Below are 144,179 nucleotides of genomic sequence, written 5' to 3' on the forward strand. Positions count from 1 at the left end.
TCTTTGGCTGCAGCAAGTGTCTGATTTTTTTTTTTTTTTACATATCACCGCAGAAAATCTAAAAATGTCTTAAAAGAGAGAAAGCTAAAGGACACTTGATAAAAGGTGGTCATTTTAGGCAGGGGGAGTGGCCACTGTTTCCCCCATATTATTTACACCTTAATTTCTGAGGCATGTAGGTACACTGACTGTCTTAGTTAGGGTCTTATTGCTGTGAACAGACACCATGATCAGTGTAAGTTTTTTTTTTTTTTTTTTTTGGTTCTTTTTTTCGGAGCTGGGGACCGAACCCAGGGCCTTGCGCTTCCTAGGCAAGCGCTCTACCACTGAGCTAAATCCCCAGCCCCTCAGTGTAAGTTTTATAAGGACAACATTAACTGGGGCTGGCTTACAGGTTCAGAGGTTCAGTCCATGATCATCAAGGCGGGAACATGGTAGCATGGCAGTGTCCAGGCAGGCTTGGTGCAGGAGGAGCTGAGCTCTACATCTTCACCCGAAGGAAGCCAGGAACAGACTGAAAATCCTTAGGCAGCTAGGAGGAGGTCTACAAAGCCACTCCACAGTGACACACTTCCTTAAATAAGGCCATACCTTCTAATAGTGCCCCTCCCTGAGCCAAGCATATGCAAACCATCACACTGATCATACCCTCAACCTAGCCAGATTCAGTCAGCCTCCCTGCAATGAGTAGATGATTTTGAATGACTCAGGTAGAGCAATTTAACCATCCCTCCAGGCTGTGGTCAGAGGGGAGGGGGACTACAGATAAAGGTTGATGAGCTGTTCCAAGTTTTTTAAATTAAGGGAGGCCACTACCCAAGGCATGCATACATTCTCTCTGAACTAAACAATCAAAGCACAAGAGCCTGAAGTCCTACAGAAACACACAAAGCCCTGACAACATCTTCATTTAACCCTAAGACTCATGCTGGCCTCTTGGCCAACAGATGATAATGTGTTTGTGTTCTTAGTAGGACACTAAATAGCATGGGGACAGATCAAGACAAGTAAAGGGGGCATTTCCCAAGAGTGTGCGGCTGTCTCCAGATGCTCTCTTTTGGATAGCCCCCACCTGCACTGGGGAGGCTGCTTTGTGAATTCACAGGTTATGACCTATCTCATAACAACCTTGTTTCTTCTTCAAGACCACAGTCTTAAATAAGATCCACTTTTCCCCCTTTATAATGTATCTCTATGCATACCTAAGACTATAAACATGTAAAGATCAGAATTATTACAGGCAGCATTTACACACCTTTAAATCTCCATCATCGCAATTATTATCTACTGACACTACCCAACTGCAGGCTGCATGAATGTATGTGTGTGTGTGTGTGTGTGTGTGTGTGTGTGTGTGTGTGTGTGTGTTAATGATATGAGAAATTGATCACTTAATTTTTACCTCACAGAAATATTTATTTGATGCATTGAGTAGCTCAAATTTTCTGACCACTTTTTTTAGAATAAACTAATAAGTAAAGACATCCTCAAAATAAATATTAAACCTTGTCTATTTCGTGATTTATAGCAGTGCTTGACTTTCCTAGTTATGGATCCTGGAAAGCATGAAATCCTCAAAGTAGACATCCAGGTAACAAAGTCCACATAACATTCTCCCCAGAAACAGCAAAAAGCATTTTATAATTCCTATGGAGCTACGAAAGACCCCAGATAGCCAAAGCATCAAGAATAAGGCTGTTAAGACTTAACATTCCAGATTTACATGCTGCAGAATTATAGCAATAGAAATATAAAGGTTTTGGCACAAAACCACACATGCACACCAAAGAACAAAACAGAAGACCCAATTCTGAGCGCACACAACTGCAGCAATCTGAGGCTTAACGAAGATGTCAAAAATACACACTGAAGAGAAAGGCAGCATTTTCAAACAATAATGCTTAGAAAATTGGGTGTCTACATGTAGGAGAGTGAGAATAGACCCATATCTATCAACCTGCACAATAATTTACTCCAAATATATTTTTTAAACCCCACGATGTGAAACTTGAAGTGCAGAACTACTAACGATGCTCTTGAAGATACAGGTGTAAAAAAGGAACCTTCTGAATAGAACTCTATTTGCCCGGGAATTAAGACCAGCAAATGACAAGTGGGACCTTCTGTAGAGCAAAGGAAGTGTGAAACGGAAGGCTACAGAGTTAGAACAATCTCATATATAGGGGTGTGTGTGTGTGTGTGTGTGTGTGTGTGTGTGTGTGTGTGTGTGTGTTATACTACATATTTGAACAGAGAAAGAAGAAATAAAAATGGCTAAGAAACATCTTTAAAAGCATTCAATAGCCTTAGCAAATAGAGAAATGCAAATTAAATTCCACATTGAGATTCCATCTCACCCCATCAGAATGGCCAAGATCAAGAAAGCAATTGATGCTCTCTTACTCTCTTCTCTTTCTGCTCTGTTCTCGTGCCCTCTTTGTCCCTGTTCCTTCTCTCCCCATCTTCCCCTACACACACATCCTTCCCTTCCACATGCTCATGGCCAGCCTTTATTCCTCTCCTCTTCTACTCTTCTCTCATTAAACCTCTTCATGTGGGGGAAAAAAAAGGAAAGCAATTGATGACAAATACATCAAGGATGTGGGGAAAGCAGAAACTTCCTCACTGTTAGTCAGGTTGCAAAGTGGTGCGCTCTGTGTTTACTGTGGGGAAATCTGAAGCGATGCGTTTTACAAAGACCAACAGGAAAAACACAGGAACCAGGACTAGGGAAAGTTGGCATGAATGAAGCCATTCTCCTGAGTGCTGGTTAGTGAGGACCACTCCATTCATTCATTTACAATCAATCACACAAGTATATAAATGTGCTGAGGGTGGAGCTCAGATGGTAGAGTCCTTGTCTACCATGCACAAAAGCCGAGGTTTGAGGACCAGCACAGAAAACAAGAATGTTGGCATAGTTCTATAATTGGAACACTGAGAGGAAAGGGGGAATGTCAGAACCCAGGGTTACCCTGGACTACTGAGCAAGTGGGAGGCCCAGCCTGGGCTACATGAGCCACTATCAGAAAATAAAGAAGACGGAAACCAAAGCTATACACAGCCATTCCAAAATGCTATTCAGAGAGAGGGTAAAGTTTCAGGTAAGGACAAAAGCCTATTTCTACAAAGACTGATGAGAACTGGCTTAAGGGAGCAGATAACCTAAGCTGTCTTAATACACTTGTGTGATTTTTGAGCATTCTTTCCTTCCAGTCTTTAAAATATATGCAAGATTCTGTGACACAGAATTGCGCTCAGGATCAGACTATACACGTGAAAAGGCCCACTGGTGTGTCTGGTACGCACACCAGCAACAGATCTCTTATCCAGTCTCTCATTTGTTCAAAACCTCCGTGGCCTTTGCAGATGCGGCAACACAATCCGCGAACATAACGACACTACATACACGTCCCCGAATTGCTGACTTTCAAATTCTGACAGTTGCAAACGGAGTTGCCAGAATGCTTCACCAGAGCAATTATAAGCTAGCTCCCTTTTGTCTCGTGCATGATTTTTAGATGTTTCATAACTAACTCCGAGGAAGAGAAAAAAAAGACAATCTAGCTTTCTCAGCATTTTCGAGCACATTAGGATCTGAGCAGCTGAATGACAGTCCCTCCTAGAGGAGAGATTCTCACTCGTAGAACCTGACCTGACAAGCATAGGCCCTCGTTCTGCAAATTAGGAACAAGTCTCCAGTGCCTTTTCTGACAACATTTGCTGATGTTGAAGTTCTCATGGAAACATTCAATTCCATTGCAATTTCACCATCAATTCTTATTTTATGGGTTTTTTTAAACAAATGTATTTTTTTTATTTTATGTGCATGGATGTTTTGTCTGCATGTATGTCTGTGCACCACTTTCATGCCTGGTGCCTGCAGAAGTCAGAAAAAGGCATCGTATTTCCCTGGAGTTTTAAATGGTTGTGAGCTAACATGTGGGTTGAACCCAAGTCCCCTGGAAGAGCTATATGTACTCATAACTACTGATCCAACTCCCCAAACCCTCACCATTGGTCTTTTTTTTTTTTCAGAGCTGGGGACCGAACCCAGGGCCTTGCGCTTGCCTAGCTACCACTAAGCTAAATCCCCAACCACTCTAACCATTGGTCTTAAAGAATTGTCTCTTTAGTTCTGTCTTCAATCCATGATAAAGGTAGGTGTGTGTGTATGTATGTATGTGTGTGTGTGTGTGTGTGTGTGTGTGTCTATGTGCATGTATGTGTGTGCATGTGCATGTGTATGCATGTGTATGCATACATGTGTCTGTGTATGCACATGTGTGTACATGTGTCTCTGTGTGTGTTTGTGTGTCCATGCATTTGTGTTTGTGAGTCTGTGTCTATGTGTGTATATGTGTGTCTCTGTTTGTGTCTGTGTTTGTGTGTATGTGTCCGTGTGTACATGTGTTTGCATGCACGTGTGTGCAACTGCTCCCCAAGATCCAAGAAAACCTGCTTAGACAGATGAGAATAACTGTGAATTTTAAAACCTTTATCAATGATTCTGAATCTGGGACAAAACATATAGAATTATCTAGGCGTCTGTGAACACACATCTATAAACTGAACAGCCCTGCTCAGCTTTGATTGATTTAGGATAGGTTACAGATTATATTGGGTTTTTCAGAAGTTTCCTAGGTGATTTGAATGAGTCGCCAATGTTCCCCCCCCCCCCGACACACACCCAAGATCGGCTATGCAAAGTCTTGGCTGTACATCGGCTTTAAGAATGCTAATCTCCCGTGTATGTGCAGGATCTATTAAATAAGGAGGGAGGTGAAAGCCAAGCTTCAACCTGTTTTAAGTCTCCCCAGTGTGTGCTGCCGAGGTTTGGAAAGCACTATCGGCACTGTATCAGTGAAGCAATGACAGTGATGATGTACATTAAGCATCCAATGACCCATCATGCGGCCTCGTATTTCAACCTCTGCAACTGGGACTCGTATTAGATGGCTCATCTTACTTTCACATATGGAATTAACAAAATTAATTTCGTGTTCCCTCGCATCAGCTTTATCGCGATGAATACCTTGTCTGCTCGGAGAACTGCCTCACCCGTTTGCCTTGGCAGTATCTGGAAAGCCAATAGTCTACATTGAACAAAAATTAACACCATTCCACCGGGACACATTGGATGCAGGAATTGACCCTGGGCAACTCATAATTTCTCCTTTTACTGGAGATTTATGGTCGTGATATGGTATAGCATGTTATAGGGATGGGGAGCTAGCAGGTGTTTCTGTGTAAACCTCATCTCTCCTTCTTCACCATCCCTCAATATCTGTCAATCCCCGGAGAGCTCTGTAATATTACAGCAAAGTATGTTGTCCTTATCACTGGTATTGTGATCTTCTGTTCTAAAGCTCAGTTGTAATTAGAGACATGTCCATGACCTGTAATCTTCAGACTATCTGTTCATTAAGTAAAATATGTCCTGTCGAATACCAAGAGAAGTGCGAGGGAAGCAATGGTCTGGATGTAGTGAGTGGTTTGGTGTTACAACAATTAGTCTTCATGGGTCCTCCTGCAAATCTGTTTCAGTGATTAGATTTGGACCGAATCCTCAATAGACACAAAATCAAAGCTGTATTCTCTCTATGGCTGTGGCAAAATAGCCCTGTGCAGAAATAGATCAGTTCTGACTCCCTTAGGCTATGTCCAAGAGACTTATTGCATTCTCCCTAACATCCTCACGCTGTTTCCAAACTCAGTCTCATTCTTATTCATCTGGCTGCTGTTTATCTCTTTGTGAGAACCCAGCTCTTAAGAAACTACGACAGCGTGTACATACTTTATAACAAAGAAATGATGCAACTTCACTGAGTTAGGGATGGTTACTCATACCAAAAACCTTGGCATTTAGCAACCTGAGGCAGAAGGATCAAAATTTCAAGATCATCTACAGTGAATTTAGTCCAGCCTGGGCTACAGAAGACTCTGTCCCAACATAAAACAATAACATCACCATGTTATTGTTCTAATTTCTTCTAATTTCACTTCTGCATATGACTGTGAACGGCTTATATTATTTTCTGATGTTGCCTGCAAGGACAGTGAATCCCTTGAATTTCTCTTCATGTTAGCATTTTATTGAGAGGAATTGATTCTTGGTGACATTACCTCAGCAGTTTTGCCAAATGAGATTTTTTTAAATTAGAAAGTTCTGTGTAGAATAAATGGATTATATTGTGGAGGTGAAAAGGGAATGAAAGATTAGTCTTTAAGTGATCTGTGCATACATGTGCCTGGGAGCATACATACTTTGGTTATCTCAGGACATCTATGATTCAGATGGCTACTACAGAAAGGACAATGCAGAGCAGCTCACTGTCCCTTCTTTTCCTTTGCAGAGGGGCCATAGAAATGGCAGCTCTGGTCCACGGGCATTGTTCTCTCACCTCTACTACAAGGGACACAGAAATGGCAAATGCTAGAGTCTGGATCCCATTTGTATCACTCTAGTTGGGGACATGATTATGAAAATAGAATGTGCAAGGTCCACAAAGTCAATGACCCATTGACCTGGTTAGTATCCATTGTGGCAACCATGTACCATCTTGTACATGGTAAAGAGAGAAACATGGTTTCTGAGGTGGTTTCTGTCATGCCTCTCTTTTTCCTGGTCCTAGATAGATAGATAGGTAGATAGATAGATTGATATATGATATATAGATATATAGATATAGATAGGTAGATATGTAGATATGAAGATATAGATAGGTAGATATGTAGATATGAAGATATATAGATATATAGATGTATAGATATATAGATACACAGATATATAGATGATATATAGATATATAGATGTATAGATATATAGATACACAGATATATAGATGATATATAGATATATAGATGATAGATGGACAGACAGGCAGACAGACAGATATACTGTTAGTTTGAAAAACCATACTGCTAACTTCTTCAGACCTCTCTAATCCTGAAAGACTATTTAGTCATACTTTTTTTTGTAGTGCTGCTGGAGATTGAAGTAAGGATATCATTAATTTGTCAGGTAAGTGCTTTCCAACTGAACTAAATTCTCAGCCCTTGGAAGCCTAACTTTAAAATATTATTCACTCTCAGGGAGAATGGAAGCCAGGTACTGAGCCCAAAGCTGTGGTCCCTGAATAACTCTGCTCACAGATCTAAAGCTGTCATTTCAAAGAATAATCCAAAAAAAGTTTGGGTTCCTAAATCTCATGGGCGAACGTCTCTAAATGTCATATCATGCACTTGTTAAGTGGAAACTGTCTCGGGCTCCTTATTTCTGACTCAGGAGATGTGAGATCAGGCTTGGGACAAGAGGGTACATTAATTTCCCTTTCATTAGGACAAAGTATTCAATGAGAAGCAGCATGAGAGTTTTTTTTGAAATTTGAGGATACAACATGATGAGATATCAGTGGTTTTCAACCTTCCTAATGCTACAACCCTTTAATACAGTTCCTCATGTTGTGGTGACCCCCAACCATAAAATTATTTCTTTTACTACTTTATAACTGCGATTTTGCTACTGTGATGAATTGTAATGTAAATGCCTGATATTTCTGATGGTCTTGGGAGACCCCTGTGAAACACCTCCAATGGGGTCACAACTCACAGGTTGAGAGCCATGGGCATAAACAAAATCAGTGAGGAATGCTGGCATTTAACTGGTTTCTCCTTTTCACTGAGTCCTGAACCCCAGCCCAAGGGATGCATATAATCAGAGTAAAGCTTCCCTCCCTCAGTTAAAGTTAAAAGAATGGTTGGCATTTCTACTAGGTGACTTCAAGTCTAGCCAAGTTAACAGTCAAGAGTTGCCATTGCAAGAGTTGATAAATCTCATTGCACATAGTCTTAAGATATACTTGTTCTTTTCCTGGAGCTTATTTTGGGTACCAAGTGACCCCAAGAGTCACCTAAAGCCACCTGGGCTGTGAAAAACTGTTGAGGACCAGGCTGATGCGAATGAACTACACTGCCACCTAAGGCCAGCATGCTGCCATTTAGGGCCATGACCTGGGTTCAGAGTTCTGCTACAAGCCAAGGGTCTATGTTGATATTTATGGCCTGTGTTACTAACAAAGGCCATACATATGTCCCTGGTCTGTGCTGCCACCTGAATATATGTTGATGTCCATGGACCATGGTGCTGGTGGGGACTATGTGAGTGGTCTGCACTGCCAATCTGAACCCATGGTAATGTCTGTGGTCTGAACTGCCTCTTAGGGCCCTGTCTGGGTCCAGGGTCTTACTGCAGCCTGGAGCTGAATTTGTGGTCTGTGCTGTTACCAGAAACCATGTAGAGACCCACAATCTATATTTCTGCAAGGAAAATACTTTTGCAGTGATCTCAATGATTGAAAACACATAGTAGAGAAAAAGAAACACAGAAGGCTTCTGCAATAGCCCCTATCCCCATCCCTAATCCCACCCCCAAAAGTGGCAGTTTAAACAGAAAGCTCCCAAAGAGAACGCTTAAAACGTATGAGAAGGATGTGGCAGTTAGTTCTCCACAATTGATGGTTTCTGGTGGGGGTGTGGGAGGGCAATGTCTCAGTTATAATTAAAGATCAGGCCACTGAGAGTGACTATGTCCCAGTGAGTATATAACATAAGTTGAACTTGCATTTTTATGTTTGTTTGGGGTTCTGAAGTTTTTTATTTCTATTTTAATTTTTTATTTTCTTTTGGGGAAATCACAAAGACGGGGAGCGGGGGTTGGAAAGACTGGGAAATGGGTATGATTGGAGAACATGATGTAAAATTCCCAAGAAGCTCGGTAAAAAATATCATGTTGAACCAAAAGAAAAGAAAATGATGGAGACACAGAGAAGAAGCACATGTACAAACAGAAGAGAAACAACTTTGTGCTATACAGATTCCTGGATGAGGGGACCATGAGAACAGAGAGCATGGGAGAACTGTGAAGCTTCTCTAGTGTGGAGCAAGTTCAGAATGGGAGGCCAGTTATGGATGATACAAAGTATTCTTGAACACAAATAAGGAGTACCTCCCTAAAGGAAGGAAAACGTTCAATATTTTGAAGATAACTAATCCTTCTAGATTAACCCATATTTCAAAGCAGGGTAAAACAAACTGTGTGAATCTTTGTGACATTTCTTTGTCCTGTTCTAAAACTTGTATAAAAATATTAAAGTTAAAAGAAGAGGCTATGCTATCTAAAAAGGATGGCACAGGATTAGGCCCCTTCATGACAGGACACGCTATAAATCTACAGTGACTCAGATGCAGTGGTAGGACAAAGTTGTCAAAACAGATTGACATAACAAAAGAAAAATTAACGGAACAGAATCAGGAGTGACTCACAGGCAATTTCCCTTAGATAAATTCCCCTGGAACCCAACAATTGCCATGCTCACCATCTTAAAAGTACATCTGACAGAAAGGAGCTCATATTTGCTCATCAAGTCACGTTAACTTGTTTACAGAGTCACTCTTTAGATAGTCTAAAAACTCTAAAATTCAGGTGTCAACCAGTGGCAGACCTGATTAATAGATTGTGGTATATCCCCGTAATTGCACTTCATATATTTCATAGCCTAATAACAATAAACAAATCATTGCTATGTGCAAAAAATAAACAGGGATTTTATAGTTGGGTAAAAAGGAGACAGAGGTACTCTCTTCACTTCTACCAAGTTCAAGGACAGAAAAGATGGAGACGTATGCACGAAGTCCTGTAAGTGACGTCTGTGAGACTGAACATGGACGGTCTTCAGAATGCTCTTCCTGTGTGCAGTAGTTCTACTAAAGAGCTTGCCTTTTGAAGATCCTCTGAACTGTCGGTTAGCGTGTGCACACCTTGATGAAGAAACCACGGCGTAACGAAAGTCGACAGTGTCCTAGTAATTAAATCACCATGCAGGAAAACTGCCTTTGGCTTGGCTGGGAAATGGCTTTTGCTAGCCTTACATTAAAAAGAAAGCTTTTGTTCTTCTCGCTGGACCTCATTTCTCCTCAGACAGTATTCAATAACAAATATTGAAGTGGTTCGCCTTGAAAAAGAGAGATTATAGTCCGAGGTAGGAGATAGATGCTGTGGGTATAATTGTGTGGAAAGAGAGACAAGAGGCCAGCCAGAAGTAATGGCTCAGAGATACAAATCGCAGGAATTGAAGTTTAATTATCTATAGGATGAGGGAAAGGGGAGATAAAAGTGACTGCAAAGTTTCTAGCTTGATAGATTTAAATGATTACATGAGGGCTACCCTGGGTCATTTTTTTAAAGGAAAGTTTATTTTGAGTTATTAGATAGTTTGGGCTTTATGCTATCTAAAATACAGATCTGGAATCTGGTTAAAAAAAAATCTAACATTAGAGGCATGAGTTTGAGTCCCTTCATACATGTGTTTAAAGCCAAAAGAACACATGAAAAGTCCTACCTGAGGAGACTGTATGATATGAAGAGGTATTATAATCATAATTACAGACACACACCAGGGGCATGAATTAAGGAGAGTCTAACTAAAAAGCCCACACACCATTTATCGCAACTGCTTTTAACATATGTGTTCATTCAATTAGCATAAGTAATTACCATGCTTTTTATCCTTCGGTATCTATTTCCCAAGTATGAAAATTATTGTTAGAAGTATTATAAACAATGCCTGTCATTCGTCTTTCACAGACCAAATTTGTCACTCAGAGCCAAACCAGAAAACAAAATTATATGGAATCTCTTATGATGAAAATTGTATCAGAGATCATTTACAGTGTTAGAAAAATGATGTTAACATGTTCAGACCTTCACATGGGAATGTCAGGAATATTATAGCTACCAGATATAATAATCTCTCGGAAAAACAAGTATTTTTGGGGCAAAGTATGATTATTAATGTTTTGTATAAAATGATTTATAAGCACTTAAACAGTTTCCTTTGTTGGTAAAATACAGTTTTTCTTTCCCAAAGTCCTGTGGTCCATGCTCATGACCTGGAGGCCATGATACAATTCTCCGGCTCTAAGAACAATATCCTGTATAGAAAAACACATTCTGTCTCTTCTTGTCTGAACCCATTGTTTGGACTACTCTTATTCAGCGAACTATTTCCAAATCTAGTGACTTGCTACAATCTCTTTTTTTTTTTCCTGTGTCTTAGTTTGGGGATGGTAAGAGCTACCAAGCCTCTATGGGAGAGCCCTTTTGTTCACATGGCATTGGTTGACATCATCCAGGGGTGTGCACCTGGCAGACAGACACAGCAGAGAATAGGAAACGCACACAACTCCACTCACCTGTGTGACTTTCTCTAGGGTGGCTGGAAGTCTGGGTCCAACTGGAACTGTCAACTGGAGCTTCTGAGAGGAGACCCTCAAACATGGAAGCTTTGAAAGAGTCAAAGTTTCACCTGGTGGCCTAGGTTACTGGAGATTGGAGGCAGGAAGTAGATACAGCTCCCTTCTTAGAGCCTGAATCTAGAAACATCTACAATATCAATTTTGGACTAATTACTTGGACTAGTTTGGGAACTTCTCCAATTCAAGGGGAAGAGGAATATATAACTTGGAGGCCGTTCTAATCCGTTTCATACACAAATAAGTCAGATGTGGTCTTACTAGCTAAATGTTTGAATGTGTCAGCCCCGATTGCAGACATTTTTAAAAAAAATCAAATCTGAATATGGTCAAGTTTCATCAAGTAAATAAATGTTCCTAAAGATAGATCATTGTATCTAGATCAAGACCTACCAAGGCACAAAATGGAATGTTGAGAAGAAGACATAGGTGATTTAGAATTCTGATAAATGGTATTAAATAAGTAGAAATAGAAAAAGAACTAGTCATTGTTTTTGAATGCTTTGATTCGCTGAATATAAATAAGAAACTTGTGCTTAGTGTGGTGTTATCCTGGAACTGAGGAGACAGCTCTCAGCCATGAAAGTACTTGCCATGATATAAGAAGACTGACAGACACATAAATGCCAGGTGGCTATGGCAACCTGCCTGAAATTCCAACCTCAGAAGGTAGAACACAGGTAGTCCCAGAGTAAGATGGCTACAGAGACTAGACTACTATGGTCAGCAAGCTCTAGTGACCCTACCTCAAAGAACAAAAGGAAGATCAAGGAGGGACCATCAACCCAAGGTGCTGTCAACATTGGGTCATCATAAAAAGATCCACACATGTGTGTGTCCACACATTTAAGAATATGCATACACACATTCCCCAGACACATTCTTAGTATTTTGTCTCTAATAACCATTGAAAGTAATAGCTATCCAAAAAATTCCACATGATTTCTGCATATTTGGTTTTGATGCTTAAGTGTGAGGGAAAAGAAATTCATAATGAATATGTTCCTCATGCATGTAATCTCTTATTTTGGACACTTTATTGATTTTACACTCTTGCTGTAGATAGGACAGCAACGTTTTTCCAATCTAGGGTTTCAAAAGAAGCCTATGCCATAACCATCCTGTGAATGTCAATACCCATATTTCTTCACATGATCAGCGATGTTCAGTCAGCTGAGAAAAGCTAAGAGCATCATCATGATGTGAGTTGAAGAGTCAAGACCAATGCTGGGTTGAGGGACAGGTCATGTTTTAGTTCTCTTGACAACACCTTATGAAGCCCTGGTTAATGAACCTGATTAGCATTTATCTGCTATTGATAGAGATAGTCATGTAAAAGCTTCATTCCAAGATCATGGTTTCCTTGATTGAGCAATGCCTCTATGCATTATGTGACGATATCATGCCATGTTCTGCTTACAGCATGTATTAGCCATATCACTACATGGTAGTTCCACTTGCTTTTCTCTGCAGATATTCACATTTGTTGAAGAATCTAAGACATTTCTTAGGAAGTCCAAAATAGTAAGTAGGTTAAAAGTTGCCCCAAGCTACTATTTTAATAGTATACAATATGTAGATAGGATCAACTCCAGGGGATGGAAATAGTTACTGTCTACATTAAACCTAGTGAGAGAATCCAGGAGACATCTGAGCTCAGTCAAGAAAAACCTGGAGAACAGCATCCCAAATAGAACACAGAGAACCACAAGGCCTTTGGGAGATGAAGTCAGGTATGAAGTCAACACTGTGGTTAGTCTGGCACCATAGGAGCTAGAAGTTAATTTCTATTTTTCTTCATTTCTGGTCCCAAGACAATAGCTGATCCTACAGAATATCTTCTAAAAGTATCAGAAAAAAAAGTATAGAAAAAGAGGGAGGTAGTAAGGGTGGACCACATGCTCATGCTTGCCTTATGGTTATGTAAACATTGCAAAAAAATCATGAAATATGAAAAACGTACTTAGTGATGTGTTTGTATATGATTAATCAGATGAGAGATCTATATACATAGCTTTGTATGAAGATCTGGATGGGATCTACATACATAGCCTCATATGAAAATCTGGCTCAGATAGTTCTATATACACAGCCTCGTGTAAGGATATGAATCAGAAAAATGTACATGCATAGCCTCATATGAAGATTGAATCAGAAAGATCTTCATGCATAGACTCATATGAAGATCTGGCTATAGAATTAAAGCAAACACTCAATTTAAAATAATTTAATCAAAACTCCTTCCTTAGACATGCCTACCAGATTTAGAGAAAAACAAGAAAAGTGCCAAATCTATTTCACATTTATAGATCAAGGCTGGGAGAGGGAGGAGATTATCAATGGTAGCAATATCTTCCATCAATATGATCGTCTGTCCATGATTAGAAATGACTATTCTTGTGGGTTTATTTTGTCTTACACATGACTAATTTAGACTACCAGAGTCTGTCACTCAAAAGGGGCTCAGTAGTAAACTGAAAGGGATGGGCTCTCACCCATCTACACTCAGTAGTCCTGAGTGATCAAACAGTGGGGACCTTATATGCATTTAATATATCATATTGTTTGTTTGTGTGTGTGTGTGTGTGTGTGTGTGTGTGTGTGTGTGTGTGTGTGTGTGTTCATGTTCACAGGCTTACATCTGTATATGGAAGCCAGATGTTTCCACTGGGTGTCTTCTTCTACAGCTACCCATCTTATTTCTTGATGTAGTATCTCACATTGAACCTGGGGTCCACTCATCAGCTAGACTCTCTGGCCAGTGAACCCTAAGGATCTTCCTATTTCTGTCCTACAAATGTTTGAAATATGCACTACTGTGCCCAGCTTTTGTGGGGATGTTAGGTATTTAAACTGAGATATTCATGGTTGCATGACAAGTTTTTAACCAAGTATTCTTATCTTCCCAGCCTTGGGGGCTGTGATCTTTTTAGAGCTACAAGAAACCCTAAAGTCAACTTTTGAAGAATTAGCTTCTTTCAAGAGAAAAGGAGAAAGCTTACTTGAAAACAACATTGATTAAGGAACTCTTGCTTGTAAAGGTCTTCCCTTAGCCAGGACTTTCTCCTGTTTGGAGATTGTCTATCTGTCCTAAGGTTTAGTCATTAGAACTTCCGAAGAGAAGTAGAGATGCCATTGACCCACTCTGGTGGATAATAGTGTTAGACCACTGTGGATTAGCAGCAGAGAGAAAAGTACCCCACCCAGGCAGCAACACAATTGACTCCACACATAAAATGATGGAAGGATCAAACTTTTCAACTCTGCCATGCTTACTATGAAGAGCTAACTCTTGATCTCAAAGATTTCAGATTTTGATTTCAAAGTGTTGGCTTTCAGCATTACAATAACCAGTACAATTCCTCATTGAAAATCCCATGCACTTTCTACATTTATATCATGTAAGGGAAGGTAGCAAACCAGAGCCTCATGCCCCTTGGTCATCAGTTGCACTCAGAAGTATCTCTTGGTGTACCTTTGGGGTTCTACAGGCTGGAATTCTTGTCTGTGTGATCCGAATAATGAAGAAATTGGCTCAGATGATACCCAATGATACCTTTGCCTTAAAAACCCTAGCAATCTCAGGCTCACCCAAAATATGCCCATCATATTTTAAACATCAAAATGATAAGCAATGCTGAGTTTGAAAGCATGGATAGCAGCATCTTCCCACTGCGGAGGACAGATGAAGCACACAGACCAAGAAGAGGAAATGGTGGAAGAGCAGAAGAGAAGCAAATGTTTGAGAGATTAGGTCTCCTTCTCCACCACAATGGATTCCAAAGGCAACAAAACTGAACGGGTAAGAAAAAATATATATCTGCTGTATTACTCATTGCAGTATAATAGAAACCAAGTATTGAGTGAAAACAAAAACTTCTCTCATGCACAAAAGCAGTCTTCAGCACTGGCTGAAGCAAGAATGGGTCTAGATGCCAGCATCTATAGCTTGAACTGTGCACTACGCCGAACGATTCTCAATACACCTCGTCTACAGAACATCCAGTACTTGTCCCTTCTCCATGACTAGGAGAGAACTGTAAGACAAGGATCGAGCTCACCACTGTTGAGTGTTGTGTGCCCCCTCCTGCTGAAGAAAAAGATAAGCCCTTTCAGAACTAATGAATATCGTCTTATTTTGTAAAAGAGCTGAGAAGGTATAATTAACCTAGGACTGAGGTAAAGTCATCATCTGGATTGGGGTGGGGTACTAAATATGAGAAGCAGGAGGCAAAGGACCTTGACTACAGAACAAAAACCAGTATGAATTCAAGCAGGTAAACCATCCAGTCACACATGAAGCAACGCAGGAGGTGCCAGGAGCTGCAGGAGGCAAGTCAAAGTTCTTCTCTGGTACAGCTAACCCTTAGTCTTAGTTTCAGACTCTCATCCTTCAGAGCTATGAGAAAATGCAATTCCAGTAATGTTTAGTAGATTTCTGGGAGATCAAGAAAAAGATGTGGGTTGGGGGTGGGTGGAAAACTGAGAAAGCAAAGAAAAAGAAGCCAATTAATATGGTTCTCTAGAAATGGAAATGGACAATAGGAGTTTAATGTTGCTGAGTATAAGCTAGGTCTGGCCTGAAAGGCAGCATAAAATATATACATCAAAGTTGAATCTGAAGAGCAAGAAACTGGGGTAATATATACTTTCTCCAGTTTATGGGCTACTTTTCAAAGAGGTGTTAATCTCCCAGGACTTGAAATTCGATATACAAGTAGCAAATCCACTTTAGCAGTAGAGAGTATCCCATACTCAGATGAGCAGGTCCTGACAATTGGAGATCACAGAATGTACAGAACCTCTCAGGTGAACAGGTCAGGCATAGGGCAGAGAAAAGAAGCGCCTGGAGGCAGCTCCTTTGGTAAACTTTCCAGAAGAACTAGATCAGCCATGAGGATTCACAAATCTGGAAGATTTTAACAGGCACTGGGATAGAGAGACTGTCTCTAGTTGCTTCTCTACCCAGGCCTGAGATAGTTAGTAACCATGAGTAGTGGCCCTTAGGATGACAGCCCCATAGAAAGGAAAATGTGGGTGTAGACTATGCCATTTGCCAAGAAGGAGGATTCATGTAGATGCCAGACCTCAGACCTGGATTGAAGTAAGGTCTTTGTCTGAATGCTTTTGTCTGTTGTTTTGAAAGGTCCAGGTATTGGGCCCAGGACCCCATACTAGGCAAGCACTCTACTCAGTCCTATGTTTAGTTTTTATATTTAGTTTGTTTTATTTGTTATATCTCCAATATTTTTTCTACTTCTTTTGAAACAGGATCTCACTAAAGTATGTAAACTAGACTTTGCTCTAGCCCAGGCAACCTGAACTCCTGTTCCTGCCATAGCATCACAAGTAGCTTGGGTCACAGCTCGTACCACATGCTACTTAAGGCCACGCTCTTCAGTCATGTGATTCAACTGGAATAAATGAAAAAAACCAGGCAAATGTACAGACTGCACTTACTCAATACTGTCACAGTTTCAGCTATTCCTAACTTGACCTCAGTGCTCTCCCAACTAAAACCCCAGCAACCTGTCACATGGATGGCAACATATCAATTCTAAATTTTTATGAGACCTCCCCCCACCAAAAATAAATAAATAAAGAAACAGTACAGTGTTGGAGAACAAAGTTGAATGACTGACATGACATTACGCAGTTTCAAAACTTACCATAAAGCTATAGTAATTCATCCAGAAGGACATTATCAACCGAGTAGATAAATGGATTGTTGATGTATATGTATGTGTATGTATACATGTATGGCACATCTATGCCATTATATCCACATAAGTATAATACCTGATCACCTGATCTTTGGCAAAAGAGTAAAAGCCATACTGTACTGGAGAACAGTGTTTTCAACTGCACTGAGAGAGATGTGGGTTCAGACTAGACACAGACTTTAATCTACTGTAAGAAGATAATACGGAAGAAAAATTTAGAGCTTTGGATTTGATGATGTCTTTTTAGACATGACAGCACAGGCATACTCCCTGGAAGGCACAACAGGTAATTAGGACCTGGCTAGTTCTAAGAGGTTCTGCTCTGCAAAAGGCACCAACAAAAAGATGTTCCCAAGACCTTAACAGCTACCTGAACAGAGGAGATCCATGGATGGCAAACAAAGTGTGGGAAGAGGCTCTGAATCATAGGTCACAGGGGGGATGCAAATAAAGATGGTGATAAGTTGCTACCCCCACACTATTACATTGGCCTAAGCCAAAAACAATAGACCTCAGATGCCAGCAAGCCTAAGGAGAAATGAGACAGTTGCTCACTGATGGTGGCAATGTGAAATGGGACTGCCATTCCGCAGGACAAGGTAGTGGCTTCCCATAGAATGTATTCTATGATACAGCAGTTGCACCCCTTGGTGCTTATAGAAAGAAATTGAAAACTTTTGTCTATATGAAAGAATCTGCATGAGGCCACTTATAGCAGCCTCCTTCATAATTGCTAAAACACAGAAGCCACCAAGACGTCTTTAAATAGATCACTGGGTAAAAAATTATGATACATCTGGACAATGGAGTGTTATTTGGTTCTTAAAGAAATGGGCTACTAAGCCCTGAAAAGACCTGTAGGGAACTTAAATGCCCCAATTGACAGAAGCAAAACTGAAAAGGTCACACCGCGGATTCATTACTCTGTCTTATTAGAAAAAGAAAACCGAAGACAATTAAAAAAAGCCACTTGCCAGGGTTTAAGGAAAGGAGAAAAATCCATAGACAGAACAAAAAAGGAATCAGGGAACAATGAAACTACTCTGAAAGAAACAATGATGATAGCTATATTAGTCAAAATGTATAAACTATACAACCCCAAGAATTAACCCAAATATAAACTATAATCGATGACAGGCAAGGAGATATGGGCCAGATATCAACAAACTTCACCCGGAGTGAATCCCATCCTGACACAGTACAGCAAAAAGAAAGATAAGTCTCCATTGTGAAGTATAAACTCTTCTAACCATGCATTTAAAATCCCTTCAGGGCCTAAAATAATTGTTCAATATTATTCCTCTTTGAACCTTACCCTTAATCAAAATATTTAAAAAAATGCTTCTTCATTTGTTGGCTTATTCAAGTCTACATGTTTGTCCCAGTGACTAGAATCTTAGTAGGTAATGAATAAAAAAAAATCAAAGAATATCATTTCCTATCGAGTCTACATTCTTCATCATTGGGGTGAGTGAGGGATGACAAGGAGCCAACAGCAATTTTTTTTATTGATTTTAAAGTCTTCCTATCTAGAATAACAGGAATGACAGAGAGTGTTATGAAAAGCTTATTTCAACATCAAATAGTGACACCACATTTCCCAGACATCCTTTTGTTGCCCGATGTGGCAGAAGCATCATTTGAGACCTGCCTTTGGAATGCCAATCATTCTGTGGCCCTCCACAGATCTGCTACATTGGAAAAGGATCTGTACCTTACCACACAGAATGTGGAGGGAACAGATCCTGCCTGGGGTTGTTGCTAAGGCGCTGTTCTAGCTACATAAATCAATTATCAAGCATTAACCTTAGTTTCAAAGGACAAGGGATCTCTCTCTCTCTCTCTCTCTCTCTCTCTCTCTCTCTCTCTCTCTCTCTCACTGACATAAGAAGGGGAATGGCTCCCTGGTGGGACAATGGTCACCCCAGCCTTTCATACACTCCAGCCATTCTGTGACGTTAAGTATTGTCTGGTTTATCTTTTCAATTTTATACTTTCTCCTCCCCTTATCCCTTCCTGTTTCCTCTAGCAATATTTATTCTTTTTGATATGCCTCCACTTCTTTCATGGGGACACAAGGAGAGGATCGTAGTCATCTAGAAAGGCAGCCAGGTTGTCCCCTCTTTAAAAAGCACACAGCTAATAGATACTCCTTCCCCATCACCAGGCGAAGACCAGAGGCACTGTTCACAGAGGGGTGTGCCTCACCCTCACCTTCCCTACCCTTTTCCCCCTCCATTTCCTATCAAGACCCCCAACTCCCTCTCCAATTCATGACCTCTTCTTTGTTATATTTTCTTACATGCATGTGTTTATATACATATATGTATACAAGTGTAAATGTATACACACACACTAAGTCCTTTTAGCGCTGCTCTTAGGGCTAATAACCTATTAGTTGAATTATTGCTGGAGAAGATCCATTCTTCCTCTATAGGAAGCCTTCAATTGCCTAGAGCACTTCACCTAGGGGGAGGAACCCTGTAGGATTTCCCCCATCCACATTGATACATCAACGGGTTTCGCTATTATGCAGGGCATGTGTAGGCAATCATACTGTTGAGATGTCATGGGCACAGCTTTCCTATCATATACAGAAGATGCTATCCTGCTGCAGACATCCCGGTCCTCTGGTTCTGACCGTCCTTCTACCCCCTCTTCTGTGATGGTCCCTGGGCCTTAGGTGCAGGAGTTGTGTTGTAGATGGATTACCAGAGCTGGGCACCTCATGCTCCGTTGTTCACTACATTTTGAACAGATTTGGATGTAGACGCCATTACAGAAATCTAGCATGTTTATTACCTCCCTCTTGCTGGTCTGAAATATTTGCTGCCACTCACTCATACATGTAGCCTTTGCCTGGTTTTCCAAGAGCTGAAAGGTCCTCTGAGTCCCTGATGGCACCATGACATAGATGGATTTCTGTTCCTATGGGCAAGTCACCATAAAAGGAATGGGGAAAGCAAGCATTTAAGAGACTTTTTTCCTAAAATATGAATGCCTGTACCCTTCAATTTCAGACTGTAGGTAAGCAGTCTGGTATATACATTCTCGGAGGTGGGAGGTTGGACTTTCACTCCATGAAAGTGTGGAAGCAGTATACCACTGTGCTCACTAGGATTCTGAGATAAGAAGACAACATAGACCACCTGTTCTATTGTAGGTTGAAGCTGTGTAGAATAACAGGGGGATAATAAGCACATATAAGCAGTGTTACCATCAGAAAAACCATTACAGGATTTCCCTAGTATAACTAGTCCCTTCCTCTACCTTTGGAAGAACTAAACGCTTAAAGAACACCATATTAGACTTTTGACTGATGATTTTCAGTTTATTTACCTCAACCCATCACCTCTATAATTTCAAAATAGGAAATGAATGTGTTAAGAACCAAACCAAGGGGGGGTTGGGGATTTAGCTCAGTGGTAGAGCGCTTGCCTAGGAAGCTCAAGGCCCTGGGTTCGGTCCCCAGCTCCGGAAAAAAAAAAAAAAAAAAAAAAAAAAAGAACCAAACCAAGAAGCTAGGGAGAAGACCAAGGTTCTTCCCAAGCGCTGACCTTGTCGATTGGCCTGGCCTGGTACCAGCCCCCGGGGCTGGTGTTCTTATGAGAGGAAGGCAGGGTGCTTTCTCCTTTCAGCCCTTGGGGTCTGTTCTCTGGCCTGATTTAAGTTGCAAAGTGTACATACATAGAGGGTTGGGGAGAATGATAGCTTGGGAATGTAGTGCTGGGACGTAGTACCCACGGAAAAACAAATTCCTCTTCCGGTGGTCCTCCGGGTGCACAAGCTTTCTCGTTAAACTGAAAAGGCTTGCTCACCTTATTTTCCTGTTTAAACGACTTCTTTCTCCAAGAAATCTTTAGAGGCAGAAAATAGGTGTACGAAATGGAGAACATTTTGCATTGCTAGATTGTCTTAAGTCATTAGACAGTTCAACTCATGACTAATCAGCTTTTAGTAAGACAAACCAGAAGTGAGAGAGACGTTTTCACCGCCAAACCGGATGCTTATTGGCCTGTGATCGTTAGATAGGGAAGACCTCTATTAGCCAAGATCCAAAACCAGAAGACCTCTGTCTCCTACACAGTTTTTAGCTTCAAAGTCTAGAAAATCAGCAATTGTCCACCAGGAAGCTGCCCACTGCCCAGGAGGCCCGAAATACCAATTTATCAAATGCCTACGCCTTGCCATAACCTTATTCTGGCTGCTGCCCTAACTGCTCTGCAAGGGCCAGCCAGCCAGCCCTGAGGAGCTCCTCAGAGGTTGACGGCCGATGGGCTCCCCCTAGAGGCCAATGATGCTTCGGAGCGAGAAAGGCACCATGGCAGGTTGCCAGGAAACCGACTCCTTGGAGCCACTGCAGAAAAACACAGGAGCGCAGGGTCCCCTGTTAGCGCATTGTTTGGTTAGAGGATTTCGTCTCTCTGGAGTACATAACTGAGTGCAGATCCCCGTCTAAAACCAAGAAGAAATGGGACTCTGTGAATCCCAGAGGGGGAGTTTCTTTTATCATCATCACCACCACCACCACCACCACCACCGCTTTCTGCTTCTTGGGGGCCGACTCCCTCTCTTGCTTTGCTTACACTCCTGGTATTTATTTTCTACAGCAGCTCTTGCAAAGACAAGGTAGAACTGGAGGGAGCCCTATGTTCAGGAAAGTAGATGGCTAAGCTCCAGCAGTCAGCAGAGCAATGTGCATGTCGCTCCTGTGGTGCATACCTACAGAGCCCCTTTTCCTCTGAAAAGCTGACAGAACAATCTCGGCCTTGAATTTTTTTTCTTCTTCTGCCCCAGCAAGATACCATAAGGTTTTAGAAAATGCAACTTAGGAGGGAAGGCGCTAAAGAAAATCACACAGCATTTTCTGTGGTTATTATGTTTGTGTACCATTTTAAGATGTGTAGTTAGTAGCGTAGCTGGAGCCAAATCTTTCATAATTCTGATTATTATTTGAATGGTCTTCGTGTACTTTAGAATGAATTTTACAATTGTTTTCCTTACCCCCTCAGCTCTGTGTTGCCATGCCTTTTTCTAGGTGCGAACCCCGTGGGTGTGTTATTTAAAGCATCGTTCTTTCCCACTCAGACTCTCTCTCTTTCCCTGTTCCGTTGCTGTTTCAGAAGGCATATGTGTGTGTGTCAGAGGTCTGTCAGGACAGCCAGCCCACTAAGAATAGAGTGAAGCCTATATTATTTATAGAAGCAGAGCCACACCCAAGAAGTTGGGGGAGTGAGAGGCTGAGGAAGGGCTAGGGGTACAGAGAACCCCGCCCCCATCAGCCCTGGGGTGGGGGGGAGTGGAGCAAATGAACTTGTAGGAGCTTGCAGGAGAAGGCAGGGAATGAGGTCAGGCACGCCCAGCCTGAGGTGAGTGTCAGGAAGACCTGGTGCAGTCAGCAGGAGAATCTTGCCTCTGCCTCTGGTGATCAAGCTGAGGTTAGCGCAGGTTAGCAAAAGCAGAGGGTCTCTAGGAAGTGGGAACAGGACAAAGAGGGCACGGAACTGCCTGTCTCCTCTCTGGCTCTCGAAGCATCTAATCATGACTGAACTCCTCACCTGGGTGCTAACTGTCTCCATTCTACTTTCCTAATGGTGCAAATGCTGCTTTCGGTCAACTCTAACCAGGAGCCATAGAAGGAAAAAAGATTGTGAGAGTCGTTGTGCCAGCACAGCCAGGTGGATCTGAAACAAAACTGAGTATTTTAACATTGAGCTTTATGTGCCGCATACGTGATTATAAATTTCTTATTTATCTGAATATAAATACCGAGAACGAAGCACAAACCGAATTTCCCACCGAGGAACTTGGAAATGGCAACTTGGACACCCAGTCACCTGGGTACCAACAGCTTCCTGGGAGCCTTCTTTGGGGCCAGAGTTCAGTTTGCCGAGGGCCCCTGGTAACCTGCACATCAGGGCGCACCACTAATAAAGGAAAGGAAACAACGCTGTGTGAACCATCCAGGAGACTCATTAGTTCACATGATTGAAAAGCTCGGACTTCCGGCATGAATTGGTCGGAACTCCAAACGCATTTCTTTGGCATTCTTCTTCCTCTGGTAGCTTTGCAGGGCACTGGTCCACGGTGCTGCAGCTATACACGTGAGAGATAAGACAGCATGCTTCTCTGCTAGAAAACAAATCCACTTTGGATTGAGTTACAGGAGCACCCCCCCCCCCGGTATGTCCAGGGAAAAACCATGAGACAAGTGGTTATGGGAGACAACACTCGTGGGGTCGTGGTGTCAGTTACTCATGATTTAGCACAGCCAGGGCATGTATGACAAAATTACTTTACTAGCAATAACAGAATATTATACTACAAGGCTTAGTCTACAGAAATTTAATTTTGTGTAGCTCTGGAGACTAGAGATCTGAGATTGAGATGTTGCCGTTCTAGATTTTTCCCAAGGCCTTTTTATTTCCCTGGGGTTAAAGGTGGTTTCCATCTCACTGTGTCCTCTCATGACCTTCCCTGCTCTGAACATAGTCCTCTCTGGTGTCTCTGGTTAATCTCCTAGGGATGCCAGCACTGCTGGGTTGGGTCTCCATCCTCGGGACTTTGTTTAACAGTAATTGGCTTTGTATCGCCAATGTAGTCACACTGGGCAGAGGTCAGGCTTTATTGTATGACTTTTGAGTGGCACAGCTCAGTCTAGAACACCTGGTGACAATGGAGATGGCCTTCTCAGAGGAAAGGGCCTCAATAGAAAGTGGCAGACATTAGGGAAGCAACCAAAACGCTCTGTATAATCCACGAAGCCCTCTAAAGTTACTTCCTTTCACCCAAGATTCTAAAAACTGCATCATTAATTAGGTGTTTGGCTTCCCAGGGGCAAGCTACTACTATATATGGGTCTCCTGGGCTTTAATATTTTGTCTTAGTAAACATTTCCTACAGCATATTCCAAGGGACACTTGACTGTGACATGCTCCTCTCACTTACATAAACATTGGCGAATCCTAAATAATACTGACCGAGATTTTAAATTACAACTTAACCTGTTACGTAAATGTCTCTAAGATGCTCAAGAGGTTTTAAAAAGGGTATTTACCGCTGTGCAGCAGGGGACCAGTCAACCTCTTTGTCAATGCAGGACTTTCCCCAAATCTGACCTATGAAAATATTCCCACAGAATACATTTCAGGAAATGCCGTTCTCAGAAAATACCACTCTGTATTCAAAGCAGCGAGAGAGGAGTCACATGAGAGAGAACATTGCAGGTTGAATGATTCCCCGGATGCAAGTTAGGCAAGGAGGATGCCCCACTATCCGCCGGCCTCATTTATTTTTATTCTGCCTTTGTTCTTGTTGAGGAAAAAAGTTTTCCTGCTTTGGGAAAGGAAGCCAATACATGTCCGTTTCAGTCTTCTCTCACAGAAAGGTTGTTATGCTGGTGCGGCTTGACAGAACCCACTCAAATAGAACACCTGGAAGTGTGTGGTCACCGCCTGGGTGCGCCTGTTGTGGCCAGGGGCTTGGAGAGACTGTAACAGGAACAAAAACAGAGATCCGGAACAATGACATGCCCGTGCCAAAATGATGGTACACTAAGAACTCTGCAGAACAAGAAAGTCAAGAGCCAGTGACCAAAGGAGAAAATAAAGTGGCAGCCGCCCAGAGACGAGAGCAGCTCAGAGCTTCAATTTGTAATGACTGAGTGGGATCCTGAGCCAAGATCTCAGTACCGCCCCTTTGCTCTTGGGATGCTCTTTCCGACTTTAAACACTTGGACACCGTAAGGAGTGGATGCTTCCAACGGATAACCCAAGACATCTGTTAAAGCGAGGTAAAACAGAAAAACCTGAAGGTAATTTGGAAGCTTCCAAACACCTGCAAGTCCAACAACAGTCAAACCTCCCCTTCCTTCAAAGCACAGATGAACTTGAACCTGCTGGGCATTCCGGCAGTTTACCATCTGTACCAATAACCCTCGTCTGCAGTACAGAGTCTTCTAGGAGGATGTAAAACTCAGAAACCGAGATAAGAAAGCTGTTTACACCTGCAGCATCTGTTCCAGCATTTCCAGGCTCTCACACTGGACTTGCACACGGCGTACTCTGAAACCGTCTTTTCCATTTGTATTTCAGATGGAGACAGAGGAAGAGGAGGAAGAGGAGGAGGAAGAGAAGGAGGAAGAGGAAGAGAAGAAGGAGGAGGAGGAAGAGGAGAAGGAGGAGGAGGAAGAGAAAGAGGAGGAGGAGGAAGAGGAAGAGAAAGAGGAGGAGGAGGAGGAGAAAGGAGAAGGAAACCAAGAGAAAAGAGAGAGAAACCAACCTTAACCCTCTCATACTGGTTGGTGGTGGTGCCTAGAAGGAATACTATCACTAATTCTCATCATATTAAACGATCACTGCACCTAAGTCATCATTAGTAAGCTTAAGTGCAGCGCCAGAGACAGGCCAGGCAATTAGGAAGATGGAAAGAACATTCAGTCAGTGCTGTTCGAAAGTAAGACCTTTAGACAAGCTAGTCACGGGAGAGCAGGAGATAAAACAATAGGTTTAAAAAGAACAATGGCGAGGGGTTGGGGATTTAACTCAGTGGTAGAGCGCTTGCCTAGGAAGCGCAAGGCCCTGGGTTCGGGCCCCAGCTCCGGGAAAAAAAAAAAAAAAAAAAAAAAAAAAGAGAAAAAGAACAATGGCAACCAAAGGCCGCCGTCCTTCTGTCCTCCAGTTCACCTACTTTCCCCCAAGACAGTCAATCACTTCCAAGGGGCAATCAAACCCAAGGGACAGTGTGGTTCACACAAAGCACTGTAATAGAGTTGGGTCTTCAGATTTGTTCAGTGGTGAAGGAGAGGACACCAGGAATGAGAAGCTCAAAAGTACTCAAGGTTTATAAAAAGATCCATAGCGATTTAAATAAGAGTCAGGCCACTCTCTGCTCTGAGAACTGTGCAGGACCAGTTGGGCTGTAGAGACCAAACAATTTTATTGCAACACCAATGACTTTGTAGCTGTTCAGAGCTTCTAAGATGTGATGTTGGAGGGAAATGAATGCTGCCTGAACTACAAGAACCGTTTTCTACTTAGTAGAAATGCTGAAATCCATGTTGAGATGTTTGGAGAGCCTAGGGTCAACAGATGGCATATAAGTTGATAATGCATGCAATTCTCAGAGCAAACAATTCCCTTCGGGTTAGTCTCAAGTTCTATTCTTCAATACACCTATCCCAAAATGGAATTGACAATAAATAGGTGTCATTGCCAAATCACCTAACCCAATTTGCCCATCCTAGTTCCTTAAATAAAATGAAGACCCAGGACACAGATGATCCAAATGTGTGACCTCAGACATCAGGATGTTCGGACAGAGGAGATCTCTCTGACTTTAATCCCCACATTCATCCAGACCTCTTTATGGTCCTGGTTAAAAGGGCCTAGCATATTCTCTCCCACGTTCTGAACATGCAACCCACAGATCTTTTCTTTGAATATCCTTCCTCCCCTACAATCTCCTTAAACGATTCCCAAGGTTAATGTTTTCTATATGACCAATGAAGCGTAGACACAATGCTTTAGAATGTACGCTGGCATTCTGCCTAACAAAACTTGCAGCTTGTTCTTTCTCCACTTTTAAGGAAGGAGGAACATGAAAAAAAAAGAGGGAAGGTGTGATTTATCTAATGAAATATAAAAATGAAGAGATAGTTTTTCCCAATTCAGTTTTGGCCATGTTTATAAACTTATAGCAGAGGTCTGCTTTTTGGGACCCTAGAACAAAACGATGAAGAAATCCTGGTGGAAACAGTCAAATGTAAATCTATTATGATTATACAGGAAATGCCTTATATCCTGAAACATTGCTGTATGGAGTTAAGAACTGGATTGTCTTCTCAAGAGTTACCCTTGTCATCACTGTGACTAAACATATCACAGAAGCAACTGAGGGGGGACTCATTTTGTCCAGTTTCATGGGGTTCAATCTATTAACACTTGGTCTGAAGACCTAGGCAGAATCACATGGCAATGTAGTCTAAAGGAGGAGCAGGGAAACATCATTTGATACTGACTGCTGACCTGCGACTAGACTTATTTGAAGTCTTATTGTCTTTTGTTGTGTGTTGTTTTGCCTACCCCGCTTTATGCTATGGGCAGGCTGCGCTTCTAGCTACCCACCGAGGCTCTCTTTGGATCTGTGGGTGAAAGACACACATTAGCATATTTTAATGTACTTTACTGGATCAGTGACTGGGCACTTCTAAGCCTCCCACGGCTAGTATGCCCTTCCCTCTGGTACTCCTGGCTAAACACCTTCCAACTCTACCTTTAACTTTGCTGCCTGGTTATTTTCCTTGATGTCCGTTGGTCTTTGATACTGTGGCAAGGTAGCCATGGGGCAGAAATTGCCCATTTCATCTTCAGACAAAATACTGTCCATGGACTGACAGATGAGGGATAGACAACTACTAATCTCTGCCAAGATAGGGTAAGGTGGTCCCTTATATTCCTACTTCCTTATTAGGTCTGCCAGATGGCTCTGAACCAAAAGGCTAAAGACATGCTCCAATGTAATGAGAAATTAGGGGACTATCCAAGTAGTCAGCTGTCTCTATAATTGTTTAAGTTTTAGAAGCTATGTTTGGTGCTTCTTATATACTCAGGTAATATTTAATTTGTTCTCAGATTTCTGACAGTGTTGAGGACTAATTACAGTCCCATAATGTAAACTTAAGTTAACATTAAAGAGATGATATAAAATTAAAAACACGGTTTTCAAATGATGTTATAGGTTAAAATCAAGACACAATTCAAGCATAGAATCATAAACTCTTTAAGTTAGGAATGATGGTAGAAGACTTTATCTAATTGACAAATATGATAGACTAGATGTTAATTGTATATCGTGTGTTATGATTTCCTTGGTTGTTATGGTTGTGCTCAATTTATGAGAAGAGTCTGAGAGAAGAATCTTTGGTTTGTTGTTGCTTTTTATATATTTAGATTAAAAAAAATGTTAGATGTAGAGGGGTGGCTCTGATGCTTTGGTTTAATCAGGAATCTGCATGTCCATATACTGAAGGTCCTTGTCCCCAGTTTTTGATCTATCAATAAAGATGCCAGTGGCCTGTGGCTGGGCACAGGGCGGTACACTTAGAGCTGCATAGGGAGAACACAGAGAGTAATGAGAGAAGATCACGATACTTGGGGCAGAAAGACTGAACAGACCCAGTGCTGCAGGGGAGATAACCAAAATGTAGGCAGAAAGGGAAAGTGACTCACAGAAGGGCAGCTCGGAAGAACCTTGGGCAACAAAGACCAATGAGAATCACAGAAAGTAACTGGGCAGCGAAGTTAAAGGTAGATTTGGAAGGAGTTTAGCCAAGAGTACTGGAAGGAAGGGCACACTAGGTGCAGGAGGCTTAGAGTGCCCAGCCACTGAGCCAATAAGACATGTTTAAAAAATAAGCATGTGTGTGTGTGTGTGTGTGTGTGTGTGTGTGTGTGTGTGTGTTTCATCAGTGGATCCAAAGATTCCCTAAGCAGGTGGCTGGTATAGCAGCCCACCCAGGAGCACAAAGTGGTACAGCCAAAACCCCACTGCAACAGTCTTTAAGTCAATTTGTAAAACTGAGAACCATTAATTCTTGGGAAGCAGAACGGTAAAATGTCATTAGCGCCCCTTAAAGTGAAAGCTTGGAAGAGAATGTTCTCCATGTCTCTAAATATTGTTGGCAACGTTTGTAATTCTACCCCTACATTCACACAATACCCTACATCTGACACAAGCGCCCGCACTCTGTGATTCAGCTTAGAAATACTTAGAATAGGCTGAACATTCTTGATAATGGGTGTTCCCTTCCAAAATATGAGTTAGACTAAACACTATGTCCTTACCACCCCTTCAGAATCTTTTGTTGACTTTGGGATGAGGCACACAATGTAGCTATTTCCTCCTGGTTTGGACAGGACCGTGGCAACCCTGAATCATAGCAGTTTTGATTGCCCCCATGATACCCCCAGGAGGTGGGGCATGCTAGCATTTCCTCATGCAGTAGGAAAGGCTTATGAGTCTTTATGAAGAACCTACTTTCCCTGGGGTTATAGTTGAAGTGGAAGGATGACTGGCATGTGGGACTCTCGACACTATAGATGCCCATAAGTCACCAGGCAACTTTCTAGTAGTATAGCTTTCCTTTGAGTTGTCCATGTTTCTTTAAGTAACATCAATACATGCAGTGCTTCACCAAGCTAGTCTTACATCATTTCGCTCGTGCTCTCTATCTGGGATGACCAGACATTTCTCTATAGCTCCCCAGAAAATACTACTTGACAGGCATTTCTCCAAAAAAGTCATTGTAAAAGTAAAAATGTTTAACCCGACCAGAGGTGGTGGGGGAAACTCAATAAACCATGATGTCACTCGCCTCTTGAAACATTGCTTTAAATGAAGCTGTTTGGGCCCCTTCAGCTACTTGGGGTTCCACCTCTAACCCTAGTCTACTCTTATACAGATGAAGGTCAGTTTAAGGGCCCTGCAGCTTTTAAGATTCTAGCTTTTATCTCTAGTGTACTTTTTTTCCTACTGTAGGTCAATGTTTTCTCACAGTCCCACCTTGAATGTTCATTCTTCTCAGTCACTCTCTGCATCAGGCTGCCTCTTGTTTCTGTGCAGGTTACTCTGTTGTCTCTAGCTTCACATTTAACTTGACCTCTTCTAGTACCCGGAGATCAGGCAGCGCCTCTCTTCTGTGAGTCCTTGCTATTTTGGGGGACCATGCATAAAAGAAAATGAATGCAACCTGTGTTCTACTTTTCTTCAGTATTTTTCTCCAATCCATCTTTCTCTGAAGCTCCTTTAGGCTCTTTTACAAACATTTCTAATGTAAAGTTCAAAGCATAAGTGTCCAGAGAGTTTTATCACCCTGATTATTCGGAGATGAAATGGAAAGAAACAGCTATCGTTAAGTACCCACTCTAATCAGAGTACTTATTGTGAAACACTGAAGATAAATTAGGTCCTCCATCAGTTTTAATCCCCTCCCCAAGGAATTTATTCACCAGGAGAGGAAATAGAAGGGGCCAAGAGAAGCTGGAGAAGTAGGGATACTTGTCATAGACCTTATTTCTGTTGATCTATGAAAATGTTCATATTGCTTGTAATTTCAATCACTGGATTATCTAACAACTCTATATGGACTTAGTGCTATTATTGTTAGTGATAGTAATGTTTTACCATTGAAACAGTCTCTATCTTCAACACTTGATACCTAAGTACAACTTGGATGTTGTGTGGGATGCATACTCTATGTTGGCATGGAGCTGATTCTCTCGTAGGAGACCGAATTGGTAAAATACAAACTGCCATTTGTGACACTAGCTGTATTGTTTTAAAGAATACAAATGAAATAACTCGACCAAAACCAAATTTCTACTGTTCTTCTCCTCCTATCTAAACCCAACTTTCAGGATCAGATATTTTGTCAGCAGACAGGAATCGTCGGGAGACTTCTGATAGTAGGGGTCTCTCCAGGTCCTCTGTGGTTTAGATTATCTATGTTCTGTCCCCATGTTCTTTTTTTTGTTGTTGTTGTTCTTTTTTTCAGAGCTGGGGACTGAACCCAGGGCCTTGCGCTTCCTAGGCAAGTGCTCTACCACTGAGCTAAATCCCCAACCCCCTGTCCCCATGTTCTAGTTGAGCTTCAAGGCAGAGTGGAAAGAGATAGTCTTTGTCTCAGCTATAAATGTTCTCTGACATTGATTCTTCAATATAATGAGGATGCTGGTCATTGATTAGATTAAATAAAATTGTCTCCTTTTTCTGGAATAATAAAGACTTCCATAGGCATGGCATGTTGGAAATAAAATGCACGGAAGTCTCAACAGCTACCCTCTATCGCACACCAAATGCTACTGAACAGTACACGAACAGTCATGGCTGTCCTTAGCAGTCCTTGCTCATTGCTGAATCTTGCTGGGTATCCATCTCTTAAGATATAAAACAGAGATAGTGATGGTGTCTTCAAAACTTAGAAGAATAGACAAATAATTATCCAAAGCAGCTGGTGCAGGGTCGGTACACAACAATCACTCACCAGCCCCCCTCATCACCTTTACCTCTATTGCCCTTTATGTAGTCTAGTCCACCTATCAATCTGATCATCTGGGGTTGTTCCCATCACCTCTGGCCTCCAGCATAAGTGACTTTCACAGCTCATCTTTTTTAATCGATGGGACTTTCCATTTTCTTTTTCTCCTCTCTCTCTCTCTCTCTCTCTCTCTCTCTCTCTCTCTCTCTCTCTCTCTCTCTTCTTTCAAAATATTTTGAGAATTAGCTGTGAATACAATGGATAGGTACAGAGCGCACGCAACCAACACGGCAACACATACTTCCATCCACATACGTCTATAATTATATACACCCTCTAAATCAATCAAGCTGATATTAGCTAACATTAATTGTCTCATTAGGATTCTTGTTAGCAAGAGCTGAAGCTGGGATGCTTGAGAAATAATTGACTGAAGTTAATTGTAATTCTTCCTGGGGGTTTTATTATGATAACTCCTAGGTTGATTGTAGCGTCTATGCTATGCACAGCACTTCGAGTCTTCAGATGACGTCCATGCTGAAGAAAGGCTGGCTAGTGAGACAAAGACGTTGACAACGCCTCCTGTTTTCCTCCCCCACCCTCGGTATCCACATTAACTCTTCTCATCTCACTTCCTATTTTCCTTTGTCCGCTGTGTATTTTTATTTCACTTGTTCCTTACTCTCCTTTTGCTCACTCTATCAATATAGTCATGTTCCCTTAAGCCACCATGATGACAGGGAAGACAGACAGAAAATCCATGTGTTCAAGACTCACTCAGAAACATGAGTTCTAGCTTTTCTATCAAGTGTATGACATTGGGAAACACAGGAGCACACACGCAGTGAGTATTGACTTGTTTTCTCTGCTTTAATGTGACAATGGCTCAACTGTAACATCCAGCATACATGTGGTAGCATTTAATGAGGCAACATAAACATGCCAGCATCTATGAGATTATTTCAGGATGTATACGTTCATATAAAACACAGTTGGAGCTTTAGAACTTCCCTTGTCTCTCTTTTCTATCTGTGTGTGCATGTGTGTGTGTGTTTATGTGTGCGTGGATGTGTGCATGGATGTCTGCATATGTCTGCATGTGTGCATGTGTGTGCATGCATGTATACGTGTGTGCATGCATGTGTGTGCCTGTATATGTGTATAAGCATGTGTGTACATGTGTGTGCATGTGTGTGTGCATGCATGTGCATGCATGTATACGGGTATGCGTGCATGTGTGTGCCTGTATGTGTGTATAAGCATGTGTGTATAAGCATGTGTGTACGTGTGTGTGCATGTGTGTGTACATGTGTGTGCTTGCATGTGTGCGTGTATGTGTGCATGTGTGTTTGTGCATGTGTGTTTGTGTATGTGTGTGTGGACATGTTTGTGTGCATTTCTGTGTACATATATCACTGCAGGCTCAGGTGGAGGTCAGAGAAAAGTCCAGTTGCTAGTCCACAGGTTCCTTTTGTTTAAGACAGTGTCCCATTGGCCTGCAACTTGGCAGGTTAGATGCCTAGCCCCCAGGTATTTACTGGTTTCACCTCATCTCATTTTTGCTGTGATGACAGGTATGTGCACCACATCCAGCTTTGTATGTGGGCTTCAGGGATTTGAATTCAAGTCCTCATGCTTTCAAGTGCACTACAAGCTTAGCCATCCTCCCCAGACCAATTTCAGAGGCTTTTAAAAAGGGCTTTTGGTAGGTAATTGTTATTTAAAAAAAAAATTTTAGTGTGCTGTGCTTGGGATTGACCCCAACACTCATATATAACAGGCAAGCTCTCCATCATTGAACTATATCACTGGGTTATGAATGCCTTAATTATTACGTTATAATTTTATAAGTAATCCAAAAATATAAGAAATAAATTATAAAAATCCTTTTAAATTTATTCTTTTGTAAAACATTTCAAATCATCACTTTCATTGATTAGTCATTGGAAAACATCTTTTAAGAATGATCGGCCCTGCTCCTCTCTCTCCTTGCCTGAGAGCATCAGTGCATAAATCACTAAACTGCCTGGGTCTGCTGCATCACTTGGGAAACCACAGTGTCAAAGAAGATCATTGCTAAGTTGTTCCAGGTCGGAAAAAAAAATTGAAATTTTCCTTACTTAGTGAAAACATTAATTGTTCCTTGATAGTAGCATGTTCATGCAAAAACTATACAACAGCTTATCTGCAAATTAAATTGCATAGCACATGCTTGGGCAGGGGATGGGGAGAGAGTACAGCATTAAAACATTCTTACATTGTTTCTTCTTGATTAGTACAAGTGCTGATCTTTGTACCACAGCTGTCATGTGTATTAACATCCGCGTGCCGTGTGATTTATACATCATCAGAAGGACTAACGGCTAAGCCGCTCCCAAGTGAATGCTTACTAACTCACAGCCTGACCCAAAGAAAACTCCCAGGGACGTCTATGCCACAAAAACTCTGAAGCCAATGCCGTGTTCACTGTCTCAGTCACCCATCCGGTTTTGTGGGCAAGCCCAAATCCTACATTGCTGTTGTCTTTCTCTGACTTAGAACTGAATGTGACACAGGGAAGACAAATACATAACTGTATTTTTTCCTCAATTTTCAACACTTGCTGTTCAAATCTATCACACTCTGGATTCCTCCATGTGTGGCGTCCCAACACTCCTCCAAAGCTTTAGAATCTGAAATAAATGTATATTTTAGATGGCATTTGGCTAATTGTCGGATGGTAATGATATGTCATATGTTTAATTTTCTTTCCAGATTGAAAGTCATTTAAACATTTATATCTCAGGGCCAACCGTGTCCAAAAGTGAGCCTCCTGGTTTAGACGGCTATGTTTTATTTGTATCTATTGCAAACAGAAGGAGACTGCTTTAAACATTGATCATGAAAGCCTTAAGTACCATTTGACATGTGTCACTGCTGCTTCCCGAAAGGGAAAGGCACGTGGTTCTATACATACACACGTCACCCACCGTAGACCTACATGGGCTATAAGTTTCTGCAATTCAATATCAGGACAAAGATAATTTTTATTAGTCATCAACATATATTCGGAGGCCTCATAAAAACCAACCAACGAATTGGGAAATGGGCAATTGCTAACATTGCTAACAAACATTGCTAACATTGCTAACATTGCTAACATTTCAAAGGATGCTCTGCTTTCCCCAAAGATGGCAGGATACAGGAAAGGGAGAAGGCCAGGCAAACAGCTCAACTTCTTGAATCCCAATTTGTAAAAATTGGAATATTTAAGTAAGCTTGAACAATCCTTTAACCAGATTAACTACATCTTCACATTCCAAAATGTGGGTAATAATGACTATTTCTATACATAGTTATAAAAAAAAGTACAGGTGGCCCCATAGTTTCACAAGGGGGTTGCTTCAATAAACTTTCATCTCCAAAGGAGAGAGTTCAAAATTATATCTTAGAAACTAAGAAGCATTCTATGTAATTCATCAGATAACTGATGCCCAATATAACCGTCTAGTCACAAATAGGAGGTTGAAGTATCAGGTTTTGTCGGTTGCTATGAAACCTAGGAACACAAACAAGGATGCAGTTGACTTGACTTAGGATCAACTTTAGAGACAGACCCTGAACAAGAATCTATAGTCTTTTAGTTCCAGTTGGATGTATGATCACAACAGCATGGGGGGGAAACTGAGATTATTATCAATTATTATTACTATGATTGAATTTCCCATATCCGTATTTTATAGGTAATTAGATGATTGGAAGTAAGAGAGATATCACCGTTTATGTGGGAAACTACACTAAGAACATCTTTACACATGTGCACATACATGTGATATGGAGCAAAGGTGGGGGCTGAGCAGAAAAATTAGAGTCTCTGTAGGAAGGAGGGAAGCCATGAGAATGTGATGAGGTAAAATGCAGGTACAAGGATGTCATGCGTTGGGAGAACTGGGTTGAATAGTTCTACAGAAGACTACAGCAGCTTCAGTGGTACAGAAGACTATACCACTCCTGGGCATGTACCCAAAAGATGCTGCACCATATCACAAGGACACATGCCCCACTATGTTCACTGCAGCCTCATTTATAATAGCCAGAAACTGGAAACAACCCATATATCCCTCAGCAGAGGAATGGATACAGCAAATGTGGTTCATTTACACAATGGAATACTATTCCTCTATTAAAAACAAGAACATCGTGAATTTTGCAGGCAAAAGGATGGAGCTAGATATATCATCCTGAGTGAGGTAACCCAGTTACAAAAGAACACACAGGGTATGCACTCACTGATATGTAGATATTAGACCCAAAGCTCAGAATACTCACAGTACAAATCACAGACCATATGAAGTTTATCAAGAAGGAAGGCCCAAGTGTGGGTGCTTCAACCCCACTTAGAAGGGGGAACAAAATAATGATGGCAGGCAGAGGGAGGGAGGGACCTGGGTGAGAGGGTGGCAAGGGAGATAAGATCAGGTATGGGAAGAAACAGGAGAGAAGTCCAGAGGGCCAAGCAAATAAATAGTAATAGTAGCAGTGGGAGTGGGGGAGGACACTAGAAAATCCCAGGCAGCAGGGATGCAAGAGGTTCCCAGGACCCAATGGGGGTGACATTAGCCCAAATGCCCAATAGCAGGGAGATAGAACCTGAAGAGACCACCTCCGGTAGATAGACATGGCCCCCAATTGAGGAATAGGGCCACCCACCCATTTCAAAATGTTTAACCCAGAATTGTTCCTTTAGATAGGGACAAAAAATGGAGCAGAGACTAAAGGAAAGGCCACCAAGAGACCTTCCCTCCTTAGGATTCATCCCATCCACAGACACTAAACCCCAACACTATTGTAGAAGACAAGACTTGCTTGCTGACAGGAGCCTGGTATGGCTGTTCCCTGAGAGGTTCTACCAGCACCTGAGCCATACAGATGCAGATACTCACAGCCAACCATTGGACTGAGCCTGGGGACCCCAAAGAAGAGTTAGGGAAAAGACTGAAGGAGCCAAAGGGGTTTGCAACGTCATAGGAAGAACAACCATGTCAACTGACCAGACCCCCCAGAGCTCCCAGGGACTAAACCATCAACCAAAGAGTACACACGGGCTGGTCCACAGCTCCCACTACATATGTAGTAGAGGATTGCTTTATCTAGCATCAGTGGAAGAGGAGGCACTTGGTCCTTTGGAGGCTTGATGCGCCAGAGAAGGGGGATGCTAGAGGGGGTGGATAGGAGGGTAGGGGAGCATCCTCTTAAAGGCAAAGGGTAAGGGTAGGAAGTGAGGGATTCATGGAAGTAGGACGATATTTGAAATGTAAACAGATAAGATAATTAATAAATGCAAAGCAAAAAAACAAGCAAACAAAAAAGAATGCCATATGAAACCCATTATTTTACATTCTAACCAGAAGATAAATAATAAAGAAAAAAAGAATAAGGCTAAGAAAGCTTGGTCCCCTTGACCAAAGACAAATGTCCTTCCATAGAGCTGAATTTTCTTCTCGTCTCAGAATTTTCACTGTTACATGACAAAGGTTGTCACAGAGAAGCACTTCCCGAATATTGAAACACCTATAAGACATTTAGTGGACATTCACGTCTCGACCTTCAGGGGCTGGGACTTACTTTTTTACGATTATTCTTTTTTTTTTTTTTTTCGGAGCTGGGGACCGAACCCAGGGCCCTGCACTTGCTAGGCAAGTGCTCTACCACTGAGCTAAATCCCCAACTCTTTTACGATTATTCTTATCACAAACCTGCAGCGATATGATTCTTGGTAGACATTTCTTGGCTAAAAGAATATTTTTAATACGAAACATGAGGAGGTCCATCAAGATGGCTCAGTGGGTAGAGTATTTACGCCAAAAGACTGATAGCCAAGCTCAGTCCCAGAACCTAAAGGTAGAAAGAATGAAGTGACTCTAAGTGCAAAGATATGTATACACACAAATTTATTATATTATTATTATCATCATCATCATCATCATTATTTAAGTATGGATGATGAGCCTATCTGGCTTTAGATTAAAAAGTAAGTGAACCGGCAGCAGCTCTCTGCTCCCAGACCCGGTGAGAGAGAGACCCAACTGCCTGGTCAGGTGGGCACTCCTGAGGCTGCAGAGCGGAAGAGACCACCAACACTGCTCACCCCTGCCCACATCCCTGGCCCAAGAGGAAACTGTATAAGGCCTCTGGGCTCCCGTGGGGGAGGGCCCAGGAGCGGCAGGACACCTGCCTGAGACACCGCCGGAACCTGAAAGAAACAGACCAGATAAACAGTTCTCTGCACCCAAATCCCGTGGGAGGGAGAGCTAAACCTTCAGAGAGGCAGACAAGCCTGGGAAACCAGAAGAGACTGCTCCCTGCACACATCTCGGACGCCAGAGGAAAAAGCCAAAGACCATCTGGAACCCTGGTGCACTGAAGCTCCCAGAAGGGGCGGCACAGGTCTTCCTGGTTGCTGCCGCTGCAGAGAGCCCCTGGGCAGCACCCCACGAGCGAACTTGAGCCTCGGGACCACAGGTAAGACCAAATTTTCTGCTGCAAGAAAGCTGCCTGGTGAACTCAAGACACAGGCCCACAGGAACAGCTGAAGACCTGTAGAGAGGAAAAACTACACGCCCGAAAGCAGAACACTCTGTCCCCATAACTGACTGAAAGAGAGGAAAACAGGTCTACAGCACTCCTGACACACAGGCTTATAGGACAGTCTAGCCACTGTCAGGAATAGCAGAACAAAGTAACACTAGAGATAATCTGATGGCGAGAGGCAAGCGCAGGAACCCAAGCAACAGAAACCAAGACTACATGCCATCATCGGAGCCCAATTCTCCCACCAAAACAAACATGGAATATCCAAACACACCAGAAAAGCAAGATCTAGTTTCAAAATCATATTTGATCATGATGCTGGAGGACTTCAAGAAAGACATGAACACACTTAGGGAAACACAGGAAAACATTAATAAACAAGTAGAAGCCTACAGAGAGGAATCGCAAAAATCCCTGAAAGAATTCCAGGAAAACACAATCAAACAGTTGAAGGAATTAAAAATGGAAATAGAAGCAATCAAGAAAGAACACATGGAAACAACCCTGGATATAGAAAACCAAAAGAAGAGACAAGGAGCTGTAGATACAAGCTTCACCAACAGAATACAAGAGATGGAAGAGAGAATCTCAGGAGCAGAAGATTCCATAGAAATCATTGACTCAACTGTCAAAGATAATGTAAAGCGAAAAAGCTACTGGTCCAAAACATACAGGAAATCCAGGACTCAATGAGAAGATCAAACCTAAGGATAATAGGTATAGAAGAGAGTGAAGACTCCCAGCTCAAAGGACCAGTAAATATCTTCAACAAAATCATAGAAGAAAACTTCCCTAACCTAAAAAAAGAGATACCCATAGACATACAAGAAGCCTACAGAACTCCAAATAGATTGGACCAGAAAAGAAACACCTCCCGTCACATAATTGTCAAAACACCAAACGCACAAAATAAAGAAAGAATATTAAAAGCAGTAAGGGAAAAAGGTCAAGTTACATATAAAGGGAGACCTATCAGAATCACACCAGACTTCTCGCCAGAAACTATGAAGGCCAGAAGATCCTGGACTGATGTCATACAGACCCTAAGAGAACACAAATGCCAGCCCAGGTTACTGTATCCAGCAAAACTCTCAATTAACATTGATGGAGAAACCAAGATATTCCATGACAAAACCAAATTTACACAATATCTTTCTACAAATCCAGCACTACAAAGGATAATAAATGGTAAAGCCCAACATAAGGAGGCAAGCTATACCCTAGAAGAAGCAAGAAACTAATCGTCTTGGCAACAAAACAAAGAGAATGAAAGCACACAAACATAACCTCACATCCAAATATGAATATAACGGGAAAAAATAATCACTATTCCTTAATATCTCTCAATATCAATGGCCTCAACTCCCCAATAAAAAGACATAGATTAACAAACTGGATACGCAACGAGGACCCTGCATTCTGCTGCCTACAGGAAACACACCTCAGAGACAAAGACAGACACTACCTCAGAGTGAAAGGCTGGAAAACAACTTTCCAAGCAAATGGTCAGAAGAAGCAAGCTGGAGTAGCCATTCTAATATCAAATAAAATCAATTTCCAACTAAAAGTCATCAAAAAAGATAAGGAAGGACACTTCATATTCATCAAAGGAAAAATCCACCAAGATGAACTCTCAATCCTAAATATCTATGCCCCAAATACAAGGGCACCTACATACGTAAAAGAAACCTTACTAAAGCTCAAAACACACATTGCACCTCACACAATAATAGTGGGAGATTTCAACACCCCACTCTCATCAATGGACAGATCATGGAAACAGAAATTAAACAGTGATGTCGACAGACTAAGAGAAGTCATGAGCCAAATGGACTTAACGGATATTTATAGAACATTCTATCCTAAAGCAAAAGGATATACCTTCTTCTCAGCTCCTCATGGTACTTTCTCCAAAATTGACCATATAATTGGTCAAAAAACGGGCCTCAACAGGTACAGAAAGATAGAAATAATCCCATGCGTGCTATCGGACCACCACGGCCTAAAACTGGTCTTTAATAACAATAAGGGAAGAATGCCCACATATACGTGGAAATTGAACAATGCTCTACTCAATGATAACCTGGTCAAGGAAGAAATAAAGAAAGAAATTAAAAACTTTTTAGAATTTAATGAAAATGAAGATACAACATACTCAAACTTATGGGACACAATGAAAGCTGTGCTAAGAGGAAAACTCATAGTGCTGAGTGCCTGCAGAAAGAAACAGGAAAGAGCATATGTCAGCAGCTTGACAGCACACCTAAAAGCTCTAGAACAAAAAGAAGCAAATACACCCAGGAGGAGTAGAAGGCAGGAAATAATCAAACTCAGAGCTGAAATCAACCAAGTAGAAACAAAAAGGACCATAGAAAGAATCAACAGAACCAAAAGTTGGTTCTTTGAGAAAATCAACAAGATAGATAAACCCTTAGCCAGACTAACGAGAGGACACAGAGAGTGCGTCCAAATTAACAAAATCAGAAATGAAAAGGGAGACATAACTACAGATTCAGAGGAAATTCAAAAAATCATCAGATCTTACTATAAAAACCTATATTCAACAAAATTTGAAAATCTTCAGGAAATGGACAATTTCCTAGACAGATACCAGGTATCGAAGTTAAATCAGGAACAGATAAACCAGTTAAACAACCCCATAACTCCTAAGGAAATAGAAGCAGTCATTAAAGGTCTCCCAACCAAAAAGAGCCCAGGTCCAGACAGGTTTAGTGCAGAATTCTATCAAACCTTCATAGAAGACCTCATACCAATATTATCCAAACTATTCCACAAAATTGAAACAGATGGAGCCCTACCGAATTCCTTCTACGAAGCCACAATTACTCTTATACCTAAACCACACAAAGACACAACAAAGAAAGAGAACTTCAGACCAATTTCCCTTATGAATATCGACGCAAAAATACTCAATAAAATTCTGGCAAACCGAATTCAAGAGCACATCAAAACAATCATCCACCATGATCAAGTAGGCTTCATCCCAGGCATGCAGGGATGGTTTAATATACGGAAAATCATCAACGTGATCCATTATATAAACAAACTGAAAGAACAGAACCACATGATCATTTCATTAGATGCTGAGAAAGCATTTGACAAAATTCAACACCCCTTCATGATAAAAGTCCTGGAAAGAATAGGAATTCAAGGCCCATACCTAAACATAGTAAAAGCCATATACAGCAAACCAGTTGCTAACATTAAACTAAATGGAGAGAAACTTGAAGCAATCCCACTAAAATCAGGGACTAGACAAGGCTGCCCACTCTCTCCCTACTTATTCAATATAGTTCTTGAAGTTCTAGCCAGAGCAATCAGACAACAAAAGGAGATCAAAGGGATACAGATCGGAAAAGAAGAGGTCAAAATATCACTATTTGCAGATGACATGATAGTATATTTAAGTGATCCCAAAAGTTCCACCAGAGAACTACTAAAGCTGATAAACAACTTCAGCAAAGTGGCTGGGTATAAAATTAACTCAAATAAATCAGTTGCCTTCCTCTATACAAAAGAGAAACAAGCCGAGAAAGAAATTAGGGAAACGACACCCTTCATAATAGACCCAAATAATATAAAGTACCTCGGTGTGACTTTAACCAAGCAAGTAAAAGATCTGTACAATAAGAACTTCAAGACACTGAGGAAAGAAATTGAAGAAGACCTCAGAAGATGGAAAGATCTCCCATGCTCATGGATTGGCAGGATTAATATAGTAAAAATGGCCATTTTACCAAAAGCAATCTACAGATTCAATGCAATCCCCATCAAAATACCAATCCAATTCTTCAAAGAGTTAGACAGAACAATTTGCAAATTCATCTGAAATAACAAAAAACCCAGGATAGCTAAAGCTATCCTCAACAATAAAAGGACTTCAGGGGGAATCACTATCCCTGAACTCAAGCAGTATTACAGAGCAATAGTGATAAAAACTGCATGGTATTGGTACAGAGACAGACAGATAGACCAATGGAATAGAATTGAAGACCCAGAAATGAACCCATACACCTATGGTCACTTGATTTTTGACAAAGGAGCCAAAACCATCCAATGGAAAAAAGATAGCATTTTCAGCAAATGGTGCTGGTTCAACTGGAGGGCAACATGTAGAAGAATGCAGATCGATCCATGCTTATCACCCTGTACAAAGCTTAAGTCCAAGTGGATCAAGGACCTCCACATCAAACCAGACACACTCAAACTAATAGAAGAAAAACTAGGGAAACATCTGGAACACATGGGCACTGGAAAAAATTTCCTGAACAAAACACCAATGGCTTATGCTCTAAGATCAAGAATCGACAAATGGGATCTCATAAAACTGCAAAGCTTCTGTAAGGCAAAGGACACTGTGGTTAGGACAAAACGGCAACCAACAGATTGGGAAAAGATCTTTACCAATCCTACAATAGATAGAGGCCTTATATCCAAAATATACAAAGAACTCAAGAAGTTAGACCGCAGGGAAACAAATAACCCTATTAAAAAATGGGGTTCAGAGCTAAACAAAGAATTCACAGCTGAGGAATGCCGAATGGCTGAGAAACACCTAAAGAAATGTTCAACATCTTTAGTCATAAGGGAAATGCAAATCAAAACAACCCTGAGATTTCACCTCACACCAGTGCGATTGGCTAAGATCAAAAACTCAGGTGACAGCAGATGCTGGCGAGGATGTGTAGAAAGAGGAACACTCCTCCATTGTTGGTGGGATTGCAGACTGGTAAAACCATTCTGGAAATCAGTCTGGAGGTTCCTCAGAAAATTGGACATTGAACTGCCTGAGGATCCAACTATACCTCCCTTGGGCATATACCCAAAAGATGCCTCAACATATAAAAGAGACACGTGCTCCACTATGTTCATCGCAGCCTTATTTATAATAGCCAGAAAATGGAAAGAACCCAGATGCCCTTCAACAGAGGAATGGATACAGAAAATGTGGTACATCTACACAATGGAATATTACTCAGCTATCAAAAACAACGAGTTTATGAAATTCGTAGGCAAATGGTTGGAACTGGAAAATATCATCCTGAGTGAGCTAATCCAATCACAGAAAGACATACATGGTATGCACTCATTGATAAGTGGCTATTAGCCCAAATGCTTGAATTACCCTAGATCCCTAGAACAAACGAAACTCAAGACGGATGATCAAAATGTGAATGCTTCACTCCTTCTTTAAATGAGGAAAAAGAATACCCTTGGCAGGGGAAGGGAGAGGCAAAGATTAAAACAGAGACTTAAGGAACACCCATTCAGAGCCTGCCCCACATGTGGCCCATACATATACAGCCACCCAATTAGACAAGATGGATGAAGCAAAGAAGTGCAGACCGACAGGAGCTGGATGTAGATCGCTCCTGAGAGACACAGCCAGAATACAGCAAATACAGAGGTAATGCCAGCAGCAAACCACTGAACTGAGAATAGGTCCCCTATTGAAGGAATCAGAGAAAGAACTGGAAGAGCTTGAAGGGGCTCGAGACCCCAAAAGTACAACAATGCCAAGCAACCAGAGCTTCCAGGGACTAAGCCACTACCTAAAGACTATACATGGACTGACCCTGGACTCTGACCCCATAGGTAGCAATGAATATCCTAGTAAGAGCACCAGTGGAAGGGGAAGCCCTGGGTCCTGCTAAGACTGAACCCCCAGTGAACTAGTCTATGGGGGGAGGGCGGCAATGGGGGGAGGGTTGGGAGGGGAACACCCATAAGGAAGGGGAGGGGGGAGGGGGATGTTTGCCCGGAAACCGGGAAAGGGAATAACACTCGAAATGTATATAAGAAATACTCAAGTTAATAAAAAAAAAAAAAAAAACTACATCTGCTGTCTACAGAGAATCTCTGCTGCTTATGGCTTACTGAGAGTTGAGGAATCTATTCTAGTTGTTTGCTTTATTGTCTGTTTGTTTTGCAAAAATTATGCCGGATTTCAGTTACTGTAAGAGATATCAGCAATAAATACACTTATTAGAGAAAGAAAAAGAAAAAAAAAAAAGTAAGTGAACCGTAAATAAGTTTCTTTTTTTTTCCAGTGGGACAGAAACAATAGAAAAATGCTATTTTTATAAAATGTTGATCCCTCTTTATCCTTCCTTCCCAGGAGTCCTCTGGCATCTTCGTCAATGGGGATTGTTTACTCTGAATCCCACCCTCGTTACTTTCCAGAATGGCCAAGTTTGCATGTTTACCACTCAAATCCAGCATAAAAGTGTTTTCTCTTTTAGGTAGGACGAGGAAAGCAGGTTCAGAGTGAATAACACTTGATTGGGGGTGGTAAAGAACCATGTAATTAAACTGTAAACACTATGTGTGCTGATTCTAATGTAATTTGAGGACTTGTAAATTACATGGCCATAAAATGGCACCCGGGCTCCTGCTTTACAAAAATGCCCCCGTGTTTGTATGAGATTAATTAGAGCGGTTTGCATAAAGACAGTGAGGAAATGTTTGCAGCACATGCTCCAGCGTTAAGTTTCCTTGCTTACAAGGCCTTCTTGGTTTTGTTTCTCTTTCTCTCTTCAAGAAATTATCCCCATTGTCCTCATTGCTTTAGCTGAAACTTAACCTAGACACAGTAAAAACTTGACAGGCTTAAGTTATGCTTATAAATAGTCTCTCTCTCTCTCTCTCTCTCTCTCTCTCTCTCTCTCTCTCTCCCTCCCTCCCTCCCTCCCTCCCTCCCTCCTTCCCCCCCCCTCTCTCTCTCTGATTGCTAATTTTATACACTGGACACGTGGCTAATTTAGTTTATTTGATTTAAGCAGATGTCTTTCACTGTTAGTGGGACACATGCATATAATTTTACAGACTCCAAAACCCCAGAAAAATATCATCACAGAGGTGGATGCAGAGCGTGCTTACCGCCGCCCTCCCCACGTGCTGGTTTCCCCAGTACCAGCACTGTGACAGCAACTGTGGGAGACCTAAGATAGACCTGTTATCTGGGGGAGCTCTTCAGAGTTTTCTAATTTCAGAAAATGTTCACTTCGTAGAAAGCGTTCTGACTGAAGCTGCCTGGGCACTGCCAGGGATTTACAATGCCTTATGATAGAACGCATGCATGATGGTGAGGGGAGGGAGGTGGGCTGATGCTGTGGGGATGGGGTTAATGGAGCTGTGGTGGTGGTGGTGGTGGTAGTGGTGGTGGTGGTGGTGGTGGTGGTGGTAGTGGTGGTGGTGGTGGTGGTGGTGGTGGTGGTGGTGGTGGTGGTAGTGGTGGTGATGGTGATCACAGGATGGTAGGGAGTTTCTATGAGACTCATTTTGCCATATGTTGCTAAACACTTCATAAGCCAGCATTAGCTCACTTAACACATGCTATTAAGTCGATATGCTTGAATTTTTACTTTATCCATGAAGAAGCTGAAAGACCAAAAGGTCAAGCCCACTATCGATGGTTCCAATAATGAACTCCTTTGTCCCGTGTCAGAATCCTTGCACTTACCATTTATGTCCCGTTTGCCACATGAATGAATGCTAAGTGTCACTGGAGTCTCAGAGATAGCCTGTGTTTGAGGCATTTTGCTTTGGATGGTTTACACTGTAAGCCGATTTGTGTTTTAAGCAGGAACTAAATCAGCTGTGACAGGGAGCTCAGGTGTTGAATGCTTGCTTGCCTCTCACTCACGGTGACCTGGGTTCAATTCTTAGTACTACCAAAAAAAAAAAAAAAAAAAAGGAAGGAAGGAAGGAAGGAAGGAAGGGAAAGGAAGGGAAATCATTGACTAAAGGTTACATTAATTGTATGGGGCTGGGAACATGGCTCACTTGGTAAGTATCTACACCTAAGAATGAGAACCTGAGCAGACACTTAAATGTCCACAGTAGCATGGGTCTGTATCCCTTGAAGTGCGATGAACAGGGCAGAGACAGGTGCATTTCCAGAATTTACTGGCCTTCCAAGATGCTAGCCAATCCATGAGAGCTGGGTTAATTATAGCCCCCAAATGAGGCAGAGAGCTATGGAGGAGGACAGATAACATTGATCTGCTGGCTTCCTCATGTATGCACACACATGCATGCAACCGCATATATACATGTGAACACAAGTACTATCCACAGAGACACAAAGGGGCAGGAAGGTATGGTTATACAATACATATGGTCTCATACTTAGAGGAGTGAACACTCTTGATTTATAGAGTAGCTGTCACCACCTGCTCCCCTCATACCTTGCATGCACTGTGACTGTATAAGAAATACCCTAGACTGTATGTACTAAGTCTGGTTATTCTCTTGGACAGAGTTGGGAGGAGACAGTGTGGTGTCTCATAGACCATTCCACTGGGTCCTGGATCTATGAAAAGGTTTTTGACAGGAAAGGAAAGAGCTGTGATGGAATGATGGTTTAGACCAGCAAATGCCAGTGAGGAACACTATCCTAAATGATAACGTGGCTATTGCCACCAAGGGACTGAACAGAAAGAGTTCTTGGGGCTGGAGACATGGCTCGGCGGTTAAGAGCACTGACTGCTCTTCCAGAGATACTGAGTTCAATTCCCAGCAACCACATGGTGACTCACAACCGTCTGTAATGGGATCTGATGCCCTCTTCTAGTGTGTCTGAAGACAGTCACAGTGTACTCTTGCACAGAGACAGAGAGAGAGAGAGAGAGAGAGAGAGAGAGAGAGAGAGAGAGAGAGAGAGTTCTGTCTGTCCGTGTAGTCATTCCGCCTTGGTGTTCAATTTTTCCTCGTAATGACGAGCTTGTGTAAGATCTAAAGCAGACATCTCTAAACATTTGGTTATTAATTCGTGACAAAAAAAAATGTGACACGCGGTGCTAGGTTCCCATAGACCCAGATAATCACGCAGCTCCTTAAGGCGAACAATTAATTGCAGGTGGACAGGTACACCTTTAAAGGGAAGCAGCCATCTCGCGTGTGCTGCGGGCAAGCCTCTTCCCTCACCCCTTAGGCATTTCCGAACACCCACTGGAATAAAGTGCCAGGTCGGCTGCCGCGGAGACCCGGATGAATAAAACATAAACCCGGGTCTGGTCAATGGGACGCTGTATATTGATTCTGGTTCGCGTGCAGCTATCACTCACGGAACACATTGCAGCGCCATCCATATCAACCGGCCGGGGACAGCCCACGAGCATCGTCCTGCTGTAGCACAGGTGGAGTTAATTATAGATGGCCGCTTTGATTCGGGCAGCGGTGTCATCCGCCCCCTCCCTCTGACCAAACTTTGGCCCAGGATTCAACCAACGTGCTCTCGGCTCCCGCGTATTACTAGCTATTAAGGCCAGCTGTTCCCTTGTCTGCAGCAGCACACTTAAAAAACACTCTTCCCCTTTAGGCACCGCTACCTCCTCTCTTACCCAGACCCTTCAGCCACTTTCTATCAGGCAGCAGCTGATAAAAATATTATCTCCGTGTACGTTAATTCCAAGGTGATCCAGCTTCGTGGCCAGGAGCGTAGGGAGGAGCTCCGGGTCTTGCCCGTGCGTGCCTTTCAGCCAGTGGATTTGTAGCCTTTTTCTCTCCTTTAAATGCTGAAGAAAACTATCACTTTTCAATACAGTACAAATATTTAGCTTGTGCTCACCGAAGCGAAGTGTTCAAGTATTTGATTCTCTCCCCGATTATTGTACTCGCAGGTAAATGAAATGTCAAAGTGAGGGATAACTTCCCCACTCCTGAGACTTCCTTTATTCAATCCGAAGCGGCTGGGGGGAGGGAATACCAGAAAGGAACAGCCAGCACAAAATCATGTGCATGGCAGCCAGTACTTTTTTAAGCACACTCCAAATTTTCCCCCAGAGAGCATGATCTGTTCAACAACAACAACAACAACAAAAACAACAACAACAACACAACAACAAGTCTAGAAACTATCTAGAAACCCCAAACAGTCATTAGGCCTCCGAAAAGGGTAAATCCTTTTCACAGGGCTTCGTAAGGAACTCTGTTCTGTGTAGTACCAAGTGATGTAAGCTGTTTATAGTCTAAATTTTTTTATTGCATACTATTTTCTTGGACTTTGGAGGGAAAAGGAAAGCAAAGGCTTAAGAGGACTAGAACTCATGAAGCTAGATGTGGTATGAAAATACATACATGGGTGTCTATGATACATCTGTGGGTGTACCAATATGCATAGGTGCATATTGAAAAGAAAATGGATGCTCTTCTCCTACACTTCCCCATGAAGCTTCTTACATAATCATCTCCTCCCTGCTGCCTTCCTTTATCCTCAATCACTAGGCCTTCCCTGAGATTGGGTAGATGTCATCCAGATAGGCTAACAACCCCTTCCACTCCAAATGGACCACAACAGACACGAGGCTAAGGTCCCTGGGTTTGGCAGGATCTCGGGTCATCTCCGTGCGAATGTTCTTAGATGTGAATAGAGCTGCACAGCAAACCCCGTAGCTGTCCCCTATCCTCAGGCTCCTGGAGGTTGGGTGGGGGTGGGAGACACAGCACCTGCGACATAAGTACCAGGTTCATTTTTAAGCAAGCCAGCTTTTCAGTGGAACACAGCCTACCCTGAGCGGGGTTCTGGGATTAGTCCTAGCCCCGGGACAGCTGTGCGGAAGAGTCAGGCTGAGACACAGGGCACTTCATCCAGAGGACAGCTCTGAGCCCAGGGCCCTGGGAGACTGCAAGTCCTTCCAGGGTCATTTTAACCCGGTCTCCTTCACAGCTCATTACTTAGGACTTGAGGGTTTAGAACCAGGTGAATTAGAAATGGGCAGTGAGGCTCCCTTGGAATTCCTCCTCAGGCAAAAACAAAGACAAAGGAATAGATCCCTTCGCCTACGGCTACTTCCGAGACAAATCAAAAGGAACCTCGGAAACACCAAAGGTCCCCTAACTGAAGAGCAAACCATGGCTCACCTAAATCCGGACATATTTTGGACAGGAAATTTTTAATATTTTTTTTATCAACTAATCTGCAGATCCAATTCACAGAGGAAAGGGACCGCTTTGCCCAGACCAGAATTTCTGAGCATCTAGGACACCATTACAAAATCCTTAGGGTTCAGCCATTCCCAGAGGAAGGGTCTGTGGACTGGAAGTAAAGCGGTTTGCGTGTTCAGGAGCACCCGTTTCCACGCACGGAGGCGGGGGGGGGGGGGTGGTGGCTCCCGGAGCTCGGGTGTGAAGAGGAGTCCCAAGATCTGAGAAGAAAGCAGTGTGCTCCGAAGCTCCGTGCTTCAAAACTCTCGGTGTGACCCAACGATCCATGAAGGAGAGTCGTATCTGGGAACAGGACCAAGTTCCCCCCATCGAACAAACTGGAGATACAATCTGGTCTGTTGACACTAAAGGAATATTCCACTTTTCTCACTGTGAGCAAAATTAGACTATTTCTGGGGCAAAATTAGACTCTCAGGCAGCATGATCTAGTCAGAATAGACTCAGATTCCTACCAGCTGCTGTTGGCATTATTGCCATCCCTGGGCCAATAAGAGAGCATACTGCTGAATTTGAAATGTTCCTTGTCCGTCTCTGGACTCCTATTTTGGCCACTCTGAGGATAGATAGCTGATTTTTAAAACGCTCTACATCAAAGTGGATCTCACATCAGTATGCACTTTGTGTTCATAACTGCGTTACCCTGAGTAGCGTTTTAATATTTTACTGTAATTAGTATATGTAGCTATGTGCCCCATTCAAAACTAAACTTTTATTAACCCCAGCTGTTCGGTGATTTGGTAATGAACCTCGTGCATTCGGGGAAAGTCATGAACCAGTCAATCAGCCAATATTTATTGAGCATCTATGGGTGGCCGTGGAGGGCTTGGGGGGGGGGTGGTCAGGAATTTCAGCAAGCTTAGATTTTATTCTATCCTATTTATTTATTTATTTAGCGGATGTGTTACTGAGTTACAAAGGATGGAAAATGATTGCTCTAAGACCAGATAGTGCTTGCCCTGGGAGGTGGGCACGGTGTAGTCATGCTCAATATTGGGTGAACAATGGAAGACCTGAACATTTGCTTGAAATTTTTGACTACGATATCTCTGAGATGTGCCCACTAGAAAGGCATATGGACCTGAAGTTCCACTGATTTCCCTATAGGTCAATATTTCTATTAAAAGTAATTCTGAAACCCAAATAACGGATTTCCCCAGGGCTCATGATGGCCCTCTTCGTTTATTCCGTCTTACTACTCAGTGGATGAAGAAGAAAATGAATTCTCTGATTCTTACCATTACCCCACCCACCTCATGTATCAGTCCCTAGATTGGTCCTTAAAGCATCGTTTTGAAATAGGACCATGACCAAACTTCTCTCGCCTTCCCTTAGAATGATGTGAACCTTGTTGAAGGGTAAAGAAAGACCTTGGGCTGTCAATCAGTTTTCAGACTAGTATCCATAAATGGGTTCTATATCCCACAGGGAACCTTCGGGAAATGCCAGCTTGTTATTTCTTCTCAGATGACATGAGAGTGTAACTTCCCCTGCCTTCTTGTGCACAACATTAAAGTTCTCTTCCTTACAAATGACAGTCCTGTGTGTCTCCAAGCCAAGGATGGCCCAGAAGAAAGCTGCAACCTGCAGAGGAAGGCTCAAGAGGACCGCCTCACATTCAGCGCTTCACGGATGACCAGTCAGTTGACATGTTTATAGAAATTACTGCGTGTGTGTGACTTTAAATCTGATTATAGCCAAACACGTGTCAAATGCCTACAATCCCAGCAACTGAGAGTCTGAAGCAACAGACTCAGGGATTTAACTCAGGCTGGCTGGCCTAGGCTGTATAATACATTTGAGTCCACTGTGTACTATAAGGCTGCTCTCTCTTGAACCGAGTGATCCCAAAGGGCTAACAGTGTAGGTCAGTGGTCCATTGCTTGCTTTGCTTGTGTGTGAGTGTATGTGTCTGTGAGTGTGTGTGTGTGTGAGTGTGTGTGTCTGTGTGTGTGAGTGTATGTGTGTGAGTGTGTGTCTGTGAGTGTGTCTGTGAGTGTGTGTGTGTGTGTGTCTGTGTGTGTGGTTTGTGAGTGGAGCCTGAGGACTCCGTTTCCAGCTCTGAGAAATCAATGACTCTTCTTCTAGCAGGATCCCCATTTCTCTCTATACCTAAACCTTACATATGTATTAAATCACACAGTTGACTTTGAGTACTCTCCCTAGAAAACCGCCCGATGCAGGCAGAGATGAAATGGTGTTCACCCCTTTGTCACCTATTAGAGGAAATACGTTTTCTAAGACAAAAGCCCAAGATGGCCCAGCTGTGTTTATCTGTCTGATTTCATCTTTCACTTTAAAAACTCAGGGCAAACATAGACCTGAGACTCATTTCCAACATTCTGCAAACATTCAGCATTAAGATAGCTAACCCAGGGATTCTAACAAGTGTAAGTGGAGACGTGGTTACATGATACAGAAGAGTCTCTAAAGACCATGATGCTGAGTGGCAGCATATTGAGGGCACACACAGACACACACACACATAGATACACACACACACACATAGATAAACACACAGACACACACACATAGACATACACATACACACATAGATACACACACAGGCACACACACACACACACACACATAGACACACACAGGCACACACAGGCACACACACATAGACACACACAGGCACACACACAGGCACACATACAGGCACACACACACAGATACACACACAGGCACATACACACATAGATATACACACAGGCTCACACACACATAGACACACACAGGCACACACACATAGATAAACACATAGGCACACACACACATAGACACAGACACAGGCACACACATAGATACATACACACAGGCACACACACACACATAGACACAGACACACACAGGCACACACATAGATACATACACATAGGCACACACACACATAGATACACACATAGATACACACACAGGCACACACACATAGATACACACACAGGTGCACACAAATAAATACACACACACATAGATACACACACAGGCACACACACATATATACACACACACAGGCACACATACATAAATACACACACACATAGATACACACATAGACACACACACAGGCACACACACATAGATACATACATAGGCACACACACACACATAGACATACACACAGGCACACACACACATGGAACACACATAGGCACACACACACAGACACACACTCAGGCACACAGACACACACAGACACTCACAAACCACACACACAGGCACACTCACACACACACTCACACACACACTCACAGACACACACACTCACAGACACACACTCACACATACACATAGACATACACACTCACACATGTACACACACTCACACACACACTCACACACACTCGGACATACACACACTCACAGACACACACTCACACATACACACAGGCATACACACTCACACATGTACACACACACTCACACACACTCACACACACTCACACACACTCACACACACACTCACACACACTCTCACACACAGACACACACACTCACACACACAGACACACACTCAGGCACACAGACACACACAGACACTCACAAACCACACACACAGGCACACACACATAGATATATACATACAGGCACACACACACATAGATACACACACAGGTGCACACACATAAATATACACACACACATAGATACACACAGGCACACACACATAAATACACACACACAGAGACACACACACACATAGATACATACATAGGCACACACACAGGCACACACACATACAAACACACATAGACACACACACAGGCACAGGCACACATACACAGACACACACACAGGCACATGCACACACACACACACACAGTTTAAAATGGAATGGTGGACAGTATCACTGCTTCACAGAAAAACTGCACAAGTCATTAGAATATATCTATAATATATATTCATATATATACATATATATAAAGTGTAGGTATATGCAGAACATTGAATGAAGTTTGTATCATCCTGTTCTCCCATTTTAAATTCTACAATATGGAAATGTTCAGACTGTTGAGAAGCAACCAACATAAAGCCATAGAGGTGACTGAACTGTTGCAAACAAAAACAGTAAAGAAGAAATCATGTTGACCTAGGCAAAAGAACAGTGAGCGGGGATCTGATAGTGTCTTAGACACCAAACCCTCTCTTAGATGTCCGATTCTTCATTCTCAACAGTCGGAAAGAGAATGGAGGGGCTAGGAGACAGTGTAAGCCAATTATGGGGGCCGTAGGTAAGGGTTATCAGACAGTACGAGGTATTGCCTGTGATATCTGATCAGAAAGACTAGCGGGGCTCTTTTCTAAAACACCGTGGGAGCCAGACTCTTGTGCAGGCCCCATGGGCAGTCTCTCATTTCTTCTTTTATCCTAATGGGACTCTAATCTAATGGAAACAAACAAGAACGTAAATACTCTCCTGGAGACCGAGGATTTCCCTTTTTGACCTCACTCCTGGGCTGTTTTGAGCATATGGCAGTAGTTGAAAGGATTCAATACAAAAGCAATCTGCCGGCCACTCCAAGAGAAACCCTGTCTGTATCAGCAGCAGAAACCCGACTCCCCATTTCTAAAACGCAGCCCAAACAGCTTATCTGCGTTTCCGTGTGCATGATCGTTGCATTTCCAAGATTAGAAGCTCAGTGTAGCAAAAGGCAATTAACTGAATGATGAGTCCGTGCTAATGTGGCGTGCGGGTGGGCACCGGAGATAGCTTACGCCGCACCAGAACCGCGGTCACTCATCTATCATTTCCTCCATTTAATTTTTGAAATAGAGTGACTTCTCAAGGCAGGGCCGGACACTGGAGACGTCTTTTGTAACGATTTCGTGTAAGGAGAAGTTCATTAGAACCCCAACCATTTCCCAGATTAAAGTAACTAATATCCTACAGGGCTTTAAAGGCATGTTGATGACGTCAGGACCGACTGCTTTTGTAAGAGGGTCTGTTTTCACAAAGCCTGTGGCTGACTATTTACTATTGCAGTAATGTGTTACGTGGGTTTTGTTGGTGGTGGTGGTGGTGTTGGTGGTGGTTTGGTTTGGCTTTTTGTTTGTTTCAGAGTTTTTTTTTGGTCTGGATTTTTTGTTTGTCTTTTATCTTGGTTTTGGTTTTGTTTTGTTTTGTTTTATTTGCCACGAAGGGTAATTTCAAAGAACTTAATATTTGAGGTATTTCTTATAAACAGAGTCAGACAGTGTCACCATCTAAACAAAGCTATGTCCCCATTTTCTTCAGAATATAGAGATGCACCTCAGACTCAGGAACATTGCAGTGCACGCCTCCCAACAAGAGACCAGAGATTTGATAATAACGTATTTTTGGCCTTGCTTTTAAAAGCTTCAGAAAAAATTATGATCTATATCTAATAGCTCATGACAAATGGGCATGAAGTGTGAAACCGCTTTCCCCATGGATCGAGAGGACCAAGTTTGTGGGAACTCTTCCTTTCCTCTTCCAGGATCCTTGACCCCTAATCCTCCATTATCATTAAAATCCCATCCCTTTTCTTTGTATGTATGGGTAGGTGTGTGGTGTGTGTGTGTGTGTGTGTGTGTGTGTGTGGTGTGCATGTGTGCAGATTTGCATATGTGTGTATGTGTGTTTGTGGTATTTGTGTACATGTGTGCAGGTTTGCATATGTGTGTATGTGTGTGTGGTGTTTATGTGCATGTGTGCAGGTTTGCATATGTATGTGTATGTGTGTGTGTGGTGATTGTGTGCATGTGTGCAGGTTTGCATATGTGTGTATGTGTGTTTGTGGTATTTGTGTACATGTGTGCAGGTTTGCATATATGTGTCCCTGGAGGCCACAGGAAAACATAAGATTTCTGCTATATTAGACTCTGCCTTATCCCCTTATTGAACGATTGATTGTTCCTCATTTGTTGTTGAGCTTGACGGGTAACCCGGGCCCCAGCCATACATCTCCCACTCTTTACCCCTTCCAGTTTTGGGGTTACAGGGGTCTGACCAAGTTCAGCTTTCTACATGTGTGTGGGATTTAAACAGTCTCTCTAGTTTCCAAAGTATAAATTTGTTAAACTCTCATCATGAGACTAATATAGCCCTGGTTTTGTTGGTTTATTTATTTTGATTTTCTGAGACAGGGTTTCTCTGTGTAGCCCTGGCTATCCTGGAACTTGTTCTGTAGTCCACGCTGGCTTTGAACTCAGATATGTGCCTGCCTCTGCCTCCTGAGTGTGCAACCACTTCCTGGCTCAAACGTAACCCTGTAACGGAATCCGACAAAGAAACACTGTATCTGGAAGAATATCTGAAAACTGTATAACACTATATCTGAAAAAGATATAAATTTCTTTTTCAATAAAACAAATTTGAGGGCATAGCACCAAGGACCTATGAGCCTCAAATTCTAAGAGGCAGGAAGATCACAGAGGACAAGACTGCAAAAAGAAAGTGGTATCAAAATAAAACGCCATACACACATACAATACACACACACACACACACACACACACACACACACACACCAACAACTTAGAGCATATCAAAAAGAATATCTACCACAATCCAGTAGAATTCATCTCAGGTCTAGAACGCCAGCAACATCACTAGAATGCAGGACAAAAACACATGGTTATCTCCGAAGACTCAGAAAGACTACTCAATACAATTCAGCATCTGTCTCCTTAAAATTAAACCTCTCAGCCTATTAGGCATTGAAAGAATGTACTTCTAAACACTGAATGCAGCATAAAAGGAAAGAGCTATACCGATATAACACTGAACAGAGACAGAGTGAGTGTTCCGACCACAATCAGGATCAAGACAAATATGTCTGCTTTCACCACTCCTAAGTCATCCCTAGTTTGTATGTCTGAAGTCACGCCATGTACAAATACAAGCTACATGACTTCTTCCTTTCCAATATGGATGCCCCATGTTTCTTTATCTTACCCAGCTTTGCCAGGACTTCTAGCATTATATTATACAACCTCAGAAACTAGCAGATGGCTCAATGGGCAAAGTCCCCACGGTATCAGCACCCACAGGGCGCTCAGAGCCCTCCAGAACTGCAGTTCCAAGGGATCCGACTCCCTCTTCTGGCCTCCGCGGGAACTGCAGGCACATGTTTCGCAACCACTCACGCAGGCAAGTATTCACCCACATAAGAACGATAATAAATAAATCAGTTCAAAACGTACCGAAAGAGCAGACAATTCTCATAAGACAGGACGTGGATAAGAATAAGGAAAATGTTCAGTCCCCTTAGCCGTCAGACAAACGCAAATAGAAATCACTATGAGATATTATCCCACCCTGGAGAGACTAGCTGTCACCAATATGTCAAAAAGCAAATGCTGGCAAAGAGGTGAAAGGGGCACTCTTGTGTTCTAAGTGGAAATATAAGTCTCTACAGTTAGTGGGGAAATAGTATGGAGACCTCTAAAAAGTCTGTAAGGACAGCGACCATCTGATCCACCTGGAGATATGTCCAAAGGACATATAATCCTCACACCAAAAAGAGACTGGCACTCCAGTGCTTATTATTATACACAGTCGCTAAAACATGAAGCCACCTCAAATTCTATCAGGGGATAAATAATAAACAAAATGGGATGTGCATATAAAATTGGATGTACATATAAAATGAATTGCTATTCAGATTAAAAAAAGAAATGAGGGGAGGGTAATATGGATTGGAGGAAGACAAGATAGGGCTGGGGAGGGATTAATCAGAATGTATTGTATACGTGTTTGAAGTTGGATAAGAACAGAATTAATTTAAGAAGAGAGAGAGGGAATCTTATCGCTTGCGGCATCAAGAATGGGCTTAGACGCCCGTGTGTTGAGATAACGCAGACACAGAGACAAATGCCCTTTCTTAAAACTCATTTATAGAAATGCATGTGTCAACCTTGTAAGAAGGCGGTGGCCATGGAATAGTTGTCACTAGAGGCTGGGAAGGGTTGGGAGGAAAGAGGTGAACTATTCAAAGAGGATGTCAAGACACACTCATGGGAAGAAGTGGTTTGGCTTTCTGTAGTGTGGTCACCCTACACTACAGAATCTCCAAATGCCTGACATCCTGCAAAATGACTATAAGTACCAAACTCCTTAAGATATAACGGAAGATACCGAATGGGCTCGTTATGCCGGTTTATCATCATCATATACCTATTTCAAATTACCCTGTACAGATATGTCCTAGCAAGAAATGACAGAAGCGCTCAGGGAAATTATTCACAGTAGCCAGCGATGTGCCTGAAAGACACCCTTTCCTTCCCGTTATAACCAGTGAGCTGTCCGTCATCCTGCCCAAACTCGGCGCCGCCCCTACCACGTGATCTCATCCTGGTCACCCAGCTAAGGAAACCCCTTCGCCTCTCCTCCTTCGCTCCCCAATCCCAAACGCTTTGCTCTGTCTAGAATTCTTTTCATCGATGAACCTGTTCCCCTTTTGCATGTTTGAACCCAAAACCTTCTGGTTACCATGACTCCTATGGTAAATTTTATGTGCTGGTTTGGCTATGTCTTGGTATTCGTTTTGTTTGTTTGTTTTGACTGAACACCCATATAGATGTTTAGATGCAATTAACAGTCAAATAAGTAGGCTGAAAGTATAAAGCACATGAACATGTTCACATTCGAACGCGTGCACATCATAAACACAAAATGAATTTTAAAAATCAGCCTCATTTGGACATAACAAACATCTTGACTACATCTCGAGGACACCCAACCTGATGCCCCGCCTTCAAGTAAACTCTATTGCCATCACTTCCTGTCTCATCTGATGGAATGTCTTTCTCCTAGATGCAAACAGCCTTGTGATCACCCTGACATTCCCAGAGTCTACTGCCAGCACCTCCAAAAGTGGCCGCTACTGTCTCCTGACAGATCTCCTTTGCTCCATGTATATTAGCTTCAAGGTGTTCATTGAGAGAGTCTGTCATTTGTCTGTCTGTCTGTCTGTCTGTCTATCCATCTATCTTTCTATCCATCCATCCACCCACCTACCTACCTATCTATAGTGCTAAGGAACAAACCTTGGACATGTTAAGGAACCAGAACACTACCACTAAGCCATATTTCATCCTTCATAGAAATTGTTTTAAAAATATTTTGAGAACCTCATATATAGTACAATATGTTTTAATCATATCCAACCCCTTCCAACTCTTCCCATGTCTCCCCCAACATTTTCTTCCCTATCAAATTCATGCCCTCTTCTTCTGTAATTACTTATTACATACACTTTCTCTCTCTCTCTCACACACACACACATATGCACACCACATACATACATATATGCATGCCACACACACATGCACACACGTACACAAACATACGCATGTACTTTTTCTGTCTCTCCCTGTTTCTGTCTCTCTCTCTCTCTCTCTCTCTCTCATACACACACACACACACACACACACACACACACACACACACACACCTCTAATGAACCCAACTTCTATCGCCTACATGCACACGGGTGGGTGTAGGGCTAACTACTTGAACATGGGAAAGCAATGAGGAGGGTCTCCCCTGAAGAAAATCTGACTCTCCCTTTCTCCTCCTACCCACTCAGCATCGTGGACTGCCCATAACTCCCCAAGAGCTCCCCAACTCAGGCAGAACCTTGGCAGCCCTTTCTCATAGGGCATCTTCTAATAGCCATATAAACCCACAAGGCACTGTGTGCGCTGGATGACCACAGTACTCCATTTTTTCTACTACAGTCCCTCACAGTCTATCCCAGTTGGCCATTCAGATATCAGACATGCTTCTGTTGACATAGCTTCTTTCTGTCGCTGTCGTAACGAGTCAGTATGGCATATACCAACATGCATGTAACCTTACTGCTATCTAGGTCAGAGCTTGCCTGGTGACTCTGGCGGAGGAGTTGTACCCTTATCTTTAAGTGTGTGCCTTGATATGTATCCTTCCCTTCATCCACAGAACTTCAGCTCAGCCTTACAGTTCTCTGAGCCTCCCTTCTGCATCCATTCCTTCTCCTTTAGACTTAGAAAGACTCCTGTGTTATACACTTAATCCATCCGTGCATCTTAGAACCTAACGCAGCCATGGATACAAGATGTGGACATGAGAGGAATGTGTTCCTCCATCTACCATAGAACCTTAGCTGTAACTGTGTCCTCTTCCTGCAATGCTTCTCCACTTGTCTCTGCCTCCCCGGGGGTTGGCAGTGAGGCACAGAACTTGCTAGTCCAGGCACATGTGCTGTTGTGTCCTGAGTTTCACCAGAGAGATCTTGATATCTATAGGGACCCATCCCTGTGTCCCGTGCTCTGTGAGTTTGACATTGAACATTTTACAAAAGAAGAAAAAAGGGAAACAGGTCAAGAAATAGACCATGTATGGGCCTGATAGCATAGACCTTTAATGACAGCTTCTAGGGAGACTGAGGCAGGGGTATCGCAGTTCAAGGCAAGCCTGTGCTACTGGGAAAGTTTGAGGCCAGCATATGCAACTTAGTGAGACCCAAAATAAAGTAACACAGGAATTGGGACTTAAGCTCAGAGAGAGCTAGTTTTCCAAAGATGTGGGTTCATATTGTGGTGAGCGAGGGTGACAGAGAAGGGAAGGTGGGGAAGAAAGAAATGAGTGCCACACTTCAGTATGGCTAAAGCCATGAAAATGTCCTCCCTGCTCTCTGAACAAGAGTGGTGGCATTTTCAGTCTGTGTGGCTTGGGGTGGTTGGCACTGACTACAATTTCCTTAACCAGTCCCTCTTCCTATCCTCATTACCTCAAAGTCACTGTGATGGTTTTGGTCGGGTTGTGACAGAAACTCTCCTTTCAGACTTCCAGCTTCCTGGCTTGCCTCTACCACCATCGGCTGCTGTTTATGCTCCTTCGCAGACAAGAGGCTTGCCTTCATGCTCCTCGAAATATGTCTCTGCCATTTCGGCATAGCTATCTGTGCCATAGTTCGTAAATGTGCCTCCAGATCTCCTCTGCACCTAGCCAGGGCCTTAACGCAGAGTGGCTATGCAGTGAGTGCTGTCAAATGTTTAATGCATGAGTCAATCCATCAAGAGACGGTGAAGGTTGGATTGGGGACTGATCTTAGCAGGAAGCAACTTAAGTTTTTCTTTATTTAGTTCAGTATGTTGACGCCAGAAACAAGTAGGCTTCTGCAAGGTTTCAGTCTGCGGTTCCCCATGTGGTGGCTTTGTCATCACCAAGCAATTGTACCCTTGCATCCCTCACCAGTTTCTAGTCAACAGACATCACTCGGGAATAAGCACAGAGTGCAGAAACTGGGTGCTGGCTCTCCTAGACAAAGCCAGCTCTCACTTAGTCAGCCTTGCACTTTAGCTCTGCATTCTGAAGACAAAGGAGCAAGCAGGAGCTTGTCGGGAGAAGAATACAGAGCTGCCAGAAGTAACAGAGGAGGGGTTCATTCACTTGTCACTTGCAGCCCATCCCCTGTCTGAAGCATCTTTAGCCTTCAATTGTCTCCTTCCCCTTTCCCCGCATCTGTCTCTCACAGGCTGAACACTCCCAGACAGATTTACAATTGGCTCAGAAATCATGAGGCTATAAGAATTCCGAATCTAGAAAGCATGCACTCCCCCCGCCCGTGTTTATTAATCAAATGCTATTTCAGCTACATCATTTCTTTCCTTGTCCACCTCATTAGCCTCCAGGTTCCCACAGGCAAGATTGAGAAGAAGGCCGAGTTGGTGTTTTGTCCTGAGCTCTCTCTGTCCCTGGCTCTGTTTTTATATCCATCTTCTGTTTCTTTCAGGGTTTCCCTTGAGTCCTTATCAGATTTATAGTCTCATTTACACCTGGTTATGACTGACATAATATAGTGCTCTATCTGGGGGTACCTGTATTTTAAAAGTCATTGCTTGAAGCGGGCAATGTGCCACCCAGAGAAATCAAAATGCCGGGGGTTTTTTGTTTGTTGTTTGTTTGTTTTTGTTCTTGTTTTTGTAATTGTAAATACCAGAGACTGGATGGGCTTCTGGCTCCCCCAAGTCACACTTAGAAGGATTCATGGAAGCTATTGACGTGGTCATCCCTGAAGACACCTATCCCCTTGTCACAGAATTAAGACAGTCTTATTTCCATGGGAAATAGACACCAACCTATGTGACCACAGGTAAGCCCAGCAAGCTGAGCCAGTGTGAACGGAGGAATGTGTAGCCTATCCAAAGGCATCTTTTTGATTGACCTGGTCTGACTACTGGGAACATTAGCTTACCTTTTTGACAGGTTCTCAAAGGAAGAACCGAGGCTTTCAAAGTTAGAGCTCACGGGTTGCCTACCCCACAAATACTCAGTTAACTCATCCTTGCCTTCTTGGCTAAAACTGTTGTCTGCTTCCCCATGACCTATAAGATGAAATCTTAATGCCTGATGTGGAACCCAAGATTTCCCTACTGACCCCTTCCTCCAGCATCACCTGTTTATCCCGCTGTCCCTGGTAAGCACTTACATGGTTCTCCACAACAGAGAGATGGAACACAGTTAAAGACAGAGGAATCCATGGGACGTATCTTGTTGGGACTCCAGACATTTAGTGTGCTGCTTTGTCTTAAAACATCTTCCATCCAGTAAATCCTCTAGACACTTTAGAAGTTCTAGAATATTCCATCCTTTTGTCTTATGGTCTCTACATCCAGTTGTCTATCACAGCACCAACCTGATCACAATCCAGTTGTTGCCTGTCTGTACGTCCATAAGACTTTGCGTACCTTGAATTATTTTCATATAGATGCTGCCTGGACCTTGCCTAGAGCCTGATGTATAACAGACACTAAAACCCTCGATGGGTCATTGAATGAATAAGTTAAAGGTGTTTCAGAAAACTACATGGTGCTTTGCATTCCGGATGTGTGATGGGACTTCCTTCTTAAACACTGAAAGAGGCCCATGCGCTAACTTCTTAGTCAAATTTAGCCCAGCACACCTTAGTGGAAATAAAGTTTGATTGTAACACAATCATATCTACTTATGCTGGTATGACCAGAGGTTACACTTGCATTCCAACGGCAGAGTTGAGACAAAGGCCTCATGAGCCACTAAGCTAAACATCTTCACTTATCTGTGGTGCTTGATGCTGTGTCAAAGTAGAGACTCTCAACCTGTGGGTTGCAACCTTTTGGAGGGTCCACTGACGTTTTCCCAGGGGTTGCCTAAGACCATCAGAAAACCCAGATGTTTCCATTGCAACTCAGGACTGTAGCAAAATTCCAGTTATGAAGAAACAATGAAAATAACTTTATGGTTAGGGGTCGCCACAACATGCGGAACTGTATTAAAGGGTCTCAGCATTAGGAAGGTTGAGGACCACTGCTTTAAAACAAAAGTTTGGCAACGTCTGCCTTTAGGGAGGAGAGAGAAAGAAAGTGCTAGAGAGCTGTCTGTGAGAGGCAAGGTGAGGACAGGAACTTGGCAAAAGAGATAAATGATAAAGTATGGTGGTGGCTCTCCGTTTTCTCTACTCTAAAGGGAGAGCTGATTTTTCATGTGCCCGCTCAGATCGGAAGCATGGGACTCTGGGGGAGCATGAGGACACGTTCACAGTAGGAGCCTGGAACCCAAGGGTGTTGTTGTCAACTGCTTACTAAGGCAGAGAGAAGGGCAAAGCCCAAGTTAGTAAGAGCAGCGATGCCTAATAATCGCAGCAGAGAGTTTTGCAGGTTCCCTGTTAAAAGGAGTGCTTTGTCCCCGTAAATACCAGGATGGGAGTCTGTTCTCAGAGCCCCCTGTCCTGCACTTCATTCTCAATGAGCCTCCTAATGAGTGCGCAGTATTTATTTCCTTGAGAGACCCATCACTCCCCATTTCAGCCCATTACTTACATCGACAGCATGGTGTGAAAAGGTCCAAAAGACACCCAGCGACTCTTCTCCCTCCCTTCCTTTCCAATGGCCTCTGCAGCTCCTGTAGAGCAGAGGGGTTTGTGTGTGGGGACTGGGCTTGCCAAGCCTCTCTGCTTTCAACAAGGCAGAAAATGCAACAGCTGAGAAGCTTTGCTAAACACAGGGTTGGGCTCCAGGTTTATCTGTCTGAGAAATACCTTTTGCACAATAACCCCCCCACACCTTGATGCATTGTTAAACCTCTGGAAAACACCAGCTCTTAGCTTTTCAAAACATGGGGAACGAAATGAAAAGATTCCTCTTAGAACTCCTCTTAGAACTTAGGCTGTGTTTTTTTTTTTTTTATGTCGTAAACTTGTTGTTTTCTTTCTTTGCTTGTTTTCATTTTGTGCTACCCAAGCCAGGTGTTATTACACATGCCTGAAATATAGCAATGGAGAGGCAGAGGCAGGAGGATCACTACGATCTCCATGTCAGTCTGCAACTGCCAGAAGAAAGGGAGAAAGGAAGAAAAAAAGAGAAGGGGGAGGGAAGAGGGAAGAGGGAAGGAGGGAGGGACAGAGGGAGAGAGGGAAGGAAAGAAGGAAGGAAGGAAGGAAGGAAGGAAGGAAGAAAGACAAGACAAGAAAAGAAAAGAAGAGAAAAGAAAAGAAAAGAGGAGTGATAAAAAATACCACCATTCCTTTAAAAGTCACATAAGTTTTATCAACTTTTCTAGAAAGACGTAGATGCTTATAAGAGCCAGAAAACCAGGCAGGGAGGCCACACCAGGAAATCTCACAATGGCACACTAAGTGACAGGTGACATGCCACTGTGAATGGGGAAGTGTCACAAGACTCCACCCCTAGATGAAGAGCTACAGCCAATCAGTGGCTGCTAGGGAAAGGAGAATAAGTCTTCTCCAGGGACTAGCCCTCTGATGGATTACCTAATCCCAAGTAAAGAGCCCTAGAACTTTATATACAAGCCATACTAAATAGACTCAATGGATTTTCAATGGATATCTTTATAAACATATATATATGTACATATATAATATTACATATATATGTATATATATAAAATGTTGCATACATACATAGCAACATTAATGACTGTAGTAGGAAGTCAGATATTAGGCAGGGAGTAGAAGGACCCTACTGGAGGATGTGGAGAGGGCAAACAGAGGAGGTGAAAACAATGAACACACAGTGAACTCGTGTATAAAATACCCCCAAAATTAAAAGGTATGATAAAAACATATTGTACAAAAAGAAATTTAAAATTTACTGCCACAGCAGTGAAACTATAATCTTTCCTACCCTAGTAAAATGAAGAAAGAAAAGAACAAAAAAGGACTTAGGATTTCTCTAATATTACACAGTGCCACCAAATACCCTCTGGTCACAGATCTCTACCTACTTCATGACCATTGAGTAGAACAATGTCTACTTTCTCTTAACATGTGGTCTTTTTTTTTTCCTAATGTGGTTTTAATCCAGCACAATTTATTTGTTAAAGATAACACACATTTAATAAAGAATTCCAAGGTACTGAATTTTAATGTTTTATTGTCTTGCAACCTTTATTTCTGTATGAAGAGCTAGAATCAGATAAATCTTTTGAACTTTTATTTTTGCTCTTTTACTTCTGTGAAGGTGTCTGAAGGAGAGAGCACATTATCTGTGTGAGTATAGGCCAAATGTGTGCAGGTCCCCACAGAGCCCAGAAAAGGGTTGAACACCAGCCTAGCATGCATGACACCCTGAGTTCAATGCCCATCACCCCGCAAGTAAAAATTCTTACAGGTTTTCTTGTCTAGCCATTGCAATGCAGCCCTGTTACCCTATAACTTGCCAGGCTGAGGCAAGAGAATTGCAAGTTCAAAGCCATCTTAGATCACAAAGAAAATGCATGCTTCGCCAGGCAACTTATTTGGAAGCTTGTGTTAAAGTAAAGGAGAAATATAGTTCAGTGGTAGAGTGCATGCCTAGAATGTACAACTCTTAGGTCCAATCCCCATCACACACACACACACACACACACACACACACACACACACACACTCTGAACATGAAAAATGAAGAAAAGAAAGGATAAACAAGAAAACTAAAGTTCGATTTCATGCTGGGAATACACGGGAACACATCTCCACAGTTGAGCGTTCGCTTAGCATTTGGGAAGCCCTGGGCTCACTCCTCAGTATCAAAAATATTAAACATATATTATACTAGTTGCAGAAAGGTGTTACTCGAATGAAAATCACAATGACGAAGAAGCACAGGAGGCTGAATCCAGTGCAGCAGGAGAAGTAGGCACATTTCTTTCAGCCCACACGTTACCTTTGAGTTTCTCAGAGCCTGCTTGCTATTGTGTTTTTAGAGTGGCGTAATGAATTTACACATCAAAGGGGATGGGTGTGAGGCCTACAGATCTGTAGACTTTTAATTACAGTTCACCTTCCTTCTTTTCTTCCCTTTCCCACTTCCTTCTCCCCCCCCCAACCCCCACCGCTCCTTCTCCCTGGATAAGGTTAATTAAATCCACAATATTCCATCTCTCAATACCACCCAGAAAGTGGGGGTAGGGAATCACTGTTGGAAATCGGATGAAAGGATACTGATTTGAAGAAGATAGATGTATACGATTGTATTAACCTTTCCCTTTTGGAAACCATCAGTCATCTGAGAGCTACCGATCATGTTGTAGCCATTGTATCAGCTGACCAAAAGCCATGGACCAGTCATTCTCTGAGTCATGGCTTAGCACACACCTTGTCTAATAAATGACATTTGACACTCATGGGCAATTAACTCCAAGGTCACTGTCTTCACTCCCTCTTTGGCACTATTCTTTCGGACGATGCTGGACCACACAGCTCAACAGGGCTGAATACGCTTCCATAGCACAGGTGTTTATGCTTTCACTAAATCTCTGGTTCTGGAATGAACCTATCATCCCTGTACAGCCTATCTTTTAAGGACATGAGAGTGTGCATCTTAAAATCAATTTCATGTCCAATGTAATCGCCCTGATACAATCTAGGAGTCTAGAGATGATGTAGTCCAGGGAACTTGATGAGGTTTATTTTCTCTGCCAGTTAAAAAATTAAAAGGCAGGGGAAAAAAAACTCTGTTGTGTGACAGGTTACAGCAGAGAAAATCTCAAATACTGCAAACAGAATCAGCAGTTGAAGAAAGGCATTTATTTATTGGAGAGTGAGTGAGGAAACATGCACATATAATATGCAGCAGACACAAGTAGAAAACATACTTTGCAAAGCAGAGCTGAGACTCAGAAAGACAAAAAGTCAATTTCTTCTTGAGGGATGGGCTTTTAATGCCTCTGCGAGTTTTCCTCCTCTATTTTAGGGTTGGTCAGTTTGAAGACAGATAGGATGGTTTATTGGTCAGAAACTGTGCTGTGATGTGTCCTAATCTAGTCATGAACTTCTTGAGCTGGTCCATCAGTGGGGGTCTGCTGGTGGAAGAAAAAAGCCTACAGGTCCCTTTGTATCAAGTAAGGGTATTGAGGAAGATGGCCATCATGGAAATTTGCCACCTTTATAACCTAACTGTGGCCCCTCTCCCTATTTGTCTATCTACCAGAGAGTCTGTCTAAATCCTAGTCTTTCACTACAACCCATTATAAATATAATTAAATCAAGTATGGAATGCTACGTATAACCTGACTGAGCAATGTCTTGCCTTCTTGCCTGACTCCTTCAGGCCAGATTCAGCTTCCTGTCTCTCCTGTGTCTAATGTGCCTGTATGATCTGAGGGAACCTTACACTCACTTTTCACTTGCAGGGGTTTGCTACTGACAAGTCCTCTTGCTGCTGGTCATTCCTTTCAGGATTTCTTCACTGTAGGCTGTCACAAAAGCAGCCCCAACATCAGTGTGAACGTACCCTTGCTGATGAAGTATTCCAAGATATAAGTCCACACACCTATGGACATCTTCTTTTTGACTAAGAGGAAAAACCCAAAATACACAACTGGAAAAAAAAAATACAGCATCTTCAACAGATGGTGCCGTTCAAACTGGATGGCTACAGGTAAAAGACTGCAAATACTTATCACTCTGCATAAAACTCAGTTCCATATGTATCAAAGACCTCAACATAAACTAGATACACTAAACCTGATTGAAGAGAAAGTGGGCAAAATACTTGCATTCACTGGCACAACAGAAGACACGATACCATTAGAATAGGTACTAAGAATAGTTAATAAACAGAATCTCATGAAACTGAAAAACTTCTGTATGACAAAGGACACCATCATTCAAGCAAAATGGAAGGCTACAGAATAGAAAAATTTTTACCAACTACCCATTTAATATAACACTTATATTTAAAGTATATAAAGAACTCGAAAAAAAATTGGAGATCAGAGAAACAACCCAATTGGGTACATACCTAAATAGAAAATTCCTAAAAGACAAAAGACAAATATGTAAGAAACACTTTTAAAAATGTTCAGAATATTTAATCATCAGGGAAATATAAATGAAAACTACTTCAAGATTCAATTTGTCCCAGCCAGTGTGGCCAAAGATCACAAGATCAATAAATGGTCGCTCATGATGGCAGGGATACAGACCAAGAGGAAGACTCATTCATTGCTGGTGGGAGTGAAAACTTGAACAGCCATGATGAAAATCAGCATGGTGATTCCTCAGGAACCTTGGAATAGACCTCCTTTGAGATCCAGTCAAGATCCAGCTATATCACTCCTGTATATGCACCCAAAGGACTCTGCTCCCTACTCCAGAGACACTCTATTCATAATAGCCAGAAATTGGAAATTGCCTAGGTGTCCATCAATGGAAAAATGGATAAAGAAAACATGATGCATTTACACAATCGAATATTACTCAGCTGTTTACAAAATGAAATTTGCAGGCAAATGGATGGAACTGGGAAAACATATCATCCTGGGTGAGGTAAAGCATACCCACAAAAACTAATTTTAGTATGTATTTGTTGATATGTAGATAATTAGCTGCTAAGACTTCAACAAGCAAAGTACAGTCCATATAACCACAGAGATTAAATATAGAGTAAGGGACGAGGGGGGTGGGATAGATCTTTCCAGAAATGGAATGAACAAGTATAGACGAACGAGGTAGGGGCAGCTGAAATGGGAGGATCAAACTGGGAGAGGGAGAGAAAGGGAAGGAACACAGGGAGGGACCCCAACTTGAAGGGTCATTTGGACCCCTTAGTACAGTAGAAGCTTCTGTAGATAGACACATATATTTTAAAAATCCAAAATTGAGTCATCAAATAATGGATAAGACAAAGCCCCTACTAGACATCACTCATCACCAAATAAAACCTCCAGATCTGGAAATGGGTCGTGTCTAACCAGGTTGTTAGCCAATGGAAATCTCCGAAGACCCCTGAGCTATTGCCAAGTTCGTCAGTTGCTCTCCACACGCTGATGTGTCCTCCACACACTGTATTGCTGGAGATAACACCTACACAATTCGTGGAACATGGGCGAGTGAGGCTGGTGCCTACATCGAGCCTTCACCCCTAGTGACTAGTATTCATGACACCGGATGATTCTCTGCATACCACCAGGGGAGAAATGTAGACGCAAAGCCAGCTGCAGACCCTTTGATCGACAGTGGTGGCCTGCATGCAAGATGCACCAGTGCATTCCTGGCACAAAGCTTTGGGAGCCACCAACCAGGATCTGATTGGATTTAAAGCCTATGCCATGAGATGGAACCCATCCCCGACATGGGTTGGACCGCCGAGAAGCCAAGACTAGATAGGCCAAGAATCTACACGAAAACCAAATACTACTGTTCTGCTAAAGGAATATGGCAATTAAAGTGACTTCTGATGAATGCTATACCCACCAATTGGTGACTTGTTCCATCATCATCAGAAAAGTTCCCTCCTGCAACAAATGAGAAAAAAAATGAGAGAGCTACAAATGGACAGTGTGCAGAGAGTGAGAGACCTTTCAACACTCTGTCCTAAATGAGTGGCCTCCATCAAATCCCTCCCCGCAGTGCCGAGGGAACCCTGAGGAAGAAGAGGCAGAAAGAGTGGAAGAAACAGAGGGTACCGAGGATACCAAGTAAACAAGGCCTTCTAAAAACAGCAGGACTGATATACATATGAACTTGTAGAGTCTGTGGCGGCACACACAGGGCCTGCATGAGTCTAAGACAGCTGGGGTCCTAGCTCTGAAAGGAGAAGTGGACTCAAGCCCCTATTCCTAACCCAGAAGATATCCTTGATTGATAACTGCTTGCTAAAGAGAAATTAATTTTCTCCAGTGAAGTCTCACTTTGTATATGAACCACTCTTGAGGGCAGCCCCCCATGCCTACCAGTAAGTAGTAAAATGAACTCAATGGCATTTTTGGAGGTTCTATGTCCCATAATGATCTGTCAGAGGTTTCTTTCCAAATATTCATTCATTCATCCATCCATCCATCCATCCATCCATTCATTCATTCCTTTTTAACCTTACAGGTCTTCTGCATATATTTTATATCTGCATATATATATATATATATATATATATATATATATATATATCTGTGTGTGTATGTGTGTGTATGTATGTATATATATGTATATATATGTATATATATATATATGTTTCTACCATTGTTGTCTTCATGGGGTGTCTCTGCATGCAAGCATGTATGTATCTGCATCTATATGTGTTTCTTGAAAAACACCTACACGTTTTTCTTTGCCTTCTATTTGCTTTGTCCTACTCCAGTTTGGTTTTATTTTTATTATTTTTATTTCTTGTGTTCAGATGCCTGCTAGTTTTCTAATGAGAGAGGAAAAAAATAAAACAATGTGGACTCACAAAGGTTGGAAGATGAGGAGGGTCAGGGAAGAGTTGGGGAAGAGGAAATTTCAATGAAAATATATTGCATGAAAAAATATTTTAATTAAAATTAAAAATTAATGAAGTATTTGTAGGAACAGCTATGGCATGACTCTTCTGTAACATCCATGTCCAATGGGTATTTCCATGGTAACAGAAACATTCAATGGAGTAGTCATTCACTGCGGTGGCTACTGAGCACTAGAGCTAGAGTTGAGAGGGGTGATAGGTGGAGTTCAGTGGCTTTTCTCCCAGCGAAACCCTCAAGAGGTAAAACCCTCTTGAACCCACTTCTGAAAATATATGTCTAATTGCCCTTCTCTCGTCTAAGAAATGGACCATATACAACTTCCTCTATAAAGCAAATTAGATTGTTGTTCTTTTACTAATCCATCTTCTCAGCTACTGTTCCTAAGAATACAGAGAAAGCCATAAACAGTAAGCTAAATGACATCCCCTTCCCAAGAACACGTGTAATTAAAGATGGATTCAATGTCATTAGTGAGACATTTTCCAGAACTTGAATCTGGGATTGGTATACCCATAACATGTCCTCAGATGACCAGATGATGCTGGAAGCTTCAGGTCAAAAGCTCCAGGAAGGAAAAAAAGTAAGTCTGATTAAGACAATGTAATAATGACTCACGTGACTCAGTGTAACAAAGAGGTGACTCCGAGGAATTAAGGGTGTGGCTTAGAGATGGAGTGCCTGCTTAGTATGTGCAGAGCCCTGGGTTCAATCTAAGTGATGTAGCAATGGAGGCTGTCCACTGAAGGGAGACTATAACGAAGAAGGCCATGATGCCTTAGATGTGCCAGTACGGTATCTGTTCTTCCACTATTTGTAGAGCAGTTCACAAACCATATTTATAAGAAGAGAGATATTCTGGAGGACAAATAACAAGGATAGAAGGTACTGAAGCAATAGATGTAGTAAAGGTGGACAGCCAAGTGCTTTCCTTCTAGGAAGAACCTATTAAATATATACTGAGCTGGGGAAATTAAGACTGGTGAAGACACATTCCTCTGGTTAGAATTTTATGTGGCACTACCAAGGCTCAGGATATTTATCAATAATTAGGTTCCATGTCTGATTTATCTCCGCACTGATCACAGAGACCTACAAGTCTTTCAAGCTGTGTGTTGTCTTCATAGCAGTTGTTTCAAATGGCCACCCACTTATCAGAGCTTACGCCTCTCATGGACTCATAGTTAGAATAGGAAAAGCCAATATAGTTAGCAACTATTGTCATCTCATTTATATCGAGTGCTAGCTATTTGCTGGGAAATACGTTAAAGGATTAACGTTCATCAAAATCTCTTTCTTGGAATGAAGGAATGGCTCAGAGGTTAAGAGTCCTTTCTGCTCTTGTGGAAGACCTGAGCTCATTTCTAGCACTCAAATGGCAGCGTACAACCATCTGTATCTAATTCTGACTCCAGGAGATCCAGTGCCTCTTCTGACCCTTGAGGGCTCATGCACACACACACACACACACACACACAGAGTATGTCTCTCTCTCTCTCTCTCTCTCTCTCTCTCTCTAATTTTAAACAAACAAACAATCAAAAAAAAAAAAACTTCTTTTGACCCACAGTCAGATATTAGTTGACCTCAGGGACATCTTGTGGAAGAGGGAGAACCCAAAGGGTACAAGGACAGGATGAGAAAACCCACAGAATCAACTAACCTGGGCTCGTAAGGGCTCACAGAGACTGAACTGGCAATTAGGGAGCCTGCATGCGTCTCCCCTCGGCATTCTTCACGTGCATTATGGTTGTCTAGCTTGGTCTCCTCATGGGATTCCTAACAGTGGGAGCAGGGGCTGTCTTTGAACCTTTTGCTTGCTTTTGGGACCCTTTTCCTCCCATTGGGCTACCTTGTCCAGCCTTACTACAAGGGGAGGTGCCCAGTCTTATTGGAGCCTAACGTGACCTGTGTGGTTGATCGATGGCAGACTTGTCCTTTTCTGAAGGGAGATGGAGATGGATAGAAGGGTGGAGAGGAGGAAGGGGAAACTAGAGTCACGATGTAATGTATGAGAGAAAAGTAAATAAAAAATAACCTTTCTCAATTATCATAATAAGCCTTAGTGTGGGGAGTCACATCAAAGCTCACAGATTAGGAATCTAGACAGGAAGGGCTTAGTGTTTAGCAATAAGAAATCAGCTAAGTACTGAGCGTGACACAGTCGTAAAACCATGATGTAATCAACTGAGTCAATTTTATGTCACACACAGTCAACTGCCAATGGTGTACTACTAGGGTATTGTCTACGGTTTGGCTGTGTGGAGGACAGAGAAATCACAAAGACAATCTCTAAACATTTAATATTCTTTAGATAATTTCCTCGCTTTTTATGATTTTTGTATTTTTTATGTTTTATGCTCTTTTCTAATTTTTTAACTTACTTTTATTCACTTGTTTGTTTTACATCCTACTCACTGCCCATCTCCCAGTCACCCCTCCCACAATCCTTCCTTCATATCCCCTCCCATTTTCCTCTGAGCAGGTGGGGGCCCCTTGGGTATCCTTCCCACCCTGGTACTTCAAGTCTCTGTGAGGCTAGGCACTTCCTCTCCCACTGAAAATTATTTTAAATTAAGTTATACTACTTGAGAAATTAGAAAACCACAGCAACATTTTTTAAGAACAGTCTAGCTAATTTCCTTCCTATATTTAATTAAGGTACTACTTGCTAAATTTACTTGGTTATTTTGCAAATACCCATGGCAAGGTCTCCATGGTCTGTCTGTATGTATGTATGTCTCCCTCCCCTCCCCCTTCTCTGCTTCCTAGCTACCATGAACATTTGTTTATAGATATCTAACCTACCACAAGGCTGTACACCATAGGCCCCAAAGCATTGGAACTGACCCATCCACGGATTCCAACCCTGGAAAGCATGAGTCAAAATAGACCTGTTCTCTTCTAAGTTGTTTGAATCAGGTGTTTCATCACAGTAGCAGAAATCGATTAACATAGTCTGGAATCCTTCTTTCAGCTGGCCCTGACGCTTGCCCCAAACTCATTATGCATCAAACCCCTCGCCCCCAAGCATTTGTCTGTATACTGCGCTTACTAAGCTTCTGCCCAGCTCCACCCCTTCCCAGTGTCACTAATGAGTCTTTCTCAGACTCCAGGCACAAGAGCAAATGTCTTTTGATAGAGACCTCTAGCAAATTTTTTCTTTCACAGTTTTTTTTTTCAAATTGCATTTTGATATGATGTGTATTCAACAAATGGTTCATTTATATTTTTCTGTCACTTGAATGCAAATGAATCGAACACCGTGTGTCACCAGCACATATAGGGAACTTAAGCAGCACTGTCAAGACAGAGTCACTCACTATTTCAGCTAGACTGGGAGCTTTGGTGCTAGACTTACATATGTCACTACACCCAGCTTTTATGTCAATCCTAGGGACCCAAGTTCAGATCCTATATGCTTGTACAAGAACCATTTTACCCACTGAGACATCACTCCAGGACCATGATAATTTCTATTTTAAAAATTAATCATAACTCCAGACATTGCGTGAATAATGGGTTATGAAACGAACTGAGGGACTTCAGCCAATGGGAAGGAAGGCTGGTCCTGCCATTTGGAGTAAACACAGTGAGGGCTCAGAGGTGAGAAGGACAGAAGAAAAGAAGTGAATGAATTAAATAACATTTTCAAGGTACAGTATTAGGGCCTGGTGGCATCTGGAGTGTAATATGTTAGAAAACAGTGGAGAAAGTGAGGAGGAAATGGACTTGTTCTGTCAAATAGACAGTGCTATAATTCCTCAGATCAGGGAGTTTAAGAGGGATTAGACCAGAGAAGTGAGATTGAAAGAAGGGATTCCAGTTCAGGCATGCTAAACTAGAGATACTCATAGGCACGCATCCAAAACCTTCAGAATAGACACACCTGCTTTCTAGACTGTGTGCCTGTGTGGAAAATTATAAAAGTGCAGAATTGTAATGCTTTATAAACATGCTTCTGGACCAAGCTCTTAGCCTTAGAGAAAAAGGAAGTAAAGCCAGAGAGATTAAATGACTTGCTCACATGTGGAATGATCTTCTAGAAGGTTATTTCGAGGAATAACCTTTCTGGAGAAGGATAAAAGATGGTTCTATCACACCATCACAAGATGTGTTAGATGAACATTTATCCCGTTGAGTTACTGAACTTCCTTGCTGGTTGTCTGAGTCAATGAGAAAAAAAAATTCTCTTTTCCTGTTGTACAATTAGACAGATCATCCTGACGTCCTCCTTCACCACCACCAATCCTAATCATCTTGAACATAGGCATACACCAGGGCTCTGACAATCAGGACTCAAAGTGAGATGAAACTAACAGGGTCGGGATGTATCACATAAATATGCTAGTCTGACACTAGCAATTAGGATGTAACTGTGCAGTACCACCAAGAGCTCAGAATGGCCGCTTTTCTGTGGTCTGAGCCCAGCTGTATTCCATCACCGGTGGTGTCTATCCATTGTCTGTACATATTTGGTGGGGAACCCATTGGTTTTATTCCGGTTGGTTACTATCAAGGGGGAGAGCAAGGGGCCTTTCCCTGGATCCTTGAAGAAATAAGGTAATTTCCAAAAGGGCTGGATGGATCTTCCAGATGTTGTCGACATTTTTGTCTTTTTACTCAACTTTTAAACATGAAAGTAAGTATTAGCACCCAAAAGACTCAAGCTTGTTTCAAAGCCACCATCTCTATCTCCTTTGAGAAGGGACATACTAACCAAATGGATCCTCTAGACTCTCAGCTACTTGTGAGTAGCAGATCCTACCTGCTGGGGCAGCATATGGAATTTAGGTTACCAGAGCCATTTATGTGACTTGCCTGTCCTGAGTTTGTGGCTCCTTTTAGCTTCCTACATTGGCTGCCCTGTGGACACATAATTCTATCTCACTCATTGTCAACACCCCAAGCACCTCATCATCCCTCATGGTGTGGTCAAGCATCCTATGTATGAAGCATGCTCTAATTTCCACAAATGAAGGTGGCCATCGCACCCACTGAGTCACGGCTTCACCCAACTCTTACCTTCTACCTCTACTTTCTCATGATTTCCTTTTAAGTTTCATATCTCTTTCTATCTGTAGCTTCACATAAGGATGGCCCACTGTGGTGTGAGTGTGTGTGTGTGTGTGTGTGTGTGTGTGTGTGTGTGTGTGCGCGCGCACGCATGTGTATGCCCATGCATGTGCGTGTGCAGGCTTTCATTCCAAAGTCACAAGTGCCAACAAATGAAAAACTGTGACGTTAGTGATTCTCTCATCTCTTACTTTCTTCATAAAATATCAGTAACAGCTTTTACCTGTCTCACCAGAGTGTCTTAAGAGTTGATTTATATTTACAAACTACTCAGGCGTCCTTGGATTTGAGGTACTGTGAGAGTAAGAACATTATTGTTATTATTATCATCAACTTGAGGCAGATAAACCTCACGGAGAGTACTCTGAACTGGGATTGCTTGGTATTTACAATAATATAGGCTTTTCTGGGAATGTTTCCCCTCCAGAAATATACATCATGCAATGCCTTTTCTTTCCCTGGAAAGTGGATTTTAGAGTCAGGTCAGACCTCTGCGCTAGTCAGATTTTGCTTCGACTGCCTTGTGGCAGCATTTTACACACATACTCCAAAGCTTTTGCATACCCCGAAGATGTTTATGTGCCTTGGACAGAAAGGGAAACCAATTTTCTATTTTTGTGGAACAACTGCATGAAATGCCTTTGTTTTACACTAAATCACCAAGGCCATGCTTTCTGAATAATTAAGGTTAGAAATAAGAATTCATTATAATTTTTTTTCAACCACAGCGCGTTCTGTAGAGAAATGCCCTATGGTCTCCTTGCCTCTCAAACCACTCTTCTGACTGACCTAGCTCTGAGTCACATGGAGGTGCTCTCACCGCTCCTCCCTTTCACTGGATATTTTCTGAGCTTGGCTACTGATCCTCACTCCATGCCACAGCTGAGAGTCTTCCTCAACAATTCCACTTGCCCTCTCTGGAAAGTTCCTGGCTCCCTTGAGCATTCATTTTCCTAAACCGATGTGAGTCCCAAGGTAGTTCCCCTGACTTGGCCAAATATCCCTTGGGTCTCCACATTCAGGTCTGTGTACACAATTCCACCAGAAACTTATGCGTTTGGTGTTTTAATCAACTCTTTCTAGTAAAGGTATGACTCCAAATCCAGATACATGGGCCCAAAACAGCTGCCCTTCTGTACTCACAGCAACTGGTTCTGGAACTCCCTGCAGATACAAAATTCTAAGGATGATCAAGCCCCTTACATTATAAGGTACGATATTGGAATCAAAACTGTACATATTCCTGTAACCCCTGAACAACTGATAGTACCAAATGCAATGCCTATGTATGTGTGTAGTTGTTATATCATGTTGTTTAGGAAGTCAGAACGAGAACAAATCTGTATGAGCTCAACGGTGACATGATATGTTTGAACATCTTTGAGTCATATTGCATGAGCCCATGTTTCTGGAATTTGTGAGTACAGACAGCCAATTTAAAGTGTCTGCTATATAATGGTCACTAGATAACCAGGGTGTAAAAAGAGTATTAAATGCCAGGTTAAGAGTCTTCAGCAGATATCATGACCTCTTTGCAGGCATCTTATACATCTTATATCTTTGATACAAGAACAGACAATGTGAAAAAGTCATAAATTTAGGGTTTAGTGTTGGGAGGCAGTTTTTCACATTGGCTGTCTTTAATTTTCTCCCCTAGACTCCTAGTAGCCTAGGTATTAATGTCTTCTTTAAAAAATTAAGCCATTATCTAAATGTTAGGGGAACCAGTATATAAAATATCAACCCCAAATGTTATTGGTGTGTGTGCGTGTGTGTGTGTGTGTGTAGGTATGGGTGTGCGTATGTGGGTTCCTGTGTGTGTGTGCATGCATCCGAGCATGCCTTTGTGTGTGTGCATATGTGTCTGTGTCTGTGTGTGTGTGTGTGTGTGTGTGTGTGTGTAGGTGTGGGTGTGCATATGTGGGTTCCTGTGTGTGTGTGCATGCATCCGAGCATGCATTTGTGTGTGTGCATATGTGTCTCTCTGTGTGTGTGTGTGTGTGTGTGTGTGTGTGTGTAGGTGTGGGTGTGCATATGTGGGTTCCTGTGTGTGTGTGCATGCATCTGAGTATGTATTTGTGTGTGTGCATATGTGTCTGTGTGTGTGTGTATGTGTATGTGTGTAGGTGTGGGTGTGCGTATGTGGGTTCCTGTGTGTGCATGCATCTGAGCATGCATTTGTGTGTGTGCATATGTGTGTGTGTGTGTGTATGCATGTGCATATGCGTGTGCGTGTACATGCTCTCAGATGCCATGGCATTCATGTAGAGGTCAAATAACAGTTTGGTGGAGTCAGTCCTCTCCTTCTACCACATGGTTCTCAGGGATGGAACTCGGGCTATCAGGCTGGGCTGCAAATGTCTTTGCCTGCTGAGTTATCTTTTCAGACCTAACGCAGTATTGTTTTCAGCTAGAGTCTCTGAGAGCCCTTTTCATAGTCCATTAGCAACCAGTGCAGATAGACAATAATTTTGCACAACTTTTTGAAAGCAGAATAATTTTATTGACTGGACGTCTCAGAAAAAAAATGTGGAGGAGTTATCTTGTTGTTCTGTTTTGTTTTGTTTTATAATTTTGCTATGATGCACATGATAGTCAACTGTTCTACTGACCTCTTGTTGTTTTTGTTTTAAGACAAAATCTCACCACATTGCCCAGGCTGGCCTTGAACTTTTATTCTCCTCCCTCTGTCTTCTGAGAAGCTGGGATCATAAGTCTATACCACCAGGCCTGGTTACAAAAAAATGTAGTTTTGTTATAGTGATGCTTAGGAAAAATCAGTGAGATCAATTTTCTTTCATTTGACAAAGAAACTGATGTTCAGAGAGATCTCATGCAAAGCCAAGGTCTCCCTGCATCGGCACCTGGGTAATTCTTGCTTGTCATTATTTTTACCAAATGGCAATGACGAAGTTCTCAAACCATTGTTGAGGCCATGTGTTTGTGTTAGAGAGGTAAGAAGAATTTAAGGAGATCCATGGCTTCGTGGGATGAGACATAAGCAACAAGTTCAACAGGACACATGTCAGACCCTCCTGTGACCTTCAGAACTGCAAAATAATATCCACTCTCACCACGATCCTTCTAGGTTATGAGACACAGACCAGCGCTGACATTTTTGCATAGGACTCCAAAAATAACCTCCTGCTGAGGCAGAGCCTCTGGGGAAAAGAAAGGGCATTTGCAAACTGTGCTAAATTTCAAGCGAAACTTCCATAAAGGACAAGGCATAGACTTGGTACACCTTGAAGTTGCTGAGTATTAAGGAGGTATTATGGAGAAAGGCTTACAGGACAGGTGTTTTAGTCACTGTTCTCTTGCTCTAAAGAGACACCGTGACCACAGCAACTCTTAGAAAAGAAAACCTTAAACTGGGGCTGGCTTATGGTTTCAGAGATTTAGTCCACTACCATCATGGTCATCGTTATTGGCACCCAGGCAGACCATAGTGCTACAGAAGTAGATGAGAGTTCTACATCCAGATCCACAGGCACCAGGAAGAGAGACACTAGGCCTGGCTTGGGCTTTTGAAACCTCAAAATCCCACCCCCAGTGACACACTTCCTCCAACAAGACCATGCCTCCTCCAACAAGGCCACACCTCCTAATCCTTCTCAAGCAGTGCCACTCCACTCCCTTAGTGATGTCTAAGCATTCAAATATATGAGCCTATGGGGGTCATTCTTATTAAACCACCAAAAGGGGTCTAGAGTTACATGATAAACATTTTGCACAACCTTCCCAAACTTCCTGAACCCTGTTTCTCACTGATGGGAAGTCTTGATCAGTAATGGAATAAAGACTCTGTGTAGAGTGGCAAGTTCTGAATACATCAAAATGTAATGGGCTTTTAGCTTGATTTTTTTTTTCCCAGTGTTGCCAGTAAACCCACTTAGATTTCCTCTCCATCTTGTAGTCAGCCTGGACCAGCTTAGAATCTTTAGAATACCATCACTGCTTCCTGCACCAGCTGTTAGCTTTCTTCCTTGGGTGTGATTCAGAAGGAGGCAGAGGGCAGAGTCCAGGTGAAACTAATTTAGGTATTAGCTAGAGGGAACTACTTGTGGATCAATTTTACTCTGACAGATAAATTTGCCTTTGAGATCCAATTATATATAATATCAAGACTAGCATGAATCACCTATCAGGCTTAGAAACAGCTGCTAATTAAAGCACAGAGATACTAGAACATTCTGATAACACAGTGAAATGGCATTTTTTTTCAGAATTTGAAATGAAGAAAGATTATTATTTATTTCTGAGAGATAATTTCCTCCAGTCGTATTTCTAGAAAATTAGTTTTGGGTTCAATGAGCCACAGGGAAATCCATTTTAACAGTTTTTGTTTTTCGACTCTTTTTTTTTTTAAATCCCCAACCTTTCAATACAGTGTTTAAAAGTGTAATATTCTAACCAAGGGCTCACAAAAGTATCATCTGCTAAAACCAGAGTGTGTATGGGAGCTGAAATTAAAGATCCTGGAATTACTGACTGGCTCAAACCCCAGCTGCTCCATTTGTTTGGGGGGTGAGTTACCTAAATGATCTCCGTTTTCAGTTTAAAAAAAAAACTGAAGTGAAAATAAGATGCAAATTATGTCTTGTGACAAAGACTCGGTGAATTAATAATACCTGTTAAAACACTGATTAGTTTGAATAGATTGTACAAGGTGACACACCAAAAACACACATTCGGCTTCTGGTTCTTCCACCCCATCCCTGCCAGCCACTTCACCCCTACTCAGCTACTAGGAAATGTTTTCTTTTTATTTGCATATTATATGCTGTCTTCTGACTCATTCGGTTCCTTACTCTTTGGTGTGTGTGTGTATGTGCGTGTGTAGTAGTAGTACGAGGAGGAGGAGGGAGAGGAGGAGGAGGAAGAAGAAGAGGAGGAGGAGCTAGAAAAGAACTCAGTGTGCCATTCCTCAGGCACACTCTACTAGGTTTTGTTCATGTTTTTCCCCCTTGGATCTCTTATTAGAACTCACAAAGGAGGTGTGAGAGCCCTGGGATTTGCCTGTCTTTGCCTCCCCAGCTCTGGGATTAAACCTTGCATCAAACTCGTGTCCTAGAGCGCAGTGTCCATTACTCTGCCTCACAGTTGCTCCTCACTGTTCATCTAGTTGGACTTTTCAGATCACAACATTTTATGGCATGCATAGTAGACAGTAAGAGATTTCTTAAGAAATCAGGATCTAGAAGGATGAGCGCTCATCTACACTGGATAATATGGATTTATGCCTTCCCCCCAGACATATGACTCAGTAGTACTGTTTGTTCATATGTTGAACAGACTGGCATCAGGGCTTTTTCAGGTGCTGCCACTGATACAGACACCAGGATATCTCTCTCTCTCTCTCTCTCTCTCTCTCTCTCTCTCTCTCTCTCTCAGACACACAAACACACACACACACTCTCTCTCTCACACACACACACACACACTCTCTCTCTCTCTCTCGCACACACACACACACACACACACACACACACACACACACACACACAAATCATGCTAACTTTCTTGATAATCTCTGGTTTGTCATCCATATGTGACTTTCTTTGTCTTCCCCTTTCAGATTCCATAAAGGGAACCCTGGCTCTTCAGAAGTGATGTCTGTGCCTCTCTATTTCCTTGTAGAAATGAAATTAACGCATCTGCTGCCCTGGTTTCCTACGGACACAGGGATGCAGGGCATTTGTTGCCCGTCATTTTAGACCAAAATCTTTAAATAAGTGGGAAACACGAGGAAATGAGCTTCCTGGTTTACTTAATTCGTAGAAGCATAGGGTCCTAGGTAGGTCACTTACATGAGTGTGTGGTCGTTCTGAGGTACAAGGAAAATGAAGGGATAATAAAAACATCTCCCTTCTAGGAGACCATGAGGAGTCATTGTTGATGATGCTCTAGTGGTGAGTTTGAGTCAGATCACATAGGCATGGGGCTTTAGGAAGAATTGTATAAAACCATGAAGAGTATTAAGGTTCTCTGTCCTCACTGTCATGAAACCATCATTTGATTAAGGCTTTAGATTAAAAGCCTGTATCCCTAGCAAGTTAGGCTCAATCACCCATCCCAGCATACTAGTTAAGAGGCAAGCAGTGGTATAAACCAAGGAGAGAGGATTTATTCATTGGGGACATATCTCAAAGAGGAATTAATAAAGATACCCTCCCCTCAGTCTAATCTAATTACTGACATGACATTAGGCACAGATCAAGAGGTATTATTTTTAAGAGGTCCTGGTCAGGGTGTGGTCCTGGTCACCACTGTCTCACCTCTAGTCCATCCTGCAAGGTTGTCCCGTAACTCCTGAGATTGTGAATCTGTTCATTGCTAATGGTTCCTCCTTCTCCTCTTGGATAATTGTCCCTATCTGAGAGTATGGTCGTAGGTTTTCCTGGAATTCAAGATGACTAAGAGAAGAGGTCAATGAACAGAACTTTTCTCTGTCTTCCACCACATAAAGACCCCACATGGGGGCAGAGATGCCAGGCTTTAGCCTGGTTCAGGTATCGTCTGAGCCCGCCTGAAACGCCATGCATTTTAACAGAGGAAGCGTCTAAATGTTTGCTGCAGCCAGCACTGTTCAGCTGAGATGTATCCTCAATCAGCAGTCCCCACTTTAGCTCCAGTGTTAGAGCTCCTTTACGTGTATTGAGGTGAAGTATTTTATTCAGGTAGGAAAACGTCACTAAATAAGGAACAAAACTGAGGGACTGGTCCTTAGAGTGCTTTTCATTACTAGCAATAAATCTTACACAAAGCCTTAGGTTGTGACAAAATATGCTTCTTCAATGTTGGGGACAAGGGTTTGAAAGATGCTCTTACTATATAATCTTGATAGATTTTTTTGTAATTTCTTATGCTTTTTTTTAACACATCTGTGTGCATATTTGTACGGCTACATGTCAAGATATGTGTGTGAAGGTCGGAGTCCAACTTGACAGGAGTTGAGTCTCTCCTTCCAAGGTGTGGGTACTGGACTCAAACTCAGAACCTTAGGCTTAACAGCAGGTACCGTTATCTGATCAACACTCACTGGCCACCGGTGGGAGGTTTTGAGTCTCCTCAAAGAAATGCATTATTGAAAGTTTTGCTGCTGAGTTTCATGGAATCTCTTAAGAAACCACGTTCAGATGATCTCCAGGAACTCATAGGAGAAAACGCCCTTTTGCTCATTTGTCTTTATTTTAGTCTGTTAGTTCTAGTTGTGTGCTGACATTCTAGTGGATGCATTAAGCTCGTGAGTCTGGCGACTGACTTATCCACAGTAATGGTCCTGATGCAGCCCCTGTTGAACCTCATACCTTCCTCTGGTCATCCTGCAGATGACGTTGTACGTTTCACATAGGATCTGGAAGAAGTAGACGCAGTTCTGCTGTCCAGCAGACAAATAGGCCCAACACATCAGGTACACGAACGCAGCAGGAGCCCCACCAAAACGCAAGTGGGAAGCGTGCGAAAGGTCCAACTCAGGAGTGGTCATTTGAAACTAGCATGAGATTTCTCTGGAGAGGAAAACTTCTGAGTGAACCCAGCACTGGAGCTCAGGCAGGAGATTTTACCAAGAGGCAGCGACGGAGATGAAGGCTGAGACTCAGACGGAGACAGACAGAGATGAGACAGAGGCAGAGGCAAGGCAAAGAGAGATAGACAGAGGCAGAAACAGCAGAGACGGAAACATGAAGCATAGATAAGCAGTTGAGTGTCGGATAGCCTAGTTAATTTGATGCTTGCTTGCTAGAACATTTGCCTTTTCTGCACACTGCCTTGTTTCCTCCATCCCAAACCTGTTTTAATCATGCACTGCCTCACCACTCAGGAGGAAAGGGGATCACAAGATCAAAACAGAGGGGCACTAGTTGGGAAGAAGAGATTCAAGGGGCAGGGGGAGGGCAAGAGAAGGCCATGACAGTGAGTGTGATCAAAATACAGATTGTGCAATAAATCTAACATAGACAGCCGAGTTCATGGTGAATCCTATAACAAATTGGGGGATGGGGGTAGGGTGGCCGATGCATTTGGGCAACATGATTTTCCCTCTGGAAACAGGTCAGGTTTGGTCACAGGCTCTAATGCCCAACCTCTCCCCCAGCCAAGAAGCATGAACCCACAGAGCAGGCCTCTCTGGAGACCTAGACAAGAGAGGTTGGTTCCTAGTGTCCTCAGATGCCCACTGTATTCCCTGAGCACCAATTACAAGTAGCACGTTAAAATGGCTGAAAAGCAAAGAATCCTCAGAACAAGTTTCAATCTACAACAATGAACTTCAGAAAACGCATAAATTCCCATTAGCTCCACAAAGCTTTCCAATAAAAATGACCACTGCGGACATGGACATCGTGTTGGTGTAGATGTCTCTCCTATGCTCTCCTATCCTCCAGTCTGCCTCACATTCAAGGCCCTGCATGGTAAGGTGTTTTATTGTGTTTTCTGCATGGTGCTCCACCTAAGATAAATGACTAAGGGGAGAGGAAGTGGCCAAAAGAATAGAAAACCACCCCTTTCAACAGATTTGCAGAGGGTAAATTTTCTCTGTCCTATCTAGCTAGGCGCTCACTACACTTCTGCCTTTATAGCTACAGAGAAATGATCTCTAGGTGCACGCCCCAGGACATGGAAAAATAACTTCCTTTGAACTTCTTCCTACTCCGTAAATGTTCTTTTGTTGCAACCATCTGCTCTCCTCCTAAGGCGGAAGTGTAACATGGAGAGAAGGAATTGTCATCTGCTAGGTCAGTGTTGACAGAGACTGGTTTTCCCTGAGAAGAAAAGACGGGAATTCAAGGCACCCTGTCAAGTTCCCAGTGTTGCTAACTTCCCATAAATCACTCCACTCAAGCCCTTCCCTAAATGTTTCTCCTCCCCAATATGAAATCACAACTATCTTTGATGATTAAATGGGATTAGTTGTGTGAGCATTCAACATATTGTACGGGAGCACCACAGGAAATGGTATTATTCTCTCGAGAGAAGGGTTAGCTGTTTTCTCTCTAGCGCATGCGCATGGTTAACACGGGCTGCCTTGCAATACACGGTGAGGGGCAAGTAGAGGGAAGAGAGTTCTTTCCAAATCAGACAAGGTGTTAACGCATCACTATGTGTCGATTGAAAGGAGGGGATAAGAACACGTGATGGGGAGATGAAGGAAAATGAGGTAGAGAGAACAGAGGAGTTGAGGGCAGGGAAGAGAGGGAAAAGGAAGAGGCGGGGCCAGGCGGGGTGGGGCGGGGCAGGGCAGGGTAGAAAAGGAATTAAAAACTAGTTAAACAGCTCTGTATGGTGATCTGCATCTGTTGCCTGGACCTGGGGATGTTAAGGCAGGAGAACTGTATGTTCAAGTACAGTCTGGGCTACATAGTGAGATCCTATCTCAAAATAATAACAACAGAATTCCACGGACCGATATTAAAGCAGGCTGAGGATCGGAAAGAAACCAGGAGGACATGCTGCCTCGGTTCGCCTGAGTTAATTTGGTCCATTAAATCTCAAAACTCTTGAGATACTCTATTTTTACATGGAAAACAGGATTTCGGTATAACACCTATGTACGCTCATTATTCTATGCATGGGTCTTTTTGCTAAAAAAAAAAAAAACATAAAGGGGTGGAAAGGGAGCAGGGGAGGGGCAGATCTGGAAAGAGGTGAAAGTAAGGTGAAAATGATCAAAACTCAGTGTACATTCTTAAAGAACCTTGGGACAAAACATTTTATCTTCCTCAAAACAGACTCTACTCCAGGGGAGTCGTCTTCAGTGGAAAGCACTATTTATTCCTTCCTCCCCTGCGTAAAGGTCCCGACCACTGAGAACGGCGGCCCCTCCCTCAGCCAACCTGCCTTGTGAACCACTGATGTTTCTAGAGTAAAGAAAACAATTTGCCCTGGGGGGCTAGCAAAAGTCCCAGCCACCATAGAATGAGGAAAAACAAACAAACAAACAAACAAACAAACAAACAAAAACGGCTTTGCTAACTTTTCACAAAGCACTCTATAAGAATACTTTGGCTTGGGGTTGGGGATTTGGCTCAGTGGTAGAGCACTTACCTAGGAAGCTCAAGGCCCTGGGTTCGGTCCCCAGCTCCGAAAAAAAGAACCAAAAAAAAAAAAAAAAAAAAAAAAAAGAATACTTTGGCTCCTCAATACTATTCTATGCCATTTCTACTTTTATATACAGACATAAAAAAAAAAAAAAAGGAGGAGGAGAATGAATTCCTATCGGCTTACTAGATCAGTGTTTTGTTTGTCTAAGGTGAAAGCTAGCTATCAGAAGAGGGAACTGAACCCCTACTTCTATTCTGTAGAAAAGAGATCTGCAGAACACTGTTGGCACATCGCAAATGATAACACAGCCTCCTGGACCTCCTAACTTGTGAACCAGCACTCTCTTGAACCTGGTTAAAAAAAAAAAAAGAAAAAGCACCAGGTTTTAAGCAGTTGCCTCAAGGTATGAATCACTGTTAGAAATACCTCGGGCATCATAGATTTTTATATATCACATTTACATATTTTAAGTAGAATTACTACATTTCTGCACAATAACTATCAGGCACAAGGAATGGCTGCCAACGTTTTAAACTAATTATAGAAAACATTAGAATTAGAGAACCAGATATTCTCAGTGGGCCATGTGCTTGCTGTGGAAGCGTGAGGACCTGTCATGAGATCCCCAACACATGGCAACACACATCTGTTAACCCAGCTCGAGAGGTGGAGACAGGAGGATCCCAGTGGCTTATCCAGCAACTCCAACCAAACCAGTGAGCTCTTGGCTCAGTGAGAGTATGAAGTAGAGAGAGGCAGAGGAAGATGCTTGAAGTCACCTCATGGTCTCCATGTTCACATGCCTGAGCACATGCCCCTGCTTTGTGTGTACACACACATAAACATATAATACACACATGCATATACATGCACACACACACACACACACACACACACACACACATGCTACACACAGGTAGAAGAACCAAAAGCTATCCACAGTCTCTCAATATCCTTGACTTTCATAGAAGAAAGGAACGTCAGAATTCTAGAATCATCTCCTAGAAGAACTTCCGCTATCCCTGTGTCCTCCCAGGAAGAGAATTATACTCTCATTTCCCCTTGCTGTTCACATCCTCGACCATAATTGAAAATCAATATCAAAGGTGCTAGCACCTCACACTCAGACTTGAAATTAGATTTGAACAGGAAAGAAAAAAAGGAAGAGGAAGAAGAAGCTGCAGGGTTGAACTCTTTTAAATGACAGGGAATCGTGGGAGCCAAATAATTAAAATTTTCTTAAGAAGTGAAATGCTGTGTTATAGTTGGTCCTGCATATTTCAAGTTGGAGGAAAATTAAATTAGCTACCCCCGGCCAAACGAAGTGGTAGCTCTAATATGCAGATATTTCCGTGAGTCACTTGAGATCTTATTAGGCTTGAGATAGATTATGTTCTTGCTATAACTAGTCATTGTGTATCAAATGATTTTAACATTAATTTTGGATAAGATTTGACTCTCTGATTATACTCTAAGCCTCTCAGGTAATTTAAAACGATACCAATAGTAAAACTTGCATGTGTATTTCAAAAAATGTATAGTTCTGTTATCCACTCATTTGGGGGATAGGATCTCCCATAGCCTAGGCTGGTAACAAACTTGCTATGTAGCCCAGTCATGCAGCCAAAGCTGACCTTGAATTTCTAATACTCTTGACTCTGCTCTCCGAATGCTGAGATTACAGTTATGCACCACCATGTCCATATACTGTGCTGGGTTCAAACCCAGGGTCCCGTGCACGACAGGAAAGCATTCTACCCAGGAAGCCACATACCCAGCTTTCAAAGAGTAATGAATAAGAGACTAATACATTCCTACCACATATTGAAACTCTCTGACTAGATTCCTTTCTTTTTAATAAAAATAGTCATCATGACTGCGTTTTTCAATAAAACATCAAACAAAGCCACACATCAATTAGCAAGTGGCTCTGCTTATAAAAATGGAGTGAAATGTCTTGGTTGAGCTTGATAACCAACTCCCATTTTATAACAGATCTACCCAAAGTGATTAAAGCAACATCATTATGTATTAACATTTCTGTCATCATAGCATAAACACAGATAACTGAAATGGTACCAGAGGCAGAAGTACCCAGGGGCAACCGGGAGAAATGGCTTTCCTGGGAAGGGACAAGTGTGACTTTACATAAATAGCTCCTCCCATCTGTTTTAAGTGACAACATCAGAGTCCAGGTAATATTGACAAAGTCCTGGATCTCACTCAGCACCATGTAATGGGCAAGGCATCCTGGTAGTTGTGCAGAAAGGATGTGGCAGGGATCCAGTGATGTAAACATTGCTGACAGGGCAGAGATGAATTTACAAAAAAGCCATTCTTCTGAAATTAGGACCAATCTAGAATCCCAGAATCACTAAGGAATTTTGCAGATCTCTAGTCAAACACCTCACATAGAAAAGAAGGAAACCTCCAGATAGGGGGTCACACTCCTGCAATCCCATCCTGTGGGAGATAGGAGGAGGGTTACCATTTCTAGGAAGTCTGGGCCACACTGCAGGATGGTTTCAAAATAACAAAGGACAACAACCACCAAACCCATTAAAACCAAGTCTCAGGGATAAACTGGCTCCCTGGAGTCTCAGGGCATCCCTTCGGATGCAAGGGAGAAATCAGGTTCCATTTGCCCGCACATAGCTCTGAGGTCTTTCTACTAGATGGCAAACTCTTCCTATGAAAGTCTGCATGGATGACCTACTTTCTAAGGTTAAGCAGAAGGAGCTGACAAGGTTCAGTGTCTGTTGAATGTATCAAGAATCCTAGAGCTTGTTGATTGCTTTCCCTAGACATACCAACAACATACTCATATTCAGACTTTGCTCTCTGGGCTTGAGCACACGGGTGGATGTTTGCCCAACCAGAGAAAATTTCCTCAGCTGCAAATAAATATGTTTGAAGGACATTCAAAAGAAAAAAAAAAAAACTTCCATTTCATGGCAGTCTAGAGACCTTTCTCAACCGAGAGGCCCTTTGTCTTGGTTTCTTTCCCAGTTGCTATGATGAATATTTTGAGAAAAGAAAAATAAGGGAGAAAGATCATTCTGCTCAAGGTTCAAGGTTCAGGAGCTGGAAGCAACTGATCGCATCACATCCATGTTTGGGAAGCAGAGAGCACTGAACGCGTGCTGCTGCGCAGCTCCCTCTCGCCTCCTTTATTGCCCAGGATCCTCAAAGGGAATGGTGCCACCCACGGTGGGCAGGTCTCCTACCTCAATTACCCTAATCAGTTAGCCCCACAGCTGTTTCCTAGGTGACTCTAGATCCTGCCACAGTGACCTTGATCACACCACTCCATGCAGTGGGAAGAATGTCCTGTTTGACATACAGGGAGAGTATAATTCTTCTTTTGGGACTCCAAGGGTAGAAATATATACTAAAAAAGCCATTTCCTTCAAAAATCCTTGGGAATCATGGTAAGTCCTATAGAATAAACTTAAAAATAACCACGGAGATCCCCTGCTTCAATTTACATCCAGAAGAAGGAAACTTCACACTCTCGTTTTCCTGTAGCATCAAAACATTGGCATGAATGTAATTTTTAAGCCTTGAAGTGTATCGTTGGTTTCATATCTTACGGGATGTTGCAGATCATATTCAGGGCTTCATGCATGCTAGTGGGCCCCCTGTGCCTGAGCCAGACCTCAGCTCCTACTGCGGCCTGTTTTACGCTAAAGGAGCTGAGCCTCAGTCAGAGGGAAGTTCATTCTGTATGCATATCTCCAGAGAAAGGTGTTACTGGTCCTTTTTAAAAAAAAAAAAATGTATAGGATAGAAAGCAAGTGACATTGACAGGAGCACCCGTGACTGCCTTAGCCCAACAGACCCCGTGTCTACACACATCGAGAAGAATCACGAGGCCTGGCCCTAAGGATATGAGCACAAGATGATGCATGGTTCAAGTTGAAACACACCTCACCCTCAAACTGTGTCGAGATTATACCCAGGCTCCTTTTGGTTTTCTTTAGGCTTCTCCTCTACTCAAAATGAGAGCAATTTTCCATCCTCTAAGCACTCACCCAGTGAGTGTTCTATTCCCTCATTTTTACCTTTTCTAATGTTTATTGCAACCCCCTGCCTCAATCTCCTGACTTTTCTCTCCTTCCCAAGGAAGCTTCCATTATTTCACTAATTAACACGATGACATTGGAGCCTTGATTTCCCCCACTAGCCTAGGATGTCTGCTGCTTGTTGCTTTCTGGTGTTGTTTTTTAATTGCCTTCTTTCCTATTGGCAGCTACGTGTCAGTCTCTCTATTCACTTCTCTGCTGTGTGAGTCTCAACACGGTTAAGGTTGTAGATGGATGTGAATATTCAAGATCCACACAGAGGAAGGAACACTTTTAAGCCAATACACGCAGTGCTCACTTTCATAACCCAGAGGTGGCAATGAAACCTTTCCTTATTCTAAAACAATAGCTTTGCTGGGAATGGTGGAATACACCTGAATTCCAGGACTCAGGAAGAAGGCAGGAGAATTACCAGAAGTTTGAGGCCATCCTCATCTATGTAGTATGTTTCAAGCCAGCCAGGAATATGTCGTAGAAAGCAAGGAAGAAAGCAAGAAGAGAAGGCAGGGATGAAAGGAAGAAAGAAGAGGAGAGAGGAACTAGGAAGGGAGGGAGGGAAGAAGAAAGGGGAGGAAGGATGGAGAGGAAATTAATAAGATAGAAAAGATAAAATACAGATCGCTATCCTGACCCAAGAAAAACAAAATGGGACAACGATTACTTAATCATCTTGGTTGACAGAGTGTTCCAAGATCCCAATAACCAGGAATTTGAGGAGTGAGGCATAGCAGGCAAGAATCCATTTTTCTCTACACTAGTAGGATGCTGGCTCCCTGGGGAATTGGAGAAGCAAGTCCCCAAACGGCTTGTTTTGTTTTGTTTTGCTTCCTTTGTACGTGGGCTGATTGTCTTAAGCTGCCAAAGTGGGAAATAAGTGGCATTAAAAATGTTTTCCTCACAAGAAGCAAATTAACTCTTTTGCCCTAATATTCACCAGAGACTTGCTGAAATTCTGAAAACAACAGTTTTCTTCTTTCGGACAGCATCTAATTCCAATTTCTTTCTGCTCTTTGAAGTTGCTAATGTCTGTGGCGGTATGCAATATCACGCCAGCTTTAATTCAGGTGAAGCTAAAATTAGAGGTAGACTTGCTGGCTAAGTGGTCTCATATCACACTGAAGCTCAAAGTAGACACTTCTGCTCAGTTTTAGAGGGGGGAGGGTACGGGCAAATTTGCATTCACAAGACCCTCATCGGTATGCAAGGGCAGCTGTGTGGTTACCCACCTTGCCCAGCATCAAGCCAGTGTCTTCCTGAGTGAAGGTTATTCGAATCCTGCACTAAGAGGACAACTGAAAATTGATAACGCATCATCAAAAATACAACAGTACTCACTACAGCCTTATCCATTGCCACCTCCATATCAGCTATCAATCACAGATGGTGCTTGAACTTTGCTATAATATTCCCTTTCATTCTGGGCAGAACTGTCATCTGATAGGGACCTTTACGGGAGTACACATGTCCTCTAGCACAAGACCTAATTGCTGGGTAATAAAATACGTGCAATCCAGATCTCAGAGGCTGACCCTAACTTTACCACAGAATTCTTTCTTCCCCGTCACTTTCCTCCCAAGTGAAGATTACTATGAACCGAGTGTATCTTCCTACAACCCATATATTGACGCTCTGGCTCCCTTGGGAATTTTATTTGGAGACCAAGCTTTTGGAAGATGACAAGGGTTAGAGAAGTTCATCAGGGTGGAGTCTGTATGACAAGACTGGCATGCTAACAGTTAAAGGTCCCAGACAGCCCTCTCCGCCCTTCTCCCTCTTTCTCTCTTCATCTCTGTCCTCTCTCTCTCCTCTCCCACCCTCTTCCATGGGAGGATATGGTGAGAACGTAATGATCTGCCACCCAAGAAGAGAACCCACAATGATAACAGAATCAGCTGCCACCTTGATCTTGTAGTTCTAGCCTCTAAAATGTAAAGAAAATTTTTCCTTTGAGTCACGCAGTCTATTGTATGGCTGACTGGGACCAAGATCCAGCTGTCCAAATTATTATGCATGCAGATAGTATAATAGCTGATGTAAAATGTGTACCACGGAAAGGCCCCACGTACATTTACATAGTGTGGACGTCGGTAACCAGGGTTCTAGTTTACATTTCCAGCTGCTTAAATTTCTCCCTCTGTTTAGCCCATTTGGGATGGGTATTCTCTTAGGGAGACTTGTTTAATAAGTCAAAGACATAACAGAAACAGTGTTGACCTCATTACCATAAGCTCCCTTCTCCTGTTTATAACTTGCTCATAAACTTTCATAACTGCTCAGTAAGAAAACTGTCTGGATGGTAATAGTACTCAAAGGGGGTCTTGTTTGCAGATCAGTGAAGCCAGGCCACATGTCCCTCCACCAACGAGCTTTAAAAGTGCTACTCTCAGTGAAAACAAAACTCCTTAAAATTTATTAACGTGTCAGCATCTCTGTGTGGAAGAGGGTGTGGGTTTATACAATATGGAAGGGAGAAAGTCTTCCCGGTGCACCTCGGCCAACCCAGTGCAGTCTGCCTTGCACCGCCCCTTAATTCTGAAAGGTTGTCAATTGGTGGGTGCACTTTAGATTCAGGTCTGCTTTTGGAAATAAATGTGTCCAGATAGGTGTTTGTAACTTTAATTTTTTTAACCTCATTCTAAATGATGGTTCTTAAGCTCTTTAACCTTCCTTGTAGCCCACCACCCACCAGACATAGTAGAAGAAAAAGGATACAGGGGAAGTGGACCTGTTTAGAAATAGCTCGTTGGAGCAACTCCCATCTGTGTTGTCTAGAAATTGGCAGTTTAGTTCACTGGTTAGCAGCAGCAGCAGCTCAATCCACTCACAAACACTTCACAGATATACCGGCAGTCCCGATCCATAGAGTCAGGATAGTAGACACAAATCAGGAATGTGGCACTACCTAAACATCACGTGTCCTCTGCCGGTCTTGTCTCAGGATGTGTCTGTCTCAGCTGACATCACTCTGCCAATCAGCCTGAGCCTGAGGAAGCAGCAAAAGAGCCACGGCACATCACCAGAAGAAGTCTCTCGGTGCCTTTCTCTTTATGGAGTCCTGACAAATGGAATTCAGCTGCCCAGTGTAAGGCGAACCAATACGTGTGTGGTTGGCAAAGAATGCTTCATCCTGTGTCCTTTCACATGCTTGCTTTAGCGAGCATCTTCTCACCTGTGTCTGCTTCAGGAAAACACTCCTTCATGTGTTTGTCCCAACAAAACACCACCCAACACAACTGACTTTCCAAAAAATTCTTAAGTTTCCACTACATGTGTTTATATATGTTTACACACATGTGCATAGAGACATGTGTACGTCCATCTATGTGCACACCCACCGCCTAGGAACATAATAGAGAAGAAAGGTTGTACTTTAGATAAAGCCGTCTCTTTCAGAATCAGCTATGTCTTATTAAGGAACCATTGCACTTTTTGTTTTTATAGAGCACCACATTTCTTTCCATGTTGGTGACGTGCCTGCATGCTGGATTCCGGGATATTTTGCTTTATAACGAGTTGACTCTGGTTTGAGACGTCTAAGTCCGGAATAACAGAAATGAGTCGCAGCCCAAAAGATGCTGTGAAAATTATGATCCTGCAGAAGCCATTGCTAGCCCTCCTCACAGGCGCCCCCAGCAGCGGGGGAGGCAGGGGGCAGCTCCCTGTGTTCTCACTGCCTCACCCCTGAGGCACTTCCGTAAAGGGCTCCCCGCACTTCCTTGCGCTTACATGTTTAACTTCCAATCCTCAGGAGCAGCAGCCATGAGAGAAACAAACTGAAAAGGGAAGCAGCCTCAGACATCCGGGGACTTACTACAGGCTAATGGCTGGGTCAGCTCAACAAGGAAACAGGAAAACATACTTGGTGGAAAAGGGGTGGGGATAGGGTGGGGGCGGAGGGCTTGGCCACCCACTGAAAAGCTAAAAGATAAAAACCAAAAACCCAAATGGGGCATGTGAGTTGCTCAGGATTCTGCTTGAATACAGCAGCACCTCGGGCCATGTTAAAACTCATGCGGGAAATTAGAATACAGACGGACAGTTCGTTAATATTAATAGCTTAGGAACGATGTGGTCATGGTGATAGTTAAACAGGGCCATGTGCTCTGGATGACTTTTTTTTAAAGCATTTACAGACATGCTATGACAAAGCCTGCAGATTCTTTTAAATAGCATAAAAGTTATAAAGCTGCTAGGATAGAAAGTAGAAATTCATTCAGTTTAGCTGGATAAGACCTGGGTGTTCGTTATATGTTTGAATTTATCCCCCACCCCATATTTGAAATTTGCCTAATAAAAACTTAACATAAGTGAATGTGAGTTAAATAGGTTGTTTTATAGAGATGACATCATTTCAGTGCTCTGAAAAAAAACTGGATAAAAATGTATATAAATGTACCCAACGGCGTATTATTAGGGAATTAATCAACCTAATTATTATAAAATGCAAATCTCTTCTTAATGCCCTACTTGATCTACCTCATAAATGTAACACAACAGCCGGTTCACAAGGAAATTGGAGGGGGGTTTCTAACTACCCTCAAAACGTTCTTCTGGGGATCAGCTGAAAGGAATGCTGTATAAACTGCCTGCTGGGACAGAAGCATGACCCAGACTTTTCAGCTATGAATTGACTGTGCTCTTACAGCTAATCTTCTACTTGCAATAAGCACATTCTTCCTTCTCGGAGTGGGAAGGTTTGGCGACACCCATGTCCTCAAATGTTTCCTACCTTCCTGCCATCCAACAAGGAAAGCAAGAATGGCAGCCTGTTTCCAGTAGTAAAACATGAAGTCTGTTGTGCATACACGGTCTTTCCCTGTTACCGCTTCTCTCCCCACAGGCTTTAAGTTCTTCCTGATTCATCTTATATCCTTCCGGGATTCAGAAATCAGGGCTAAGGTAGTTTCTTCCTGGGAGTATCCAACCAGAGGGGTGACTGTGTCCAGTTGCAGGGCTGAAATCGAGCAGATGTCCTTCTGACTTCTGAGTCTCTTCCTCAGCCTCTGCTGCGTTCTGAGCCAGGTGTCCTTTTGTCTCACAGCCACTGGGGAAGATGGTTTTATGTATCTCGCTGTATGAGTACTGATTAAATACAAGACTGAGTTAATCAGAATTAATTTTCCTGCCAGGCAAATGGACAGAGACCCTAAATGTTTTTTCCATTATTAAAAAAAAATTATGGGGCTGGGGATTTAGCTCAGTGGTAGAGCGCTTACCTAGGAAGCGCAAGGCCCTGGGTTCGGCCCCCAGCTCCGAAAAAAAGAACCAAAAAAAAAAAAAAAAATTATAAAGAAACTAAATCATGAATAACAAAACACGTTGGAATAACATTAGAATAACATGTATTTAACGTTATAATATGTAAGGTAAATGTCTTTAATCCTAGCATTAGGAAGGCAGAAACAGAAGGCCCTCAAGTTTCGGGATTGTCTCAGATATTAGGGTGCTTCAGGAAAGCCTGGAGTGTAAAGAGACTCAATCTGAAAAAGCAAAGTTTCCAAAAAAATAAGTTACAATGAATTCATTCCCCCCCCCCTCTCAGCAGTGGGCAGTGAAAGGTACCCTGGTTCCTGGTCAAGATAGGTCAAATCCCCAGGAGACCCTAGAGACAGGAGCACTCCCCGCCTCCCAGAATATCAGGGCCTCATGTAGCTGCACCCCCCGCCCACAAAGACCCCTGTAGAAAGGTTTGAGACAGACCAGTCATGTAGGGCAATGCCTCAAGCCCCTCCTCCACAGGTGAGGATGTGACTACAGGTTACGTAGGCTCAAGACAGATCAGTCGTAGAAATAGGACCACGCCCCCAAATATGTAGATGAGGTCTTTCCAAGCTCTCAGGCCAAACCAATAGGAAGTGCCTGCTGCCAGACACTGACCCGTCCAAAAACTGTATTTAAGTGTCATGTTCAGAATTAAAGATGTGCAGGAATTTTTTCATCGTCTGAGAGCTTCTGTCATAAGAGCTGTAACATTGCCACTTGGGGAAGAGATCTGCTCTCCCCAAAATCACTGCCAGAAGCTCCCCTGCACCCCTAACTGGCTAGTCAGTCTCCTGCTGGCTCAGCCTGGCAAGCAACCCAAGCGGCAGTGGCAGAAAGGAGGACCAGCAGTTGGGGTCAGAGAAAGCTGTTCCCCCTCCCTGCCCGAGCTCTTTCCCCCTCACCCAAACCCACACACCTAACCAAACAAGAGATCAACGTGTTAGAGCCCCAGATGCCAGAGCCCAACTGTCCCCCCTCTTCTCTACCACCTCCCACTCTGTGTGTGTGTGTGTGTGTGTGTGTGTGTGTGTGTGTGTGTGTAGATATATGTGTTATATACATACGAGTACAGAGGACAACATCTGCTCCAAAATTCAATCCATGTTTTTCCCTTGAGATAGGATCCCTCTCTACCTGAAGTTCTCTTTCTCAGCTAGACTGTCAGTTCAGCCAGCTCTAGGGATGTGGGTGTCAGGAATTCAAATGGAGTCCTAAAGTTTGTCCTAAGAGTGCCCTTGTCCAAAGAGCTGTCTCCCCAGTTCCAGAAACATAGCAATCTTTTTTTTTTTTTTTTTTTTTGGTTCTTTTTTTTTTCCGGAGCTGGGGACTGAACCCAGGGCCTTGCGCTTCCTAGGCAAGCGCTCTACCACTGAGCTAAATCCCCAACCCGAAACATAGCAATCTTAATGGAAGATGTGATGTTCATCTGAAATTTCAGAAAACATGATAGTAACACTGTGGCTTGGCAAACACTTAGATTTGGCCAAAGTCTGAGATGTTCTTAACAGTGACTTCATGCCCAATGGACATAGCACATACCAATTCCCATGGAGAGATTGGAGTATGTCAGCCAAAGAAAATCTTTACCTGTATAAATTGACAGGGTTCATCCTGGTCTTAGCCCAGCCTGGAGCAAGCAATCCAAGCATGCTGGGTAGCATCCGTAGACAACAAGAACCTGAGAAGGCCTGTATATACCATTTTCACAGCTCCCACTCAATTAGTAAGAGTGATTATTACCAACCCCACCCACCTGCCCAACGTGGGAGCATGGACACAGACTGAGAATTCCGAGTAGAGTTTCTTCCCAGAGATTTACCATAGCCTGTGCACAGGGTTCTCCTCAGAGAGGAAGCAGATGCTCCCTTCAAAGCCAGGGGACAGGTAGACAGTGTGGCTGAGCTTCAGGGAGGACCAGAAAACTGAGGCGGGACACATGACTGACACATATCCCTGAAGCTGGATACACTTCACTGGCTCAGAGCGTCACATCCAATGCTACATCCAGGTTTCTAAGAAACAGATCCCAAGGACGACACAGGGGTGGGAAACTTGTTTTGTAGCACATAATTCTCCTGTTGTGGTAGAACCACCCACTCCTCAAACCCACGCTGCCCTGAGGGAAAAGGGGAGGGAAGATTATATTAATAGAAATGCCTTGATTGTGATTTTTAAATGGCTTAGAAAATAGAGTCAAGAACTAAACACACATCGGAACTTCGTCCGTAGATCTCGATATCGGGCTACTCAAAATATACAAGTACTCTACATCAATTTAGAGAGCGCCTGCCTCCAGCCTACAGAGGCAGGCTTTCCCAGCTCCTCAAACTGCTAGCAAGGAGGTAAATTCTTCCCCCCTTTCTTCTGCATCATGATCAGAGGGTAAAAGTCTCTCCTGACTCAGCTTCTCTGGTTTTGGGAATGGTGAAGATGCATCAGCACCTGCTCTTAGATGTCTTTCTCACAAGGGGCTCAGGAAATGCTGTAGGCAAATAGAACTGGGTTTCAGAGGGAAGGCAGTTCCTAGGGAGGGATTTAAAGGCACACTGCTGCCTCAAGGTTAGAACCAACCAGGAATACCACTGGCATACAAGGAAAGAAAGAGGCCCAAAGAGCTCTCAAGTAATGAAAGGATGATACACATCCACTCATCCTCCTGTGTCTGTATATGTGTGTGTGTGTGTGTGTGTGTCTGTCTGTCTGTCTGTCTCTGTCTCTCTCTCTCATCTCTCTGTCTCTCTCATCTCTGTCTCTCTGTCTCTCTCATCTCTGTCTGTGTATTTGTCTCTGTCATCTGTCTGTCTTATACTCTGTCTCTGTCTCTTACACACACACACACACACACACACACACTCACATATACATTGATAGGTGTGCATGTCATACCTGTATCCCTGCATGTACAAGACTGAGTGATAATTACCCACTATCAATCCACTTAGAACTAGGGGCAATTTGTACATGAGGACACATGTTCATGCCTAAAGCTTAGGTAGACCCCCCAAAGGGGGATGATACGCCAGTATTTACTATGCTATAAGTTTAAAATATAAACATTTCCTTATTTATTAAAAATTTTATTAATATTTGTATAAAAAGTAGCATTACTTTCCACAGAAGAACACTTTGCAAGAAGGGTGGCATGACCTTCTGGCTTTTATGATTCCCTTTAATGCTGGATCAAAATAGCAACTATATTCTCACCTCTTGTTCTGTAGTTGGTCTCCTGACAGATGGGCCTCTTACAGAAGGAGAAACGACCAATAAATGAGCTCCCCAAAACAAGAAGAGTAATTTATTAGCCCTTTCTCTAAACACTGTTTTGAAAACCTATACTAACTTTAGTCTAAAGTTTAATTACATAAAGACTTTTAAATTATATACATAAAATATTTTACTCATTTGGGTTATTTTTATTTTCAAAACATGATCTTGTAGCCCAGGCTAGCCTTAGACTGTACATGAGACCAAGGATGACTTTGAACACAATCTTTCGGTCTCCACCTCCTCATCTGCTAAGATTATAGTCATGTCTCACCACACCTGGATATTTTTATTCTTTATGCTAAAATGTATTAATCTCTCACAGCGAATGATAAAATATTATGTTTATTGTTTTATTCTCATCCTTCCACTGTTCACATTTTTGTGAGCTAGTATCAAAGATTAATGTATATTAATATTACCTTGAGACCTCTTAATACATCAGAAAAATCATTAAGACAATACAATGTCAAGCTCACAGAGGAAGACAGGATTTTTCAAAAATTCAATTTTTTTCAATTTCAGAGTTCGAATTTCCCCCCTTTTTTTTTGATCTTGTGCATTCCAGAAAATGTCTGTTATAAGCACACATCTGGGCAACCACGGTGTGTGTCTCCTCAAGCAATAATGGTACTCCATGTTGAGTGGGTTCACCCACACCCCTCATACTCTGGTGTGGAGCAGGAACGCCTTGTATGAGCCCCTCATTGCCTCAGCAAATGTTCGCAGCATTTGTACACTAGAACGCAGTTGAGGGTCAAGAGAACGGCACAGCAGCTAAGAGCTTTGCTGCACTTGCAGGGGACCAGAGTTCAGTTTTCCGAGCTCTGTCAAGCAGCTCACATCCACATCCACCTAGAATTTCAGCTCCTGGGGTTCTAATGCCCTCTTCTGGCCTCCGCAAGCATCTGAACACATGTGAACATGTTTGCACACATGATAACATACATAAAAATACTTTTAAAGGAATCAAACTGATACAACTAACAAACTGAAAACCACGCGTTTTAAAATCTTCTTAGGTACTGTGGACGCTACTGTGGCTACTCTTGATATTGTTGGTAGTTCCTTGGCTAATGTTTAAGATGCCAGAAGTTTTGGCCACTGTGGCTTTTGTATCATCAGTGCATACCGAGAAAAGGGCAGTAATACCATACCATCACCATAAAAATATTTTTGAGTATCCTATGAGTGTGTCTTGAGGTACACACTCTGATGCCCTCTTTCTAAACTCCCTCTTAAAAAACAAAGGTTTGTTACTGAGGAGGATTGTCGTATCAGCATTCCCTGGAGGAACAGAGGAGGCATGAGTGTGGGGTACTCCCATGCTCTAAGGAAAACCTGCCCATCAGAGATGCAAGACTGAGAGACTCTTTCCTTTCCAGGACTCAGAGAGGTTCAAAATGAACTCATGAGATGGTAGTGACAGATAAAAATAAAAAACAGATGGGCTTGCTGAAGGAACAGCGTGTTGTCCCCCCCCTCCCGGGGCTGGGGATCAAACCCAGGACCTTGCGCTTCCTAGGTAAGCGCTCTACCACTGAGCCAAATCCCCAATCCCTGGAATAGCGTGTTCTTACAGGGGTTCTTTGGGCGTCTGAAGCACACTGTGACATACAATGTGCCCTCGATATAGGACAGCTCAGGAGCAGGGGCTCTGACTTTGATAGACTCCCAGTGTTTAGTGACCAGGGAAAGATAGTCCTAAGACTATGCCACCTACCGCTCTTGAATTTCTTTACCCCCAATAAAGGGTTTAACTGGGATGCAAAATGGCTTTTCATTGGTGGAACCCGCTCAAGATTGGCACCACAGCACCTCTGCCATTGCTGGGCTGAGTAAAGGTTCCGAGCAGGAAGGCAGCATACTGGCTTGAGGAAGGGGGCGCTATGCATTGTGGGATCACCCTCGGGTTCCGCATGCCACTGCCTGTCCCCGCTTACCTGAACCATGGTAACAGAACATCTTCACAGAACTTCTTTTGCTCAAGGTTGTCAAAGAGCTTAGACAGCAAAGACAGCCAAGACATGGTTGGGTTAAAACAAGATTCTTACTATTTTTATGATTACCCACTTGCTCACAAGGGTTTGCATTTGTTGGGGATTCGGCTCCAGGCTTCTCTTCGGAACCATACTGCCTAATAACAAGGTGGTCAAGAACAAAACCCCAAATCCTCATTATCTCCAATTGTAAAAAGCCTCTGCTGGCTGAAAAGAACAAAACGATCAAAACGAACAGTTGGAGGACAAAATTATTTTATCACAAAGCCTGGGAACCTGAAAGATAAAGAAGACAAATAGAAACAAAGAAAAACAAATCTCCCAGGACACCTGAACCAATGGAACAGCCAGTTAAGCAGATACTTTCCATCGTAAATGTGATGTAGGTGCACAGCAAAGGGTTAATTCACTTAACGGTACACCTGCCTCAGAAGATGTGAGCTCTAAGTCCTTGAAACCAGTGTTGCCTCTTGAGAGTCTTTGGCTTTGGATACCGCCCAGGACTACAGTGCTTACTGACCATATACAAGACCCTGGGTCAGATCCCTAGAACCTCGAGCCGTGGTGAATGCCTTTAGTCCCACCACTCAAAAGGCAGAGGCAGGAGGATCTCTGAGTTTGAGGCCAGTCTATTCTAGAGAGGGAGTTCCAGGACAGCCAGGGCTACACAAAGAAACCCTGTCTCAAATAAATAAAGCATAACAACCAACCAAATAAATAAACGTGTCTCTGTCTATCTGGAGACCCAGGGCCATGCTAAAAATTTTTTGTCCCTACCTTTTAAAGGGACTGAAGACTGAAGTCAACAGAGGGAGGTCTGCAGCTGCCTTGGACTCTGTCCTGCACCTCTCATTGTTGCTTGTGTTTAATCTGTGTCCTTTTATCATAATAAGCCATGGCCAAGAACATAAAACATATTTCATTATATTCTGAAGCCATCTACACGTCACTGAACCTAGGGATGGTGCTCAAGGGCTAGGAACTTGCAGCTAGGCTCCAGTGTGGGGATGGCCTTGGGAACCCTCTACGTTGTAGTTTATATTCATAGTGAAGATTTATCACACCCAGAATCTCTATCCAGAAGCAGAAGTGAGATGAGAGACTTGAGATCAAGGAAAAAGAACACTAATCCGATCACATTTTCCTCTGTTGCGTCTGGCCTCTGACAGAACTGTCCAGGGACTAACAGGATTGAAAACAGACAAAACAAATTTACTATTTACACCTCAAAGAAACCCACTGGGTACCATTAATGCCATGTGCAGTTTGGAATCCTGGTTTTCACTTACGTTTTTTGTACTGGAGTTACTCACGGGAGCCAAATATAAATATATGAAGGGTTGATCTGCCAGGTTGTAAGGCCAGGGGTCCTGTGCAGGGCTCAGCACCCCTTCTCCCTCTAGGAAGGTGGTAGCAGGTGGCTAAACTCAGAGAAGGAGAATGGGAGGGGTGGGGAGGAGCTTAGAGGAGGGGAGGGAGTTGCCTTTCAGCAACTGGGCAATTGTCTTTGTCACTTTGCCTCAGATAGCCAAGTCCCCAAGTTCACACTCCCAGTGAAGACTGCATTCATTTCAAAGCGAGATGTGGAAAACCCGTGTTTCTAACGTCTTAGAGGTGAAAGCTATAAAAAGCCCAAAGAACAAAGGATGAATTCATTTCCCCTTCAGGACATCGTTTCTTTGTCTCAGCAGCCCATGGCGCTGTACACAGCAGCTCAGGAACAACAGCTAGGTGGGTCTCAGTGACCTGTTTTTCTTAAGTTGGGGAGTGTGTACTACTGCACCTGCAATGGCTTCCAGAAACAGTTCCCACAAAGCTGTTCCGCTGTGGCAGAGGAAATGAAAGCCGCCCAGCCAAGCTTCCATTCTCTTCACTTCAGAACTAAGTGTCCTTTTCACAGGGTCCAGCATACTAAGGACCTAAGAACTTTCTGCTTCAAAGTCAAGTGGAACTCTGAAGGGATCCTAGCCTCTCTGCTTGGTCTCTTCAGGGCTTTGGGGCGATGCAAAGTAGCTCTTATGTTCCACCTTGGTCCCCACATTTATTTCATCTTTGACTTTTCCACTTTCTCGGATGCGTCCATTCATTTAGGACACCTTTTTGTAAGTCATCGGGAGCCCTCTCACGAAAAGCTATTTTGCAGAATCCCAAATTTATTAAGTCAGAAACGGTGGCATTTCGTTTCATTAAAGAACAAGCCTCTGTAGACACTCCCTCAGCCATGTGGCTTCTTGCAATTTGACAAGCTTGTGCAGGTGTGTGTCCGACTGTGTGTGTGTGTGTGTGTGTGTGTGTGTGTGTGTGTGTGTGTGTATGCTTCCAAGTGCTTTTTCACACATCGAGGAAGCAGGCAAACAAGGGGACACCTGGGCTCCGGTGGGACTCATCATACCATAAGAATCTGTCAAACGCTCCTGGATTTTTGGCAGCTTCTCTTACCTTAGTAACGATTCATTTTGCCCAGCACATTTCGAGAACATACATCTTCTGTTACATAGTAAACCTTTCTCAATTCCTTCGATTCCCTCCTCTCTCTCCCCACCTTCATCCCTCCTAGTCCATTTTGACGTGTACCCTTCCAAAACACGGCAGGGTAAACTAAATACCTGTGGGTTTTCTAAATCCCTGTTGAGTTCTTTACTGTTTGGAGAATCCAGATATAATCAGAAGATATCTAAGTAGCCGAGAGGCTGATATCCATCCATCTCTACATTCATTCTAAAAATACAATGAAGAAGATGATGGCATGGAGCAGTGGTCCCTCTCAAGAAATGTAGCATCTAACGCTTAAAGAGAAATCCAATCCAGTACCAAGAACCATGCAAGGGTAATGTTACACTTCGATAGGGCAGGTGCATGGGACCTGGGAAATACATCAGAGGAAATACAAGGGAAGGGGCAGAGGAAGTTGTATCTAGGAGTTACAGGAAGAGGATTGACAAACTTGTCCCACACCGGAGGTATTTGGGGTAAAGGAACAGAAATTCTCAGGCATACTGAAGGCTGCAGAGGAGGGTAAGGGAAGAAGTTGGGGGGATGGGGTCTACCCTGAGGGTTCTAGGTGTTCTTGAACACCCACCTGGGTGAAGACCTGGGAGTATATCCAAATGCCAGCGGGCTTTGACTAAAGAATATATACAGATTTAAAATCCTTCAATGCTTACCAAGGATGTAAGCATCCAACTGAATCGCTTTAACGGGGTTCGTATGGCATCAAGAAGCATAGCAGCAGCAATCAGTGGTCTAATCTATATTTGGTTGTGAGCCTAGCCTTTAACGGCTGAGCCATCTCTCCAGCCCAATCAGTGGTCTAATTGAGAGAAGCCTAAAGTTCAAACATGGGAAACACAGTCCCCAGTACAAACCATGACTCAGAGACTGACTTGATAATAAGCCAAATATCTCCTGATAATTATCCTTTTACTCTCTGGCGTGATGCTTAACCTACAGTGTAGACGATTCGGGTTCAATAACTAAAGGGGTATAAAGATATTTGGTAAGCAATGAATGATTCATTCACCTATTTTCTTCATTCATTCATTCATTCATTCATTCATTCAAACTTCATACACAGGACAGGTCATCCTGGGAGAGAAAGCATCTGTCCACACTCAATATTTCAATACATACACAGTGGAGTATTGGACCACAGCACACTTAAAAAGCTTAATACACATGTAGTGTGTATCAGGTGACTTCAATATCAGATGTCTAGCACAATAAAGATAACCAGGCAATGCTAATTGCAGAACAGTCCTGGCTTTCGCAGATAAGAATACTTTAGAATACAATGGCAGTGTCAGGGTAAGCCTAATAAACTATATTATACTTTATTTTATCCGTCTATTGATCAAAGTATTTATTACAGGACAAATAAAGCTGACAGTGGAGAATTGAAGAAGACTGAGACATTCTGATGCCCGTTTAATGAGATTATAATCTAACTTAAATTATCTCGATGTGCAGAATAGGAAAATGGAAAGTTCATGCCCTGATACATGAATAGGACAGCCAGTAGGCTCCTCAGAGGACAGGTTGGACTCAGGGACAGGTTGGAAGGACAGGAAGGTGAAAGATTCAGTGATAACAGTTAGGTGGAACTGGAGAAGACTGCTGATAAAATAGTGTATCTTTATTTCTTTATAAAAGGAAATAATCTAAAATCACTCATGTGATTCCAAATCATGCATACCCATATCAGCACTGCCATGACCTTTGAACCTTCAACCACCCCAATTCCTCAATTATTGTGAACAGACTCAGTAATCTGCTGATCATTATTTGGTATGTTTTCTATTAATCTATTCTCATACATTATCAAATTCAAAAAGAGATAAGTGGTTCTCCCCCTTACCTCTCTAAACTCTGCCTGAAACTTGTCAGGCAATGGCGTAAGAATTTAGAGTTCTAATAACTTCTGTGGCGCCATCTTATGGGACTATGTAATGCCTGGGAAACTTTTAGACCATAAAGTAGTTTAGGGATAGTCTGAAATTTCCTTGTGTATTCTCATAAGAACACCTCTCCCAAACGAGTGAACATAGGAACGTTTTCTAAATCATATGACCTCTCAAAGGGCATCTGTGACACACACTATGATCAGTAAGACCCTTAGTGTGCTCTCTATTTGCACATCTGTCCACAATCCACTCTTAGGTCTCAAAATTACTACTATTGAACTCAACACCAGGTACATGGTTGACTGATAGCTTTTCATTGATTACCTCCCCCCATCGCAACAATGCTAGACACTGTCCAGTTCTCAGATTCCATTCATACAAGGATCAAGTCTCCAGCTGTTATTGATTTGGACATGAAAATTTAAGAAGCCTGGCTTCTTCAGTAGGTTTTTTTTTTTTTTTTACCTTGCTTGAGAATATTTCCCCGAGCAAGACTTCATCCCTAGGATGTAGATAGAAAGATGTAAGTATTTTAATCCGTTGTGTGTTGGCATTTAATATTTATTGTTTTACATGAAGAGATTTAAGAGAAACTCACAAAAAGTAGCAACCGGGCATTTTATGAAAAGACTGTGTAGTTAAGGAGAGTGTGCCTATATTTCAGAAAGCTGTCAGTCTCTCTCCTGAAAGAGTACATTCTGAATCATTAAGAACTCCGGGAGAAGAAAATTTATAATACTATTTTGGGGATAGAGTAGAAGGGAGATAAAATTTAATGAACCTTCATTTTATGTAAATACAACAGAATGTTGGATTTATAGGACTGATAACATCAGGGAGCTCATTTAGTTTTATATAACCCAAGGTCCCAAACTTAAGGAATTAGTCTGTTAAAGTTATTACCCTGTTAGATCAAGGGCCAGTAACTTTATAAAATATGTACACCAGGGCACCGACCCTGGGTGGGAAAGAGCAGATGGAAGTCTGGGCTGACATAGTATAGGAAGGAGTCTTTTTTTCTCAACAAATGAAGTGTCTTTTACACACACACAGTCTTAATAATTATAAACAAGGAGCAGCATGGGCTTCTCAGTCCTAATGCAATTATAACGTAGTAGAAAGCTATCTTTAGGATAGCTTCATGTCCAATGAAGGAAGATGACCCAAAAAATTCTGGGTCTCACCTGAGGACACAGGGAGGGAGCTGAAGTAACTTGCAACATTATTAGACCCAGGGGAAGAAGGTAAATTTGCATCAAGCCTTGGAATTTAGGGAATTGAAAAAAATCCCTCAGGCCTGGAGAGTTGTCTTAGTGATTAAGCGCACTGACTGCTCTTCATAGATCCAGAGTTCAATTCTCAGCAACCACCTGGTGGCTCATAACCATCTGCAATGGGATCCGATGCCCTCTTCTGGTGTGTCTGAAGACAGTGACACTGTACTCATAGACATAATTCTTTTTTAAAAAAACTGAAGGTGGGTCTTAGAAATGAAAGAGGCTAGATGATCAAACTGAGGTACTGTCCCAAGGGAATCTCCCTGTAAGTAAGAAACCACGTATAATCCAGGGGGTCACACATCTTTACTAGTTTCTTAGAGTGGACCCAGCCATCTGTTAGCTGCAAGATGAGAGAGTTGCAACACTCCAGGAAGTCACAATAAAATAACTTCCTATAAAGGGGTAAGCAACATTAGGAAGGCTCCAGGAGTAACTTGGTTCTTAGAAATAGGAGGCACAGTTCAAAGGCCACGATGAAATCTTAGACAGAGGGGGCCATGCACCATATTACTTTGAAATGAGTTTGCAAGAAAGAAGCTTGGCTCAGGGGAGGAGCCATTATCTCAGATTCCTCTCCCACCTCCTCCCTCTCCTCAGACCTCCCTTAGGGGAAGACTATTTCCTGCCCTCGGCACTCCCAAGTTGCCTGTAGTTCTTAGTGTGGAGCTGAAGCCTCCTGGGCTTTTGCCAGTCTAAGTTAGTATGCCCATTATTACCGTTGGTCATCTCATGGTTGGACAGTCTTGTTTGTAAGACGTTATGGGTGGAGTTTCTGGAAGTCCAAGGAGACAAAGTCTCTCACCAAACTCCCTTGTCCTTGTGGCTCTTAAAATCAATCTTTGTGAGCAAACCAGCTAGGCTTCCCTCAGACTTTCTCTCCTCTTTGTTCCCCCAGACCCAGTTCCAAGTCTCCTCCCTCGCACTGCAACAGAACACCAGATGCAGCCTCCCTTCCCCATGCCTACATCTCCTGTGGGTCCCACAGACCTTTCCCTTCCAACTCCCTCCCTCTGTGGTCACTGCATCTCAGCCCCCAACTGCAGCAGAGGTAACCCCTGCTCAAACACATACCACGCATGCCAGAAAACCATGTAGGCTTCCCATAGAACTCACCCCCACCGTGTGTGTGTGTGTGTGTGTGTGTGTGTGTGTGTGTGTGTGTGTGTGTCTGAGCGCGCATGTGTTTCCCTAGACCCAATCCCTCAGTCTCATCCCCAGTCTCTGCAGAAGAATGCTCTTGGCAGCTTCCCCCAGCCCACCACCCACTCCCATCTCCTGAAGATACCACAGATCTTCTCCTTCTAACATCCCCTGACCAGACAGACCCCCAAGCCCAGCAGGCACCCCTGCTAACCCTAGAGCCACTTCTCCCAAGGCAACAAATAGACTGAAGGCTTCTAGTGCTCCTGAGATCCAACCTGCACCCCATTCTCATTCGCAGCTCTATAGCAGGAATCCTGCTGTGATCTCCATTTCCTCTCTGACCCAGTCCCTAGTAGATCTCAAAGACCTTCTCCAACCTTTCATCACAATATCCCAGCCTCCAACACCAACAGACATTCCCTCTGAGTACAGCAGCTGAGCAGGTCAGGAAAAGAAGCAACACACAGCCTCATGTTCTCCAAACTTCCAGAAAGGAAACAGAAACCAAGGAACAAAACACACACCCAACAAAGACAAATCCAGGAATCAGCTCCTAGACACGTGATCAGCCCAAACTCAGATGCCAGCATAAAAACACAATGAACAGACAGGGCAGCATGTCTCTACTAGAGCCCAGCAGCCCTAATACAGAGGGTTTGACGATTCCATCAAACAAAAAGGACCTTAGAACCAACTATATGAAGACACTAGAGGTCCTTAAAGAGGAAATTAGTAAATCCCTCAAAGAAATCCAAGAAAACACAAAGATTAGAAGGAAACAAATAAACTGCTCAAGACCTGAAAACGGAAATAGAATCGATAAAGAAAACTCAAATGGAGGGAATTTTGGAAAAGAAAAATTTAGGAATTCATATAAAAACCATAGCAGCAAGCATCACAAACAGAATACCAGAGATGGAAGAGAAAATCTCAGGCATTGAAGATATAGAAGAAATGCATTAGTTAAAGAAATTGTTAAATCTGGAAAAACTCCTGACACAAAACAAAAATGTGGGACACTACGAAAAGACCAAACCTAAATAATGAGTTTAGAAGGAAAAGAAACCCAGATCAAAGGGCCAGAAAATGTCTTAAAAAAAAACAAAGAAAATTTTCCTAACCTAAAGAGGGAGATGCCTATAAAGGTATAAGTGTACAAAACACCAAATATATTGGACCAGAAAAGAAAGTCTCCTCGTCACATAGTAATCAAAACACTGAACATAAAGAACAAAGAAAGGATATTAAAAGCTGCAAGGGAAAAAGACCAAATCACATATGAAGGTAGACCAATTACAATTACACCTGACTGCCCAATGGAGACTCTAAAACCACAAGCACGTTGGCAGATGTGCTGCAGGCTATAAGAGACCATAGAAACCATCCCAGACTACTATACCCAGCAAAACTTTCAATCACCATAGATGGAGAAAATAAAGATATTCCATGCTAAAAAAGTCAAAGTTTTTTTTTTTTAATCACATTTGGTTATTGTCTCTTAGAAGCCCATTCTTTTCTACTGAGAGACAGAAAGGAAGTCAAGCCTGAAAGGAAGTGAAGTGGTGAGGATCTGGGAGGAGTAGGGGGAGGGGCAACTCTAATCAGGATATATTGTGTGAGGAAAGGATCTATTTTCAATAAGAAAAAAAATCAATCCTTATGTTCCCCCCTTCTTCAATGTTTCCTGAACCTTAAGAGTGTGTGTGTGTGTGTGTGTGTGTGTGTGTGTGTGTGTGTGTGTGTGTGTGTGTGTAAAAGTACAATTAATAGGGGAAGAAGAAGCCTGCTGCCAGTAGAAAAACATACACCAGGATACCAAGGAAAATCATCCTCTACTCCATCAACCGAATGAAGAAGTCTGGCGCCTCCAAAGATTTCACTCCATGCTGTATTTGGTTAACCCACTGTGCTGCCCTAAATAGTTAATAAAATTGATTCTGAACTCAGGGCCAGAAACTGAAAAGGGTTGAGTAGAAATGTCTCACAACTTCTCACTTCGGAAGATGTTACAGTCTTCTGGGTTGGTAGGATGACTGAGTATTTGATGAATTCCCAATCTATGTTAAGGACAAAGAGATGCATCTATGCCTTCAAAGAGGCCACGTGATCATAAAAGATTATTTGATCAGCTAAAGTAATAAAAAGAGTATTATTAATTCCTCAATGAAATGGATTCAAGTCTAAGAAAATTGTGTGCAAAGGAAAAGAATATCGCACTCACAGGAAGATAGACTAATTCCCACAAGCTTATTAAGATCCCCTCATCGGTTACTGAGTGATACCCTTGTTGGAAGGGTCCTTTAAAAGCCTGTATCATGGGCTTATAAAGCTCACAATAGTCTCTGCCTTCATCCTCACTGGTTATACATGTTCAGGTCTGCAGGTGGTTGAATATAGTGCTTTATACAGGTTAGAAAAGCAAAAGGATGTCTTCTGAAGTGGACCAATGAGGAAACAGTCCCCTTTCTGGGATTAAAACAGCCAGAGACCTTGATACTTGGGATGTTTGGTTTGGTCACCAGCAAAGAAGGAACTTCACCTTTTATGGATACCTCTGGCTGGGCTCTGTGTATAGAATGCAGTCTATATAATCACAAATGCATCTCTATCGATCCAATAAATACCTACTGTGTACTTCTCTTCCACAGTGAACAGTTGCTTTTGCCGCATTTTTATGCCCCAATTTAGAAGAGATTGGCAACGGAAAACTATAGTTTGTAGATAGTTCATGAATCCTGAGTTTATCCTACTACAGAGTCTGAAACTATTGGCTGCCACGAACTAAATAAAACATGAAATTCAACAGTTTAAAGGTAGTAACAGTGAACTATAGCCCTGCCCTTGCGCCAAACCCAGAGTCACCCTCATGACTCTACCATCCCATCAAGGTATTTTTTATTTCTGAAGCCATGGTCCTCTCAGATGGCTCGTATCTTCTTTTGCTATTTGTTGCTATGTGAACCTTCTATGGATCTCTATATAAAGCTTATTTTTGATCTCACTCCAATATGAGCATCAGGTATTGGATCTCTCTGGTGTTGGTCATCAGGGAACCTACTGAGAAAAGCTTGCTGTAGGCAAGAAGTCCTACAATGTAGGTTTTTAGGACATAAGGTGGAATAGGAGACTTCACATCTATGTCCAGTGGTTCTCACATCTGTCTGTGTTGAATATTTACAGTGCACTGAGGCAGGAAATTACTGTGTCTCGGTCTTCTCATTTGTGTAATGCCCTTTCATTAAACTAACAAGGCTCACCTTTAAGTCTAACTTATTATAGCGTTCTTATGATTAAAAATAGAAACTTCCTCTTACACAGAAGTTGCCAGGCTTTCTATTCTGAGTATTCTCTTAGGATATTTATCCAGAGTTGTCATTACTTTTTAAAGCTCTGTCCCCAGTCTCCAAATTCAGGCATCCCAATGTCATTTTCTCTATTTTCCTGAAGCTGAACTTCTCCTTTTGTGGTTTCCACAATCCCCTGGATGGAAGGGTTTTCCCTCTTGCCCTCTAAGCCACCTGCTAATTGGCATGTGATGGAGCGTCCCACCTGTACAATACCTCTCTCCTGCTAATAAGTGACACAAATTAAGGGGATCACACTTATCGTATATTCCACTTGAGAGTAAATAAGGGAATGTTTTATTCTGCGTAAGTATCTTCCAGCTGTAGAAGGAAAATGTTAATCAGACATTAAAGATGCCAAGAAAAATAAATTCAGTGTGTAAATAGCTACTTTGAGTAATTAGCTATTTACTATCTATTAAAGGCTAAATAAAACCTCCCAGTTTACCACACGACACTGGAGAGGCACTTTAAGGGCTACCACAACAGGGTAACATTGACGTACCCTTGACGAAGCTTCTAGAAGTTTAACCAAGCTCTCGTATCAGTAAGGGAGCTCAGTAGACTTGGTCTGGTTGGGATGAACGTGAGAGGATGGGGCAGCTCCTTCATGGCTGGCACACTGAGGTCGTGGAAAACATGGAGACTGTTGGTCCACATGTCACTGCTGAGGGATGGCATCTTCATCGTCTCAGATATTTCAGTCCTTGGTCCTTTGCGTTGAGATAAAAAAAAAAGTCATGCTGGGAAATGCAGTGGGGGCTTAGTTGAACACTCCATGGAGGTCAGGAGGCAGCACCTGTGAGGGAGGGGCTCGTGGTAAGATACACCCTGCAAAGCCATACCCTCGGTGACCCGCTTCATCCGGTAGTCCTCACTACTTCCCAATAAGTCTTAATGAAATTATAAAGTTGTTTGTGGATTAAGAGATCAAACTTTACGAAGTTCAGTCACTCCCCAAAAACCTTATCTCTAGATATTGCTTTAAAGACTGTGATATCTGAGCTTCTCACCCTGACTAAAATCTAGAAGTTTGGTGAAGCATCTCTGTTGGTGTCTTTCTGAGGGTTTTCAGGAGACTGGGTGGAGGGGAAGATCCTCCCTGAATGTGATTTGCATCGTCCTATGAACTGAGGTCTACAAACCCAAACCCCACCCCCTCTCTCCTCTTCTAACACAAAGAACACACTGCTTATTTACTCCAGAAGAGGCAACAATGGATCTGGCTATTTGGGGTTGAACCCACCAGTGCCTTGATGTTGAACAATTCAGTCTCTAGTACTAGGGGATAAAGTTCTCTTCCTCACATCACCCTGTCTTGAGTATGGTGTCATAGTAACACAAATACTCAAAAAAACAAAACAAAAGACCAAAAAAAACCCCCTATGGTCTACAAATCACTGTTGAAGATCAGCCAACTACCATTTTGTCCACCCCAAGCTCAGCACCACCTGGCATTGGATGTCTTTTTCTTTCTTCACTACCTTCTCAGTCCTTGTGGGAGGTGGAATTTCAGTAAACACATGGACCGAAAGCCTACAGTCAGAATGGAGGCCAGGCCAGTCATGTGACTTCTGTTCCCTCAGGATTCTCATTGGGGAAAAAAAAGTAGGCTTAAGTAGATAGAGTTTGAAATACGGAAATGGGTTTTGTGGTTAAAAACTTAGCAGCTTTTTTTCCTCTCTCTTGAAGCTCTCCATCTTCTTTGTTATGTTTACTTAGTCTTGTCCTTGTGGCAAGCCAGGGGGATTTCTTTTGCTGGTCTACGTGATATGCGGCGCACTTCTTGTATCTTTACGGGTGTGTCTTTCCTTAGTTTGAAGAAGTTCCCTTTTATGATCCTGTTAAAGATTCAGTCTACGTCATTGACATTGGATTTCTCCCTCAGCTGTGCCTAGAACTCACAGGTTTGTTTCACCATGGTATCCCATGTTTCCTTTGTGGTCCTTTCTTGGGTTTTCACTTTTTTCGTGTTTCTTGCTTATTTGGTCCAGACCCTCTATTTTATCCTTGAGACCTGATATTCTGGTCTGTTTGATTCTCTCTACTTGTAAGGCTTTCCGCTTTGTTTTCTAGTTAGACTACTGGGCTGTTTTTCTTCTTTCTTTTCTAACTGCATCTTCATTTCGGCTTGAGTCCTCCTCAATGTGTCCATCTTTTTATCGAATCCCATCTTGAAGTCCTGGGTTATCTTTGCACTTACATTATTAGTATGTTTGAATTTTTTCTGGACATCATGTCGACCTGTTTTACTTTGTTTTCCTTATTTTTAACCCTGCGTGTCAAAACTAAGAAATTTCACTGTGGAACGTCCATGCAAGCCTACAGTGAACTTGGATCGGTTTTCACCTGCTCTGTTACGTTTCAGCAGCCCCTTGCATGCACCTTCTACCCCACCCCCGTGCCCCCATTTTTATCCAGGTCCTACCTACACATCCATAGCACTAGTTAAGCTCACCACATCTCTGGAACTGATATCTTAGAGACAGCGATCCAGACACCTGTGCGTTTCTCAGAATAAAATTTCATTCATATCAAAGTTCATTCTGCATAGTTGTGGGCCTTCTCCCTTGAGTCTACTTACATGCTTGGGACTGGTCAGTTCATGTATGTAGGACTATCCTGGGATTCTCATCTCGTTAGCTGTGGTGGCTATGGAGCAAGTATTTGGCCTGGATGCTGCTACGAATAGCATGTCCCAGGCCACAGGTTCTCATCCAGAATGTGTAAGCACCTTCAAAGCATCCTGAAAGGGCTTACCATGACATTGGCCCTGATCAGGATGGGGAAATGGATGTGGGAATGGAGTTCACAGTCAGCAAAGAGTAAGGTTCTGAAGTCTTTGGTGAAAAAGACAAGAAGCCCAGTCATTGCAGAGAGGGCTGTTCTTCATTCCCGCTGAGTGGATGATTAGCAAGCATCATGTCAGCAAGAGGAACTGGGTGACAGAAAATTCACACAGAAATAAAAAAAAAAATGGAGGTATTCCAGCTTAAGCAGACATGTAGGCAAAAATGGGCAACATTCTTCCTCTACCTTAAACTCCATTCAGACTCTAAGTGGATTGGACAGTGGCCTCCATTTCAGACAGACTGCCCCATTATTCGAGTCAGATTTTCTAGTGTTACAGTTCCAGGAACACCACAGAGCAAGTATTATTCTAAGGATCCCATAGCCTACACAAGCCCAGACACAAGAAGTTAACCACAGTATTCTATTTTTTTCCCTCTTTTTTTTGGGGGGGGGGTCTTTTGTATCATCAGGAAGTATTTTCTATGATTTGTATGCCTTAGAAACAATCACCGATTTTAACTTAAAACAGGAAACCAGCTCATGTACTTCCTCACTGTTATTATTTTTGCTCCCTGTGAGCATTAGGATCCTCCCACGGTAAAATGAATAATCTATCTTTTTGGTCTGGTTAGTTTTTTTTCTTTTTTGAGACGGGTTTTCTCTGTCTGTGTAGCTCTGGCTGTCCCAGAAGTCAAGCTGGCCTCAAACTTGGAGATCTAACTGCCCCTGTATCTCCCAAGTGCTGGGATTAAAGGTGTGTGCTACCACGACCCAACAACGACTAGTAAATCTGTCCTGTCCTGTGTGCTCCTGCACCTGGCTGTCACTGAAGTATTGAGCAGCTTTCTGAATTACAGAACGCTAAGAAGAATGGAGGCTCATCTCTACATGGAAATGACTGGTGACTACTACACATCGATGTCCTCTGTTGTTTGTGTAAATAATTGTGTGTGTGTGATTTTCAACACATCTATATGCATAGATAGATGGATGGATGTGTGTGTGTGTCATTTTGAACACATGTATGCATGTTCGTATGGATGGATGGATGGATGGATGGATGGATGGATGGATGGGTGGATGTGTGTGTGTCTGTGTGATTTTGAACACGTGTATGTATGTTTATATGTATACATATAATATGGATGGATGGAAAGGTGGGTGTGTGTGTGATTTTGAACGTATGTATGTATGTATGTATGTATGTATGTATGTATGTATGTATAGGTGAGTGCATGTGTATGAGTGTGGGCACATGCCTTATGCTGTGTACCCACCCTGACTCACACTCTTCCACACCTGGTGGAAGACACTGTCTCACTGTCTCACCCCTGGGCCAAGATCTCCCTGGAGATGAGAGCTGTCTGTACGTCCCTTCAGGGGGAAGAGTTTGTACTCCACAATCTCCTCAAACTCCATCAAGAACTGCCTTCAGCAGGAACCTTCTCAGTGTCTGGGTGTGGCATATATTTGTATGGCTAATCATGTAGCTAATAAAAAATTCACTCTTTTATGTCTTTTTACTGTTTTCTCAGGGAAGAAAAAAAGCAGTCAAATTAGCAAGGCTATTTATTTTCTCTCTTTTAAATGACGGGTTTGGCATGTGGGTCAAGAATTTCGTGCACGTGTTTTAAAGTGGTTGCTGCTGTTGTTATTGTTTTCATTTTTCAGACTCTTTCTGACTTTATGCTCCTTGTTTGAGCAGACTCAGACCCTATCACTGTATTTAGAAACCTTGGGTCTGGAGAGATAGCTCAGCTGGTACAGGGAGTCACACCAAACCTGAGGACATGAATTCAATCTCTTGAACTCACATGGCGGAAGAAGAGAGAAAGCCACAGCAACTTACACAAGGATCTTCACCAATGGACACACAGACAGAGACAGGCAGAGAATGATAGATAGATAGATAGATAGATAGATAGATAGATAGATAGATAGATAGATAGATAGATAGTTTCATTTTAAACCAGCAGAGTTAACAGGCAGCCTACAGAATGGGAGAAAATATTTACCAGCTACGCTTCGGACAATGGACAAATATCCAGAATTTACAAAGATTTACAAAAATTAAATACCAAGAAAATAAAACTACCAGTCAAAGCAGGCTCATTATATGCTTAAACAAAGGAGTTAAAATGACCAAAAACTATTCTAAAATGTGCTCAATAACCCTATAAATCAGAGCCAGGCAAATTAAGATTGTTCTGAGATACCACTCACCCCAGGCAGAACAGTGATCAACAAATCTACCAGGAAATGCTAGAGGGGATACAGAAAGAAAGATATCTTTACTCACTGTTGTTGGGTGTGAATTAATAGAACCATGGTGTTTTGTGGATATCAGTGTGGAGAGCTCTCAAAGAATTAAAACTCCACCAACCACATGGGTCAGCTTATCTCACTCCTGGACATTTACCTAGACAAAGCCACACCTACCCTAGAGATATTTGCACCTCTTACTTAATGATTTCATCACTAGAGCAAAGGATCGAACTAATTACCCACCATCAGATGAATGGATAATGAGAGTCTGATAGATGTGATGGAATACAACTCCTCTCTAAAAATCGTGAAATGTAAGAACCTGTAGGGAAATGGACAGACTCAGAATGTATAATACTAAGTAAGGTCATACAATCTCAGAAAGAAAAACACAACATGTTCTCTTTCTCATATTTGGAATCTAGACAATTATATTATACATATATTGTTATTATAATGTATACTATAATATGTATAATGTATATATGTATATTATGTATATACACACAAATGTACATGTGGGTACAATATGAAGGAAGAGAACAAGAAAAGCTAGATAAAAGAGGATAAGAATGGACTAAATGTACATGGTGGTCACCAGCTAAGAAAGAGGATTGAAAGCTAATTGTTATTCTAGTCCTAAATTTATCAGGGACCTCTCCATCCTCTTCTTCCTCTTCTTCCTCCTCTCCCTCCTCCAAATCTTCTCCCTCTTCCTCTCCCTCTTCTCCCTCCTCTCCTTCCTCTCCCTCTTCCTCCTCTTCTTCCTCCTCTTCTTCTAAGTGCCCATCCAGTTCATCTGACCATTTGTTGATTGGCAGTTTTAGTCTCTTGCTATTTAACTCTACAATTCTTTGTAAACGCTGGATACTATTTGTCTGGAGTAGAGCTGGACTTTTCTCTCCATTCTGTGGGCTGTCTGTCCATTCTAATTACTTTATTAGCTTTATAATAGAATTATTGAATTAAGTGATCTTAGAGCATATACTTGCAGTAAGCATCATCTCCCGGTGTGGAATCAGGACAATGGGCAGCAAGTGAGCAGAGCATGTATTGGACCTGGACTCTGAACCACCACTGAGTCACATGCTCAGCATCTGTCTCAGGCTTTCAGCAACAGGACAAATGCGGGCGATGACAAAGTATCTGCCATAGATCTGCTGTAAACAGCTTAAGTACATGAAGTTCTTAGATGGTTGATGGGCACCTTAGAAGGGAATTACTGTTAGCTGCTATTTTTATATTTTTATTGTTTATAAAAATGCTGATGGGGGTTGGGGATTTAGCTCAGTGGTAGAGCACTTGCCTAGCAAACGCAAGGCCCTGGCTTCGGTCCCCAGCTCTGAAAAAAAAAAAAAAAAGAAAAAGAAAAAAAGAAAAAGAAAAACAACAAACATGCTGGTAATCCACTTAAGGTTTAGAGTTGGAAAAGGGATGACAAAATGAAACCATGATAATTCTAATATACAAACACACTCACTGCCATTATTCTGTTATTCTGTTCAGCATATTAGAAATATTGTAATGATTTTTGTAGACATTTCTCAGGCTACCATGTGTCTATGTAATGACTTGTTACCATGTCTCAAATGATTACTTAAGGCTTTTAGATACATTTCAGTACCTTCATTGAGTAAACTGGACTGGTAATTGTGGGGAATCTGTCTGTTGAACACCTCTGGAACAGGAAGTGGACCTGGACTTCTTTTTGACCTTCACTGTGATACAGAGATGATGTCCCTGTTTCCTAACCATTTCATCTTCTAGTTACACAGACAGAATTCAGAAGCTCAGAAAAGAAACGGTGGGCACAGGTTACCTTTGGTCCTTCCGACAGGTCTTAGGAAGCCAGACACAAACAGACTGTGGCACAGGCTTTTCACCAGCTCTATCTTGGTGTAACTATAGTTTTATTCAAGATTCAGGCAACAATTTCATGACACCACTGCTTGGGGGAATCGAGATGCTCACCTTAGAGCTGCTAGGCAAGTTTTAGTGTATTTGTGGCTCATATGAAGAAACAGAAGTACGTATTTGTTTTCCATGCGTCCATAGAATTAAGTCCCTCTTACCTGTCATGTAGAATGCAGCCATGATCTCTGGATGTACCTCTCACTCCTCTTCTGCCTCCTCTCGCCCCTCCCTTCCCCTCTGTGTCTCTCTCCTGTTTTCTCTCCCCATCTCCCTTTCTCTCAATGTTGCATCTGTTGGATCCCCTCTATTTCCTTCCCCTCTGTGTCCCATCTCAGAGATCCAAGATTTGCCTACTCAGTCTGCACTCCAGGCCCTTCCTACGTATAGGTGTATCTGTGTTTAAATCTTATTTCACAACTATTGTTTGGCATTTCTCCTCATCTGTCATGGCAGCGTCGTGTTTATGAAGTCTGTCCATCCTTCTAAACCTGGGTTTAGTTCATTTTTCTGCCTAACATCCTTCCATGTGTACCTCATGCTTTTACTTGAGGTCTCGCACGCAAGAACAGGTCACTTGGACCGTCTTCCACTCTTTTGCAGCCTTCATCAGTAATTGAACGAAGCATTTGATCTTTGAGTAGGTTTTCTTGCAGAAAAAAATATATATTTGTACAATTTTTCCCTGCAGAAAAAAACCTAGGCAAGATTTGCTGATGTTGGGGGAATTTTAAACATCACTTTATGATTAAATTTCTCTGCAGAAGGGCTGGGTCAGCCCTCATATCACTTGGCAGTGATGGATGATACTGGTTTTTCCATGGTTTTTCCCTGCATAAAACTGTCTGACCTTGTTTTTTACCAATTGTACAGATGCAAGGTGGATTCTTTTCTATCCGTCCTTTCCCTCAATTATTTATCGGTGAGATTGGACATCCTTCTACACATTCCTGAGCCACACAGCTTTACCTCTTAAAAGCAGATCATTTACTTATTGTGCCTCCTTAACTCTGTCTTTCTGTCAATTGTTACACATACATGCATACACACATACACATATATATGTTATACACACATATATGCATACACACATACACATTATACATGTATACACACATATATACAAACACATACACACAAATACACATACATTTATATACACACATACATATTATACACATATACATGCATACACACATACATATTATGCACATATACACACATATAGACAAACACATACACACAAATACACATACATATTATATACACACATACATATTATACACACATACATGCATACACACACACATACATATTATACACACATACGTATTATACACGTATACACACATATAGACAAACACACACACAAATACACATACATATTATATACACACATACATATTATATACACATACACGCATACACACATACACACACATTATATACACATACATGCATACACACATACATATTATACACACATACATATTATACACATATACACACATATAGACAAACACATACACACAAATACACATACATATTATATACACATATACATACACACATACACACATACACACACACACACACACACACACACACACACACCACACCTTAAGATGCACTACAAACATCATCTTGCAACAAAGAACCTAGAAAACTAGGCTTCGAGTACTCCACAGCTATGACTATACAAGGGAATCTTATCAGTGGAGAGGCGGGGTTAGAAGTGACAGGCACAGCCCCCCCACTTCTCTTTTTCCACAGATCAAAGAGCTTCATTCCTCCAGTTCTTGGTTTTAACTTCCCCACATGAGCTCACTTCCCAGTACAATGTTCTAGGCCATGGTGGTGTTGATGCTGATAGCACTTGAGTCTTAGGCTTTACACAAACGGAAATCCAACTGTATCCTACGTCTTATGGCTCTCGGGTGCTGTAGGAAATAGGAAAAGGTCCATTTGGATTCTTTTCAAGTCGCTTCTTTTCCTCAGGACTAATTAATGCTTTTCTTTTGGTATTTATCATTTTGTGTGTAAAGAGAAGCACCACACATATTTTCCTTAATTTTGAAGAGTTTGAGAGCCATGCATTGTAGTCCATGCTTATGAGCCCAGCATGTGGGAGGCAGAGGCAAGAGATGTGCAAGTCTCTCATTCCGAGACGCAGGACAGGTACCAAGGGATGCAGGACGACCCAGTGTGGCCTCATCTCCGAAAAGGAAAAGAGAGGGCAAGGGCTAGGGAGCAGAGCACTTGCTTCAGAAGAATGGGGATCTGAGGGTCATCCACCAAATTCCAGGTAAAAGGCCAGCGCAGGAGTGCTTGCGAGTGGATGGCAGGGGGGGTAGAAATGTGCGATCCCAAAAGCTCGCTGGCGCAGCAGGTCTAGATGAAATATGGAGGTCTGGGTTCAATGAGAGACCCTGTCTCAGAAAATAAAGTGGAGAATGATAGAGAAAGATTCCCAACACTGGCCTCTCCTTTACATGCATGCACGCGCAAACTCGCCCACGCATGTGTACGTACATACATACATTATATATATATGCATACACAAACTTTCCCACACATGTGCGCGCGTGCGCGCGCGCGCACACACACACACACACACACACACACACATATATATATACTATATATGCACACACACAAACACACAGAGAGAGAGAGAGAGAGAGAGAGAGAGAGAGAGAGAGAGAGAGAGAGAGAGTTGGAAGGATAGACCCATGCCACCCTGGTCACTCAGAGTTTGGGGTTAAGGGTTGAGCAATCTCAAGGGCCTGCTTGAGGTGTGGGAGAAAGTTGGCACACCGTGGTTTTTCAGGTCTACAACTTTTCTTAACTCCGTCTCTGCACCACAGTCAAGTCCCACAAACACTTCAGGCTGCCGCGTCTCCGTCTGTGTGATAGGGATGAACCTTTGGTAGCTTGAGGTCATTGACTGAACAGAAACATAGACACTTTAGACCCCTCTTTAAAGCACTGAAGCACAGCTGCGCGGGATGCGCACAGGGCACCGTACCAGGGGTTTTTGTTCTCCGAAATAAAACCTCTCTTTGTCTGTGTAACTAGGTGAGACACTCCCGTCCTGTGAAGCAATTGCGATCTTTTCACTAACCCACAGGAAGTGAAATGATCCAACTTAAGACTTTAAAAGGAGCAACACACACTGCCTAAGGCAAGTCTGCCACATCCTGGTGCTGCGGAAGGCCCATAGGGGGTTTGCATGCTACCCTTCTCAGTTTCCGGAGAGCTCTGGTGAGGCCCTTCCTGGTTCAGTATTGTCAACACTGACAGAAATTTGGTTAAACCTGGGGCTCAGCATTAGAGACAGGTTTACCACACAGGTTGCCAACTGATGGTCTCTCCCAACCTCAGTTCTCAAAGCAAACAAGGGAACATCGTGACCTCCTTTTTGTTAATTCTTCAGCTGAATTGACACTCAGGAAGTAAGGAAGGCTGTTGGGATCTCTAGCAAGAGTTAGAGGACTTACTACGTAAGTAAGTAACTAAGACTCACTGTCGGGCATTTAATTTAGTAGCTGTGGAGTAGAATAACTTCTAGAAGGCCTTGTATTTTATTTTATATCCTCAGAAATCTTCATTTTTAACATTATTGGGCAAGGCTCCAGTCAGGTCCAGTGTTTTTGAAAACACTGGAACAACTTCTAAAGACATCTGGAAGATTTTTAAAACAAGATTCTCTTAATTCTTGTCATTGGGATTTACCCTAGATTAATCTATATAATATTTTTATGGCAAAGGTTAAATTTAGCTGTCATTCTACCACAAACTTGACATACACAAAAAAGTGAAGCCTTAAATTGTACATTATGTGTATGTGGTGGGTGCATGTGTGAGTGTGTGTGTGTGTGTGTGTGTGTGTGTGTTACATTCATTTACATGTACACATGTATACAGGTCTGCTCACTCCGGCCTGTAGCAGGGCAGCCAGAGGTTAACACTGGGCATCTTTTACTTTTACTCTCTATTTTTTAAGAGTCTCTCATTGAACCTAGAACTGACTTTTTTAGGTGCTCTGGCTGGGCAGCAAGCCCCCAGGATCCAACAGCCTCTACACACCCAGCATGGGGACTGCAGAAATGAATTTCCATGCCTGGCTTTTATGTGAGTCTTGGGGACCGAAACTCTGTCCCCTCCCTCTGTCTCCCCCTCTGTCTCTCTCCTACTCTCTTGTCCTCTCTCCCTTTCTCTCTCCTCTCTCCCCTTCTCTCTCTCCCCCTCTCCCCTTTTCCCCTCTCCCTCCCTCATCTCTCCCCTTCTCTCTCTCCCTCTCTCCCCCTTTCCCCTCTCCCTCCCTCATCTCTCCCCTTCTCTCTCTCCCTCTCTCTAAGGCACACATGCACACAGGAGTGTTCAAGTGCTCACAAGTGTACAGCAAGCACCTTACCCTGAGGCAGCTTCCTGGATCCAAAGTGTAGATTTTAGTTTTTACTCCATTTTTTTTTCCTGTTAAGGAACCTGTGGACCTGGGAAAGTAACAACTTTCCTGAGGCTTCATAGACATCTACATGACATTTCTGTAATTTACGTTAACATCTGCTGGGGGAGACGTGTTCCCACCAGGCCATGCATTTTCCTGTTTGTCATGTGTCCTTGGAAAGTGGGCCATCATCGAATGCCTCCAGAAAGCCCCAGCCCTGTCCTATCTTCCAAAAGGCAACCCCTCTCCAAATGCCTGTTTAATAATTCCAATGTCAAGGTTTTATATCTGGATTGTCCTGGTCCTTATAATACTCCCCAGATGATATGTGACGATAGTGAATTGGAGGGAGAGGAGTAGATGTGAGCTGACCCCATAGGTCCTTCCCAATCATGTCTGGGATTAATGAACAAAGCATGTTTAGATTTTAGTACCTTGTTTTCTATTTAAGAGACCAAAAAGGAAAGGTCTGGGCTGGATGCCACAATGGAGAGAACAGAGAGACGAGAATGGGTTGTACTGGTTTTAGCAGCTTCTCCTCTACTCTCTGGCAACTCAGCTGTGGTGTGTAACCTGAGGTAGCCTGTATGAAAAGCAGCAAAGCCAGTCAGAGTCAAGGTAGTGCACGGCCTCCCCTCCTGCTTTCTCCTGTGCAAACCTTGCTAACTGATCGGTTTTGCTTTCCAGTGGATCTCAAAGCAGAGCTGCAAAAGCTTCCACTCTGGGCCTCTGGATAGCTACAACCCAAGGATAAAGCGAGTAAGCATTTGGACTCTCATGTAACCATCCATGGCATGGGTCACAGCTAAAGTCAGTCCACTTTAAGCCAAAGATGGGTCAGTAGCAACCAGAGTAATGATTTGGGGGAAGCCCTCATCCTGGGCTTAGGACACACCCACAGGGAGTCAGTCTTCTTTCCTAAGGGCTCCTGCCGGAAGTATTCATTTTTTACCAGTGATATTCCTTCCCATTTGAAAACCCATATATTGACCACAGTAGGAAAAAAGCAGAGATAATCTGTTGACAACTGTCAGTCAGGTGACAGGAAGAGGCATATAAGCAATGCCCAAAGAGCGTCTGTTACAAAACCCATGAGAAGCCTTGTAATAAACACGATCTCGTATCAACTCCAAAACCCCCCAGGTAAGGGTCAAATAACCATGTCTCTGCTCAGTGGCAGGTGGAGTAACCATCCCAGGGGCCACCAGGGCCTTGTTAGTGAGAGGATGCCAGGCTGCTCCCTCAGTCCCAGTAGCCCCTTTCCTCCAAGTCACACCTGCTTCATCTTCATGGGGATCTTCAAAGATACCTCAAAAAGCCAAGAACCAACGTTAGGGGAACGCACTCTTTGGAAAGTGACTTTTGTCCATCCCACATGCATCCTCCAACTGGCATGCCAAACCCTCCAGGGGTCAAGAGCTCCTCGTACACATCAGTCCCTTGATATTAAATGACCCAGCTTACTAAATGATACTACCCATGCCTCAAGCCAGAGGTATGCTTAGAATCTGATTAGGGCTCAGCTCGAAAGCGTTCAGCAACTGGGCATCTAAGAGATCTGTCTTCTGGTTCAACTCCCTGCAACTTTCTTCCCACCCCACCCTTGTCAAAGTGAGGAAATCTGTAGCTGATCGCAGGTTCCGGTTCTGAGTGCTTCCCGTGGGCTTAATAGTTCCCTTTGCCAATAATCTAAACTTCCTGCCACCTGTGACCCAATGGGTTTAAGTTGTTTGGAAATTGGCGTGAGGCTCTCACCTACTCAGCCCTGGCTTTGACCCTCCTTCCACTGCCTCCTGTACTAGAATCCAATAATTTCCCCTGAGTTCTAGTTACAGCACACACCTGGCGTCTCCTCTAAGCCTCGGTCACAGCGTAAGTCTGCGCTTGGGACACAGGGTGCTCTAAGGACCAAAAGTAGGCGCGGAGCACAGAATTTGAGAATCCCGTTTTTCCCTGTCACATGTGCCCACATAGGAAGGTTTGTGTGCCCCCCCCAACAGGTTGAAAGCACCTTTGAGGTTCAATCAACAGATAGTGGTGAAAGGGTAACACACTGCTCACAGTGGGAATCCTTATCTCAGAGTTCCCGATGCCAGAACAGCGATGTCTAGGCGCCTTGCAATTTATTTGACTAAGGAATAGGGGACAGGGTGGTTTGTGGGTTACTGCACATAAAAAGCACTGTGTTCTCTGCCCAAGAGTGATCTCTAGGCAGCATGTGATGACAGCTTTTGAGAAGTTCAGGATGAAATACTTCTTTTACGGGAAGACACGCCTTTCCTCGCATTTCATATTATGCAATGCTCTCATTACTAATGCTAGCACCTTGTTTAAAAAACAAAAAACAAAAACAAAAAAAAAACCAAGACCTTTTTACTTTTGTCTCAGCCCTAATAATTTTTATATAAGTCAATGATAGAAATAGAAAATACTCATAGTTTACGTGTCTCGGTCTCAGATGCCTAGAGAATTCATTGTGCAAACACCTGAGGACTTTTTATGTGTGATAAAAATGTACTTATATTTATTTTCCTTATTTCTTCCTTTTCTAGTCTATAGCTTTGTTGTCGTTTGACAGTAGCATACATTTACACACTGCACCAAGCCCCGTTTCCCACCTCATGGCCCCTCCTATACCCACTGAAATACTTCTTCCCAAATGAAACCCCAGCCCCCGTTTGACTCCTTCTTTCTGTGTCTGACCCACAGAGTTTAACAGAGTTTCACATATTTTCCTCGCTTGTTAAGAATTTCACTGGGTGTATTCTCGGTGCCCGGCATTGTGTCCCTTAAGGACATTTTCACGTGAGCATGTTGTGTGTTGTGCATGTCCTGTGAATCTTTATATTGTCATTTTGGGGATCTATCAGAGATGTTTTCAGCGCCTCAGTCTCAGAAACAAATGGCTGACTCCACTGCTCCTCCAGCCCTCGGGCTCGAAGCACTGATCTCTCTCAGTACTTTGTTGAAAAGGTAGTGTTCTGATTTATGCCCTTCCCAACACACAGTTCCTCTGTGTGTGTGTGTGTGTGTGTGTATGTGTGTGTGTGTGTGTGTGTGTGAGAGAGAGAGAGAGAGAGAGAGAGAGAGAGAGAGAGAGAGAGATGTAAGGAACTTTGGAATAAATAAACGAACCCTATCTTCTTATTTCTGATCCCACATTTCGCTTTGGTTTTAAAATTCACCCATGAACACTTTCCAGGCATACAGAAATGGGAGGTCTCAGCACGCCGTTTTCAATCGGACTTTACTCAGTCTCCAAAGATCTCGCCTTCAACATTCACAGCCTTTGACTTCTGACACATTGTCAAAACCGACTTTTCAAATGCCACCTTCCTCTTTCATGCAGCTAGCGCAGAAACACCTCCTCTGGCATCCACCGAGGCCGAAGTCAGGTGACAAGACATGCATGAAGCAGTTGCCTAAAGCAGGCTTTGGCAGTCCCGAGTTTCCACCTGTGCTCACAGCCGACTGTCCCAAGACTGTGGCTGCCAGCATGCAATGTGTTCTACGCTGAATGTGATCTACATATGTGTCTTTCGTTTTACTCTCCTCCTATTTGGGGGTAGGAATTTGAGACAGGTTCTCACCATGCAGAGCCCAGGCTGGTCTAAAACTTGCTGCCCGTTCTCCGGGTTCAGCCTCCTGAGTGCTTTGGTGGCTCACCTGCTCAAAATTTCTACTGTGAGGGTTTCATGGATTCCCCAGCTCCCTCCACTAGACCATCTTGAAAAAAAAAAAAAGATGTCAAGTCGGGAAAGTCAATATTTTAGATAAAGGAGTGGGGAAAACCTTTATCGGAAGACAATGGACGTCATAAATTAATTTCTGTTTCTAACCCCTGTAATTCAACGCAGCCAATTTTTAGTAAATTTACTGATTGAAATCTGTATTTTCTATACCATGCTGATACTTCACCCTCTATAGACTTTAAAAATTTACCACAAAGATTGCCACAAAGAAATGTATTAGCCACAATACATTCACAAGTCCTCTTAGTTGGTGTATTTTGCTGACGATTCAAGGGGTCCTTTTAGAATTATTTTTAATTACACGCCTCTATGTATGTGTGCATACGCATGTGTGTGCAAGTATTCACAATGGCCAGAGGCATCACAGGCAACTGTGAGCTTCTCAACCTGGTTGCAGGGGAGCAAACTGTAGGATATTAAGGCGATCGGGCTGTGACGTGTAGCCCCATTGATCACCGGGGTTGATTTGGCTGCTCTGGATGGCTAAGCAAGTTGCCCCCACTTCCTCCCTCACCACTCCACAATTTGCTGGAATGGAGAACGGCCGGTCTAAGGTCGAAGGTAGCCCAGTAGCTGTGTTCCCCTGCTAGGACCTTCAAAAAAGCTCGCAAGGTCTCTCTATAACAGCAACAAATGTTCTTAAACCCCAAGGCATGTCGCCATCCCTTGGGACATCCTTAAAGACAAGGAAGGAGGAAGGTCTACAGAAGTCCAAAGATAATGAATTCACTGAGGATGTGTGGGGCGAGAGGCCCTTAAGGCATGAATAGAATCTGAATGTTCAGAGACGAGATGGAGAAAGAACACAGGCTGTTAAGGACAATACAGCTGAGGGTTAAAACAAACTTTGCATGGACATTTAAAAAATTTTTTTTATCTTTACGGGTGTTTTGCCTGTAAGAATACCACGTGCATGCAGTGTCCATTGTGGCCAGAAGAGGGCATCAGATCTCCTGGGACTGGCGTTCCAGAGAGTGGTGAACAGCCAAGAGGATGCTGGGAATTGAACCTGGATGCTCTTAAGCTCTGAGCCATCTCTCTAGCCCCGAACATAAACTTTTTAATAGTCTGCCAAACTTTAGTTATAACCCAGGGTTTTGGTTAAAGGGAAAAGTTGGCCTCTAAAACTTATGTTTGCTTACTCCCAAAATGTCAAAATTCATCTGAAAAGTATTGAAAAGTTTAAAAACAAGAAATAACCGAAAGTCCAAATAAGCTAGGAAACCAGCATTTTAGAAGTATTTTCAATATTTTTTTGTTTTGAGGTAGTATTCTACTACATAACCTGGGACCCCTGATCTTCCACTTTTAGCAAACTAGGGAGGAAGGGAAAATCCCTTAAGCTGACTAAGGATATTTAAAAATCTAAGACTTGTTTAATGCTGTGGTTTGGGAACTCCTGGGTAAATTGGAGTTCGCATAATAGGGCAGATAGCGATTCTAAGAAGTGAAACAGAGTGATTTGTGTGTTAAAGCATTTGTGTCTTTCCTGGTTTACCTGTGGATCATCCAGTGCCTAGCTGTCCATTCTGCAGAGACCCTTCGCCTGGGAAAGACTCAGGCCAAAGCAATAACAGCCTCAGGAGGGCTCTGAGGGTGCTGGGGAGGGGGTGGGGGAGGCGTTCAGCAACCACAGAAGGTCTACACCTCCACTTGAAACCTCTTTAATAGACTTCCATAGGCAAAGACTCAGTGTCGTGGATACTGCTAAGATTGACAGCAAGTGAGTGTGTAAATCCTATCGATATTTTAGTCATGTTCAGATCCTAGGATCCCCGCCTACTCCCGATCTCAGTGTGTTTATTGTGACGAGCTGATTTCCGCGTGCTGCGGGCTATGGCAGTTCTTGGGATGGCCATCCTCCTGGCAAACTAAGGAAACAGTTTGCTTCTGCCTCAGGCATTAGCATCTTAATACACTGGTCTTCAACTGTGATAACAATTCGTCTTCAAGGACTTCCTCTGTTGTGAACCTTATTAAATAACGAGTTGACTGTTGCTGACGTGTCGGTTTTCCCGGCGTCGTCACGGATGCTTCTCCCTCCCGCTCCCTTTCGACTCCCTCCATTTAAATGTTTAGTTCAGTGAAGCTGAGTTTCTGTGCCAAGTGCTTGTTTACTGGTTTGTTGGTTTGTTTGCCTTTGAAGCAATTTGAGGACGCTTCCCGTTTCCAGTAACAGTTGATTAAGCTAAACACATTTTCTGGGCTTTGTTGAGGCCCACAGTCTGCTTAGCAGGGATAATTTACTACTTCTGAGTCTACATCCTCTAAAAGACTCAGAAGTGGTAAACAGAGGCTGTGGGCAGCCGTCAGACTTAAGGAAAATGTGTGCTGGGCATGCGCGGGGGTGGGGGGGCTCAAAACATACAAGCTATGTCTATATTACATGGAAATCAAGTTGCCGTAACGAGCGATTACATTTCTCACTATGAGTGTGACGTCCCGCTTCACTAAGATAACAATGATGCCTATTAAGTCTACGAGAAGTAAAGGGAACTGGATTGAGCATGAATCTTCAGAAATACAGGAAAAAAAAAAAAAAAGGAAAACTGCTGAGGTGTGCTGGTCCATCCTGCGTGCAAACCAGGACCAATGCAAGGACTACAAGAAAAGGAGAGATTAGAAGGTAGGGTAAAACAAACAAACAAACAACAAAAAACATTTTTTTAGAACCAATAACTTGTAACAAGTCATTCATGTTTCATCTAAGGAAAGTTAGCCAGGAGGGGCATGCTGGTTGATGTACATTATTGGGGTTTAAATTGTTTGTCTTTTTATTTGAATAATGCTAGCAAACTGTTTTGTAAAATTTGGCTGGGCAAAAGTTGGTCGTGTTCTAAGCTTGGCATAGGGCCGGTAAGGAGAGGGAAGGGCACACAGTGAACACCACTGAAGATACACACTGCCACCAAATGAAAGGTGGTTACGTAGAAACACAATTATCTCTGCTTCTCAGTCTGGACAACCGGGAAGCCGGTGGTGGTATCAGGACTGGTAATAAACAACACAAGGATCAAATATCTGGATGAGAAGATACTGAGATTCATCAGTGGTCATAGAGAATGGTGAAGTAAAAGCACAAATTTCACAATAAGCTTTTGATAAAAGAAAGGAGAGACTATTTAACCAAGTATTTTCATAGGTATCAAACGCCTTAAAATAGGAGCAAATTGATCTAATAATGCATCTCCTATTTTAATCATGGGGATTCAAGGCCACCCTGACATTTGAAAATCAAAGTAAAGCACCGTATTGACAAGATGAAAAAGAAACTCAGCCATTTCAACAGATGCATGCTCGCTATTCCACAAAGCTCATTATAAAATCTCTCCGCCAATTAGTAAACAGGATTAGTAAACCACAATTCTGAGCTGAGAAGGGCCAGCCACAGAAACAGGTAGCTAGCATCGCCCAGGGGTGGGTGAAAGACTGTTGCCCTGAGATCAGAAACAAGGCAGCGTAGCTTTGCCATCACGTGTAGTCTCAGGTAAGTGGAGGAGCGTTAACAGCGTGACCTGCCCTTGCAGAGGACCAGTTTGCATCCCTGCATCCACACCGGGTAGAACCACCTGTGGACGGTGCTCCTAGAGACCCGACATCCTCTTTCTGGCCTCTGCAGGCACTATACTCACTGCACAATGCACACACACACGACACACACACACACACACACACAATGAAAAAATAAATATGAATCCAGAAGTGCAGACACAGGCCAATCGCAATAAGACAAAAATCAACGATGGATACAGACTGTATAGAGAGAACTGAACATCCTTTGTGTTCCCACCAGCAGATGACACAGCTGCCGGAGAAGAAAATCTTAGGCATCTAATAGAAGTGGTAAGTGATTATGAGAGTTATAGGAGGACAGATGAAAATACAAAATAAACTGTATTCCTATTGTTAGCAGCACCTGTGAAAATAGAAACTTTTAGATTAAGCTATAGTAGGCTGAAAAGAGCATATTTAAAAACAAGTAAGAAAATGTATGAGTATATACTTAAAGACATTACTGGAAAAAGAAATGTAAGAGTACCTTCAAAATGGGATAATAGACTGCTTTCTCTTTACATTGTTTTGTTTTGTTGGGTTTTGGTTTTTTTTGAGACAGGGTTTCTTCATGTAGCCCTGACCAGGCTGGTCACAAACCTATAGAGATCTGCCTGCCTCTGCCTCCCAAGTGCTGGGATTAAAGGCACGCATTGCCACTGCCTGGAAAAAATATTACTTTATTATTTTATTTAATATATTATTTTTATGGTCTGAAAAACTCAGTATTGTTGTGGGACTAACTAGTTATCTATATGAACAACCACTACAGTTTAACCTGCATCTCATTCCACTATAGTTTGCCTTTTAAATGACCACACACATCTGGGGAAACCTCGTCCTTAGAGTGGCGCTGTCTCTGGTAGACTCGTCAGCAGAGGAGGCTGTCTGGACCCTTCAGCACAGGCCCTTCAAGGAAATGGTGGGCCCCCAGTCTCGGCCACTTCTTGATTCTCTTGACTTCGAAGCCATAAAGTGGGATTGTGTATGTCATTATGTATTCTCACCATGAGATACTTAGATCTGCTGCAGGCCCAGGGTGACAGGGCCAGGCATTTCTGGACTCAAACATCCCAAGCTATAAGAGAAAGAGAGTCGCTGCTCTTTAAAAGTTAATGATCTTGCTGACCACTGTAACCCTGGGTAGAGGCAGGAGGACCCAGAGTTCAAGGTCATCCTCAGCTAGAATGAGCATGAGACTGTCCTAGGATACATGAGACACAAACACACATATACATGCACACACATACACACATAAGCACGTACACACATAAACATACACACATACACACACATGCACACACACACATACACACATAAACACACACACATACACACATAAACATACACACATACACACATACACACACATATAAACACACACAGACATACACACACATACACACAGACACATATGTGCACTTTAGTGATAGAAGCTAACATATATACAATACAAACCAGATGTACAATTAATCTAAAATGAATCAAGAACTAAATGCAAGAATTAAAACTATAAAACACATAAGATAAAGGAGAATGAAATGGTGGCAGCTGTGAAGTAGGCTATGGCAATTTATACAAAATCTCGTATATTTTTAAAAAGAAAAAAGATGACTTGAATATTCTTACATTTTTAATCTTCAGAAGACACTGTTGTGAGTTTAATGATGCAAACCACATATGTCATAAAGAGATATGTGTACCCAGAATGCACAAAATGTTCTTCAAGCAGAACGTGAAACAGTAGAGACACTATGGAAAAGAACACATTACTTTCTAGAAGAACTTAAAATTGAACTAGCATATGATTTAGCAATTTTACTTCAGAATAACTGCAGAGAGTCAAAAGTGAGTTCTTGCAAAAGTACGTGTCTGCCCATTTGTGCAGCAGAATTAGCCACAGTTACAAAAAAAAATTAAGAGCTTTCCAAATATTCGTCTATGGATGAGGAAATATCCATGCACCAAACCACGGCTGAGAGCTCTAAAGGGAACTTACACGCAGGTTACAGCACGGATGAGCCTGTGGGATGCCACGCCGTGAAGTAAGTCGGCCACAAAATGGCAAATATTAGTGATCCCAGGCATCCAGGTCACTTTCAGATCTCACATTAGCAGCGCACTCCTGCTGTCTAATTGGTGGAGGCTGGAGGTGTTGTAAACACCCTGCAAACCTACAACCTTCCCTAATAGAATCATTTGTCTCAAAATGCAAATAGTTCATTAAAACAAAAACAAAAACGTGATCTGTACTCATAACTGAAGCCTTCACCTCCCTTCTCTGGTAGAACTTTTTCTTCTTGTTGCACATTGCCTGCACTAGTTGTGTTTGAATGCACACACACACACACACACACACACACACACACACACACACGAGAGAGAGAGAGAGAGAAGGAGAAAGGGAGAGAGACAGGGAGGGAGGTGGAGAGGGGAAGGGAGAGGGAGAGGAGTTGGAGGCAGCCTACAGCATCTCTATTCTAGGAGGCTGCCCCATTCAATCGTACACTTGTCTTCCTCTCCTCATTCTTTCACTAGTAAGTGACACCATCTACTGGCACTGGCCCTGAGATGACCAAATATCTATCTATATCTATCTCTCTTCCTCTCTCTCTCTCTCTCTGTCTCTGTCTCTCTGTCTCTCTCTCTCTCTCTCTCTCCCCCTCTCTCTCTCTCTCTCTCTCTCTCTCTCTCTCTCTCTCTCTCTCCCTCTCTCTCTCTCTCTCTCCCTCTCTCTCTCTCTCTCTCTCTGCATAGAGGCTGGCACTTGGGTGTTATAATAGCTAATAGTCAATGAAACCTTGACTGGATTCAGAATCACTGTGGAAAACAGCTTCTGGGTGTGTCTTTGCTGCTAATATGTCTAATAAGGTTTAACTAAAGAAATAAGACCGTAATGTAGGGGCCATAGGCAGAGGTTCCAGACTGAATAAAGAGATGGTGAGTGAGTACCAACGTTCATCTCTGCTTCCTGACTGTGGATGTTCACCCCTCTCCCGCCACGCCTTCTCCAATGTGGTGGACTGTACCACCAAACTGTAAGCCCAAATAAACCTTTGCTTCTCAAAGTCACTTATGCCAGGGACTCGGTTTCAGCCATGAGAACAGAAACTAACACACATGGGCAGTAAAGAGGGGCTACCTGGCCTTTATACTTTATTATCCCCTTTTTATAGGCTATGTGCTTTTACCCTCTTCTGATTTAAATACCACCCTTCCGGAGGTGTTCACTACCGATGTGTGCCCATGTGTGTAAGACCTGATATAACGGGCAGCTCAACAAATACAAGAAATAAAAAGGACTTCGACTATGAGTTTATCTGTAAGCAGACTGTTGTAATGTGTGGTCCCAATGCCCTTATCCCGTGTCCCTGTCCGAGTGACCTTAGCATCTTGTCAGTTAATTGAGCATTGACTTTACTTTTTGTGGAGTAGGGGCCTCAGTAACAGACACAGAAGTAGGGCAGAATGTTCTGTATCCACCTTTGGCGCTGAAAAAAACCTCAGGATTAGAATATGTAGATGTGTATATATATGTATAGGATATATGTTTATGTATGTGTATATGAATGTGTATATGAATGTATGTATATGAATGTGTGCATGCATTTGTATACATCGCCGACTATTGAAAACCAAGCATTCCAAACCACCCCTTTGGTATTGCCTGTATTTCCCTTCAAAACATCTAAACACCACACCAGCCTTCTACAACAGAGTACTGCTTCCGCCTGCAGTTAGAAACATACAATAATTACTTCCCGGGAAATAATGGTTTTTCTCTAGAAAAGAACTTAGAAACAAATTATAACAATCAATTTCGAGTCCAATTTATACATCTCAATATTCTAGCCTGATGTCTAGAAGCAATTAGTAGCGTCTATATCTGCGCACATTAATTGGTGCACTGCAAGCGAGCCTGGGGTTGTTATAGCCTGAGAAATTATAGGCTGAGATAAAGAAATGATCCAATAACTCTGTGTTGGCTTAGGATTGCCATTCTCAGGCTACCTTTATACATGTTCCTAACATTCCTCAGTAACTTATCCTAGATGTTCTCGTCTCTCATCTCTTGGGTCTCTCACGGCAGGCTGGGTTTGCAGCCTCTCTGAAGGCAGAAAGAAGTTTTAAACCAACCCCTTTTTAAAGACTATTTCCAGGGCAATTTTAACTTTACAGCAAAATTAAGAGGCAGCTAACACAGATTTTCCATTGTATTTATTGTCAGCGCATTCACACATACACACACTGTAAGAAAGCACTGACCAGAACAGTGTGCCCGTCGTAACTGGTGAAACTCCATCAACACATCAGTATCCCCCACAATCCATAGCTTACATGAGGGCTCCCTTGATGGGAATTCCATGAGTTTAGACAAACATATAATGATATGCATTCATCATTACCACACAGAGTAATTCAGCCCTAAAATTCTTCTGGGCCCCCTAACATTCTTCTTATACTCTCATAACATAATTATTAAAAAATATTTCTGAACTGTCAAATTTTCGATATCGGTGCATTTATAAAGATTGCATCTACAAAGTGGATGAGCAGAGCTGATGACCCAGTAAAGCCTGTAGAGAGACTACAGCAATTCTTACTCATTCACATTCACACTCTCTCCCTTCACCATGAAATCAGCCACATCAAGCTGTCCCCGGTCACCCGAGAACTCAGCCTGAGGTTCAGTTGGTAGAGCATTTGTTGACTACACACCACGACCTGGGTTCAACCCACAGGCCACACACTAACCAGGCATAATAGATCCTGTAACTCAGTGCTGGGGCAGTGAAGGCAGAAGGATGAGGAGTTCAAGGTCACCCTTGACTACATAGTGTGTTTGAAGTGAGCCTGGGCAAGATGAGTCCCCAGGGAGATGGAGGAAGGGAGGGAGTAGGTCCCAAACCTAATGTGAATGTGGGTATACCAGAAGTAAGGCATAAATAATAAACCCCTGTGTGTCGTGCCCAGCCCTGTTCTCCAGTGTATAGCCATGAAGCACAAAGGAAGGATGGAAAAGATGGTCAGAGTGGCCACAGTGAAGGGTGGGGGACTGATATATGAAAGACGACTTCTGGTAGCTTGCGAGACTGAGCTTTGAATAACCACCCTGGTGCATAGTCTACTCTTGACAAAGTGGAAGTGACTATAAACGGGGTTAAGAGGAAACAAATGTGCAGTTTAGCAACATTGGGAATGGAGTCTGTAACTAGAAAGAGGCAAGAGGAAGTGTATACCAGCACCTTAGTGGGTAAGATTTTCTCACAGGTGCTCAGGGTAACCATCCTGATACTTCTAAGCATATGCATGGGAATAGACGGTCAATGGTAAGAACCAGGGTTGTTGGCCTGGAAAGTGAAGTAGAAACAAGGGATGGATGGGCATTAAAGTGAGTCACATGATAGCGGGTTAGTGTTGGAGACATCTGCTTGAGTGGTGGTTTAAATAAGAATGCTCTGCCCTCTTGATTTTTGACAAAGGAGCCAAAACCATCAAATGGAAAAAAGATAGCATTTTCAGAAAATGGTGCTGGTTCAACTGGAGGTCAACATGTAGAAGAATGCAGATCGATCCATGCTTATCACCCTGTACAAAGCTTAAGTCCAAGTGGATCAAGGACCTCCACATCAAACCAGATACACTCAAACTAATAGAAGAAAAACTAGGGCAGCATCTCAAACACATGGGCACTGGAAAAAATTTCCTGAACAAAGCACCAATGGCTTATGCTCTAAGATCAAGAATCGACAAATGGGATCTCATAAAACTGCAAAGCTTCTGTAAGGCAAAGGACACTGTGGTTAGGACAAAACGGCAACCAACAGATTGGGAAAAGATCTTTACCAATCCTACAACAGATAGAGGCCTTATATCCAAAATATACAAAGAACTCAAGAAGTTAGACCTCAGGGAGACAAATAACCCTATTTAAAAACGGGGTTCAGAGCTAAACAAAGAATTCACAGCTAAGGAATGCCAAATGACTGAGAAACACCTAAAGAAATGTTCAACATCTTTAGTCATAAGGGAAATGCAAATCAAAACAACCCTGAGATTTCACCTCACACCAGTGAGAATGGATAAGATCAAAAACTCAGGGGACAACAGATGCTGTCGAGGATGTGGAGAAAGAGGAACACTCCTCCATTGTTGGTGGGATTGCAGACTGGTACAACCATTCTGGAAATCAGTCTGGAGGTTCCTCAGAAAATTGGACATTGAACTGCCTGAGGATTCACCTATACCTCTCTTGGGCATATATCCAAAAGATGCCCCAACATATAAAGAAGACACGTGCTCCACTATGTTCATAGCAGCCTTATTTATAATAGCCAGAAGCTGGAAAGAACCCAGATGCCCTTTAACAGAGGAATGGATACAGAAAATGTGGTACATCTACACAATGGAATATTACTCAGCTATCAAAAACAATGACTTTATGAAATTCGTAGGCAAATGGTTGGAACTGGAAAATATCATCCTGAGTGAGGTAACCCAATCACAGAAAAACACACATGGTATACACTCATTGATAAGTGGCTATTAGCCCAAATGCTTGAATTACCCTAGATGCCTAGAACACATGAAACTCAAGATGGATGATCAAAATGTGAATGCTTCACTCCTTCTTTAAAAGGGGAACAAGAATACCCTTGGCAGGGAATAGAGAGGCAAAGATTAAAACAGAGACAGAAGGAACACCCATTCAGAGCCTGCCCCACATGTGGCCCATACATATACAGCCACCCAATTAGACAAGATGGATGAAGCAAAGAAGTGCAGGCCGACAGGAGCCGGATGTAGATCTCTCCTGAGAGACACAGCCAGAATACAGCAAACACAGAGGCGAATGCCAGCAGCAAACCACTGAACTGAGAATAGGTCCCCTATTGAAGGAATCAGAGGAAGAACTGGAAGAGCTTGAAGGGGCTCGAGACCCCAAAAGTACAACAATGCCAAGCAACCAGAGCTTCCAGGGACTAAGCCACTAACTAAAGACTATACATGGACTGACCCTGGACTCTGACCCCATAGGTAGCAATGAATATCCTAGTAAGAGCACCAGTGGAAGGGGAAGCCCTGGGTCCTGCTAAGACTGAACCCCCAGTGAACGTGATTGTTAGGGGGAGGGCGGCAATGGGGGGAGGATGGGGAGGGGAACACCCATAAAGAAGGGGAGGGGGAGGGGGAGGGATTAGGGGGATGTTTGCCCGGAAACCGGGAAAGGGAATAACACTCGAAATGTAAATAAGAAATACTCAAGTTAATAAAAAAAAAAAAAAAAGAATGCTCTGCCCTCTCCCCCATAGGCTGGAATGTTGGAATGTTGGTCCCCAGTTAGTGGAACTGTTTGGGAACAATTAGAAGGTGTGACTTTATCGGAGGAGGTGTGCCACTGGAGTTATACATTGAGGTTTCAAAAGTCCAAGCCATTCTCAGTCATCTCTCTTCTCTGTCTCTTACTTGCAGATAAAATGTAAGCTCTCAGGTATTACTCCAGCACCATGCCTGCCTGGCTACTACCATGCTCACTGCAATGGTGGTTATAGACTTACCCTCTGAAATGTAATCCCCCCACTAAAGGTTTTCTTCAAAAGGTTGCCTGGACAGCCTGCTCTCAGATGCATAGGTACATACATAAATATGTGTGTCACTATATATATATATATATATATATATATATATATATATATATATGTGTGTGTGTGTGTGTGTGTGTGTGTGTGTGTGTGTGTGTGTGTGTGTTTCTACTTGGTCTGCTGAAATGTCCTAGCGATGGTGACATTCCTCGAATCGCAAGCATACCAAAAGACATGGTCTCTAGTGCCATTCTCCAAGTAAAAGTTGTAGGTTGATGTCATTATGCAGGTGAAGGCAGGTACAGGATAGAACAAGGCCTGTCATTGGATGAGAAGGAAAGATGATCAGGAGAAAAGTTTTAGAGGGGAGAGGAGACCAGAGCAAGGGGGAGAGCAGCCAAGAGAACATGGAAGCGGATGTTAAGATTCCTCTCTGCACATTTACAGGTTGTCGTGACTGTTCTTAAGGGATGGATGTGTACAGGAATTTGTGTGTCTAGATGAGCAAACTAGTGTGCAGTTTATACCCCGATCAATTGGTCATAAGTTAATTGTGTGGATGCATTGTACACTGAGTGTTCAACATATAAATCTGGTGGTCGGGTTACAGTTTGTTGAGTCCTGACTTTACTGGGTTATTGGGAGCGTGAGCAGAGTCTGTGACAGGAAGTTGTGCTAGGTTATAGAATGCTTGGGGCTAGAACACAATGTGTGTGTCATGGTTGGTGACAACCCATCAAGGGGACAGTGTGTGAAAGTGGCTGACAAACAGCTAGAGCCCTCAGATCCCCTCAGAGTGGGAACTCACGGGAACCATTTCTGTGGCTTTATTTATTTATACTGCAACAAAATGTTACTTAGAAAACGGGTCATTCTAAAACTGGAGATGGAAATATGCATGGGTGAAGGGGACTCTCGTAGTGGGAGGAATGGAGAAAGAAAGGAAGGAGAGAATGAAGGAGGGAAGGAAGGGGGTAAGTAGGGGAGAGGAGAAAGGAGGGGAAGGGAGGGGGAAATCCTCCACAAAGATGATACGGCAATACTAATATGTGATGATAACCCTAAGTAAAATGGACTATTCACTAGTACATGCCAGGACATATATGTGTGCTTTTTAAATAGGACATAAAATTAAAACAAACGAGTAAAGAATATACCAATTTGGTGAAGAAGAATTCCAAATAATTCTTGTAAATCTTTCATACATTAAAAAGATAAAAGACTGGTTAATTTAGAACACTTTATTCTTTGTGTCTGGACTGTACAAAGTACCCTTTTCCAAACCAAGCAGAACATAATAAGAGAGGAAAAAAGAGTAATTTCATAGTGGAAAATCTTGAAAAATATTCAGTGAATGGCCACCCAAGGTCACCATCAGCGTCGGTACGTTTTATTGATACTATATGCCCTTGTTATATCAAGAATAGCACCATGCCTTGGATTTTTTCATCACACTTTATTAACTCCCGTTTAACCATGAGGAAGACCCCAGATGACCTCAGTTAAGGATCATCCCACAAAAAAACAAAACAAAACGAACAAACAAACAAAAACCTTGGCCAGTTCTCAAACCCGAGGTCAAGCAAGATAGCTCAGCAGGTAATGACACTTGTCATTGCCTGTTGACATGTGTGGTTCATACAGTTGCAAGGAGAGAAACAGCTCTATGTAGCTACCCCAACCTCCACACACATGCTATAGTAGACATGCCTCTAGTATGTAGAATCAAACTCAAGTTGTTATGCTTGATCTTAGGAATCTTTACCCAAGACGCATGCGCACACGCATGCGCACACGCACGCAGCCTCCCTGGCTCCCCTCAGCACTTTTTCTGTGTCTCTTCTCACTTTCTGCTCATCCTTTCCCACTTTCTTATCAGAGACGCACTCAGTGGTTTTGTCCGACAGAAAAGAGAATGTAGTGCTCACAAGCAGATGCGTATTAAGACGGGGTGATAATTGCCCTCAGACACTGTCATGTACCTGCACACAGCAAGTAGATCTTTCTGGAAAGACATTGCAAACTCAACCACTATATTGACCAAGAGGTCTTATAACACAGGCTTAAATACTCAGAACTCGGCAATAAAGACCCGAGAAGATAGTGACAAACTTGTCTTGAGAAGACACCACCTCCCTTCGTGAACTTTGCCCTATTTGCTGATCACTGCTGAGTCTACTTACTTTCTTCCATGAAACTGTCATTTTCTATTTCCTGGGAAAGGCCTGAGACAAACGAGCCTCCCATATGAGCTTCCTAATAAGACATTAGAAAGAACACCATACTCCGTAGACTTTGGAAGGGGGGGGGGCGTGCAAATTGCATTGGCGTCCTTATGAAAGAGGCGTGCTTGGTTCACTTCATCTCTGGCTAGTTCTTCCGGTAGCCACCTCTTTAAAAAAAAAATAGTCATTTAAATCAAGCCCCACTTCTGCCCACTGACAGACGAAATCACTCACAGCTAATCCATCTCCTACTTTATTGCCCATAGAAATGAAGAACAGGTTGCAGGAAGCCCCGCGTACGACAGGAGGCTGGGAGATAGATAGCACTCATCCATTTCCTCACAGTGTACATGTTTGATCGTGTTTGCCTAATTATCCCATTAACCTGTGCCTAAAGATCCAATTACTCCAGCTGTGGGTGATTGAAGAAAAGGGCAACCGAAACAGATACCAGGCAGGGGACGTGCGGATTCCTCATCTGTAACGTCTTTAATTGCTGGCTCAGACTTTCACCAGGAAACCCCTATGGCAGCAAAGATAATGGAAGTGTTTCGGGGCATAGCCTCCAAACTGGCTAACACTCATTTAAATGTTAAGTGTTTCTTATGAATCAAAGAACTCCTCGAAATATTTTTAGTGTGTGTGTGCGCATGCGCGCGCCCGAGTGCATTTGTGTTACCGTTAATGATGATGGAGTTAGCCTTCTCCTTTCCATGTGGGTCCAGGGGACTGAACTTGGGTCTTTGCGGTTTGGTAGCAAGTGCCTTTACCCATAGAGCCATCTCACTATCCTAAGAACTCATTCACTTAAGATCAATGTTGCATCTCTAGAATGCCAAGGTTGCACAACCAACCATAGAAGCTCCCTTTGGCTACGATTAAGTTCCTATAGGCCATCTATGGAAGTAAACCTTTCCTGCAGAACACACCTATGACTAGCTGGCATAAGCATGAGAAATAGTTCGGATCCCCAGCACGGACATAGAACAGAATGCAGAGTGCAGCAGCATACGTCGGTAATCACAGTACATCTCTGGGGCGACAGAAGACAGCAGATGGAGACAGAAGAATTCCAGAAGCTCAGGGGCCAGCTAGCCTAGTGACCACAGTGGCAGAAAAGAGAGGTGGAAGATGAAAATTGACACCTAAAAGAGTCTTCCAACTACCACATGCACTTAAACACACACACACACACACACACACACACACACACATACACACACATACAGGGACAGGCACAACACGCATGGGCAGGTAGACACATGCACAGTTTTTTAAATTTATTCAAATGAACACAATTCTTATGGTCTCATCCATTTATTAGTTGGGTTTTTTTCCTTTTTCTGTAAAATTATTGTCATTTTGAGTACTAGTCAATAAACTTTCTCTCATCCCAAAGTCTCAGGGATATCCTCGCCTCATCAACTGGAACCTTTGCTTCTCATCCACATAGATTTGAACCGCATGTGGTAAGCACTGATCTCAGTAGAAAACAGAAAGATAGCCTTTGCGTGCCTTTCTCCAGTTTCAAAGCAGCTTGTCCTATTACAGCTGAACCGTTGTGTGTCCTATAGGGTGGAGTTGATGGCAATATAATAATAGGAATAACAGCTAATGCAACTTAATAACAGCTAATGTTTACTGAAGAATGTCTTCAACCACAGTGCCTGTATTAGTGACCCTTGTTCTTTAGCATCTCATAAATGAAACAATATCACAGAGCACCGTAAACTTATACAGAGAAGGTTTGGTTCTGGTGATGTGGAGTAGAGGAGCTAGAAAAATAACCTGACAATCGAAGAGGCAAAATAGTTCTAAAAAATAAGGTATGCAGCTCACCTCGCCCCATGTACAACTTGGAATAAACTGTGATGATCAGGAAACAGTAGTTTTGTCACAAAGATAAATGAAGTGGTCATTGAAATAGAATTCAGAGTCCAGAAATGGGAAGACACAAATGATGGCAGTTGATTCTTGACAAGGGCATAAGACAATCCAGTACCACGTCATCAACAGACAGTATGGAACAAGTAGACACCCATAGGCAAAACAAATGAACTCTACATGTTTTGATGTATGTAAAAGTGAAAACTAACTTAGTATCAATATAGATAGCAGACTGGAACATCAAATGCAAAACATTAAAATACAGAAAAACAAGTGTAGGGGAAAATCATCATAATGAAGGACTTGGAGATGGGTCTTAAGACAAAGCCCCATACGCCCAACTGGTGACATTTAAAACCTGGTTAATCAATACTATTCAAACGAAAATCTATACTCTGTGAACAGCACTTAATGAAGAAAACACAAACTACTGAGTGGAATAAATACTTGCCAATCACATATATGATAGATAACTTGTGTCTAGAATATTAATAATAAATCAGTCTTGAATTATCATAATTTTTAAAACCTTAAATAGAAAGGGCAACAAAACAAGCCAGGCATGGTGGCAGGTACCTAGAATCCCAACACAAGGAAGTGAGCCGAAAGCAGAAAAGTTCCAGAGATCATGGCTCGCCTGGGCTATCCAAACACTGTCTCAAAACAAAACAAAATGGAAAACAGAGTAAAGAAATGTAAACAGGCAAAATTCTGAAGAGAAACTTGACCAAAATGTAACAAATATGTAAGGGAAATAAGCCTTTAAAAATATTCGGTACCACTTGTCACAAGGGAATGAAAATCTGAGGCCAGAATGCAACTGTGATCAACATATGTTGGACACAATCAGCAGTAACATCAGATTTGCAAAATAGTAGTGGAACGGTAAGATATGTTGAGCGAGGTGAAGGAGGTCCAAGCAAATATTTGTCAATTATCCCCCCATATGAATCCTAGCCTCACAGTGATAGATTTCTGTATCTAAACTTGAATGGGTGTCTGTAGTGACCAGAAAGCAAAAAGGTAGGGACATTTAGAAATGAAGAAGAAGAGGGTATGTAAAACACAGATGATGGGAGAAGGGTCCTAGGCTTAAAAAGGTTTAAACAAGGATGGAAGGCTAGAAATTGGATTAACAAAAACTAAGGCTGCATAAAAAGCCACACAGAAAACTACGACTTTATAAACTAAAAAAAAAAAAAGTTTTAAAAACAATTAAAAGAAAATCCTGGTACAGAGATACTCATAATGGGTGGGCAGTGTTGCTCATAGAAGTCATAGACTTTTAAAGCAAGAATCCCAGTACCAAGTGGATCAGCCCAAGAGGTTTGAGAGCCAGCCCCTCAGGTGACTGTAGGCTATTAGGGCTGCTCTTGGCTGTTAACTAGATCTTATTTCTAAAGACATCACCCATTTTGGTAACGGGGTACAGAAAAATCAAGGGTCCTGCCTAGCTGGACCAACCCCCACATCCCCAGGCAAGATATATACCCCAGAAGGTCATGACTGAGGGATAGCCAACTGTTTTGTGATTGGATTTGAGGCCACTCCACAGGGAAGAATACTCACCTGATGCTATGAATCTGACCAAGAGCCTATGGCTGGGCAGTTTGGGGGCCAGGGGAAGAGCACTGTCGTTGTTTCTCTAAACGAACATGCTGTCCAACCACATCCTTGATATTTATGCTTGCACACCTGTACACTTGTGCATCTCTTGGCCTGGGGAAGAGGAACTTTCTTTCTCTGCACAGAGGGACAGTTACTGCAGAGATGTGGAGCTGATCAAAGTTCTAAGAATCTATGGTTTGACTTATACATCTCCACCCAACCCGTCCCAAGACGCTGGAAACATCACAGAAGTGAGGATATGAAGAATACAAACTCCAGAGATGGGGGAAGGGTGAAGAAATGAGACCACTCATATCAGTCATAACTACGACAACCATGAATGAACATGTATGAACATGCATGAACACAAACACACACCCAGCAGCTATGGATACTATGCAAGACTGGACACTGCAACTTTCCACTGTAGAAAGAGTTAGTGCCCCTGAGGTCCCACCCCTTCCTGAGGTGCTAAAGATTACTGGTGGGTGGTGGGGAAGAGTGGGTGTCATTTTTCTCTAGGGGAGTAGCTACTGGAAGACCACATGGGGAAGAAGTGGATTGTAGGGAAAGAAGTGGGAAATCCAGAAGGGGGTGTTTGTATATATATATAATATATATATATATGTATATATATATATATATATATAGTATGTGTTAGAGTTCTCAAAATAAACAAGAATAAACTATTGTAAATCAAATCAAATGTATTATGTTTACTATGATGGGGGAAAATACTATAAAACTTTTTCATTGTATCATTTTTTAATATTGAACCTGATCTGAACATTGTACAGTATGCACATGAAAAGTCACATGGTACTCCATAAATATGTAGTAAATATGTATAATTTTCCTGTATACCAACTAAAAATAAAGCATAAATTTGGGGGTGAGGAGGGATGGCTCAGTAGGTGAAATCCTAGCCACACAAGCATAATCAATCTTGCTTAAGTTCAATCTCCAATATCCATGTAAAAAGTTGGACTTGGTGTCACACTGTTGCTATTGCAGTGCTGGGGAGACAAAGATAGAAGGATCCCTGGGCTCATTGGGCAGCCAGCATAACCTACTTGGTGAGCTCCAGACCAAGGAGCACTGCCTCAGAGGAAGTTGTGGATGGCTCCTCCTGGTAACACCCGAAGTTGTTCTAAAGCCTTACCATAGGCATGCACACATACACAGAAATACTCTCTCTCTCTCTCTCTCTCTCTCTCTCTCTCTCTCTCTCTCTCTCTCTCTCTCACACACACACACACACACACACACATGCACACACGCTTGATAATGTTTAAACTAAAATGTAAACATCTTAATTATTAAAGTAAAGAATGGAAACATTCATCAGCTCAGGGATTTATAACTCCTTGCTCGTCTGCATAAGAACATCCTTTAGCACCACGGTGTCTTGTTCAATGCATAAAATCACCCCCTCCCCCATGTACCCTCCCTCAGTGACAATCACCAACCATCAGGGGTTTTCAGCTTCCTGTTTTCCTGTGCCACAGTTCTTAGACGGGCACACGTGAAAACCTGTCCAAGTCAATCGTCCGTGTTAATTATTATTAGGAAGAAAAACAGTTTCAGAAATGCCCCCAGATAAAAGGAAGCTAATAACCCGAGAATATGCCTTTGGCACGGGAAGTTAATTTCCTGTAACCAAACCACGTATCCAGAGGCAAAGTGGTTTTAGTTGAAGGTCTATCTCCCATGGGATGGGGGTCAGTCACCTGCCGTGTGAGCTCTTCACTATTACAGACTCTTGGGTTCTCACCATGCCCTGTCTTAATTTTCTTATTCTCTCCTTTGTGGTACATGTGACAAGTTCCTCAGGAAGTTATCCAAACCAGTGTCCTCTCTCTGAGGCCTCCCTGCCAGGGGGAAAATCCACTGTGTTGATTGTACCAATAGATGACTCAGACACACACAATTATGATCCATGAACTATATTCATTTATTATATTTATTCACGTTGTGGGAACTGTTCCCACATCCCTAATAAGCTTGTGGGAGTCTGATCAGTTCCAGGGATCTTTTCTGATAGTCCTTTTGTAAGAATGTCTGCAAGAGAACAAGACAGAACCTAAAGAATATGTGTTCAAGTTAATAGAGTATCATTAGGGAAATGTCTTCAAAAAAAGCTCAAGACAAAAAATAAGTTAATTGACACAAAAATATGTTTTGACATAGAAATTTAATTGTCTTGATTGAAGGAAAACAACTTGAGATAGAATGATTGTTGGCAGAGCACCCTCCTGGTGTGTGCAAGGCCCTGGATGTACTCACCGGTACTGCAAGAGAAAGAATGAGAAACAGGGCAAGAGAGACATAACTACACACACACACACACACACACACACACACACACACACCATAAATATACACCATAAACATACACAGCACACACACACACAAAAACTCACATCATATACATATGCAAAAACACACATATATAACATAAAAGTACTATACATCATACACACATAAAAACACACCATACACACACACACACAAACACCATACAGACATACCATATGCACACACCATACACACATAAACACATACCACATGCATACACATCACACACACACATAAACACACACCACCATACATACCATATACATAAGCACCATACAGACACACCATATGCATACACCATACACACACACACACACACACACACACACACACACAGATTGGAGGAGGATTGTTTCGAAACATCAATGATCCTGCAGTAGTCTGTCGTGATAACCCACAGCAGCCTGTCACCTGGCTGCCTAGTCATACATTAAGGAATCAATAGGCAAAGCATTCTAGACTGTCCCCCAACTTCAGCTTAGATTCGTTGAATGTAGCCTGTTTGAACTGCCATCTGCTTGTGTACCTGTTCACTTATGTGGACTTCCTGTGCACCTAGACTCCTGTTCATTCATTTTTACATA

The sequence above is a fragment of the Rattus norvegicus genome, chromosome 17, assembly GCF_036323735.1.
Source record: "Rattus norvegicus strain BN/NHsdMcwi chromosome 17, GRCr8, whole genome shotgun sequence".
Classification (NCBI taxonomy): Eukaryota; Metazoa; Chordata; class Mammalia; order Rodentia; family Muridae; genus Rattus; species Rattus norvegicus.